At 28.5% G+C, this 144,179-nt stretch overlaps 5 protein-coding genes, 3 long non-coding RNA genes and 2 pseudogenes across 13 annotated transcripts; 4 read left to right on the top strand and 6 right to left on the bottom strand.

Moving 5' to 3' along the window:
• Window positions 1-8,170: 8,170 nt before the first annotated feature.
• Window positions 8,171-22,230, bottom strand: LOC114126482 (neuromodulin). Its single transcript, XM_027990436.2, has 4 exons — window positions 21,704-22,230; window positions 11,290-11,403; window positions 10,845-11,008; window positions 8,171-8,999 (listed from the first exon to the last, which is right to left on the bottom strand). Exons 1-4 carry the CDS (start codon window positions 21,858-21,860, stop codon window positions 8,865-8,867), a joined length of 570 nt encoding a protein of 189 aa, XP_027846237.2. The 5' UTR covers window positions 21,861-22,230; the 3' UTR covers window positions 8,171-8,864.
• A 40,874-nt stretch (window positions 22,231-63,104) lies between these two features.
• On the top strand, window positions 63,105-65,318 carry LOC126553318 (uncharacterized). The gene is made up of 3 exons (XR_007606478.1): window positions 63,105-63,728; window positions 64,757-64,905; window positions 65,203-65,318. It is a non-coding gene; the product is annotated as an uncharacterized LOC126553318 (long non-coding RNA).
• Window positions 65,319-69,777: 4,459 nt separating this feature from the next.
• Window positions 69,778-73,676, bottom strand: LOC114126485 (frizzled-2-like). Its single transcript, XM_027990439.2, has 2 exons — window positions 71,934-73,676; window positions 69,778-71,137 (listed from the first exon to the last, which is right to left on the bottom strand). The coding sequence occupies exons 1-2, from the start codon at window positions 73,156-73,158 to the stop codon at window positions 70,605-70,607; spliced, it is 1,758 nt and encodes a 585-aa protein (XP_027846240.2). The 5' UTR covers window positions 73,159-73,676; the 3' UTR covers window positions 69,778-70,604.
• Window positions 73,677-78,516: 4,840 nt separating this feature from the next.
• LOC114126486 (uncharacterized) lies at window positions 78,517-80,797 on the bottom strand. Of its 5 annotated transcripts, XM_050208502.1 has the most exons (5): window positions 80,472-80,795; window positions 80,332-80,385; window positions 80,118-80,228; window positions 78,885-78,940; window positions 78,517-78,812 (listed from the first exon to the last, which is right to left on the bottom strand). In XM_050208502.1, exons 1-5 carry the CDS (start codon window positions 80,522-80,524, stop codon window positions 78,769-78,771), a joined length of 318 nt encoding a protein of 105 aa, XP_050064459.1. In that variant the 5' UTR covers window positions 80,525-80,795; the 3' UTR covers window positions 78,517-78,768. The 5 variants fall into 5 exon arrangements, 1 of the variants encoding a protein (XP_050064459.1); XR_007606482.1 differs by lacking the exon at window positions 80,118-80,228 and having other exon boundaries at window positions 80,470-80,797; XR_003592598.2 differs by having other exon boundaries at window positions 78,517-78,940; window positions 80,319-80,385; window positions 80,470-80,786.
• A 15,663-nt stretch (window positions 80,798-96,460) lies between these two features.
• On the bottom strand, window positions 96,461-99,576 carry LOC126553313 (uncharacterized). 2 transcript variants are annotated; one of them, XR_007606471.1, is made up of 4 exons: window positions 99,359-99,576; window positions 99,210-99,288; window positions 98,223-98,406; window positions 96,461-96,490 (listed from the first exon to the last, which is right to left on the bottom strand). It is a non-coding gene; the product is annotated as an uncharacterized LOC126553313 (long non-coding RNA). The 2 variants fall into 2 exon arrangements; XR_007606470.1 differs by lacking the exon at window positions 96,461-96,490 and having other exon boundaries at window positions 97,772-98,406; window positions 99,359-99,569.
• Window positions 99,577-99,905: 329 nt separating this feature from the next.
• Window positions 99,906-103,180, top strand: LOC126553317 (uncharacterized). The gene is made up of 5 exons (XR_007606477.1): window positions 99,906-100,046; window positions 100,880-101,042; window positions 101,112-101,288; window positions 101,341-101,426; window positions 103,148-103,180. It is a non-coding gene; the product is annotated as an uncharacterized LOC126553317 (long non-coding RNA).
• A 642-nt stretch (window positions 103,181-103,822) lies between these two features.
• LOC126553311 (uncharacterized) lies at window positions 103,823-104,972 on the top strand (annotated as a pseudogene).
• A 3,437-nt stretch (window positions 104,973-108,409) lies between these two features.
• Window positions 108,410-109,540, bottom strand: LOC126553310 (uncharacterized; annotated as a pseudogene).
• A 457-nt stretch (window positions 109,541-109,997) lies between these two features.
• On the top strand, window positions 109,998-120,630 carry LOC126553309 (ADP-ribose glycohydrolase OARD1-like). The gene is made up of 7 exons (XM_050208457.1): window positions 109,998-110,076; window positions 110,622-110,690; window positions 111,459-111,498; window positions 112,035-112,140; window positions 119,974-120,008; window positions 120,084-120,399; window positions 120,475-120,630. The coding sequence occupies exons 1-7, from the start codon at window positions 109,998-110,000 to the stop codon at window positions 120,628-120,630; spliced, it is 801 nt and encodes a 266-aa protein (XP_050064414.1).
• Window positions 120,631-121,235: 605 nt separating this feature from the next.
• LOC126553308 (zinc finger MYM-type protein 1-like) lies at window positions 121,236-122,564 on the bottom strand. The gene has a single exon (XM_050208456.1). It carries the CDS (start codon window positions 122,562-122,564, stop codon window positions 121,236-121,238), a length of 1,329 nt encoding a protein of 442 aa, XP_050064413.1.
• Between the last annotated feature and the right edge of the window lie 21,615 nt (window positions 122,565-144,179).

Here is a 144,179-nt window from a genome sequence, read left to right as displayed (position 1 = left end):
TGATACTATTATATTTTACTATATCAATTAACTATGGAATATTATTTTTTTTTTCAATATTAAAATACAATTAATAATAATAATAATATAATAATTAATATTTTATAAATTAAATTATTGACTATTAGGTATTTATGCTACGAACCTATTCACACCGTTTCATAGTAAGTCAATATTGATTAAAAAGTTAAATAGATTAAAAATAATCTATATGATATGAATATTATATATTTATATACCTACAATTAAAATAATTAATAATTGATTAAATACGAAGTTTTTGATAAACAATATATCAATTTATTGTATAACAACTAGAGTGCGGATTTATATGCATTAAAAACCAACCAAATATGCGCTAAAAAATTTTAAAATATGCATAAAAAAATTATTTTTTGAATAATAGTGAAATAATGTTAATGTCCAACCAGGGTCGTAACCAATATATTCTTATCTTAGTTCACGTACTTTATTTACCAGATTATTGATCTAAGCCTCAAGCCTCCAAGGCAATATTTGGAAAAACCGTTTATTCTTACAACCATATAAGTTTATTTTGGTATTAATCGAAACTATAAAAATATAATAATATTTTTTTTCTTATATTATAATAGACAATAGTATATATTAAAAAATGTCTAAAAAAACAAAAGAAACATTGAAATATGCAATTAAATTTTTAAAATAAGCCCTTAAAATAGAAAAATGTCTAAATCAGTGGTTCTCAATCTTTTTGGTTGTGCGGATCACTAATTTTGTAAAAAATCTTTGAGGTATACGTATTATATAATTATAAAATATATATTATATGAAATAAAACTACATTCAAACGTTCGATACCGTTAAGTGTACACTTAAAGTACACTGTAGTTAATATTGGTTAAATATTATTATAACCAGAAATATTATTAAGTACGTAACAAAAATATATAATAATATTATTTTAAATATATATAATATTTAAATATTTAATATTATATTGTTCATGGTCCAGTACCGTGCTGCTCACGGTCCATGAGTTGGGAACCACTGGTCGTTTAAATATGCACTAAACAAGTTTCATTTTTATAAAACATTATGTCATGAAACAAATTTTGTGCTCACTTAGCATATCATACGATCAACCAGAATAATATGCAAATGCATACAAATCCGCGCTTTAAATTAATAACTATAATAATTACTATAATAATTAATAGCAATATATATATTTGTTATTTATATACAATTTGCTGATAGACCATCTCTGCTAAGAATCGCTTTTTGATAATTTATCATTGAATTCAAATTTAACACATCCGCTATAGCAACTAACTCATTGGCAACATAATATACTCGATATCTATTGTGTATATTTGCTCGCTTTATTTTACATGAATTAAAAAAAAGGTTTAGCGTAAAGCCGCAAATATTTTTTTCTAGCCGTTAAGTAAGTTAAGTTCAAATGTTGATGACATTGAATATTTAATCGTATAATAATAATTTATCTTTAAGCGAATTATGTAATTTTATTATCTTATAATATGAAATGGAAAAATAGTAGTTATTCATAAAATATTAACCCAAGAAACTTGAAACGTTCCACTATTAATATTATGGATATTATAAGAAGTAAATAGTTTTGCTAATTTTAAGCTACTTAAAATTTAACATGTTCATTTTAGATGTTTGCATTCTTTTAGTTGATTAATGTTTTATGTCAAAATGTTTGAGAATGTAACATAAAGTATTCATAAGTAGGTAATAATAATCTTATAAGTTGTTCTTATAACAATTTAAGTATATCGAAATTATTGTAAAGACATAATTCTTTTTATAACAATCTGAAGTTTAAAATGTAATAAAATAGATATAAATTACAAAAATTTGATTTACTATTGCATTCAAATTTAAGACATCTATTACTATAGGAACCTACTTTGACGAGGTTCACTTGAAACCTGCTATACAGCAGAGTTTGACTTCCCCTGTTTTATTGATAACATTACTGTAATTTTTAATTGAGTAATACTGGTCAACCACCATTTAATTAACTGTGTACTTGGCACTAATTTGAAATTACCCTATGTCGCTAAAACATTAGTCGACGTGAGATGATAACTGCCAACCAGTAACCACAACCAATAACTTGTGGTAAACTGTAATTGAATTAGACGATAAACGAGAGTGGGTCATAACTCATTATTTTATACATCCACTATGTTATAATATAATTACTATATAACTACCTACCTTTATAACATCTTAAGGTGCGACATTTCATACTTATACGACCCTTAAAAAGCTATTCATCTTACGTAAATAAATCATTATTTCACTATTATGAATAAAACCATTAGTAAGCATGCCAATTTATTAAAACATTTCTTGGATACTATTTTTTTTCTTAGTATTATACTATATTACATCATTATACATAATATTTTAGAAAATGTATTAAACTTACCCAAATATGTACCTACTATATATTGTAATTATCCGTCAAGCTGTCGGTGAGATATAGGTCAGAGTGGCGTGTAACAAATGTCTTATGCGAGAAAATCGTTTTATTATAACCGTAAATTATAAAGCGCACCTAATTAACTTGTACATTCTTTTCTGCTTTCAGAAAGCTTTCAAAATTTGGTTGTTAATGGTTTTGATAGATGTATATAGATTTTATTAAATCTGAAGAATATTAAAGTTTTCACTTTTTCAGTAAATTTTATCAACGCATAACATGAATTAGTAACATCGTTTAAATATACCTAAATAATAAAATATTATATAAAAATTAATAAAGTTAATTTTACATTTTTAATAATTTAGTAGTAGAACCCAACACACATTTTTTTTAATACATCTTAAATGATTCTTTTTTTAAAGTGAAATACATTAATTATTAAATAATAATTATAAATTCACTATAAATATACTTTTAAATTTTAATTAAATTAACTTGTCCAATCCCGATTTTAGAAAGAATGCTAGTGTATTGATAATTGAAAGTTCGTTCCAAAGGTTTTAATATTCAATATTCACGTATGTAGTTGGGTATTTTATTTTTGTTCCTATAGCTTCATGGTAGATGTTAGCATGTGACATTTTGTGATTACATTTACCTACTGTTTAAAACAGAGAAGTTACATAGGGTTCTATATTTCTACATACATTTTTTTCATTATATTTTTGAAAGTACTATTTTGTTGACTTGGTTCAATTTTATATCTAAATGTTCTTCTTTAGAAATTTTAAAATCTGAGTAAATGGCGGGTCTAAATGTGTTTGATAATTTTTTAATAATATGTGTTTGAAGCACAGATGTATAAAAAATCTAGATAGCTAATTGTGATTATTAATGAAGCTGGTCGCCATTTACTTAACCCAATTCTTTTTTTATATAATAAGTTATTTAAAATAGATGTGGTAACTTCCACCTGGCGTATCTTTAAAATCACTTAACTTAAAATGATCACCACGTATACGACTTGTTTTTGATGGTGTAAACGTAAAGCTTTTACGATTATTTGTGAATGCAATGTGTGGGTGAATACCCACAACGCAATTACATCATTTTTCAAAGGAAATTTATACACAATGTATACAATATAAACATTTAAGTATAAATTCGAGTACATTTTATTATAAATTATAATTTATCATAATTGTATAAACTGACGAAAAAAATTAAATTGTGCTCCCATAGTCTCCCTTTAGTTAAAACACCCGTTCACACAGCAATCCATCATCGTATATTATAGTATAGCATTTAGACTAAAATCGATTTAGAAAAAACTTAAATTTGATTTCAGATTTTTTTTAAATTTCTGTTATTAATAACTAAAGAATTCAATTATCAATTTACCATATTCTCATCACATCATTAATTGGCTTTCTTGGAATAATATGGTAGTCAACTTCATATTTTATTCATTACAATATACGAAAGTCGGCTATCTAGTTTGTTTATGTATTTGTGGTTTGAGGGTATGAAACTGATTTTGACATCTTTTTCATCATTACATTTGCATTGTTATTATTAATTATATTTATGTTTTCAAAATATTTATTCAACGATATTTATCTAATTTTCAGTATTATTTTTATTCAATGTTTATTGTTTATAGTTGATTATTCAGCAGTGTACCTACTATTTAAATTGAGATTCCTAAAATTAATTAATAACCTAAATGTGCGTTACTTCTGTTTGGGTATTGAGAGGCAATGACATAACTTTGATGTTTACATAAAAACATGTAAGTAATTGAATCATTGGATAAAAATTCCTTAAAGGTTAGTGTTAGGAACAAAGAAAATATTGTAACCAAATCACTCTGCAAGATAAATAATTTATTATTAAGAGTTAGGGCGTATATTAAGATAGACGAGAAAAATTAATCGACCAAAATATGGTTAAATAGTAAATAATATGTTGTACAAAAGTATAATACATTGAAAACTGAATTGTTCAGAGTTTAAATTATTAATAGAAACATATTATATTAAATATACCCAAAATATAAATCTATAGAATTATTATTTTTCTAATTGACATTTATTTTTTTTTAATCTCCTACACTCAAAAATATAACGTGTTTTATTTTAAATTTGCTTATCAAAAATATTTTCAATACTTGGAAAAAATTCAAACGAAAATGTGTAACATGTGCTGTAAACAAAGTAACATCGTTACAGTAATATGTTACATTTGTAACGTTACTTTCAATACTGAAAATACGTACCTGGTACGAGCGGTACCTATTGTTTAAAATATTATATTTAAGAACTGTTATAACAATCTAATAGATTTATTTTAGTGTTTTTATTTTTTAAAAAATTTCGAAATATAAGCTGCTTATTATTAACACTTTTGGACCAAGATGAAATATGTCGATTAATCGATTTCTTCTGATAAGCAATTGATTATATATATTATGAAAAAAATGTGTAATAAAAAAAAAAACCATTATGAAAACAAAAAAAAAATTGTATACGTTATATAAAATATGTTTATATTGATGTCTGTTTTTTTTTTACGTAGAGTATAACATGATGAGTAATGAACATGCTTTCATAATAATAATGTTCCTAAATAAAGCCGAAACACTATCTGCCTTACTTACGCACTCTGAAGCAGAACTAAAACGATAACAGTAAAGAGCAGGGTAAGTAGTACTATACTATTATAGAGAACAGTAAAAATAAACGAAGTTAATTGGACAAGTGAAATTCAGTAAAGCTGTCTAATGACAGTAAAGATAAAATTATGTAGTCCCGTAGTGGTGCAGTAGTACCTTGGCTCTAATTATTGTTTCAAATAACCGATGTGTTGTTTTAATAATTCAATGTTTTTTAATATTCCGCTGGTCCGTCCCTAAACATTTTGTTTTAATAACACGATTGTATCAACTATCCATGTTCCTAATACGCGGCTTTAACTGAAGGTACCTTTATTGAATTTTATATGTTTCTCAAAGATTTAACCACTCGTAAAATATACATTGGCATAAATTTACATTTTTTTTTCGTACAAATTAATTAATTAATTAATTCTCGATGGAATTTTCAACAAATGTCTAGCATATTTTTTAATAAGAAATTTAAGCCATTTTGAACATTTAAATTTATGTTTTAGCTACTGTGTGTACTTAGCTATTTTGGTTTCACGGTTATATCGGTGACTCGATATCGGAAGTTCGTTAAAGATGACACTCGCGATAAGGTACCGGTGTAACACGGTGTGTTGAACTAGAAAGTTTAATTTATTTTTAGGTATATATATAATATATTATACCAACAAAACATTTTCGTAACATTTGCAATAGCGATAAAATATACTTGTATTAAACAGCTACAGTAAAATAATGTTATCATTAAAAAAATTATAAGTTCTGAACTAAGTAGTTATTACTTACCTATTTGAAGTTAAAATTCAATGGTAATTCTTTTATTGATTTCCCTCTATCCATCTACTAGAAAATTTGAACCATTTTGTTTTAAATTATTTCACCATTATTTAAACTTAGTACCTACACGTCAGTCGTCATAACTTCGTAGTTATTTTGAATTTTTTCTTAATTTTTTTTTAAAAATAAGTGAAATTTTAAAAGTTAGAAGTACCATCTGTATTCAATTTCCAACTTGTAGAGACCTAGAGTTATTGTATGAAAATGCTTTATGCGATTTTTGACAACTAAAAATTGTTCTTAAAAAACGTAATACAAATAATTAATAGGTACCTATGTTGTAAATTTAATACCACAAAACTTAAAATGTGATTCCAGAGTTTGGAATCATTTGTGCTTATTTTGAAAATAATTATGGCATTCTATTATTATCAACAGATTTTTCGATATATTAATAAATCATAAAATTTAAATAATGATTCAAATCAAAAAATTATTGTTGAATTCGATGCTAAAAATAAAAATAATTTGTTGTTTATAAAAATAAAATTAACAATAATTCATCGACACTTATTAAAATATATTATAATACTATTGTGGAGTAATACTATAATTACAACATTGTGTTGAATTTTAAAGTATTGTTTTGAAGTGTAGATGTGTATAAAAAAAGTGAACTTTCAGTTTTAATATAGTAAGTACCATACGATGACACTAAGTCCAATTTCCAATCAATATATAGTAAGGTGGTGGACCTACAAACTTTCTTTCAACTCCAAAATATGTTTACACACACATAAAAAAACAAGTCGTTATAAACCATTAACAACGATGCAATGTTCCAAATCTATAAGTTGACATTTCTTATTACATGTGGAAATTGCTGTTTTTAGAACACTCAAGGCAACAGTGATGACTGATGAGTGACGCTGAGCGCGATACAAATTGTAATAAATAAACAAAATTATATTTCTAAAATACGTATATTTGAAAATGACGACTGTAAAATACTAAAATAGATAGATATGCAATAAAATCGACAATACAACTAATAAAATACAATTAATAATTTAAGGATTCTGTAAGTAATAATATAAGAAAAAATCAGAATTATAATATAAACAACAACATTAACAACAACAACAACAACTATTTAGTTCAATTATTATTTAAGTATAATATACCTATAGTTGGTGTATATTATATTGTGTACGTGTGTATAAGTGTGAATGTTTTGTTGTTGAAAAATAAAAATTCTACAATAAACAACTACTTGTTTACATATTTAATAAATAGATTGATTGATTAAAATATATAATGATAATAATAATAATTCTATATGTTGAAATTAAATTAAATATCAAATTATTAAATGGTTAATGAAATAGAATTGTAATAATAAGGAATTTATCATTTGAAATAAAAAGAAAAATAGTAGGTAACTATTTTTATTCAAAGAATATTTTACGAAAAAATTAGTTTTCAATCATTTATTATGTATAATTATGTAATATATTTTTCAAGTGAGCAGCGACAATGAGTTTAAAATACAAATTTTAATTTTAAATGACCCAACAGGCAATATTTTATTTGCCGGTGTACGAGTGCTTAAAGTGATGTTTTATAATAATGAATGTTTATAAATTTATATGTAAAATTATCAAACATTTTTCCTACTTCCTACTCGATTAATAATAATTAATAAATAGTAGAAACAGATATTTCAAGCAAATATAATTGGTTCGTTTTCGTGGATATTTACGTTGATTACCTACGTAGGTATTATATAAATGCGAGTTCCGTCTAAATAAAATGTATACGATTTTTTTTATATACGAGTATATATTATATTATAATTTATAACTACAATAGTCAATAATAATAATAATATTAATAATAAATTGAATATTATCTCGTAAATGTTAAAAATGTTAAGACGGCTGGTGGAAAAAAGTATAGTTATGAAACGATTATGACAATAATTTAATGCTGCAGCGTTAGAATAAACACCGTACAATATAGAAGAAAATAATTTTATATTACTATTCTTTGAAACAACGCATTTTAAGCTCTCCTCCTAAGCTCAATGTAATAGTAACCCTCGTCATTTTCGGGATTTTTAATTTTATAATTAATTATTATTATTTTGATTACAATTACGTTTGATTATTACGTTCAGATGGGACACAACAACGGTATTCATAATAATTATTATAGTATTATAGTACCCTGCGCAGCTACCAAATTTTAGTTACAATACTTAAAGTAGGTAATGTAATACGATATACAATATTGACCGTAGTTTATTATTTTGGTAGAAACTCCAGAAAAGTATTTAAATTGATGTGCGTGTTTTAAAATATACATATAGGTATTAATAATATTAATAATAGTAATAATAATAATAATAATTACACATTGATACGAATTTCGCGTTGGTCACAATCGACATAGTGAAAATGAATACAATATTATGACTGTATTATAAAATACGACGAGGATGGCGGAAAAGGAATGTTATTATAGCTTAAGAGAGAAAAAAAATTGAACGATACTTTATTTAATTAGTTATATAATATAGGTATCTAATGCTGTGGTTTACGAACCGATTGACGTATTATTATTATTTTTTTTTTTTTGCTGAATCTAATAAGAAACTTGTCACGACAGCGTCGGAAAACCTATATATTATATTAAATGTAGTAAATGTAATTTTAATAAAACGTTTCCTCTCCTACATCCGCAGTGAAATAAAATAATATTATCGAAAATGACTATGATGATGATGATGATAATAATAATAATAACCAATGTGGTATAGTACAACAGTTGCAGCTGTCGTATTATGCTGATTAACTCGTCCGTCCTTGATAGATATTATTATTATTATTATTATTATTACCATATAGCATTGTTGAATGTAAGAAAAAAAATAATGTTAATAATAATAATGGAAATTTTATACAGTAGCGGGTGGTCCTATTGCTTGGTATCGATTGCGTCGTCAGCCTTCCGAGCTTTGTGCCCGCGGAACGATGCCTGAATCTTCGTGGCGGCTTTGTGCAGCTCCGGATCTGCCAAGTCCACGTCCAACAGCTGGTCTAGGTCCGCGTCCTGTACACGACAATTTAACGGACGTGTAGTACATTTTTATCAAAATAAATAGGTTATATACGGTCAACGGTGATGAACGGAGTACGATCATAAAATATAAATTATTACAGCGCGCGTAGGAATTTGTTATTTAAACATTTTCTGAATTAGGTAATCAAATTTTTTTTTTTTTAATTTACAATTTTTTTGAATTAATCAATGACACGGCGAATCAATGATTTTATTTCAACCTAGCGAGTTTTCATTCTGCAGTCTAGCGTAATAAACTTTTCCTGGAAACTTATTTTCACGTTGGAAAATAACCTTCAATGTTGCGTTACATACACTCTGATCGTGTGTAATGCAATTATTAAATTGTAGAAAAAAATATTTATAGCTCGACTTTTAATGCTTTTGAATTCTACAGTATTCAGTTCTAGAAATTTAAGTGGACGAGTGACGCGTTAACCATAAAACTATATGCATATTAGTTCAGAGTAGACATTTTGTTTTTGAATACGTATTTTATTACATAAGTGGCGAATGGTGTTCCACTATTCAACTATTATATTTTAGATTCCCAGAGTACACATTTTATGAATAATGGAATAATGATAGATATATGTATTTCATCCGAGAATATTTGTTTCGAGAAACACTTTTGGATCACTAGAAAAAGTTCAAAGGTAAATGTGTATAAACAAGTAATTAAATCTATATTTTTTATTTTGAGATGTATTTATTTTAATTTTTTAGCAATTTTAAAAACTTTAAAAATCTAAAGATTTTTAGATAGGAGCGGCTCCTCTCAAAATTAATTTTTTCTTATTATTATTTTCAGATGACAATGGTGTGACATTAGAATTATTTAATTTCTGCATTGTCATAATATGTTGTTCAAAAGTTTACTGAAAAATATTAAAACCGTAGTCAAGTAAATTAATATTAATGAATTTGATGTATTATTAATGTGCAGCAAATATCGCTGCTATTCAGTTTTATTATTCTTTTATTCTCATCGTGTACATTTCCCATGTCACCAACATATCAACCAATTATTTTTTATCTTTACATAACAATAAAAACCTCTAAATGAAAAAGAAAATCAATATTACTTCTCGATATTAGATTTTAATAAAGTTATGGAAATGTGTTTGAATATTAAATACTTCTTGATTGGGTTTTATAGAAAATAGTTTTGCTAGGTATTTAAAATTATATATTCTTAAAATAAATAATAATAAAAAAATATCTTAATTAAAAGAGCTATTGTGGTTAAATATAAAAATGTATTTCCTACAAAACTTTTAAAAAAAATTATTAATCAATTTTTATAATTATCGGACCACAGTAAGTAAGGGTAATTTATTTATGCTTATTGGTCTAGAATATAGATGTATCAAAAATATTAACTGCTTTAACCATAGTCAAGTTCTTTGTCTCACTGTAACCACACAATTTTTTATTTGTATAGGGTATATATATATATATATACATATATATTTTGTTAACTTATCTAAATATTATTTTCATTTTTACGATAATATTGTCATCGTAAATTATTATTATCTTAAGTTTATTTAGTTATAATATGATGATTCGGTATAATTCTAGAATTCATGCAAATAAACATATTTTTATTTTTTGTGCTTATTTAATATTATATCCATACAATTATTGTAAATATTGTTGCATGTATCTTATTGAAATCGTCCTCTTATATAGTTCTATATTATAACATTGTACTGACAAAATTTTAAATGAACTTTCCCGTGCCGACTAATGTTAGTTTTGTATGATTAAAAAAATTATACCACTATAATATCTTACTCTTACATATAAATAAACAACATAATGTATTTATACCTTGTTTATGTCGACGTTTTTCAACTGTGATTCGAGAGTCTCTTCTTTAGAAGTCAAAGCAGAAGCGGTAGCGCCACCAGGCTCATCTTTTCCACCAGCTTGCTGTTTCCGAGTCATATGACCTCGGAACGAAGCTTGGATTTTGGTCGCGGCGTGACACAATTCTATTTAAAAATACATGCAATACAAATAAAAAAATAAAGAGTTTTTCTGAACATATTGTTTGTGTGTGTGTATGCGTGTGTGAATTGTATTTCAACAGATTCAAAAAAAAAAATATATATAAAAAATCACTAAACAAAAGAAAGAATTTCCATTTATCTTGTAATAAATGCATACACTATTCACATAGTATGTCACTCGCACACACACACACAACACGAAAACTGTGTGCGTGGAACACAATTTCATTTATGTGTCCTCGGGGGCTTGATTTTTTCCTTACCAACGTCATCCGGTCGGAATTCCTTTTCGAAATCTACTTCCTCGGATGTTTTCATCGTGTCGGAGTTTTCTTCTTCGCTAACCGAACTGGTCAAACTGTCGCGTTCTCCCAAATCTATGTACACACAATAATAGAATACGATGTAAATTCGATTAAGGTACTCTCTCTTTCATTTCCATGATATATACGCCTAGGTGCTTATAGAGTAAGGGTTGCGAAAGGCATTCAAGTAGAAATCGCGTCCCCATCAATCAATAACTATTGCAAAATATATTTTTTTTTTTTTTATGTCTTATGGCTGTGCAGAAATTATTAAAAAGAAAATTTAATAAAAACATAATCGAATTCTAATGCAATGACCTATTAAATAATGTAGGTAGGTACTAATAATTAATTAATTATGTTAACGATCATTTCCTGGGACCCTCATGCGAAGATTGGAAATGTTTATGGATTAGCGCCGATTAGATGAACAACGGTGATGCGAAATTCAATTAGATAATTTTTCGTAAACAATTAAAAAGCTCAGGCTTTCGTCGATATTAATTAATTCCCCTTTCGAGCCCCTATGATTCAACAATAATATTATAGTGATATATTATATTATATATTTATATGCTCTGTGAGTATTACATATCATATATATTACTATATATTATACTACTATATACTCTATATACTATATTACTATATATATTATACATATACTGTCTACAAACGCGGACAGCTATACTACATAAAGCATATTATTACTATTATTATTATTATTATTTATTTATAATATCTACGTGCTTTTTAGATATATTATTTCTGTGTACACGGTATACGTGGTTGTACATTTACGGTGTATACTGTAGTATTTGTATTGTTGCGCACAGCTAAATTTAAAATATCGTACAAAGCTGGTAACCCAATCGTCATTAAACATTTAAAACGTGTATAATTTGTTTTAAATGTAATCCATTTTCGCCGTCCTTCGTTTCGCAACTCCTCCTCATATTCTCTATCGTCAGTCGGTGGTATTAAACAGAAGGCATTAACTCAAAGTGGCGTGTAACGTGAGCAGACATTTTTGGCAGACCCCGATGTCCTACACACATATATATATATATTTCCGAAATGACAGTCGTATACAAATCGCTAATATAGATCGAAAGAGAAATTGCGCAATGCATTTTTAACGAACTTTTAAATCCTCATCACGCCATGGAAAATTATACATGTCATTAAAAGTTTTGAAACGTAAGTACGTGGTTATATACATATTGCACATACAAACCTACAAATATGGGTGTATATATATATATATATATACATTTAAACATTTTTAATTTCAAAACATGATTTATGGGATTCGCATATTATATTATTCTACAATATTGTTATTTGTTTTGTATCGATTATTTGTTTAATTTGACATCGTTCACATTTTTATTTCGGTCATTAAAACATGTTTGGGAAAAAAAAAATTGGAATGACTTTCCGCATACGACCTAAATACAATAGGTTATGAATACAATACAACACACGTTGATACACTACTATATTTTATTATAGTGTTTTAGTAAATATTGAATACGCAACGCATTAAAAATCAAAAAGCATAATAATAATTAAAATACTGGAGTAAAACCATTTCAAAAATTATTATATAGGTTAAAAGTTGCACACAAAACAAAAAATATTGTAATACAAAAATGTATAGTGTATAAATAATAAATGATATAGTACATAGACTAAATACATATAATACTAGCTATTAGGTACGTATTGTACGTGTATTTATGAATAAAGTTTCAGGATTAAATGTACTTCCAAAGTATAGGTACATAATAATAATAATATAGGATAATATAATGAGAACAAAAAACACATATTTAATACCAAAAAGTATTTGAATACCTTTACTCAAATACTTTTACTCAAATACTTTACAAGGGTGTATATATAAATATATATAACAAATTTACACACCCTATATGTGTGTTTTATATTTTTATACCATAGCCCATAGCTGTTTTGTAGTTTTTGTGGGATTTTATTTATCCCAGATGCCACATAATAAATATTACCTATAGTTTAAATTTTTGTTTTGGTTTTTGGCACTCAAACTGTATATTTGAAAAATGCGAACAATGAAAAAGAATACTCGAGGAAAAAATACTCGACAAAATAAAATACTCAACTTCTTTTTTGTTAGTAGATAAAATGATAATAAAATGAACATAAATAGATGAACAATAAAAACAAGGGTATATAATAATAATAATAGTAAAAAAATGTCTACTACACTATACGTATAATATATATATACATATATATATATGTATATATGACTTTTGGAAAGGGTGGTGTTGAGAAGGAAACACTGCCACACTGGTATATACTGTGCCCTACATTTTTTTTTTAACTCCGCATACAGTAGTGCAAATCAATGCTCCATTTCTCGTACCCTTAACTGTTTTATCATATTCTTGTGTCTTTTATTCTCTTCGGCTTGTATGCCATTTTTTAATCATCAGTACTACTCCTTACAAGAGAATATTTTTTTATCGGTAACGTCCATCTCATTTAGGTTATTCTAACGAACATCAAATAGAAATACGCGAAATTTTCCGTTATAATTCTCCAAGCCCATTTTATCAAGTATATACCTAATCAATAATAATAATAACTACCTACCATCATATAAAGTCTTGTTAAACTGCAATATTTATATTATAATATTCTACCTACGATTATTCGTATACAGAGTACAAGACGAGTAAACATATACTCAGCAATATTGTAATAAATATATTAGGTATGTATTACTATATAATATTATTGTTGATTGTTTGTATAGTATTAAAACGATTTTTGTGATTGTTTGTTTTTATGCCTTTTTAATCTATGTTAAATTTCGAGTAAATCTAAAGTTGTTTGAAATTATTCAAGGAACAAACTGGAATATCGAAAAATTCATAAAAAAAAATCACGAAAATCGATGCAAGTGGATGATAAATTGAAGTATTGTATAATTAAATTATGTTAATGTTTATAAAATTTTTATCAGTATAAAATAAAACTATGTTAAAGATTTTAGTAAAAATCATAATAAATAATTATACTCGGGGGAAAAATCTCGATTATAAAGTTTTCAAAACAAACTTATTTTTAATCCATCAATAAAATAATTTTCGCCTGTTTGAAAATACGTCACGATGTAAATCGTTCTCACAAGTTGTGCCAATCTATACATATATATACATAGGTGTATTGTGAACCAATCAATCAAACAACCTTTCATGCTCAAAAAAAAAAAAAAAAACAAAACAATTTCCACTACTTGTGCAATAAGGTTTTAGGTTTCAGAAAATAATACAATATTGTCTTTACAAGTTTGTATTTTTTTTAAATTTGAAATTCACCCCAAATGTTATTTGTCATGAAATATATTTTATTTAATGTTTTTCGTTAACTTAATGAACTTGAAATTATAAAAACTCAAAAATATATTGGTCAAAGTACCATAAAATAAATAATAATTTATACGATTCTATACGTATTTATCGTATACGATTTATACGATGTTCATTCTCGATGAGTAAATGAGAGTCAACTGTATATATTATGTAATTAATTTGTGAAAACCATGCCATCTTTATCATAATATACAAACAAAAGCTCCGTAGAACAACTTTGCAAGTTGCCGAATTCTTAAGAATCTTTTATATTGTATAATTACAACGTTATTAAAAAGACATAAAATAGACATCAATAACACTAAATGCTAGTTGACATAGTATAGTAATTAATCTTGCGTTTTTATGGGATTAGACGTACAATTCGGTAACTCAAACTGCTTAACTTCGAAAAACCACATTAAACCTTAAATGTAATATATTATACCGAACAAGTCTGGACAATGGACATAAACAAGTTAAGTTGATATTAACTTTTAACTCAATTTTTTTAAATTTAATTTTGGTTAACTTAGCTTTTAACTTAATTAATTATTATTGATAATAAGTATAAACTATAAAGTAACGAATTAGTTTCTGTAAAATTCAAATTATGTTTATTGATAATCGTAAATAATCAAATTATAAGGTATTGGCTACCTAATAATATAATGCATATTGCATAATATAATTATTTATTAAATTATAATGATAATGGGAAATCAAATTAAATTTCTTCTCCTTTTTTATCGTTATCCAGAAATATTCTATACAATATTAATATATTTATTGGTATGCGTTATGGAGAGTATTTTAAGAAAAATAATAATTAATAATACATGTTTATAAAAATAATTTTAATACGTTAAATGAACATTTTTTTGGAAGAACAATCATAATATAAAACAATTTTTCTTATGAACTTATATGAAATCAGTTAAAAAGTATACCATTAACGTTATCGGGCTCGAATTACCCATACTATGATTCAATAATATAAAGTGTTATTTGTTAAATTAAAATTTACGACGGTTGGAATTTATTGTTCACACGAGCCCATCGAATGCATATAGGTAGGTAATATTATTGTATATTAATGAACCGAAGAAAATGGAAAATGTGCCGTATTCAAAACACATGTGCATAATAGGATATTTTATGACAATCTAAGAGTGTAAACCAACTATAGAACCGTTTTCACCGAATACGGTACGAAAAAAAAAAGAAAAAATAATAATGATAAGCTCTTTGCCCGTCTACGAATTATTATAATCATCATTATATACTGCAGCAGTCAGCCAGCCAGCCAGCTATTGTACTTAGCGTTTCCGCAATTCGCGTTGTTCGCGCGGGCAATTTATTTCGCGACGGGCGTAATGTATTTAATATTTATACAATTGTGGAACTACGTCGGGGGTTATATAATAATATATACATATATTTGTATAGGATAGGTGTGTACCAGCTATTATACGCGCACATACGGCGCCATTAATATTATATTATTAACGATTTATCATCGCGATTCGCGACGTGTATATATAATATGTATACAACGCAATGCTTAGGTGTAATTTGCAGGGTACCTCTGCATACGTATGTACGAAATATTACATCATATTTATCATGAAAATGTATGTGTGATTTGGTGTGCGGCGTAGGGGATGGGGGATATACGTCAACGCGCGCCGCTGTCGGGCCTTTTTGTCTTTCCGAACCGGGGACACCCCTTAATAAATATATAGTTCTAGAGTATATGTATATATGTGTATTATTAATAATATACGAATTAATACAATCCCATTTGGATTGGTGTAAAATATTTAATATATCTTACGTCCTGCAGTGACGTGGTAAATGATATTTGTACAACGGACGAGGGACAACTAATACGCAATGTATAATATAGGTATAGTATTCGAAAAATTAAATCGACGATCTAGTGCGATTTACACTGGGCAATTGGAATAATGAAAAAAAAAAAGTCTAATCATTGATAATTTACAACGAGAATCGTAACAATAATAATTACGAGGTAACTACACATGGTTAACGGTGATGACGATTTGCCGTCCGTACCCGTGTACGCGGTTGCACGTAGAAAAAATTTTCACCTTCGACGCGACCAAGAAAAAAATCGACAACAAGCTAATTAAACTTTTTTTTACAACCTAACCCCTCGTTGCAGAGAATAAGTCCATCTGTTGTTGGGGGGGTGGTAGGCGGTGACCCGAGTTTTAAACTGCAGACGTCTGCGTGCTGCAGATAAAATATGCTGATAATATGTTCGAATATATATTATGTACAGGAATAAATAAGACAAACGCACCGCGGTTCGTCGCGCAAGACCATTTGAAAATAAAAGAAACAATATAAAGTATTATCATCGATTCGCATATTATACTATACAGAGTAAAACCGTCAACTATATATATATATATATTATGTATACATGTATAAGCCGCCGTTCGAGAAACGTTTGTTTATTTCTTTTTTAACTCGTGCCTTTTTTTTTACACATTATGCAAAAACGAAAAAGATGTCCCCGATCGATGAAATCCGCTGCCGGTTTTTCGAAGGATAAAGGAGGTCAGCGCTGTGCGCCGTCAGGTATACACAATATTATGTATATACGTATAATATATTATAAATATTATAATAAAACAGACGGATACGCGGATACGCAAAAGACGCTCGCATCGCAGTGATTTCCGGCTCAACGCGATTAATATAACGGGCAATGCGCAGCAGATCGTTTTCATTGCGATTAAGACCGGCTGTACATTCGAACGGAAAACGATTTTTATATTCACAATCCGTTCCGGGTTTTCGTCGACGATAAACACTGCTGCGGAAGACTTAGTCGCAGACGATGTTTACATCATCACGATACATAATATAGCGTACAACGATATTATATAATACGTCTGTTGTGTGCGATATTACGCTCCTGTTGAGGGGCCAATAACGCGTCTTGCCGAAGCGAACGGCGGCGTTTTCGGGGTGTATATTTTTTTTTTTTTACACACACATCCGATTCGCGCACCACGCGGCCCCCCGCAGTTACCAGCTATATCTAATATAATATAGCATTACGAAAATAGTGTTGTACCTATACTTTTGAAATATATATTATATTATTATTACGTTCGATGTACATATAGTAATAATAACGATAATACGTAATACGTCTGCGTTGGGAAATCGACGTGATTACTGTTGTGGATGTATATCGTAAAGCCACCCTCGCCCGTGACCAAGTGCGTATATAGATACGGACAAGACAGAACGTCGAGTCGCCGCGAAGGGGGGGGAGGGGGTGGCCATATAGACGGGATGTACGCGTGTGTGTGTGTCTTTGTGTGTGTGTGTGTGTGTGTGTGGCGGTTTTCGGCGGCGAACTGCATCGATCGCGGCGCGCGGTATATAGTTAGGTCGTTCGAGGGGGGTGTGAGCGTACGCGCGAGGGCGGCCCGTGTCGGTCATAGGAGGTCATCAGGTCGCGCGTTCGACCAAGGCCGCGCGTCACCTTCTCGGCAATTATATCGCGCGGTACACTGCCACTGCCATCGCGTTTACAGTACGTACTGTACATCACACGATACGTCGTGTGTACATCATCACTGTATACATATATGTATATCATTATACGTAAAGTCGTGTTATTTTACGCGTATAATAGGTACTTAAACTGTATATAATACCGCATATATGTGTAAGTACGACACTACGTTATATATATATATATGTACCCCACCACCCACACGACAACTCGTAACGGTAGACTCCACGCCCGCGTCGGTACACACACAATATATATTATGAATAATATATGCGATCTCGTTATTATATATATATATATATATATCGTAACGTGCAATAATTACGTCTGTATACGCTTTGCGTGCGTTAAAATTTTATATCATAATGGATATGACGATCGCAGTAAACGCGGATGTTGCAGTCGCGGAAGTACCCCCACGCACCGTAGTTACGTGCACCGTACACTGCTACAAACGATATTAGCTCGCGGAAATATCTTACGACCCGCGGGTCTCGGCAGCGGCATTGAACGTATTCGTTTTTGCCGGCTACGAACGGGGCGGGTAGCAGCGTACTTCAAAGTATTAAATAATTATAATAATAATAATAATAATAATAATAATAGTTAGTTAGTTACGTTCTGCCTCGCGACCTCCGCGATGGTGTATATATATACATATAGTGCAGTATTTTCCTTGTATACAACATTATCAAGTTACACCTCGGGACTAAAATACGTACACCTATATTATATAAATTACTACGCTACGGTCGAAATTACATTTTAATACCACCTAGCCACCCCATCCGACCGTCAAGATGATAAAACACTCTGACCTTTTCGATACATTATACGAGCGCCTTTCACGTTCGACAAGTTTCCTGCAATCCCAGAGTCGTATATTTTTATATACTGCACTTATATATATATATATATACACACGCGTTATATATCGAGTTGGCAGTTGAGAAAGGGGTTTTATTATATCGCAGTGGCTATATGGATGGTCCTTTCTGCCACCGACCGTTCGTTTAAAATGCGCCCTTATTTATCGCGGTATATCGCAACACGCGATTCGTGCGAGATCTGAGATGGAAAAAAAGTTATATCTGAACCTCCCCGCATTGGAAATCGCGAAATCTCGACAATACGCCTCGGTCGGCGAGGCGGGACGTGTGGAATCTGGTACCACTTCGACCCGTTGCCGCCGCTAAATAATAAATTAACGTACACTCGGATACAGAGTTTGCGGGCGCCACTGCGGCACTACTACAATAAATTCGTGGCGTACGCATCGCTGCATCAGCGCTAAATGGCACTACCGTACATAATATATATAGCGACTACATATACGAGTATTATATACGTGTATAGACATCCCATAATGACGTCACGATCGTACGTAATTATTATAATATATAATATAATGATGAAATGCTTATAACGAGATGACAACAATTAGTAATAATAATAATAATATAATAATAATAATGATATGCGGACGAGACTAGACCGCACGGATCCGTCGTAAAGTCGTTATTGTAGTATTAAAATTTAAAATATAATATACTTACGTGCGTGGGCGTGTGAAGCGGAGAGACGGTGTCTCGTGCTACTGCTGCAGGTGTGATTACGTGTATAGGTACTTTATTGCGCGCGTGTGCCGTTATATTATGTATATTGAAAAGTCGGAGGACGACTGGTGGTATATTGTAAAATATAATAAATGATCGAACAAATAAAAATAATATTTTTATTACAATAATAATATATTAGAGACTATCTGCACGCAGGTGGTGTGGCACAGGTGTAACAGGCGCGCTCGCGTGGTCGCGCGTGTGTGTACGCAACGGTAATTTTTCTAATTTTTTTTTTTTTTTTTAAACAATTTTTAACGCAGTAATCTAGTATTATTATTGCGATATATTAACGGGGGGGAAAAGACTTAAAAATTATTACACGAAATACGACGAAATGGAGTGTTGTCGTATTAGGACAGGTAATATATAATATATGTTATATTGGTCGTTTAACGGACAATAATAATAATAATACGACGTACAGGCCGCGGAAAGAGACGTATTATATTATTATTATTATTATTGTTGTACGGAGGAGACGGACGCGGCGCGCTGTCTGGTCCGGTCTGGCGGCGGCGTCGGCGGTGGTCGCTTTTCTCGGTTCAGCAGCAGAGGAGACGAGACAGTGCCGTCGGTGACGGTGGCCGGCGAGCGTATGACGGCGCGGCGGCGGGTTCGTGCGACTATATACCGCGGCGCGACGTGCCCCGCACGTTGTAAAACGTACGGCGCGGCGGCGGCGGCGTTTGCGCTCTGTGCCGCCGCCGCCGCCGCCGCCGGTCGAGCGCGTATACATTATTATTAGGAGGTGTACACAAGCACTTGTTCTGCGTGTGTGTGTCGGAATTGAAAAAAGCTGTGGCGCGGCGGGGTGGAATATGTATATATGTATATAATACCGTATACGCGATATATACGCCACTCGTCGTGTACACGGCGGATATGCGGCAGCGCCGGCGCCCCTGACACGCTACCCGGGCCGAGCGGTGCGCGCCGGCCGCCCTCGTCGAGCGCATAATCGCTATGATACGCACCGCGCCGCCACGTCCGCCCGCGCGCGCACCTCCCCCCCGGAAATAATGCGATATCGCGCGCGTACGCGTGCCCGCCGCATAGGTATGCGGAGGACGCGTGATGGTACGTATGGGCCCCCCGCCGCCGCCGCCACTCCTCACGACGCGATATGCAGAGACGCGTACATAGAGAGGATCTCGACTCTGCCGCTGCTAATTAAGCGACGCAGACCCGACGTAAAACCGGCCAAATCCTGCACTGCGGCGGCGGCGACGTTTGAAAATTCGGTCCGTTTTTTGTGTAATCCGCTTATAATCTCATCGTCGTCGACGACAAACGTCGTCTTGTGTGCACGGCGTATACAAATACAATACGTGCGCCCCCCCCCAAGTCGCCGTATTACGCTGTGTTTACGGGGCGGGGGGGGTTTGTACAACGTCATAATCATATTATTATACGTGCGGGGCGGGCGGCGCACGATTTATAATATTTTAATAATTATATCGCGAAAAAAAAAAATACCTACACGAGTGATGATGTCGCGCTCGGGACGGTCGTTAAAAACAGATTAGTATCAAAAAAAAAAAAAAAAAACGTACAAACATGACGACGATGACGACGACGACGTCACGCGACATAATCATATATTATACGCTCTACTAAATCATATTCACTTATGGTACGCGTAACGTCTTGACGATATCGTCCGCGGTGGTGGGGGGGTGGTAGGTCCTACGATCGTACTATACGACATATTATTACGTATTATCGGTACGCGGGGCAGGGCATTTGTGATTTTTGTCGTTTTCAACAGACGTCTCGTGTCCACTTACCGTCACTCAACGGTATCAAGAGCGTTTCGGCCGCACCGGATTCGGCGGCCGACGACGATTTGTCGGCGACCCCTCCGCCGCCGTCTCCACCGCCTTCGCCCGCGACTCCTCTGCCGCCGCCGACGGCGCTTCCGTCTTTGCTAGGGTTACAGCCCATGATGACGATTACGGTGACCGCGGTCGGCCGCGCAGCGCATCACCCGCGGTGGCTCTTCCGGCTCCTCCGCCGCTGCCGTCGCGCCGCCGTCGTCGTGCCGGACCGCATTCGAATAACAGCGGTGTGTGTGTGCCCCGTCGGCCACGGGTCGTGTGCGGTCGTCACGGTCCCGGAAATAACTGTGTGCAGAGAACGCGGTGCAGAGAGACGACTTTTCAGTCCGTGCCGACTATACGACCGCCGCCGGTAGCTTGCAGGGGTCGTAACGTCGACGTACGTCAACCGCCGAGTCGTAAGTACGGTTTGCGTGGGTTTATTGCGGTGCAAACGACTACGGAGCGCATAGGTATTTTTCGGTTAACGGACGTAAACGACGCGGGGCGAGGGCGAGTGGCAGCGGAGAGACAGATATAGAGAGAGTGAGCCGTACACTGCACAGTGCGAGGGAAACGGTGGCAAGGAACGAGAAAAATATAGCGACTCTGCCGCGGCCGTATTACTATACACACGCGTATAAACTGTGGAATATATTATAGCGTAATACGTATATAATAATATATATAAGAACGGTAGCGGAGCAGGCGTACCTATTTTTTAGGGTCGCCCAACCCTCTTCGTCTGTGCAAGTGTTTAAAACGCGTGTACATATATATGTATGTATAGAGCTAGGTATATACATTATGACGGTGGTATACCTATACGGTATAGTCGTTATGCTTCGCCCCCGTCTTATATTTTATTTATTTTTTCTAAAAAAAAAAAGACGAAAAACGCACATCGTCTACGACGGCCGTCCGCGCGGTTTATTACACGAGCAGGTTATAATATATATATACGTGTACGTGTGTATACATATAGGCAGTCTAGAATGTAAGCGTATATTGAGAGGTCGGTTGCCTACGGTAACAGCAACAACAATATAATAATAATAATAATAATAATAATAATAATACTAACAATAATAATAATAATACTGTGTATAAACGAAATTAAACGGGGGCTGGATGTATATGGACATTTACTAGAACAGCCGACTGGTGTGTGTCGGAATGGACTGAGCGGAGAGAGTCCCTTCCCGCCATCGCCGCCGCCGCCGCCGCCGCCGTCGTCCGCGGAGTATTTTAATGCGCACAATACACATATACCTATATAGCTACTGGACGCCGTCGGTCTTTTATTCGCGTTGATCACGCATTCGTATTATATAATATATAAATATATGTATAAATACATCAACCCTGAACCCTCTCAGCTATCGACGCGTAGGTGTATAATATGTAGTGATTACGGCCTTTAAAGCGGAGACTGGAGAGGTACCGCCGAGTTCAAAGATTTTTAATCAGCCCGCGGTAAACCGTTAATCAATACATTATTTTGACCAGTAATGTAAACCGAATTATTAAAAATTATCAAATGCCATTTTACATTATAATCGTTTACCTGTTTTTGTTTTTTCCCCCTTTTATTTACAGTAACGAACCGCATGGAAAAAATATTCTAAGAATATTTAGGTCCTACAGGATAATAATAGGTGAACACGAAAAATTACGCATTTAAATTAAGCCTATAGTTGTAAATGCCTATGTACAATACATAGGTATGTTGGGTGGTCAGCACTACATAAATATAAATTATAAATGTAATCCCGTGTGAAATAAATTAAAATATTCAACAAAGATACTTTTGATGTGTCCTAAGCCAATATTGAATTCTGAAATAAAATGGAATGGCAAATAATATAAGCAAGTATTTACACAACTTATCCCAAAACTATCGTTATTCGTATTCTATGGCAAACACCGTTTTTCTAAATCGTATGTGTCCTCAGCCCTTGTCGGCTCGTCACCATATAAAGTGCTATTATGTAAAGTTTCAAACTTTTTCCACACAATTATTTAGTAGGTATGTAATCACAATAAGCGTATTTACATGACCGTTCTGCACGTCATTTCCCTACCCACAAAAATCAATCTTATGCAATGGACATGCGCGAAATCAAAAATTGATTTTCGTGGTTAGGGAATGACATGCGAATTTCGAGAATAATCTTGCAAATACATTATTCTAATTACGTACTAAATATTGATACAAGAAAAAACGTAGAAATTAGGGTTTTTGTAATTATGTTAAGTTGAAAATACATGTCTAAAAAGTTCTCGCCCACATTTAATTTTTGTTGTCGCACTTAAATCAAAACTATGGATAGGTACTAATTACTTGCTAAATATTAGGCATTTTTTTTTTACGAATTGAGAACACGTAATTTCTAATTAAATTAAACTATATCTATAGGATTCAACAAGGAAATTAGTATATCATTATTGATACAAATTATTTATTTAGCAAAATATCTCATAGGCGCCGAAAGGTGTAGGCAAGATAAGTCTGTTTTTTTTCAATCGTTGTAGATATAAAGAAGTTTCTATCTACTATGCTTGCAAAATTAATTAAAAAATGTAGAATAATATAGGTACAGAATCTGAAATTAAAAAAATTAATAAACTAAAACGCAGTTGATTCCGTGTACTGAAAACATAATCGCATTTCCTGAGAAAAAAATATCCTTCGTGAGGCTGTTGGCTACATGCAATTTATTTCGACACATTTGTTACTACAAAAAGGGTACAAATATAATCGGTGTGCTTTTAAAATAAATGATGTATTATGTAGATTTATTATGTAATTCGAAGTATCTAACATATGCAGATATACAGTGGTAATTTAATAAAATTAATCTATGAAAAAGTACCTTAATATTATTTAAACCATATTGCTACTAAAAACTTTGATAAATATTATCTAAATTAATAATAATAATAGTAAAAATGGTTATATGATAGGTATTTTATTAAACAAAATTACGGATAGCTTTTTTTTAAAAGTTTAGTAATTATAATGGACTGTTTTGTATTTGTATAACATAAAGCTTAATAGTTAAGGTCAATAATCATTTGAAATCATAATAAGTACATCGATACATATAATTTTTTAAATATTATCTATTTTTCCTATTAAAAAGGGTGGACAAAATACTTAATACTAAGTATAAAATAAGCGTACACATTTATTTCGAATAAATATAGGATATAAAATACATTTATAGTTTCATTGAGTAAATACAAAATAAAAATAACTAAATAAGTACATTAAAAAAAATGTATGAGTAATATTAATTATATAATTTACAATTAATATTATTTATTTGACTAATTATTTAATTAAAATAACTATACAATTACAATTTAAAATCAATTGAATAAATGTAAAGTTGATTTTAAATAGAATAATTATTTTAAATTTTAAATTATGCTGTTAACGTTATTAAATTGGCAAAAAATGAATGAAGTCGACTGTCGAACACGATCAATCAAGGCCGAAGAACATATTATACTTGTAATGAATTAATAAAAAATATCTATACTAATAGTGATGGGTTGGGTTGAAAATGAAAAAAAAAAACTAAAAAGTATTTAGGTTCTTGTAGACTATTGTATTATTATTAAATATACAAAACATTAAACACAGCAAGTAGGAATAGTATTTAAAATGTAAGTACAAGATGAAAAATACTCAAGAAAAACAATCAATACTTATTAAACACTAAACGTACGAAACACTAATATTGTCAAACAGTTAACGTTCGACGTTTCAAGTGTATAGCCTATATCCCTGTACGGTTGTATGTGTAATACATAACCATACTGACAATATTGTCTATTCGTGTGTTATTGACCCACAGTCCACAGTATAGTCAATAACATTAATAGTCACTTAGGTTATTAGTTATTACACGAATCGTGTGTAGTATTCGCAGTACCAATTACATCACGGTACCTACATATTTTATTACGTATTCGTATGTTAATATATTATGTAATAACGATATTCGTCACAACTACAGTTCTAATGAGGTACCTATATATTAAGAGCAAACTACCTCTCATTTTTCATCCACCATATATCTTATTATTACAGCGTAGAGTAAAATATAAATAATATACGTATATTATTATGCATAACAGCACGTGTACAAAAATGTGTACAAGTACCCACCTCGGTTTCTGCTGCTGTGCAACATGACAGTTAAGAGCGTTCTCTACGCGTACTATAATAATAATAATATTGTTACGATCCAAACACGCGTACAGTAATCATCGTACTTATTATTGACACATATACATATACCTGTATGTACATCATGTATACGGATGCTGCAGAGATACGTCATAATCTAGTCGGCGGTACCTATATCATGCACAATAAATAACAATAACAATGATGTACACGGGAATATGTTAATATACTAATTATTAAAACGTATACCTAGCTACAGAGTATAAAGCGACTTCTCGAAAAACGCATTGTTGCGTACGCCGCGGCATTATATAAACTATAAATTATAATAATATAACAATATCGTGTGCGGCACGTCGCGTATATAACGACTGTATTGGAGGTATATATATAACATACAAAATATCACTACCGTTTTATGCCTATATATAATATATTTATATCGTTAATATCGTTATCATGCGGCGCCAGCCCGTGCGCAGACTGCTGCAGGTCGCTCGGAACGGTTATAGGTACAATGGTAGTATAATATGCGGCAGGTCAAGTCGTATCGCGGACACGGTAAATGCTAAATACGCTCGCGACGTCATTGTAGAATTTGTACGAAGCACTTAACAAACGTGTCAAAATAAGCCGCACAGGCTTTGTATAATAATAAGTACACGTTGTATAGAATTTGTTTATAACGTCGGGTAGATTTTTTTTCTTCATATTTATATAGGTAGGTACGTAGTAAATGCTATATACGAGTATTATAATACGATGATTATTGATGTCTGTTAAAATCGCAGTTATTCGTTGGAACACGGTATTGGTCATTGGAAACACGGTTCTAATGACACGACGTGTATATATATTTGTCTTCAAATCGATTAATCGTCATTTATATTAGGTATAATATTGTTTTGTCAATTTTTGTTTGATTTTAAGTTGTTTTTGTGCCCATACATACATCTTATAAACCTAACACAATATAACTAAAACTGAACACAAAACCGTACGTAAAAAAATCTCACCGTCGTTATAAACAATGTCAACGCGTTTTCGTTTGCACGAGCTGCAATATTGTGCGGAATTTTCGTAATTAAAGACATTTTAATGTTGTACGATACAAAAATTAATAAAATATAATAACTATACTATAAATAATTCAGTACGCACGTCGTTAAAAAAGTTCTTCTACGCGTGTTTAGAACAAAGTATAAAGCGGCATAGCATAAAAAATTAATGATATATCTACCGTATTCTCTGTAGCGTATTATAATCATAACCAAATGATGACGATCGGCGAGTGTCCGATTTCCAAGCACCGATATAGAATCGGCTTCTCGCGTTTACGGTCGTATATTAAATATATTATTAAATTATTATTGTCGTTGTAATATACCGTGGGGATGCAGTCGGAATCACTAGCTATATATTATTATAATATCATATATCGAGGTTGTTGGCTCCTCGTGAATCGTGTGGCAGAACCGTTCTCGAGTATCATATACATTATTTCGAGTGTGTATAATGTGTGCCGTGTACATCAATATAATACGCACATATGTAGGATGGGATTTGTTGAGCCGCGTAGTTATATTATTTTAATCATACGTTTATTTAAATCTTTATTTTTGGATTTTTTAGCCAAACTTGCAGCAAACTGATTAAGTCGATTATTTCAAATACTTGCAGGTTTTTTATAGTATTTTTAAAGGGTTTGCCGTGGCGATACGATATGTATTTGTTTTAATGAGAAACTCTTCTCATTCTTTATTGCTAAACCAATAATTATTTTTTCCGATAGTTCCGATACGAACAAAATTTAAATAACGAATGCACTATATGTATAAATTATAATATAATAACATGAAAATATGAGTGTTTTTGTTGTAATTTAAAAATGAATAACTGTAGACTTGAAGGTTTTACCAAATATTCATATTGGTATATATAATATAATATACCTAACAGTAAACATCACATAATTTTTAAAATATTTTACTTCTTTTGTGCTATTTATAGATACTTGATTGATTGATTTTTTTTTTTTTTTGATTTATGAAAGATAATTAAAAGAAAATCATTTTCTAGTTAAAAATTAATATAATTTTAAATTTTAATATCTTAGGATTAAAAGTTAAAAATTTAATACCAGATTTTTTATTATAGTCGTATAGTTGTGGTATATGTTTATGAATCCACCGAGCGTATATTGCGTGTGAGTGTATGACGAAGAGAGAGAGAGAGAGAGAGAGAGAAAAGAATCAAGACGAATATCAGGCTGTATTTTTTATCTACCTATACGATATTATTATACATTTATACCTACGACAGAAGGGCGTGTGTTATAGCGTGTCAAAACTCTGGGTTTCGCACGCTATCCGGGAACGTACCAGGCCCGGGATTAACGCGTGGGCGTATGTTTGTAAAGACGTCATCGCGGCGTCGGGTATTGGTATAACGACGGCAAAGCCAATATATTATTATAAATGAATACAATTTTGGGGGCCACACGGTTTTTTTAAGTGTTTTTTCTTAGCACATCTGCATGCCAAACGCCAGTTATTTACAGCTATTCAGCCTAACAACAATGCGATATCGCAGGTACCAATGGACGATTTTATCTGCATATTATGTATAGTATAAAATATATAAACGGTGATCCATTGTATGCATAAATTTATTATTTTAAAAAATGTTAACACTTTAGAAAATATTTTTTTTACATTTCTATCATCTAAAAAGTTTTTTGAATCACAGCATATATATTTTAAATTTCACACAACGAATACTTTGCTCATCTAAACTTGAACGACTTATAACTAATTAGTGATTCTCATTTATAAACATTTATATGTTAACCCAAAGAAAAAAAAACTTAAAAATGATAATGATAAAATTTTGAAAATAATGTTTTTATACCCTGTATAAATCGCAATTGAAAAAATATTGGTAAATAAATACGGAAAAGATTATCTGTATTTTTTTTTCATTTTTTTTATCGTTAGGTACAATGCATATTGTTACGATAATATTCATCTGATCCGTGAATACGTGAGTGTGTTTTAAAAGTTTTGATGTTTTGACAATTTAGTCAAAACAAATAGTCCCACGAATTGTATTTGTTTATTGTGTTATAATTTTATTTTTATACTAACTGTCGTTTTTAATTATGAATGCAACAATGATTGGGTTAAAACTAAAATTGGCGAACGTACAATATCGCTACGTAATAAACAAACTGCCTAAAAAATAAGTTTAAATTATATTGTATTATTAATATTATTTTAGATTAAATAAATACATAAGCGCCTTTTTTATAAACGTTTGAAGTTCAAATTTTGACAGCAATTAAAACATTGTTGTAGTTAAAAACTGCATGATTATAATTGCTTTTTTTTTATTATTTCTGAAATTTAAATAGATTACAAGTAAAACTAAAGTTTTTGTTATTTATGAGTTCATATTGACGAACGAATATATTGTTGGCAAAATAATTGAGTTATTTTGAATTTATAAAAAACTTGGAAAAAGTTAGATTGCTTTATCATATTTTTTAATCCGAGATGCACTTTAATTAATATTGTAATATTAATGAAAATATTTTAAAACGGTATTTTTAAAAAAAAAATATTAACACAATTATTATGAATTGATAATATTAAGAGTTGTCTTATGTAAAAATGACAAAAGCTAGTACAACTGATTTAAAAAATTAAATTGGTCGTAATGACCTAAATATTTTAATGTATACCTATTTTTGATTAATCAAAAACATAAAGTATCTACATATCTTGTATTATAAAAACCAAAAATGTATAAATCTAATAATGTTTTGTAAAATTAAATTTTGTATACTTTGTAAATCATCAAGAAGATCAACTTTACCTTGGTGGAAAGTTAACGTGGAATATTTTTGATAACGTGTAATAAAATTAAAGAATCAAAATTACATTTTAAAAAGGTTAGCAAGTGGAAACCACTATGCTGAATATTTAGATTATGACTGGGTTACTGTAGTGGACGTATTAAATTTTAATTAAATGATACATCATTGGATTCGAAAACGATTCTGAGAGAAGACTTATATTGTCATCCTATATTACTAAGTATATAATATAGTATATTTCATGATACATATTTCCTGATGTTATACCTATGATAATTTGAATCAATTAAATCCATTTATTTTACTATTGTATTACAGTAGGCTAATTTAGAGACTTATGAGAAACATTTTATTAAATTTTAAAGTATTTTTACCGGGTGATCAATTTTTTATTGACATTATTAGAAAAGAACTAAAATAATAGACAGTTTAAAATGCTTATTATGTATAAAATATTTTGAAAATTTTATCATGTTTATAAAATTATAATATAAACATTTGGTAATAAATTCAAGTATTTAGGTACTGTAGTTATTTGTTTTTGAAGTAAAACAAAATAAATCGATTTTTTGAATACTGATTTTGTAAAAAATTACCGTGTTTTTTATTATTTATTTATTTATTTTTTTTTTTGTAATGCTTTTTCCTGTTATTTTTTGCTTTTGCCCACTTAAGTACCAATTAGATCTAATTTATAAGCAAAAATCATCTCTAAAGTTGAAAATTTGAGCATTTTAAGCATTTTTACTAAACCGATGGTTGACTATAAAGATTAATAGCTTCAAATCTTCGAATCTAAATATAGTATATTTATATTATTATATAATCAAACATAATATTGTGCATTTATTACATTTGGATCCTAAGGATTTAATTTATAAGACATTTTTTAAGTGAAACTGTTATTTATTAATTTATTATTATTATATAATTATAACACGTATATATATTACACCAACTCTAGATGATATTTAGTATATTATTAAGGCCATCCTTATGACAAATAACAATTTTTAATTCTTAAAATTTACACTGTAATTTGCACATTTTGGTTTTTGTTTTAGAAAAAATAACTCAATGTATATAACAAAGACTTTGGTAATTATTTACATAATAGGTATATAATAACAAAATAAAGGTTATTTCACCCTTTATAGGGCATAATATTATATTATCTTTTGTATTTTCACTCCACTGATTGAATTGACCTTTTCTTAACTTTAAAGGAAAATATAATATTATTAGGCCCTCAAAAGGTTTCATGGAGGTCTTATTTTGAAACAAATTTGAGGATTTTCAAATCCTAAAATCATTGTAGATTTTTAAATACTCATAACATACTTCAAAATTAAAATATAAAAAAAGATAGGTATACGTTTTATAAGGTAAATAGGCATAAAGATTTTTTAGAGTGGTTACTTTCTCCCCTTTATTTATAATAAGGGATATGCCGATTTTACGTAATCGATAGTATTTGCCCTTCAAAATGCCGATTCATGTTTTTTTGGCAACGACGTTGCTGATTTTGGCAGTTTTCTTACCGATTTCAATATTAATTCACAAGTCAGTGATTTTATAAATTTAGCTAATATTATAACATGTTAAAATTAGGATTTATAGAACTTATAGTTCAAACATTTAATTAAGTAAAGAACTAAGTTGTTTTTAGGGTAGAAAGAGGCTCTAAGCCTAATAAGTTATCTAAATTAAATATATTATGTAACATGAAAATCGTAATTATACGATTCGACTTCTTGAATTGCAATTATTTACTAGATATTATTATTGTACAATAAACAATGTTAGTTCTTAAAAACTGTAGACTACATAATTATTATACGAGTACCTTACATTTTAAGTCAGCACTTCTAACAAACAAAATTTTAAATTCAATTTGAATATACTTTTGTTAAAACCCAATTATATTAATGCACATTAAGGTAACCATTTTTGCCTACACATTACTTGTATGTTGTTTTTAATAAAACATATAACATCAAAATTATCTATATTCTACAGTTTAGTAAACCAGTGAAGTACAATAAAAAAGGCGGATCGGGAAGTGTGTACTCAATGTGTTGTCACGTCGTTATTATTATTACTGTTTCGTTATTATTATTAGTATATTTATACTGTAAACGACTTGAATTGGTTAAACCCTTGCAAAGTTTTCCAAGAAAATCGTCGCAAACAACGAGGACAAAGCAGACCGCTAGTTGAGGAGTGCCTGTTAGTGTCATTTGCGATTGATTGGTTTTACATGGAACTTTTGAAAAGTTCAACGATGGCCATACAATAGAATATATTTTTGATTGATTGTATTTTAATAAAGCATACACTTCTAATAACAACTATGGTCACGTAATTCACTTTTATTGAAAAATATATAATGATAATGGGACAAAAGGATTTGTACTAGAAAAAAAAACGAACGGGCTATCATGATAAGTGATTATATTTACACATTTACGCTGTTGACCTATCGAACTGCCATTGATTTAAACTGGCTGCGAGCCAACTATTATACAGCTCATTCTAAAGCGGGTTAACGTTCACGTTTAAAACGCCAAAATAAGTTTTGTGAAGTTTTGAAAAAAAGTCATCATCATATATTATAGAAATGGTTTTTTTTTTTAAATTTTGAATAATAATTTAATGTCCACTAAATTGCTCCTCCTATTTCATAACTTATACGATGGATTAAAAATATGTAAATTTGATGCAATGTAGTTATAAATTAAAATTTGAAACTAAAAAATATTTCAAGAGACAAAAGATTTTGTACAACGGGATGACTTTATCCGATGGATTAATAATAGTCTAATATTTTGCTTATCAATTACAAATGATTCCAAGTTGGTTTTTAGAAGTTCAAATAAATAGTTTGTTTTTGTTGGATTTTAGGTATACATTTTTTTTACTAGCCTCTGGATTTGTACGACTTGAAAATGGGCTGATATTTTTTAAATCTGTTTTAAAATTTAAAATTTGTAAAGTTAGTCCTCGAAATAGTTTTAGCTTTTATTTATTATTAATTCAACATAGTTGAATAATTGACAAATTCTAAAAACTAATTTGCAATTATTTTATTTAAATTTCAAAATATTAATATTTTTTTGAATTTATCGGATAATATTGAGAGGCCAATTATATAGTCGTATAAATTATACCAATTAAATAAATGGCGTAACTCAAAATTCTAAGGTTTATTGTAATTTATAAATAAATAAGTACATTTTAGATATTTATAGAAATGTTCATGTTTCTTTTGAGATATTTTTTTTTGAAAACTAACAAAAAAAGAGAACTATATAGTTTAAAAGATACTGTGCGTATTTGACATGATGTGTGAAATCGTCTCGCTTCAATGTTGGGTAGTGTTGTTATGTTGTATTATATTAGATTGATTTTGAAAGCAATGATAAATCATCGCAATTTTAAAGACGAATTAGAGCTTGGGTTACTAAGGTGTTTGTCATTTTAGACTGTTAGCGAAGATGTATGGTTTGGAAACGTTATCTAAAGGATAGAGGGTATTTCAGAAGACTCATTTTTTATTACCATGATTATTATTTTCTATTGTTCTAAGCGTAAAGGAAAAAACTATCAACATACTTTGTAAAAAATAAACAGAATATTTTTACCAATAGCATATAAAAAATTTATATTCATTTTTTTCTTTTTTTTATCTCTATTTTTTTAATGTAGTTTTTGAAAAAAAAAATTTATATCCTTATATTAACACAAATTACTGTAAAAAGGATATTGAAATTTATAGATAATTAAATAATTTAGTATTTAAATTTAAAATTACAATAAGAAATTTAATAAAAAATAAAATTAATACCTACGTTTAACAAACTAGTTTTTTGTCAATTTCACAAAATAAAAATTCGTTTTTGTAGTTAATTTTAGTAAATTCTTAAAGAAATTCAGATTAATTTTTATGCCATTCAAAAATGTTTGACAGTTAAAATACTATAAAAAGTATTTTTTAAATTTAAATACCAAATTTTACATCGTGCTTACAAAAAAATATACAGTTATTTTTAGAGAACATTTTGGATTTAAAGGTATTAAAATATTAAATTTATTTACTCTTGATTTATTTTATACTATAATTGTAGAGTATTTAGAAAAATGTAAGAACACAACAATTCAGAGCAACATTGTATAATATTATGATGTGTGTGATATAACTATTTTCAAATAGTATGTTATCATTAACGTTTAAAAATATAGTGAGATTTAGTCACATTATTTTAGGATATAACTACACACATAAATTATACATAATATTGTTTAAAATTTAGACTATTATCGATAATTCTAAATTATACGAATATTATTTGGCTATACAAAAATTAAACAGTATAATAACTACCTAATGACATAACTAATTATGTATATTGCATAATATGTTGTATAAATATAAATCAAATAACTGACCAAATTACCTTAATTTTTATTCACCAGACATAATTTAATATTTGTGTTATAGCCACTAAATGTATTGATTTCCTCAATCGTTCAAACACTCTTGAAGTTTGCAGATCAATAGCCTCTTGCTGAATTTGACCCTAAAGTTAATTGACTATATATATACACTTCATTAGCATACACTAAGGGTATTTTAATTTCACCCTATAAATAAAAATCCAATTATGAACAATAATGATTTGTGGTGTAATGTTAAGTGATTGAGGTAGTCATGCAACTATATAAAGTTTCAAATTTCCTACACTCAATAATGGTCTTGACCCATGTCCAATGTATTAGAACGTTTGATTAAATGTTCACTAGTTCACTTATTAGATTTCTCACGTACCATCATGATTTAATACTATAAATTGTCAACAATTACTTATAGTATGTTTAAAATGTTTCGATTATCAAGTAATTTAATCTTTCTAAACACTTTTAAGAAGATGACTCTATTGTACAGATTTATACTACTAAGTTCTTAACATTCTAGTATACATGCCAAATATATTTTTCTTTGTTTTAAATTATTGAATTTTCTTACATGGTCTTATTTTCAAATAAATAATATTTTATCAGAAAAAAAAAACTACATAATAATCTCCGATTTATTGATTAGTTATACATGAATTGGCACAATACGTAACTACTTACATAAAATATTGATGGCAAAATTATTTGTATTGATTAAATGCTATGGTGAAAATATAGCCTCATAAGGTTATAAGTATTAATAAATAAATTATAAGCTCAAAAAAAGTATAGGTATAAAGGTACCTCTATCTATTTTGACAAAATTGGTAGCTAATTTTGTACCCAAAATAATTTAATATTTTTGAAAAAAAAAATAAAAAACATACAACATATAATATTAGTTTATATTATACAGTGTAAATGTAAAATGCTGACATAGTATGGAATTAATAACGAGTTAAATTTAGGATTTCTGGCTAATAGAAATAAAAAGCTGCTCAAATATTCACATTAATCACACAAAAATCTATTTGTTTTGATTGCATTATTTGTCTACATAGTTATGTATTTTAGAAAATCGACTATGATTCAGTTAAAAATAAAATTACATGTGTTTTGCGTGATGCTCAAAGTACGATATCTTATACTTTTACTCCCTGTGTACATTTCCAATTCAAAATCGAACAATATATAATATATAGGTATAATATGTTATATGAATGGCTTGAACTATTTTATTGAGTGTACGATTCTACAGATGTAAAATAAATTAAACAGGACATTTTATATTTTATTTCTAAGTTTATTTTATGAAGTGAGTTTTTATACCTAAAGCGCATAGCTTAATGCAAGGACACATCTCGCACCCCTATCGCAATGACATCAGTTTAAATCGTTGTATTTGCAATTTTTATTGAGCTGCTATAATTTATTGCTAAATAAGCTATAAGCTTAAAAATACGTTACACTTTAAGACAAGTTAATAATTTATGTTTCTATAAATTGTATTTGTTTAGCATATTATTTTTCATATTATCAAAACATTTATAATTATTTATTTTATTAATTAATTATAGAACTAGGAATGATAAATTGAATTTAAATTTGGTTTTTATTTATTTTGCTTAGTATGATTAGTGATCAAAAAAATAAAATAAAATAAAATAAATAAATAACATAATATTAATAGATATTATTAATTATTATTAATAATTAATAATTATTTATTATTATTTAAATATTATTTATTCTATCAAATTTTAAATTCCTGCACATCTTTATACCTGTTTTCAGAATTAGGTATAATAATACACAATGCTTCAAAATAATGAATGGTTTAAAATTAAATCTAAACAACGTAAAAGTAAAGTAATATTAATCGACTTATTTCAAAGCCTATTTTAAAACAAAATAAAAATATGATCTATCTGTAATAAATTATATTATTTTGAGAAAATTTAAATTTAAACTTTAAAGCGAAATATCGCAATTAATCATAAACGCAAGATAATTAGATATGTTTTTACTATAAGTGTAATAACTTAGTAACTTTGTGATTTAAAATAAAGTAACAAGTTAATAACATTTTATGAAAACTGCAAGTTATAAATTAGTAGACTTATAGATGGAGTAACTTAAGAATTTTAAATCCTGAGCAGAGCGATACAAATTTATTAATTTTACAATGATTTGTGTTTTTTTTTTTTATTGTAATTTAAGACACTTTTTAAAAAAACTGAGTTTATTTTTTTTTCAAGGGTGGTTAATGGTCTCGAGTAACCAGATTTAATCGGTACTTTTGGGAGTTAAAAGTAAAAAAAAATATATTATAAGAACTATATTTAGGTATTTACTTTTTAAAATAATCTGAAAACCCAAAATAAATTATGGAATAGTTTTTTTCAAAGGAAATTGTTTTTTTGTTGTAATTTAAAAATGAATAACTATTAATAGACTAAGATTGTTCACCAAATATTAATATTAGTATTTTCTAAACAAAAAATAGTTAGAAGAATAAATAATTTTTTTGAAATTTTTTATGCTCTTTAAAAATTGAAATTTTTTGCGTTTTTCAGTCTTTATTTATGAATGGGAACTTATCATTCATGATTATATATTTATATAATTGAAATCTAATTTATTTTAAGCTCTTATTATGTTGGTTTATCAATCGTTAATGTAATCTATAATTATGTATTATATAATAAATTACATCAAATAATAGTATTAGATACTAGATATTTACTACTTTGATATAATATTAGGTACCTATATTTGCACAAGATATTTACAGTTTTTTTATTATATTATATGTATATTCCTATGTATACATTAAAAGTCGTACTCTAAGATTTTCAAAAGTAATGTAAAATAAGTGAACGAACAAAGTATACCTACGTGCACCATCATTTTCATGTTGTTAATAAAAATCCGTATTCTTGAATTATTGATATCTATTCGCCAGAATATGAAAAGGGTTTATGAACGTTAAATAATTAATTTAAGATAATATCAATAAGTATTAACCGATAAACTTTAAATTGGAAAAATTATCATACTCCTTAAAGTTTAATCGCTTTTTTTCTTACCATTTGATTGTTGGTTACAACTTACAATTCACAGAGTTCATAAGACTTCTAAATACGCCCCTGTATACAATATACATATTATGTCCATCTATTATCAAATTTTCTAAATTGTTAGATATAATTTTAGGTGATAAAGTCTAGCTACAGTTACGTACCTATTATAAAAACCGAAATATTAAATAACCAAACTTAACAATGATAATAAAAATAATTTACTATCCAATCTTACTATCCATGCCTATTACCGGAGTATTACGAACGAGATTTATTTATAATGCTACATAAATTGAGTTTGAATCAGTTTACTTTAATATATTGTATTTACAAAAATTAATTTTGAAACTGTAATTATTGTCTTACACAACAAAATATCGCTATTTGAATCTCCATGTTTAACGTATACCAGGTTTTACTTAAATAATTAAATTGAATTTAATGAATATTTTAATTAAAAAAAAAAATAACACACAACTCTACACTTCTACTATTATTTGCACAGGTCTGTATTAAACGTAAAATAAAAAAAAAAACAGAATATTTATCCGTTGGTGAAAATTTGACTGAATTTTATGGGAGACTAAGATCTTACTAGGTACTCAAAATGAGCCAATTAATAACGTTAATAAATATTAAATAGATAATTTTAATTTTGGGTGACTAAACACTCAATCTTTGCCTGTGCATTTATATACTTAGTAACTATAGTAAAAGTAGGTACATTAGTACATATTATATACTTGAAACATTTTAACCTTTATTAATATATATGAAAATTAAAGTAATTAAGTACTTATATGGTTATGAACCATAGCTCACAAGCCTCAGGGGACACGACGTGTGTATAATTCAGTAAAATTATGTTAGTTTGTTAACAGATTAGTTAACCTGGATTACCTATAATAATTAGTCTATTACCTGCAAACATAAAAGTTTAAATATTAACACGATTTAATAAAAAAAAGCACTCGTTTACGTGATTAGGTACGTAAAGTTTTTTCAATATTTTTTTTTTTTTGTTAATCAATATCTATCTATAATGTAATAAATCATGAACACGGGTGGTCCATGGAGGTATTATGAGAAACAAAAATTAGATTTCGCCGTGCAGAAAATATACAGGTTTAGTTATAAACTTATAACTTTATAAGTTATAGCTAATAACTAATACGCCGTATAATGCGTATTAGACTGAAATAACTAAATCCACTGTATATGTACTGCCGACTGGACTTCCCTTACTTAAATGGATTTCAAGTTATCGAAAATAGTTTTTGTAAACATACAGATTTTTTGCTGCGAACAATATCTAATATAATTTGAACACGGTAAAATGCAGCTAGAAATAAAAAATAAAAACAAGCAAACCATTATCGTAGTTTTATACCTAGTATACCTTCCTACCTGCGTTTTATACATGTATGTAATATATACGGATATGTTATCCATTCACCACCGACCCCTGTACTGTATATATATGTGTGTATTGCAAACACGAGTCGTATTGACGTATCATATCTTTTAGACGTTCCACGTCATTAGTTTTATAAAAAAAAAAAAAGAAAGAAAAACTGACTTACGTGGTATACGAATTTTTTTTTACGTGCAGTCTCAGTATAAACTCCTCTCGTATGCCGTTTACCCGATAACGGATTAGATTTTATTGAATTCTCCGATGCAGCACAATAGCAAGTTATGTGTATATGTCGCGATGAAAGCAACTGATATTCCAGTATCCCATCGTAGACTGACTTAGCGGTGAATACCGCTTAATACGTCAGTGTAATTGGTATTGATCTACACGTCGTCTGCAGCATCGGGGCCTGACTATAATTGAATGCAAAAAGCGTATAAAAATAGCCCACTCGGAAAATCGCTGTCACAATAATCGAGATCAAATAATTCGTACATGTGACTATTTGATAAACATATAATAACTATGCATAATTTTCAATTAGCAATTGACGATTTTAGGTAGGTGTGTAATATATTTTATCCAGACGGTATAAATAGGTATATAGAGTACCTATTTAAATATGTATACCTAAAATTATTAAGGCCTTTTATATATTTCTTGGTGAAAACTTCACAGTGTAATATATCATTTTTAATTATTATATTAGACTACAACGATCCACAGACAGCATAAATATAAATGTATAGTATTTTTTAAGATTTAATACATTGTCAATGGTCATTACTGTTTTTTCTACACGTTGTTATACATTTTTATGAATCTTGAAAAATACCCATTAGACTCTAAAATTGTTAATTTTTTTAATTTTTTGCAATGATTTATATTTTAATGGGATAACTTTTTATTTTCTTAGAATATAAATTAGAATATATGATCTTCAATGATCTTAAAACTTTAAATTACACACTTTATATATAAAAGCGAAAAGTAAATTAGATATTTATTTAAGTTAATTTAGGTATATCGTTTTAACAGTATTAATGAAAATGTAAACGAACATTGGAATGTTGAATCGAGTATTCAAATAATACATATTTCCTAGTTATTTTATTAGATTCTTATTATAATGTTTATAAATAGTTTGACTTGAAACTAAACGTATAATAATTATTCAAGTCAACTTTTACTTACAACAACAAATGTGAATTTAGCAACAATGGATTTTCTAAATTTAATAGGTAGTAATATAATTAAATAGTCACATATATTCTTTGACAAACACATACCTATTACGTTCTTCCATTTGGAAACTAAATTAAACTCAAAGTGGGTGCAAATAGTGCAAAATAAATGGCGAGTTAAATGATGTAGATATACCTCCAACCATCAATTATACGTATATAAGCTATTAAAATAAATACAAGACATACTTAAAATAGTACGAGTCAGGTTATTTTGGAATTATCCAAAGCCCGAAAGTGTTTAATAACATTTTTTTTGACAAATATTAGATAGGTATATAAATACTTAGATGTATACAGTATACACATTATACATATATTTATATTTCAATCGTATAATTGCATTAGTAGTTAACAGTAATGAATGTGTTAAATTTGAATTCAATGAAAAATATTGTATACAACGAAAAACAATTCTAAAGGATATCAGGTCTAACTTTTAGGTCTCAAAGTTCACCGTCATACAGTTATTTTAATAATATAAAAGTTTTAACAAATGTTCATATTTTTCCTCAATTATCGTTGTAAAATTAATGCTAACATTTTTTTCACTCCGCTCAGAATCTAAAACTCAACAACCTTTGTTCATAATAATTCATATACAATAATTAATAAAAAAGTAGCTATAGCATCATATAAACGTATTAAAATGATCTTATAAACTGATTGATTAGCCTTGAAAAATTGATCATTTTTAAATTTTTATGTGATTATCACTTTTATATATTTTATAATATATGCAAATGAATGTAAATGGATATCAAATTGACCTATTTACTGAGTAAGTCGCTGTAATGTATGTGTTAAATTAGAATCTAATGATAAATCATTGCATACGAAAAATGGTTCCTATAGTGAAGACGGGTCATATGCAAGTCTATCAGGCTATACATTATTAAGTATATTAAATATTATAATAGTCAATTGATATACCTATCTATAATATTTATGTGTTATTGTTTATTCTTATTAAGTAATTCATTTTGCTATTGGTAAAATGGTACCTAGATTGAATTATATTTTCCTGTATTTGAAAATATACAAAACTATAAAATATAAAAGTACCTACCTATATTCTTTCGAAACGGTTTTTTTTCCGAAACAACCCTCAAAGTAGAAAATCGATGTATTTTTACTTCATTGTAAAATCAATATATTCATCGCTTCACTCGGAGTATAAAAGATTTAAACTTTTGTTCTGTTCATATCATGTCAAATTTGCAAATAATGTTTCGAATGAAACAAGATTTGAACAAAAGTCTTTTCAAATATTGCACTTTAAAATATTCTCTATTCTATAGCCATTGATCGTTTAAACTTTTGCTGGTCTCTCCCTTTAGTAAATTGAATTCAATGGTTGCCATTTGACGGCAATGGCCATAATCATTTAGCGTGAATTCGAGTGTAGTAAAATATGTAATTCATAATGGTTATGGTGTTTATCGAGTGCATACACCTTGAGTAAATACATACGTACTTAGGAATTAATTTCTGTTTGAGTCACATCATCAAAAATTCATGTATGCAATTAAAGCTCTAAAATATTTAGAAGGATTATCCCTTATACAGTTATACAATATTATATTACTTGTAAATTGAACTAAAGTGGTTATAAATTATACCCTTACTCACCTTCTATAAAATTAAACTCCATAATTATAATTTGGATAATGGTCAATAGCTGAAAGGTTCAAGCACAAAAAAATAATATTGCATTTCAGCATTTGTAATATTTGTGTGTAAGGGTAAACATATTAGTACGAGTACATTACTTAACACATTTTAAATATACACAAATATAAAATTAGTTAATTATCATTTTATTCATCAACATTATTATAATTTTATAGACGAATAATTATTTTTAATTAGATGTATTATAAATACAAATAAAAAAATTGTTTTTGTATTTTGTGTATCTCAACCTGCAGTAGGTAGTTCCCCCGGCCGAACAATCCACAAAATGTAATTAATACATATTATAATTTTTAATTCAAATATTACACCTGGTCAGATTAATCAGGTGAGCTAATTTCTACAAATTGAAATTGTCTATTATATATTTTATGCGACAGATACTCACCACAACCTCATTTATTATTTTAATGTTTTGCTCTTACGTCGTCTTTATATTATAATATAATACATCTTAAATGTTGTAAAGAATTATCGTTTTTGTTAAGTAAGTGTATACGTTGTTACTCTGCTAATCATTGGTGTAACCTAGTTGAAAATCGATATTGTCGTAACACCTGCAACTTTTTTAAAAATACTGCACGCTTATTCCGCACACGCATCACACTCCACGGTTTTATAGCTCGGAGAGAAGATCATAAATCTTGGCTGCTCGTGTGTCGTACAAGCCACAATGAAGATATGTATTACATTTCGTTTCCTTCTGTTATAATGAAAAATAATACTATCCGTTTTATTTGATTCGAAAAGCCAAATGTCTGTGGAAACGAATACGAAACAATATTTTGCGTATTATCGTGTATTACATTTACGTACGCATGTGATTACGAAACATTGTTTTGCACTTTATAACATCAAAAACATAATAATAATAATAATAATAATAATAATAATATATTATAATACATATTGGTAGTTGCAATACGACCGCAAAAATCGTATCACGTGTGCGCATATTTTTATTAAATTATATACGACCGCAACACCGCGCGGAGAGTCGGATATCAGGTTATAGTCGGTAATATTCCGACCGTCGCACGTTTGAGAATTATTATTATCGTGCTCCCCGGAATATAAACCAAACCGTAAAAATCACCTCTCGAAAGTCGAAACACGATTGCGGCGCGCGTCTATAGCTGCAGCTCGTATAATATATTATAAATAATAACCGCGGCCGTACGTCCGTCCGCTTATACATTATTATATACGACTGCAACGCGCGCGGGCAGTTTGAGCCGAGACCCGAAGACCAGCCAGCCGGCCGGCCGACCGACAGCAGCTGTCAATGGGTTTGACAACATAATAATATTACGTAGTTTTACTGTTTTTTTTTTTTTTTTTTTCTATTATTTTTCCGATATTATGCGATTTCCGATCGCGAACCCGCGGCGGCAACAAGCACCGGCGGCCAGCGCTCGGCGGTAGCTTGTTTAATAATAACGTGCCCCGCGATACGCACGTGTACGTAACAGCCGAGATCAAAGCGTTGTTTACACTGCAGCAGCAGTAAATTAAATAGGATGCCCGTGTACGAATGCGTCATGAAAATACGCTCAACCGATGCACAGGATTCTACCCGCGAGCGACTCTCGTCTAAATATAAATACCGAACCCGTATAAATACAACGTAATAATAATAATAATAATAAACACGTCTCTTTACACAATATCGTAATAATATGTATATATATATATTATACTATAATAGTGTGATAATATATGTACAACATATTATTATTATTATTATAAATCTACGTACGTCGTACACACAACACGCCGAGCACTTGTACGTTTTCGTATATATACATCACACACCACCTACTATATATATGTACGCGTATCGTATTATTATTATTATTATTATGTATAGCGTATACAATCGTGGCTGAAAATTCCGTTGAAATATATCTTTTCTCGTACACGAGACGAAATGTAATATTATGAGTATAACATTCTATTCGTATATGATATAATATTATAACATAATATAGACGTACATATATGTAGGTATACGGTACACGGCCGCGCGCGTGTATCGAGTACCTAATAATAATTTCGGATTCTGCAGTCGCGATATATATTGCTTTTCGTTATTATTGTATTGTATTGAATATTATTTGTTAATTTCTTATTGCTTTTTATCAATATCCACTGCGACTACAGCGAGGGTGAATTCTACACGAGGTACAATGCAAGGGCGTATTTGAAGGGGGGGGGCACAACATGATAATATTATATTATACGGGTGCCTGCGACGTCGTATCGTGGTATGGGATAATAGCACGTAATATTGTCAAACGTCTATGCAGGGCCAACGCGAAATATATATTATATAACGACGCCCTAGGCCAACCGTTATGACGTGTGGGTGGACATATTTATTATAATTAGTTCTTGTGAAATATATAACGCAGTGTGTATATTAATCATAAAAATGAAGAAAAAAAATGTCCAAAAGATATTATGTGGTAATTGATGAATTGTACGAAGCGAGTCAAGACGAAGATAACTACGTTTTAAAACGCGACGGTCTCTTCGCGATAACTGTTGAAAAACGTATTACAGTCGGAGCTATTTCGTTTTCTATACATGCGAGAAGGAAGAAGTGAAGCTTGCAAACGGTATACAATCGGTCATTGTAGAGCGCAACTATGTTTTAATCAGCTAAGTTTTGAGAAACTTTATTTACCGCATATACTAGCCACCGTTACTGGTGTTATTAATAATGTTTTCGACATAATAAATTCCATAAATATATTTCCCATTAATTTCGGGAGCATATCTTTCAATTACCATTATGGCACCATACCACGTACGACTGCCGTACCATAATAATATAACAGTTGTAGTTTCCAAGCTATTTTTCATTAAACACGACATTTCAATTTCGTCAGAAATAAAATTTTTAACAGACGTTTTGGCGCCCCTCGGCGATCGGCGCCTCGGGCGATCGTCTGCGCCGTGTGAGGCTTATTCTCACGTCGTCCCCGCGCGCATATATACTTCATACGAGTGTTATACGTGTAGGACGTAGGTAGGCTAACCGTTTGCATTATAAATCGTTATTATTCCTGAAAAAGCGATGGATATACGCATATATTAGTGTTCGAGTGTGCGCGTTTGGCCATAAGCCGATTGTTTTTCCGCCCGATCCCGAGGGACACGAATTTACGATTCGCGGAACACGCTCGCGTTTTAGCGTAATATCGTTTCGTGGCGGAACGATGTGTAATATTACACGCTCCACGTATACTGCATACGCCCATGACCCACCTACGCAATAGCCACCAAGCACCTAAATAATACAATATCAGCTATAGGTATATGTGTGAGTGTGTGTTTGTGTTTTTTTTTTCTCGCGGAAAAACCTTTTAAGCGTCGCCGTTTCTGCTAAATCCTTTCATCCTTCGCCGCGCACTAAACCTGAACCGCCCGAACGTGCGGAATTGCGCTTGCGTGGGTATATGTGTGTGTTCCTTATAACCATAAGATCGGACGTTTTATATACTTAGATTACGGTCGTGTGTGAACGCGCGTATATATATATATATATATATATATATATGTGTATACGATCACCGTCTCTAGCTAGATGCCGTGTATAGTGTATAGTGTATACGTATATAATATTGGATACGCGTTCGTTTATTGTGTAAGCCATCCCCTCGTACGTATATTGCGTACCCTTTCTCCGCCAACGGAGAAAATCGCTAACTCGTTTCCCCTGCTTCTGATGCGATGAATAACTACACATAACTACCTATATGTATATACCCATATAATATACATACGGTACGCGCCGTTACGACCTAACTATATATATATGCGAGAGTACGTCGAGTACGAGTTATAATATAATATTATGGAAAAAGAGAAATGTTCGCGTGGGTAGCACCAGATTTATAATAAAGCGCGCGTTTATGCTGTATCCACCATCGCCGCCGCTTCGCCGTGTTAATGTCGTTTTATCGATTATTTGGCTCTTTTTTTTCGACGTTTATTAAAGGGCACGGGAATGAGACGGAAACACTGCGCGAAACAAAAAGAGATACAAAATTGGGGCGGAAACTTTATCACGAAAAAAAATTAACGTCGTATCGTGTCAAAAACTTGGTGAACCAAGACGGAAACGTCGTCGCGAGGACGTGTGGTCATGATTTTTTACATTACACGCCGTGGTATTTAGTATAATAATATGTATATTGTATACTGTATACGGGTACCTACTGCGTGCTGTGCAACACCAGCTTTCCATCACGAAAAACTTTTCAAAAGTGGTTTTTCATTTTCACCGTCAAATAAACACGAAAATCAACAGGCAACAAAAATTATTATTGTTATATTTAATACAATATAGTATACAAAATAGTTACTAAAAGTTTTCGCGTAGAGGCCGATTTTCTCTCACCCGCTAGCATATACGAGTGTACGAAATATTTTTTATGAAATTTCTTGCAACACATTAATGTGTTTTTTATTTTTATTTACATGCAATTTTAGGTCTTATATATATTTATTGTATGCTTTACTAGCCTGCATGATCAGTGACGTAACTACCATCATAACAAGAGACCCCGGTGCAAGCAATTTTAGAAGCCCCTATTTACTATAATGCTCACCCAAAGTTTTGCAGGGGCTTCAATTACAAAACTATAGTTAAACCCTCTTTACCTAAAACTTATTGAATCTTAGTAAGGTAATAGAAGCCACTTATCCCATACAAAATGGGCTATTGGTCCCAACCAATAAATTATACCATGTTTGGGTATAGGTTTCCGTATTACGTCATTTATTGGCACATTTACTTTTAGTACTTCTTATTAATGAATAAATGATACATCTTATTATCTTATTTATATATATTATATTTTTCTTCATAACATTTATAATTTTGATTAGTGTGACTATCCTTTTGAAAAAAATCTTAGTTGTTCTGTTGACTGTTATATTAAAACTATAAATTAATAAATATATATATTATTAGTTATTAGTTATTACTGTTCTTCTTGAATATATGTAATACATTTCAATGTTTACTTGTAAATACCTAGTGGAGATATTGCCAAATCTTATTATTTCAGTGTTAAAGTATGACTTATAAAGCAAAAAATTACATGGATTGATAAGTATATAATATTATGTAACAACTTTGATATATTTCAGACAAGTTTTTGAATTTATCTAAGTGTACCTAATAACTAATTAGTAATTATGTAAATTACTTTTCTTGTAAATATATAATGACTCTCTGGTTACAGCTTTCAAGTTTAACATCACTAATCAACTTATAATATGAAATGATATGGTGTACCAATAATTTAGTTTGAAAAATTAATTATTAGCAATTTAATCTATTCATTTATAACATAGGAAATTCAATATTTCAATATTTAACATGTCATATATTTTCTGCATTACTTGCGAATGTTAAAATCATAATTTTTAATTAAGCCGCAATACTAACATTTTATTTTATATTTTACTACAATAATAAATACCTAAATAATCTAGAACAAAAATATCAATATTTACAAGTGTGTTAGTGTTATAATCTGAGTGCGCAATTATGGTAAACGTGTTCAAGAGAAAGCCTTTCTTATGTGCAGGACTTATTTTCCTGTGTTTCTACTACAGTGCTATAGTAATATTTTTAAGTATTACAATTACATTTATTTATTTTAATAAGTTAAAATATTACTTGTAATTAATTATAACACAGCAATTAACAAATAATTATTTAAATGTTGACACTTCTGGCAATTATGTTTAAAATCTTTAATCTGTCTTTATTGAAATAATTTAAGGACTGTTTACTAGAAAATTATTAATGAGCACAGACGTACCTACCCGTAATTATGAATTATGAAATTTTACCTCCCTCGGTAAATTCACTAGAGATTTACAGGGGAGTTAATTCCTACTCGTTATTTTTTATTTTACATATTTTACCAATTTCCAAATTACCAAAGTTAATATCATAATGACAAAAAATATAAATAGTAATAATTATATTATTTTAAGCAAATTATGTTTTTGAAATATATTTATATTAATAATTGATTAATATAAATTAACGTTTATTAATATAGATCTTCCTAGATTAAAATGTTACCAACAAAACCACTCGATATATTTCTATTTTATTATGCATAATTTTTTCACAATTACCTAGTAGATTATGTTGCAGCTAATAAGGTGGAGTCACAGACTACAGAGACAACACAATGCACTATATTATTATTCCGTTAAACCCACTTCACCTAATCCGCAGGCTATTTCTATAGCCTATTACTATAGTGTTACACTGTAAATCAATGATAACGTAATGTAATAACATAAGTATATATAGACCTAGTATAATATACCTAATGTCGTAAATCTGTGGGGGAAGATTAAGTTTCTTCAATTTCAAAAGTTAGTAACAATACTTAATAGTAAATAGATTTGTTTAATAATAACTTTTGATCGTTTTGTTAAAAATAAATATACAACACCAAAGTTTTATATAAATATATCTACTTACCTATATATAACATATATATTCTATTAATTAATTATTTAACTATTATTTTATATCTATAAATATATAATATATTGTATGCTTTTTATAATTATTATATTACTTATTATTTTTTCATTTTTGTACCATTAGATTTTTTTGATTTGAATAGAATACACTAATATAATATATGGTTTGTTGTCAACATTCAACAATTCGGGTTGAGTGGTTTCAGCGCTGTAATGAACTACGCACATTCAGTCTCACAGAAACATATTATTACACAGTATACCAGTTAAGTACTATAAATATTTACATCCAGACCCTCCAAGTTTCAAACACACATTATAGCACCATGTGTTTTTTTTTTGTGTAAAACAAATTACATAATAGGTTTGTTAAATACACCATGCAAGTATGCAACTGTGTAAGGGATCCGTCCAAAATTTCATTTCAGAGGCATGGCATAGAACAAAAAGGGTTAATTGGGTTTAGTCTGGATAAAAAAAAATGTTCAACAACTAATGTGACAAATGAATACAATTATAATACATTTATAATAATCAAGATTATAAGATAATAGGTTTAAAAATATTTTGTACGTGTGAATAATAACACCTGATTGCCGATATTCTATTCGTACATTTTTACTTGTGATTTTTTTCATCGTAATGATAACTATGAAATATTATTAAAAAATTTGAATTTTTTCTTCCCAGTTTAAGAAACATCAACTTAAAGTTTCCTAATCAATAAATTGTCTGGAGCAATAAGAAACTTTTATAGCATACCTGTATTGATCTACACTCTTTTTACCCATAAAAATGTTTACCTTTACACTTTTTAATTCTAAAAAATAATAAATAATAAAATAAAAACCATTGGAAATATCTATTTTTAGTCGCTTTGGCTATGAATTAGTAAAATGTATAAATAATTTATTCACATAAACCCGCACAAACTAAAAAGTCAAAAGCATATGTTTTTGTCAGGCGGGAATTCATGGAAAGAGAGGGGGAAAGGTTTAAGTTATTTTTCAAACAATTGTAATGAATGGAGTAGGGTATCTAAACGTTTTCTTATAGCCATCTATATTATAATGTCTATACGTTTTATAATATATTGAAACGTATCCGTTGTCATGGTGTTTTTTGCCAATTTTAGATACGTTGTATTGATGTATTATAGAATTATTTTTTTATGTTTTTTTTGTTTAAATAGAACTTTAGTCGACAATATATACATAAGTACACTTTGAATGTCGGTTGACAACGGTGTGTAATTATTTCGTATTTAATTGAACTGCAATTTTAAAATATTTAAAAGCATGTTATCTGATTATCAATAATCAAATTATTCACTATAAAAATGTTAAGACAGGATAGTACAGTAATTCGTAATGCTATACTTAATGTATAAAATTGTCTTTAAAAATAAAAAAAAATATGTCATTTGAGACTACGAATTATAGCTAAACAAATTATTGACAACCTATCTATTATGCCAAATCCACCAATTCAATATCAACAAATTAAGGTTTCATCAAAAAAAAAAAAAAAGATAAAAGTTTCTTAACATCAATAAAAATCACAAAAATTGTTACATTTTTTCTTATTTAAGTAATAAAAATTACGGATCTTTGAAAACAATAACATTTGAACAAATATTTCCCACTTGTTTAGTCACTTTCAGCAGGTGGAGTTTATTGTATTTATTGTTCTTTTTTTTTCATAATAAAATCGGTCAATTATTTAATACAAAATCTTACTTAAGTCACTAGTAATTGAACATTTAATGAAATTATTCAAGTTATTAAAAAATAATGGTTATCTTAAAATACATGATAAACAATTATACCAAATAATGCTTCATAAAAGAGAAAAAAACTTTAATTCGTTTAAAAATCCATACTTAGAAATAGGTAGTCTACCAATTCAAAGTTAACAGCACCTAAAACTAATTAAAGAAAATAGATTTAGTCAAAACCTATCATGCAACTTTAATTTTTCTTGGTTGTCAGAATATTACCTTATTACGTATTAATCGTGATAATGAAAATTTTTATGATTTTTTTTAACAACCCCTTAGAGTTAGAAGGACATTTTAAAAAGTTTCTAAAGTTCAAGATACTATCTAGTAATAAATAATTCGAAAAAATTGAAACTAAATATTTTAATGTTATTTTTATGAAACGACTGATTTATCTAATGCTTAAAGATAATAGTATATCCCCTTCTGGATCATCTACATCATCAAGGTTAAGTTGGGCAAAATATATTACATAAAATACCTCAATATAATGTCTTTTAATAATATGTTAATTATTAATTGTGATAAAATAAATAAAACAAATTAAATTAATAATTATAGATATTCTAGTAACTACAATGCAAACAAAATTGTCATGTCTTTCAGTCTTTGCCAATCCAAAACTTGGATGTGATCGAAAAAGAATATTAAATAGACTGGTAATTACTTCATTGTTATAGAAATAATATGTTAATAACAATTATGACTATTATTTCTATGAATGACATTACGACAATGATTTATGTCTTTTGCACAATATTTTCAATATTGTTCCTATTACAATTTAATATCATGTAAACCACCTACCGTTGATTATCAATTAACCTAATTGTATAGACTAATTTGAATTTTGAATAGGTACTATTATTTATCGATTAATATTAATGCTTCTAAGCATATTTTATAATAATTAATATTTATAGTATTTTATACATAAGTATGTTTATGATTATTTATTAATAATTACTTAGACTGAGATTTAAATGTCCTCAAAAAAAAAAATACGAAAATACCTTAAAAATCTTGTAATTTATTTCCTACAGTTTGAAGTATGACATAACAAAAAAGTCAAAAGTGTTGTACAATGGTGAATTTATTTACATAAGACACTTTAAAATATTAAAGGCTCTAAAAGAGAAGTATTGTTATTGCCTCTTTATTTAATTGTAGACATTATGAAAACGATGGTAAACAATTATTAAAGTAGGTACCTTTTTTAAAGTAGACCACTTATTGTAGACAACAATACGTTAGTCACTATCTGACCACTATATTATGTACCTCTAATAAGTTTGCTTTTATTACTATGATACATTTTATGATTATAATTTACGTTTGATGAATTAATACAATATTTTAAAAAAAATTGCAGTAGGTTGATTAATTTTTGTCCAAAAATATTACATATATTATAAGATTAGTATTTATTTATTATAATAATATATAATATTTGCATCATATTACATCATATTAGGACATTAGGTACAACTCAAAATGTAATAACATATTTCTGTAAATACCTCAAGACTTAAAATAAATTCGTGGTATAATTAGATGATAATATCTTTTATTATCAAAAATTTCATTATGTTAAGTTTATAAAAATATAATATATAATGTTAAAAATGTTAAGTTCATAAAAATAATGTTTTAAAATTAGAACATCGTTAACATCGTTAACATCGTTATTTATTGGTTAAATAAATAATTTCGTCCAAATTTGAACTTAAAATATCTTTAAAGAATAATTATCTTAATATATTTTTTTAAATTATATGAACCACTTTAAAGGAATATTGTATTGAACTTTGAAAACTTTGTATAAAAATAAATTTTTTTATGAATTTTTAACTACAAAATAATTTGGTAATTTTTATGAGTCTTATGAATTTTTTCAAAATTTTAACAAACTATTATAAAAAATTACTGTGACAATTAGTGTGACTATAGATTTTTGATATTTTTTAATTGAAAAATAAACAACTTACGAGGAGCTTTTCTAGATAATAAACCAAAAAATATGAAATCTCTTATACCTTTAAATAGCTCAAAAATAGTCGATACAAAAATTATATCGTAAAAAAAAATAATTAAAAAAACTTTGTTGAAAATTTTAAGTTTATATGGTTATTCGTTTTTGAGTTACACTAATAAAACAAAATCGACAGTTAAATTTGCTTAAAAATGCTCAGTTTTCTTTAATTTTTTTTTTTGTTTTTCTCAACTATAAAAAAGTACCGGGAATTTATTTTGACATCTTAAAGTACCTTTTAAACAATAATTGTTTAATTAGGCTTAGAATGGAATTTTAACCAATTAGTAAAGTTCTGAAGTAGGTACTCAATTTTGTATGAAAAAAATGATAATAATTCGTTTGCTGCCCTAAATTCACGCTTCATTTGTGAGTAGGTATACCTATAAGTATAGGTTATGAACACATGCTTTATAAAAGGAATTATTTTTGAATAGTTGTTCTTAATGATAAATATATTCAATTATTAATACTTTTAAAATAAATATCATAAACTACAAAAAACTGAAAATAGCTTATAAACATCGTGGGTCCCACTAAATCAAGGACTTGATGGGAGGGAGGAATAGTTTCCACTCTTCTCTCAATATGAACACTCATACACTATTATATTTACTTACTTAGTCACAAAGAAAATTTTTTGCATACGCATCATTGTTTAACAAAAAAACTGCATTTAAATTTTATAGTAATATTAACCATACATAATATATTATTATCAATAATTTTAATTTTAAGCATACTGGTATCATAAAAAAAAAAAAATCGTCATTACAATTTTAACAAATTGAACATGAGCCACTAATATATTGTTTTCGCTGTATTCTAAAAAAATGTCTCGTATCTAATAGTGTTTATGTTCTGATAAAGCCATAAAGGTAGTAAGTATACATAATATGTAGCTACCCGAAAATAATTGGTTCTAATATAATTTATTTTTATTTTTAGATGCAGGTAATATATAATCAATATTTTTTTTCGTTCAATAAACTTAATTTAATTTCTTGATAATTGGAAATTTTGACATGTAGTTTTATGAAATGTGGTTCTAATATATTATGGTGATAAAAACGAAAACGTGCATCCAATATTAGATGAAAATATAACGTTTGAAAATGGAAATAATTATATTATGAACATATTTTAAAACAGCTGTCATACGACCGTGATTATTACTGAGTGAAATTCACTTGATAAAATGCTTTATAAAATAAAATTTACTAAGGTACTTTTATTGCTCATATACTATATGTAAAGTATAGACCGTTCTGTCATATTGTCAAACACTTATACTGATTTTAATAAATTCCGTAAGTATACCGTTTTGAAGAGTAAAACTACAGTGTGGAGGTCACGATGGGATGCTGGAATGTCATCTCTTCATTTTTTGTCATTGACATATTTTATCCTCTACTAAATTTTATTTAAGAATGCCATTCCTTTACAATGCATATTACATGATTATATATATAATAATATATTATCTTAAAGTAGGTATATATAAGTTCTAAATTTTTTTAATATATATGTCATTGCATAGCATTTGTTTTAATACTACAAAACCGCGCAACTTGAGGTTTTTCATATTATGAGTTGAGTGACACTTTTGATATTAAAATAAAATATTATTTTTATTCTCGGTTATTTTAAAACACTTCACTACCAGGCATATACTAATATACCTAGCGTTAAAAAAAAATAACGTATTTAATGAATAGAATACTACTTGACATTTTGAATATCATTTTTAATGAGTATCCAATGCCGCTACAATAATTGTTAAGTCTTTTTTTAATTTACCTAATTTTCGTTATTTGTTGAACTAAACATTTGTAAAAATGAAAATATGAATTTTTTGTAAAATTTTAAATCCCAAAACAATAAAAAAAACTGAAGTGGTTTCTTGGTAAATTATTTTTTTTCATGTTATTTCCTTTTATCATTATAATATACCCATTATTGTTTGTATTTCCAGATTACAGAACATACGAGTAGAACGATTACACAGTTACATTTATATTACTCGGTATAAATTATTAATTTTAATACCTAGACTTAATAATTTGAAAAAAAATTTCTCATAAATTGTAGATATTGTAACGTCATTTAGTATTTGAAATACATATATGTATATTGTATATGCATCTTTTTTTTTTTTTTTTTACTTGAAGTTTAACATGTCGACGAACTTAGTTAAAATTGTGATTCATAAACTATTTTGTAGTTTATTTTAATAACTTAGGCATACATATGTAATACAAAATGAATGGTACGTAAGTTATTTTCTCTGAAACATGCAAATCTAAAAATGAACACATTTATTTAGTAGAAATTGCTAGCTCAAATTGAACATTTAAATGAAAACAACAATTTTAGATATTTTATTGAGATTTAAAAAATATTATTCACAAAAACTTGAAACTTTTCGACCTTATGTGTATTAGTATTTACTATCCTACAAAATTCAATTATTTAAATATTTTTATTAAATTTAAACTATTTTATATTTATTCTATGGATTTATTCACACTATTGTATCATAAATCTGTATTGATATTTAAAATTTACAATTTATTTTGTAGTTAAAATTTTTAATTTTTATATGGAAGAACAAAAATATATTGTGAAGTCCCACTTAAGATCTTTTTATATAAATTAAAAAAATGTCAGAAATACGCAACCAAGATTATTTACATACATCTGATGAAAATTACGTACTTTATACTACTACTATACTAATTATACGTATTGGCGTTTTGGCTATATTTAAACTAAAAATAACGATTTTATTTGAATATTTACATGATTATTACACAAATAAAATGTTTAAATACTTAACTAAATTTAAACAAATTAGGTGTACCGTTCTACAGTAATTTGGTAGGTTATGGTTTATAAAAATTAATAATAATAATACGTAGGTATAATATAATATGTGTGGTGATTTGACAAAAAATAATTCCACTTTATCTTAACATATTGTTATTTTGTAGAAGAAAAATTAAAATAATTTAATTGTATTATAAAATATCATTAGAAATAATAGAGTAACGCATCATCTCTGCTCAGAATCGTTTTTACATACTAATAATGTAATGATTTATTACTTAAATATTTCGTATCCATTAATTGACCTAATCAGTGACGAGGTTCTTCTCCGATTTCAAAAAATTTAATTGGAATTTCGTCAAAAATAATTAAATGATAAAAAATATGAAAGTTTAAAATTTAAAAATAGAAAATTAAAACAAAAATAAGAAATTTATATAAAATTCATATTATTTTAGTTGCTCTTAAGTTTCGATGTTTTTATATTCTAATATAAGATAGACATTTACTATTTTTCTTATTATTGAAATCATTATATTTTTTGCGACTACTTTTTCGAGTATAAGTGTTTAAAAAATGACATGTATAAGCACATTTTAAGATCGAAAAATATCGAGTCTGAATGGTGTTTTGAAGTGGTCATTATTTGGTATTCTCAATAGCTTTTCTTTACAACCGCTGGAAGTTGTTAATGTTAAAAAAATATCAGACAATAAGCGGAATTTAGAAGGAATGGCAACAATAATGGTTTAGCTTCACTCAAAATATTTTTTATAATTCAGTGATGGCTTATCATTAATTTCTTATTTAATATCTCAACGTACTTATCCTGATGGATTCTCATGTTCCGAAGTGAGTGTATCGTTTAGTGTAATCGAATTCAAATGTTAACGTATATACCGACCACAAAAAAGTGTACTTACATGTATTTTAAATGAACAAAATTAATAACATACAATATAGATAATACGAGCAGAAGGTATAGTAAATTAGTAGATTTTCATGATAGGTACTAAATCGTATACGCTGAAAACATGGCACTTTTATACTATTCTTATTAATATGAACGTGTTTTACACAATTTATAGACAATTTGTGTGTAACACGATTGTGCCTGCCCTACCTTTTAACACCCGAAAAACACAACACAATTGCGCTCTAGTAATTAGCATAATTGAGCCCGTTTTACCTTTTTACTTGCAAAAAATATACCACGATTACGCTCGAGCCTATAAATACTAATTTGTACAGGTATTATTGCCCTTCTAAAAATTTTCCAATACATTATTTAAAAATACAGTAAAAATATTTTTAACTTCGACTTTGAGTTGACCAAATTCAAATGCATACTATATACTCGTATAATATTAATATACGCCATTATAAATATTTGACATGTTTTTTTTTTATCATAAACGTATTTTCCAGTGTTTATATTTTAAACATGTAATAAATACTTACACTATTTTCAAAATCGATATCCTATAAGGCAGCGGTTCTCAAACTGTGGTACGCGAAAAACTATATGGCGATACGCGTAAGGCCAAATAGTGGTAGAAAGGAAAATTAAAAATAAATATTCGATTCTGATCTCATTGAAAATTTGTTATTTAATTCATATTTTATTTTAAAAAACTAATGAATAAAAACAATTATATTGTACTATTTTACTGTCATATTATTTAAAATAAATGTATTTAACTAAAAAGTAAAGTATTTAATTGTACAACTTATATCGTTCTATTTTTAATCATTAATGGTACGTGACTGATTAATAATACACCTAAGTACGAGTAGTACGCAAAGAAAAAAAATGTTTGGGAACCGCCGCTATAAGGTATAAATTAAATTATAACTGGGTATTTTAGTGTTTATTATGGTGTACCTACTACCTATGCGTATACAAGTATTAAACACTCGAAAAATCGAGATGATATTTTATTTCTAATTTTTCTTATCTGATCTGTATAGATGTTAGTAGATATGCGTCAAGCGATACTACTGTGGCCGGATTTTAAATTTAAGCTATACCTATAGTAAACCGTTGATTGTTTTGACTTGTGTTGATATTTTTGTACAAAATATTAATTTAATACTCGCTGTGTTCCGTAAAGTGTACCATCGTGAGATTAACAGTGTTAAAAAAATAAATCCACTCAAAAAAAGTTTGAAACTGAAAAAGGTAAGCCATCTATATTAGTATAGGGTCATAAATATAGTGAATATAAAGTACTTAATAACTTAGACAGTATTTGATATCGTTGTACTAATAAAAATTGTAAATATGTTGACAATAATGTGACGAAAGTTCTTAGCGTGCTTAATGAACACTGCAATCATAATGTTATTCCGGAAAATATCGTTAGTAAACAAATAGTAAATTCACGAATTAAAAAGAAAATTAATGTGAAAACGACTTATTTACGGGACCGAATAAAATAATTCGACAAGGACTACGTAGCACTGAAATTAATTTTCGAACCGTTCATTCTGATATTAAATTATGGAAGAAAAATATGCACGTGTTCCGTAAAAATAAATTGCCAGCAATTCCAAAATCACTGGTAGAATCAAAACTTCAATTATTTAACTTGGGTTATATTCTTAAAATTAATACAGTAGAATATTTTTGCCACATGAAAGAAATTTCAAATATAGTTATATTCACTCGCCCAACTAATCTCGATATATTAAGTCATGCAACTCATATTTTTGCTGATGGCACATTTTTATATTCAACAAAATACTATGATCAACTTTATACCATACATACGTTACAAAAAGGTTTTTATATTACTTTAATATTTTGTTTTTGATGACAAACTCCATTAAAGTTTAAATATATGTGGGGCACACAGTTACAAAATTATGTTTAAAATTAATGGGCATAAATTTATTAATACTATTGGCTAATTTTAATTTCCATTTTGATTTTGAAAACAATGCTGTTAAAAAAGTTTTTTCAAATAGCAAAATTATGGCCTGTAGATTCCACTTAGGTCAAAGTTGATTTAGAAAGATTTAAAGCAATAACTACTTATTAAAAGGATACAATTCGAAGTCGAGAATCTTTGATTAAAATGCTTTTTTGTTCTTGGTTTTTATACAAAAATTTTATCGACGGCGCCTTTTCATGTTTAATTGGAAATTCTCCCACCAATAACTTTGATTTTACGGTTTATATATTTGACTATAATGTATGTCCTGATGTGGTTTTTCCATCAATTTTATGGTCCGGTAAACGTTCATAGGAATCTAGAACAATCAATGGACCTGAATCATTCCACCGACATAATAACTCACAGTTTTACATTCCACATTCTTCTATTCATGAAGTTATTAATATAATGAAGTTTATTCAAAAATTAAAAGTATTAAAAAAAATCGTATAAAATAAACAAACCTCAAAAAGAACGAGAAAATAAATTGAAATTTGAAACTTGAATAAAATATTACAAAAAAAAAAAAAATGTATTGTATAGTGTATCGAGTAAACTAATGTCAGAATAAGAAACGATTTTTAACCAAGCCAACAATTTAATTTTATTGTCAGTCCTAAAGCCTGTGGAATTAAGAAAGAAAATTATTAAAAGAATAAAAAAATATATGACAAATGTTAATAATTCAATATAGTCGAACTTGGTTAACTCGAACTTTTAACTTCGACTTCGAGTTAACCAAATCCAACTGTATTTTAAATTGTGTATTGGGAAATTGTTAGAAGGACAATACCTATAGGTATAATAATTATATAGGCTCTCTACCTATAGATATTATGGGCTCGAGCGTAATCGTGTTGTATTTTTCGGGTGTAAAAGAGCAAGGCAGGCGCAATCGTATTTCAGCGATTTATTTATAGGTACCTTATAAATAGAACATATTATTATATTATTTAAAACAAGTATTCTTATAATGAATAAAAAGTTTTAATTTTTCCTTTTACACGTATTATGTTTTTAAATAGTTCACAAATACGTTCACGCATCCTATATAACCAATTTATAAATGACATAAAATAATAAACATTATTTTTTTTCTGTTATTTGAGCGCACAATCCCCAAATTATATTATATACCTAACATGTATGATACAAATTACAAGACTCTTCTTGTGAATTTATTAGTGTGGCTAGAAAATGCTACGTTACGGGGGAACTGCGCCGACTTCAGTCGTCTACAGTAGACATTGATGAGTGACCAAACCGGATCAGTGGTTAAAACTTGTAACTTATAAGTCATAGTTGCATTCTAGTAAATATTTATGTAATACAGAAATTTCTGAACAAAACGATACATGTATTGGAATGTTTTATTTGGTATTTTAGTCTGAAAACAGGTCTTATTATAATGTATAGTAGGAACAAAGTTACTTTTCAAAATAGTCGGAAAAACTTAGAAAAAAAATAGGAAGTTATAAACAAACCCGTTTTCTAAATAAATGGTTTTATTTTTATATTTTAAATAAAAAATGAATGAATTTTGAACCTTAAATATTATTCATCAGCGTCCAGTATAATATATTATACATATAGGTACTGTAGTCTCGTAGGCCATATAAAATTTGTAATTAATATTATATTTATTTAGTGAAGTTGTATACTAAAGTATACAGGTTTTTACATTATTTTATTATTATTTTCATTTATTAGAAATGTTTTTACAAAACAAATAAATGAAGTCAAAATACGTCGAATTGTTAACATGTAACAATATTATGTAAATATAAATGTATTTATACATTTTATTTTTTATATACGAACTATGTAATATTATATGCTTTAAAAATAAATAAATAAAATTAGTAATATTATAATAGTCAAACACTGTAAAATAATATACTTATATACGTTCAACTTCACTAAATAAATATAATAGGTACTTATACAGTTGTAACTTTTACTATAATTATTTTTATTTGTATAAGTAATAAATAACAACAAAGTTAATAATAGTGCTATAGTGATAAAAAAAAAAACTAAAATCTAAAACCTCTTTGTAATAAGCCTGTAAAATTACGAAAACACTAATTTTTCAAATAGCTTACAAAAATATATATATTAGTCTCTTATAGACTTGATAAAATTTTCAAAATATTTTAGTCTATTTCGTGCTAAACAAGATTTTCTAGCAATTGTTTATTATAACTAAATAAAAAAAACTATTGAAAATACTGTCACGATTTTTTTTTTTTTTTGATAATTTTTAAACTGTTATACTATGAACTATAATAATAATAAGTTTTTACATTCATAGTATTTTTGAAAAAGCAGTTTTAACCGATTTCCAACAACTTGTTTACATGATTGAATAATTCAAAAATGTTTAGCTATACGTCCTCGTGTGTCGTGTGTTAAGAACAGGGCTGATTGAGTCTTCTAGGGCTATATAACGCCTTAATGGCACCATAATGGTGCCATCAAACAATTTAATTATCTTTTCGAATATGTACATAACTAAAAATGTCATGTTTTACACAAATTAGTTTACAAATACAATAAATACTTAGAACTTATAAATTAAAAGACAAATTAAATAAAAAATCAATATTTTTATAAAAACTTTTATTATCTATTAATAATATTATGTCTTCGTTTTATTACTGTACACGACGATGCGAGTGCTGCGTTTAGCGCGTGTTTCATTCAACATTTTGATTTGCACCTTAACGATTATTGCGATGATAATGGCCCATAACTAAAAGCACGATAAACATTTGATTAAGATTCCTGAAAAGACATGGCTTGCGAACTTAACAATCAATAAAATCTAATGCTCTGTAGTTTATCTTTAGTAAAAAACATTCAGTAGGCAATAATAAATAATTTATGCAATGAGATAATATGGACACAATATACGTTTTAAACGACAGATCGTCCAAAGGATTCGCTCATTAAAACAAAAAACATAAAAATACGAGTTACGAGTATATACCTATGTCCTATATATACCATAAATATGAGAATCTGTTGAACGGTTTTCCCGTTCATTCCCATCAAATCACCAGTATCGTTATTTTATATCAAATGTACCTACTCATTGTATGGATTATTTAAATTACAAAAAAAAAAAAAAGCTTTGTTCAAAGTCCCTACATATTTTTTTCTCAAACGTCGACATAATATGTTTAATTATGTTCGCACACAACCACTTCGAGAGCAGAGATGTAACATTGTAACATGCTGTTTGTCACGAATTTGACGACGATCGCATGTTTGTATCACAACAAACGCGTCTGCATAGGCGCAAATAGGAGGGGAGCTTAGAAAGTGTTAGTACCCTCAATTTTAAAATTAGCACCTACATATAATTTTTGTGTTTATGTATCAAAACCAAACCAAAAACAACTAATCATCAGACTATCAAAGTATAATGAATGAAACAATGTTATTCGTCGGTCATATTATTACCATGTTCAGCGGTGACTCAACGCCACGATTATAGTACCTATCGTACTATCGCGGAGTATTTACTAATATAAACAGTCCCGTTTCCGATTGTCGAGGTTCAATGGGGCAGGATAAACCAACGGATTTGTCAATACCTATTATATATAGAAAAACATATTGTAACAAAATTAATTTTTGTTAATAAAGTTACATACTCATGCAAGATAGGCGTATAACTCTTGTATAAACTTGTACATAACGCATATGTACCAGAAAATTTTAATACCTATCTGTATTAACTATTAGTTATTATAAATGTAATTAACTTAAGTATTCAATGTTGAATTGTATTAAAACTTATTTTTGCTCAAAAAATACATTAATACCTTAGAGTTATAATTTAATTTAAATGCACACAAAATTCAAGACTTAAGCATTAATAGTTTTAAATTCTGAACGAAGTGATGAATGTATTGATTTTACAATGATGTGTGTTTTGTGTGTCTGTGTGTGCCTGTGTACAGCGTAACTTGTAGAAATAATGCTTCAATTTCAAACTTCGGGTGTGGTTTCCGATGGCAAAGTGAATATTCTTGGTTTGTTGTAGAGGTCAAAAGTAAGGATTTTCCAATAGTTTTCAAAAAAATCGAGAAAACTATTTGTTTGAAATGTTTGAATTCACATCTGTGCCCATATTTTAACAATTTTTTTTACTCAAATATTGCTACGAATAAATTTTTCCCAAAATGTTTAAGGTTATTTATACCATTTTCACGATAAATTTAACAAGAATCATCAAATTGGTAGTACGACCAGACTCAACTATATAATATTTCATCAAATTATTATTTGTGCCTAAAAATATTCAATAAAACTAATCGATTTCTTTAAAAACATTTAACACAATTATTACTTGTATAATATACCATATACGTCATGAACGGCACACTTTTAAGTTCCAAATTATTATTGGTCGTTAGTTGTTATAAGTATATAAACAAATTTACCAGACAACCGATTTTTTTTTCCGAATACTAGAAATCTTTATTTATTTTTAAAAAGTTTAATATTTAAGACAACTTATCTACTAGGTTTGAAAAATGTTAAGTTATTAGAGTTGTAAGCTTATGTAGTTATGCTGACCTACAGATACTATTTAAAATGTTTTTGAGTCACCTGCAGATAAAAATAAATTATGGTAAAATTTTGTGATCACGATTTTTTATATTTCTCGGTTAAACTTATATTGGCATATTGCATTAATATTGTATAACAGTTATCTTTACACATCTAATTTATTTCCATTATAATACATTTCGATGCAGATAAACCTATTTTAATATTTATATAATACCTATTATTAGTTTAGATAATAATAATATAATCTATAATTGTAGTTAAAAATAAGTAATTAGTTTATTTCGTTTAACAGTGATTCTAACTTCTAAGTACAAATAAATTAAACATAGATTATACATTTCTTTTATTTAATAGAAATAATGGTATAAAATGTAATTAAAACAACGTTTTATTAGTAGTGATATATTTATTGTATACATATTTGAAGTATCATAATTATTAAATGTACCTTAAGTGTTAATTAAAAATAATTAAATTACTTTCAATAGGTATATTATTTATGAACTATTAACAAACTAATTTCTAATAGTGTTATCTACATTTAAATTTTCAAAATATTTTGACTTTTTTAAGCTTTTTATAGACAACTAAAATTTTCGATTTTTTAGATAGGATAAGCGTGTATAGTTCAAACTTATACGAAATATGTCAAAATCACGAAAATTTGAAAGTAATTTTGTAGTTGAAAATTCGTAATATTTTTTTATTTATATTTAAGGTTAAAAAGTTTAACACTAAGTTTTCCATAAGTTTTCCTTCATATAGCTATAGAGAAAACTCGAAACGTCATTATACTATATGGCTCATAACATTATGAAACGATTGTTTACATTATAAATTTATTAAACAAAAATAATGCCGTTAATATTAAAATAGCAAAATGATGTATATCACAACCGAACTTACAAAGCAACTTGGCTTATATTAAATCCAATTTTGAAGTATTAACTTTTAACTGTAGCTATTAAACAACTACAAACACATCCATTAACAGATTCGCTAAAAGTTATAGAGGATATTTAATCGAAATTATGTAATTTACATGGACCATATGAAATTACCGTTCCGATAAAACTTTATAATGTATTAATTAAAAACCAGGGTTTAAATAGTTTAAAACAAATATCTAAAATTATCACCGGAGGGGAGTCCGTGGACCTTAATTCAATAGCAAAGGATCTAACACGTAATGATCTAGTATTTTTTAAGTAGCTTCCATTATTTCCGTCGACGTGGAACGTTCATTTTCGCCACATAAGTGTATTCTAGCCGACAATAGAAGAGCCTTCCAGTTCGAAAACACCTTATAATTGAATGCAATCACAAAGGTAAACACTTTATTAACAAAAACAAATGTTTAGTACATTTTTACCTATATTATAATAATTATGTTATATAAATGTGTATTCTTTTTTTCAGAACATTCAAAACCAAATTTTTAAAGATTTTATTTTTATTTTTTTAAATTACAATTTTTTTTATACTTATATGAAATAAATTCTTTTATATTTAAGTGCTTTTTTCATTTTTTAGTACATAAGTTTATTAACTGGGTCATATATAAGCGTATATTTTAGTGATTTTAGTGCTATAAGTCCCGAACCCTGGTTATGAGCGTTTGAATTTTAAAATTTTACGAAATTGCTTAACGATAACGATTTATCCTCAAACGATTTTAAGAATTTGTTATTATTCAAAACAAGTCGTATACTTGAAAATTTCACCAGTTATTTAGATTGGAATTTTCTTTACATGATTTAATTTTTAAAATATTTCACTTATTTTAATGCTATTTATAGACTTTTGAAATATTCTTTTTTGTTTAGTTTTTTTTTCATAAATATCGATAAATTTTTTTGGCTGAGTCAAAATACTTGAAAATTTAATACAAAATTCCTCATAAGTTAATCTTATAGTGATTTAAAAATTATAAAAATACACAGGCATAATTTTTTTTTATTAGCTTTTGAAGTTCAAATATTGACGAAAATTCGTTAAAATCATGAATACTTGCATATTATTTTGTAGTTAAAATGTATAAAATTTTTTGTTTAAGTAGCTAAGAGTCGAAAATGACAAAATATATTACAAGATTTTCCATAGGTAAGTTTAGCTTACCATAATTATAAAAGAACTTAAATTTTGCGGTATTCAGATTATAAAAACATAAACTACCTTTTTCACTGCTCACTGGAAAATATATCCTAGGCTGACAAATCATATTATCCGTTCAGAATCGTTTTTCCTACAGAATGATGCCTGTCATTGGATTTAAATTTAATACATCCATTATAGTGACCTACTATACAGCAGAGCAGTACCCACTTAACCACTTTTTTTTTTATTGAAATTACAGATGCTGTCGGCAAGCCGCGCGAGCTGGTTGACGTAAATGGTTAATTATAGTAACTACTATTCCTTGAGCAATACTAAACGGATGAAGAACTCGGCTGAGAAGAAAGTATCCTGTCGTCAGTTTAACAAAACATTATGTTTGTTGCAAGTGTATGCATATTGTATAATAATTATTAATTTATTATAATAGTTTGATGATTATATATATATATATATATATATTATATATAGGTTACAGTAATATGTATCATATAATATATTATTATATCGCGTTCTCTTGACGTTCTGTGAAATATTGCGTTCGGGAAAATAATAATAAATAATTATTATTATAACGCATGTGTTATCGTTGATGACATGAAAAAACACCACACCCACTAATTTACACATGTGCACGATAGGATTAGCAGACTCCAGGATTAAAAAAATTTTTTTATTATGTTATAGGTAGATAGGTACTAGTCAATATTCAAAAATCGCAAAAAATGAACAGGCTTTTTGAATTTAAAAGATTGTGAATAATTTTGAATAATTTAATAATCAAATAAATCAAGTATTTTGTTTTTCAGTACCTATATTTGTACAGTTTCGTTTTTTTTTAGTATAATATGCATACATAATAATTTATATTTTTCTTTATTACCTGTTTGATACTTATGTACGAAAACATGAAAAAAATTAATTATTTACAATTGTCGAAGAATTTCAAAAATTCTCAAAGCACTTAATGATATTTTGATATGTTTAAAAATTGACTTGTATAATATAGGTAATATTAAATTTGAATTAATTTCGACGAAGGACTTATTGGATCTGTAACATTATCGGTTACCCATTTTCACGTAATATCAACATGAAAATAAACATTCAAATTTTCAAATTTTCTATTTTGTTTCTAGGTGATTAGTAGGTAAGAGGTAACTGATCTAAGTATGAACTGGACTTTTTCACAACGGTGAATTTTTCACCACGCTGATCAACAATAGAAACAAATTTTATCTTAGAAAAAAATTAAAATTTTTGGTTATTAAAAATATTTAAAACAAATACATTTTTTTTTAATCTTAATAATTTCGTGGAGCTTTGATAAATTCAAAACACATATTGAATGCCGGTTATTCTATAAATCCATCTACCGTAATTTTCCAAGACTCGAAAAAGCGAAATAATGCGAATTATTTTCTGTGCCACTCTTTGGTAGATAATACGTGGTATATAATTAACATGAATTGGATTTACTAGTATTGTAATCGGCTTGGCAACCGATCATATTTAAAATTAATAATATCATGAGAATAGATGTAAAAACTTTTATATTATAATGTCTATCCATCTGCATATTAATTTGCACCACGATGTGTGAGAAAAAGTAAATCTAGTAAAAAAGTATGAATATCCTAGTAATATATAATAGTATAACATAATATAATATATATTATACCTAATTCAAGGCTTTTTTATCGTATCTATACCAAAATTATTGCATATTAGAAAATTACTGATGACTAAAAATGGTGTGTTTATTTAGGTTAGGTAAAATAATATTTTAATTTATTAAAAATCTTTACAATCGAAATTTTACGTAGGTACAATATTTATTAATTAAACAATAATCATAACGTTTCGCGGGACATCTATAATAGAGGCATCGAAGCACATCGGTTGGGAACACTGAATTAAATTTAGTTCAGTGGTTGGGAAACTCTGAATTGTAATCAATAATCATTTGCTAAATAAAACAAATAAATAAATAAATATTTGTTGCGTGTGTCATTATTGTTTCCATAATGTTATAACGATAAATATAATTTACTTGCATATAAAATTATAAACATTGATTTTCGTCATTTATAATTTGGGAGCCGTCAAAATTTTGTGTAGATACTAAGGAGCCGTGGGATGAAAAAGTTAAAATACCTCTGCTATAGCTGTTAAAACTTTCAATATGTCTCTTTCCCCACTTCATTAATTATTGTAAATTCAATAATAATTTATATACCTAACAGGTAGACGTCATATCTACGTCACTTAAAGACTAAATTCTGCTATTGTTAATATTAAGCAACTTGTCTTTTATAATGTACTTACATTACTTAATTATATTTTTACGTATAATATATTCAAAACCTTAAGATTAAAATCTATAGTTAAATACGAATCTAAAATTATAATTAATATAATTGTTTATTTACGTGTTGTTTACTTGCAGTTTTTTGTTAGATTTAATCTTGTAATGCATACATCTGTACATAATTTTTAAATATTTTAAATGTAAGTTTATGTAACATCGCAATATGAACTCTATGTGTTGACTCCTATAGTCCTGAACATAGCTTGGCTACAACTTAACTAGGTATACATATATATATACATAGGTATAATATATAATTTAAAAAAAAAAACCTAAAATCAATTATTTATTTTTAAGCCTATTATGCAATAAGCATAATTTTATAACATCCGATTATCAAATAGTGAAAATATTTTGTTATCATTTTTATCATACAAGTATAAGTGAAAAAAACCAAGTGGTGGGGACTAGAGAAAAGAACGTATTTTTTTATTTAGGGGAAAATTCGTGAAAAAATTTGTGCTAATAGCAGCGTAAAACTTGAGAAACTACCGGTGAAAATAAAGTTCAATAAAACGATCTCAACATTTTCCCCCACGGAACAAAGTTTTTAATATAAAGTTATGTTATCGAAGCAGCTCAGAATTTTTCGGACTTTATTTTAACTATTAGAACTTTTTAATTTTTGTGCAACCATTAGCATAACTTTTGTTTTGTGAATAATACGAAAGTTTCTCTAGCCCCTTTAACTTGGATTTGTTATAAGATAATAATTCGCCGCAAATTAATGTGAAGACTATAGAAATGTTTCTCCAGTTCTGCCTCTAAAAAATATTTCAAAATTGTTTGTATCTAAATTTTCAGTATACAATTCGGTACTTTCAACCGGAAGTTTTTTGTTACAACAATATAACTAGGTAAAAATTAAATATTTATATTTTTTTTTCATACGTTTATAGCATAAGAAACTATACAAATATAATAGAAGCTACCTATTTTTTTTACACATAAGTACACATAAATTACACATACATTTTGTGGACACTTAATCTTGAGCCTATTATCATTTTTTAATTTTCGGGTGCCAACCGAAATTAAAATTAAAATGGTTAAAATGGTTTTCAAGATTAAGTTTACATTTTGTATACTTAAATATTAATTTCTCAATGTAAAACAATAATTTTAAAAATTAGCTTTAGTACATAAGTTATAAACAATTTTACTATATTTTATCTTTGAAGATTTGTAAGTATGTTATCGTAAAAGCAATCATTTAGAAAATATATTGAAAATTTCGATTTTTTTCAGAAAAAGGCAATCATTTTTATTTTATTCTAATTTTCGCAGAAAATATTAGTTTTACCATAAATATGTAAGAACATTATTTATAGACAATATCTAAATCTATAATTTAGATTCTATATAATTTTATGCCAAATGCAATATATTATATTGAATTAAATCAGAAAAACCCTAAAACTTCCCTATTTATCAATATTCAATCCTTTTGCAGCACCTGAAGGGTTTTGTTGATTAATCATCAACAAATTTAACCCACATAAATTTCGTATGGTAATGAAAAAATTGGACGGGTGAGAAATCAAAAAAAAATATTTAACTTTCCTTACCTCCATTACTATATAAAGGCCACCCTAAAGTACACAGTAAGTATATACATAATTATACATTTCACATTTTATTTAATATAAAAATAACAAAAACCAGAGAAGTCGCTTTATTGTATAAAACGTGTTGAGTTAATTTCACTATTGATGAGATTACTGTAGTGGATGAGTTTAGTTTGAATTTAATGATAAATTAATGCATACATACCTGTACAAAAAAATGTTTTCTGCGGAGAAAGTTTATCAACCTATATCTTTAAAGATATGATATTATTTTTTTGGCATTATTTACGGTATAATAGATTAACTAAATAAATTGTGCTTTTAAGATTTTTAGGTTCCTGATAGAAAAATGTATAAAGAACCGTGAATTACATTTCTAAGTTTAACTATTAAAATTATAAATTATATTTATTTTCAAATAAAAAATAATTTACAAATTTTGGGGACGACTTAATCTCAAATTCTGGAAGTGGAGACGCAAATATTCTAGCGAAATATTGGTGAATATTTGGAGTTAATATACCAAAATTAGTGTACCAACTTCACATATGTACATAAGTAAATAAACATAGTACATAGTACTCGGTGTACTGCACCATTTGTAATATTTATTACTGAAATAATTATTTTTATAGCTCTATAAAGATAATAATAAAGAAAGTAGATAAATAAAAAAAATATAATTTTTCTTTGTACGAAAAAGTATTCAATGTATTTTTCGAAAATTGTAATTTCATACAAAATGTTTAAAATAATTCATTTTAACATAGTTTCGTAATATTGATATAAAATTTGCTTAGTCTTATCTATACATATAAATATAAGAGTTAAGTACCATCATATTAATTGCAGTCAATAGTAACTAATATATATAATTATAAATATAAAATAAAAATTATGTTAATAAATTGTATATTCTCGATAATTTGAAATTTGAAAAAATACTAAGTAAATTATATTTTAAAAATATTGCCATCTATGTCTTTTCTAATAATTAAAATTATTTAAAATGTATAAATTAACATTCAAGTTACCGAGAATCTACGAGAATTGTACATTTAACAAAATAATTAGTGTAAACAGTAAAACATATAAATGTAAAGATTATTTTGATTTAAGTTCATATAGTATTGCGAGAGTAATAGGTAATTATAACAACTATGTTTTATACTTAAAATGAATAAACACAATAAAAATTGCAACAAAACATAAATATGAAGATTCAAATGAAATTTTAGTTTAATTAATATTAAGAACATAAAAATTAAACTTTGGAATAATGTCTTATGAGTTTAATGTTAAAATTATGGCAGTTGTATAACAAAGAAATATTCATAATAGTCTTAACAGAAAAACAAATCGTCAGATGTTTTATTTTATTGGTTCTTGGTATTAACATTGAATAAATATTTATGTAAAAAATAAAAATTATTTAATAAGTTTGTTCAAAGGACAGAATTTGGTAACAATATAGTTTTATAGTTGTTTTAGATAATTAAAGTAGACTTGAAGAAAACAGTGTGGCTCCAGTTCTAGATCTTTATGCTAATTCTACTTAAACAATAAATTGTAATACCATAAATACGTGTAATAATTAATGTTAATGCCAATATAGCTAAGCCAACACTGATAGAATAAAAATACACACACACACACATATTTATATATATATATGTAACAAATTATTAAAGAAAACCATAAAATTACATAAATAATAGTAGTAGAAATTGTAGTGTATAAAATTAAAAAAAAATATAAAATTCTAGCGTATCATCAATGATTATTATATTTCTAAGAAATAAAGATAATTTTTACTATTTAATAATAGTAATGATATTGTTAAACAAGCCTAAAAAAGATTATTATTATTTTATATACACATACATTTAATTACCACTAAATGTATAATTATATACATGCCATTTAGTAATGTTAATTATTTATTTATTAAAGAGTGGTCAAACTAATATGTACATTAAATATCAGACTAAAACCAATACAATAGATAATTGCATAATCAAAAAATGGTATCAAATCATTCCTAATTAATAAATGTCTTATGAAGAGTGTAAAATATGTATTATTTTGTAAGAAATTTCAATTAAAAACAAATATTGATGATATGTTAATAAACCAAATTTCTAAGTTAATTAAACATATGCTTCAGATTTACCTGAATTAGGTCGAATTCGTGCCAAAAATTTTTGCCAACTATTTAGAGTTTTACCAGACCAAATCCAAACACTCGATGTAAGACCGACTAATAATGAAACAAAATATTTAGCTATAAACACCTCAAAACTAGGTTTTCTTCCTGGATCACTAGGTTGAGAAGGACATGGTAGAGCATACTTTGGATCTTGGCAAAGAGTAGAATGCCAACTAATAATCCATGAACTAAGATTGACATGTTCATAGACTAAGCATAAAATTTGAGCAACAGCAGGTACTGTGTATAGAACACTAAAGACACCAATTCTTATCATCAGTTTTTCCAATTTGTCTGTACCTCGGGTGCCATCATGTTTCATTACTTTTCGAATGCGACATAAAGAAACAAATCCAGCCATCCAAAATGCTGTACCCAAGATCAGGTATACTACTAAAGGAATCAGCACCATGTCTCTCACAGCAGTATCATCACTCCAAACAGCCATTGAACAGATTCCAGTTAACACATCACCTAAAAAATTTAAACAAAAAATAATATTTTTTATCACAAATTTCATAAATAATTAAATAAATATAACATTTAGAGGCAAGAAAATCTATATATTAATGTTAATTTAAAAAAAAATTGTTATGTTAGGTCAGTGGTTCTCAACCTTCTTTAATTTGAGTCACCTTTAGCCACTAGAATCAAAAATGCTGTTACCCTAACATCAAAATAATAAACAATCTTAGCTGTGTGTTTTAAAATTCTATTATTAAAAAAAAAATATACAGCACATGGAAAACGTTGATAATAGTATGAATATAACAATAATGTAAATAATAGGTAATATTATTTTTTCCTTTTCTATTTTGTGTCACCCCTAAGCTGAGTCCATGTCATCCCAGTTGAGAACCATTGTGATAGGTAATTAAAGTGCAATAGTGTAAATAATCAATATTTAAATATCTATGAAATTGTATTTATAATTATTATTAAAAATAAGAGACGCAACATGAGTAAAAATAGAGGTATAAATGTACTATATAGTTTATAAATATATAATACATTTAATGTAAAGGTTATTTATGATATTTTAATAATTTTAGTAGTTTTGGTCAAGTAAATACAAAACACTACAATGTAATGACTTTTTACCTATACAAAAATATTATTTCACATTTCATATCGATCAAGGACCTTAAAAAGTAACTAAGATATTGTTTTTCATGTTTTACATTACATTTATATCTACCAATTAGTCGGTAGGTACCTAGGTAAATATTTCATACTGAATATATTATGATATTATAATGTATTTTCTTACCCTCAATTTTTCCCATAGCCAGAACTGTAATTGTTTTAGCAGCGGGAACTGTCCATGCCGCTAAGTGGAAATAATGAGAATTTGCTTCAATAGCTTCATGTCCCCATTTAAGTCCCGCAGCCAGGAACCAAGTCAACGTCAACACAACCCACCATACAGAAGATGCGGTACTAAAGAAATACGACACCATAAATAGTACAGTACACCATTCATTATCATCTGTACCTTGAGTAATTAAATTTTGCTTGTTGCATGCAACATTGTTTCCCGATAAATATCCAATCAGATAAGATACGGAAACCATCAGATAACATAAAGACAAGAATATTATTGGTCGTTCTGGATATCGAAAACGGTGAGTATCGATGGCAAATGTTAAGGATGTAAATAAACAGGATATAGCACATAATACAGACCACGAAGCCACCCATATTCTGGCTTTGCGCATTTGATCTTCACTCCAGAATGCATCACACGGTACACCACAACCCTTTACTACCTTATTGCCAATTTTTAATGTATAAACTTGATTGCTCCTATCAGATCTTTTTTTGTTACTGGTAGACTCAATTCGAAATTGTTGTGGGCAAACAAATCCAATATCAAAGCTATTGGGATTGTTTGAATATCCTTGATCTCCTGAAAAGTGTCTAGTTCCGGGTGCTGATAAATCTTTTCCGTTTTGTTCTATTAAACCAGTCTGTGGTGTCGGAGTAGTGTTTGTTACATTATTCTCACCAACGCAGAGTTGTCCATTTTCAGGGAATTTTGAACATTCTAAATTATCGGGCCATTCGATTTGAAAACGATTCATGATCGATTCACACCCGTTACGCGCTGACACACACAGCGATCGACACGGCGGAATAGGTCTTTCAATTATAGTGCACACGGGAACGAAAACGCTGCACAGAAAAAATTGCAAATCGTGCGAACACTGGATTTTCACCAGCGGATAATACTGCTGCACTTCGAAGCCTGCTTCATCCTGACGCTGTTGACCCAGCAAGTTAGGCATGATTGTTTCGTTGTACGCTATGCCCATGCAAAACGGTATGGTGATCGGCTCACACCGACCGTGGTGACCGGTCGTGTCGTCGCCCATCGACCCGTCTTGGATCTGTTGTCTCGAAGAGTGAGCAAACGAAACCGTACAAAAACCTATCAACAACAACACCGTTGCTGCCGCGAACGGCGGCGCCACAAGACGCGGTCCGGACGACATCGTGCCGATGCGATGCGACGGGACGACTCGCTCCAGAATTCACAGAAAAACGCCGACGACGGCTGGTCGGAGGGCGCCGGTGAACGTGGACCGATTGACGGCGTCCATTTCGCCCATAAACACTTGGCGGCAGCGATTTATCGTCGGCGATGCGGCGATATTCGGTCGGAAAACAACAGCGGCGGCGGTGGCGGTGTCGTAGTCTGCGGGCGGCGCGACGGCGGAAAGAGACGCGCGGGCGACACGACGACGGCGACGAACGTATATTTTTTAATCGAAAAACTATTAAATCTAAGCAAATACACCGTGTCCGCTTTCCGTTGACGGGATCGGCGAGATTGACGAATAATAATATAACAACGAGAATACCGCTACGGACAAGTGCGACGCGGGGGTGTTGTGTTATTGTACTATTACCGTAATAGAATAGTATGTACACATTACACAACTGCTGCACACACAATCGAATGCATTCAATTCGGTTATCACTGACATTCGATGAGCTTGCTGCGCTATATAGAATGCCTGAGCAACAAGAGCCCGGAATTCGCGGGGAGCTTGTAGATGTCGGTAATATACACCGTCCGTGAGCGATATTATTCTACCTCCGTGCACTGATAGCACGACGTGAATGTGTGTGTGTGTGTGATAATATTACATTTTTTTTTCGTTTAATACACATTATTAATTATCTTTTATACCGTCGCGGTGAAAAAAAAATGTTAATGCAATCGACATAAAAAAAAAAGTTAACAATCAATTATGTTTCGAAAGTATCGAGTACTATAAACGAAAATATTATGATAGAGTGACGAACGAAAATATTGTGATTCCATCGCCCTCCACGATTGTTGCAATAGTTGCCTATTTTACTCCTTAGTCCAAATAAAAACTCTGTCTATTATTCTATCTTTCTAATTGTCCATCATGTTGTTTATTGTTTCCAAAAGTTCGTACTAATATTAGTAGTTGTTTCGTGATTTATATTTTTTTATATAGCTATTACAGTATGTAGGTTGATAAATTTTTTTCTGAAAATATTACATTTATAATACTTATTATTAGTATTTAATTATTTCAATAATACATATTTATACCATTATAAATCAATTATATATCATAATTTAATTCAAAATGTAATAATATTTTTTTATAAATATCGTTTAACAGTAAAAAGAAATTCATAGTATAGATAAATAATAATATTTTAAAATTAATCAAAAATGTCATTATGTATAGTAAAGTTCAAAATAATAAATGTACGTTAAAATGTTTTAAACTCAAACAAATAATGTTTTTTTTAATCAGAACAAAACAATTAACATCATATTTATGGGTTAAATAAGTAATTTCGTCCAAATTTGAGCTCAAAATTTCTATTAAAAATAATTGTCTGTATGTATATGTATATATTTTAGATTATATGGTTCCAGTATGAACTGCATATGATAAATCTTGTATTAAATTTTTTAAACTTAGATACAAAAAGAAAAAGTTTTTATGAAATTTCTAATATAGGTAATACATTTTTTTTTATAAATTTTTAAATGTCAGTATGACAGTATTAATATTATTTTATGAAAAAGTGAAATGTGTGCAAATGTAGTTGATAATTGAATATAGTTGTTCTTAAAATATATTATTATTATTTATTATTGTGAAAAATTAAAATACAATAATTATAATATGATTATTAAAATGATCTGGCAATAATAATTTTATGACAATAATAAGGAGTAAAATAGACAACTAATATAACATCTAGAGGGAAAAAATTAAAAAATATGATCTGACAATGTTTTTTATTCTAGTAGCAAGTATCCCATATTATCAATTATTATTTATAGCATTTTATGTTAATTATGTTTTAAAACTCTTTGCATGTGCAAAGCATGCTTTGAGTCATGTAGTGTGTACGTCACCTAGAGTAATATAATATTTTATATTATACATTATGCATATAACTTATATATGTATATATAAGTATAATATGTAATTTAAATACTTTTATAGTTTTGTGTACAGAGCTTGATGTTTTGGAGATAATTAATACCTATGATATAATTAAAGTTTTCTTTCCAAAAATCAAGAAAAAATTATTTACACAAATAACATTTTTACTTTTGTATTTAAAAAATAGTAAGAAATAAATTTATAAATATAATTTTTTTTTGTGGGTCACCAACATTTTGATTATGGTTATGGGGCCCTAGAATTGTTTGGCCTCAGGCCCAAATTTATCTTAATCTAGGCTTGACTTAAGTCTCATACTCTTATATAATATATAGTTGATGTTATATACTACTAGACTCATATACTAATTCAAATTGTTAGATTTTTTTGTAAAAAATTGAACACGAAATGTCTAAAAAAAAGTTGCCTACCTATATTTTCAATATTATTAAGCTACTGTGAGAACAACTCATGAAGAATCTTGTGTTATATTTAAAAGTTTTTGACAAAATATATAATCTTATAAACATTTAATAATTATAAATGATACTTATAACAGGTCTAGATTTATAATACATATTACAATTTAATATGTACATTATTTGTCATGCAACTTTTAAGTGATTGGTTTTTATCAGAGTGACTTTATTAACGAGGACATTTTTAAATAATTTAAAGTAATTAATTAATAAGATTTTAATGAGTTATGGGTAAATCTTAATAATAATAGTGAAATTTTAAATACTTGTCATGTTTATAACACTATAGATAAATAAAAAATTAATAAATTCAATTAAATATCATAGGTATACATTTCTTTAAAAATGGTCTAACAAATTATATTCTAAACAAAAGAATATTATTATTTCATAGCGATTAGGTAGGTAACAATTTCTTCATTCTATTTATTTAGGTATAAAGTATACACCCGTCTTGTTTTAAGATATGTATACATTGAATAATATATAATGATTATAAAAAACAAATTATCTTTTTGGTTAGTAGATTTTTAAGTCTTAGTTATAAAAAGAAAAACTATCATGAGTTTTTAATTATAAAATAATTTGAAAATTGTAGATATTTTACGAATTTTATACAACTTCTAAATTTAAATGTTTACAAATTCCAAGTATCTACTATCTATAGTTATTAGATTTTGCATTACATGAAAATATAAATAATTATTTGAGGAGAAATTATTATACCAGAGAATATCCAACTTCAAACAGTCATAAGAAATTAATATGATGACTTTTCGTTTATTTTTTTGTTATAAATAGAAAAATTAATGAAGAATTATATTCAAATTTATGATACAAAAATAACTGTTATTTTAAGTTTATTTAAATCTAATTTATTACATATATTTTTAATTATATGTATCATATAATGTAAATTAGAATACATTTATAGTAAAAATATCTATCACAACTTCACAAAGCTAGGTTAGGTAAAGCTTTTAGAAACAAACCATTACACTTATATTGTGAATTTAAATAATAATATTTTTGATATCTATTATAATAGGTATGTTAGAATTAAATCTAACTAAAGAAAATAGTATATTTATGCATACACAGAAACAATTAATCAAAATATACTATAAAATAATTGTTTACTTGTCAGACCTTGAAAATGTTTCGTTATGAAATATTATGATTCTTTAGAGTTTATTAATAATAATGTTATATTATAATATATATAAATACAAATTTTATTATTAAATTAATAATTATTTTGAATATTGAAAATCTTAAAGAAAAATGTACAAATACATTAAACAAAACAGAAGCATTTTTAAATGACAATCGATAAGAGCAATATCTTTGATTTTTTTTTATCTTAGTCACCTATTTCACAGACTGTAATTTAGTTAAATAAAATGATCACCTAAAGACAACAATTTAACCATATGATAATTGAAACATTCATCATATAATGTTGTCAAAGATAATATATCAAACACATTAAGAGTGTCTATCTTTTTTTTAACATACAGCATTAATGTATAATTTTATTTTATATTGGTACAATATAAATTCATAATATCCACTTATCCAGTAATAACTAATTGTATTTAAAAATTAACTGGCTTAATGTTAACTCTAAGCTGAACTAAGAAATGTTTATTTATAATATAAATACAGTATATATTAAGTATAATATATTCAATAGATATTTTGATAAACTAGCAAATAAATCTTATCTGCATTTAGTAATTTAACTGTCGACTTAATTATTGACAAACATTTTATATTTTTTATAGCAATAAAAATAATAATCTAAAGTATGTGTATATTATATACATTATATATATATTTACTTTTCCATTCAATAAAATTAGAAGCTTTTATAAAATAATATTAAATATAATAATAAAAAATATTATAAAATATCTTGAGGAGAGGATAATATATTTTTAAGTTTCTGATACTGAGAGAGACAATGGGAGAAAACTTTAAGAGAGCATTTTGGAAATAATAAAAATTATTTTCATAAAATATTATCTAAAAAAGAAGTAATAACTATTTGAAAATAAATAATACTCAAAACATAATTACTTAATTTGTATACAACATATTATAATAAAAGAAATATCATTATTTCTGAAATATTCCCCTTGTTATTTTTGGTTAAGTGTTTACATTTAAAATTTAACCTAAATATCACAATTTAAATGCTTAGTGATGTGATTTTGTTATACTAGTCAAATTGCAGCAACCCATCCAGGTAAACATCTCCTAATTAATTTAAATTTAATGGTAACAATATAAATATTACATATACACTACAAAAATTAAATTGGTTCTTGTGTATATGTTGTAAGATATATTGAAAATTAGTTTTTTTGTGAAAAGATTAGATTCTTCTTCACAATAGGGTAGCCCATTTGCAAATTACTTATTATTTTTCCAAACAGCTTGCTGTTTTTCAGGTTTATTGCCTACAGACTAACAGCAGTTAGGCGTTTTAAGAACTACAATAATTTTATCGTAATTATCATTATCATTATTTTATTTTAAGGGTTATCTATAATAACACAGTGCATTATAATATAATGTCACATATTATGTGACATGTAAACTGAATATTTTACATATTTTTATTTTTGTTAGTAATATAAAATAAAACTAGTAATACAATAATCAAAAACTGTACAATTAATAAATTAATAAGTTATAAATAATAAACTACTATAATATAATTATTCAGTTTACATATTACATATATTAATATACTGTGTTATTAACTTATTATAAATAAGCCTTAAAACAAAGCGATTAAAATGGTTATTACCATAAAATGATTGTAGTTCTTAAAAGGATTAACTGCTGTTAGTCTATATACAATGAGCCTGAAAATAGCAGGCTGTATGGTAAAATAATAAGTAGTTTGCAAACTAGCTACCCCATTATAAAGAGCCTAGTCTTTTCGCAAAAAAACTAATTTTCCGTATGGCCTACGATATATACATGTTAGCCGATCATTATTTCATAGAAATTGAGCCCCCTCCCCTGTAATTATTTATAGTGGAATTAAAGATTGTATAGTTTTATATAATCTAAACAAAAGAAAATAACTTAAAAATATTGAATGGAACAGTAAATATACCACCGGTGTTTATGGTATAAAACCTACCCATATTATTTTCTATGTTCACCACTTCCTGGAAATATTTGTATCTTCATCTGATATTTTTCCTGTAACATAAAATACAATTAAAATTTGATTGAAATAAAATAATACTCAATTTCTTTTTTTCTTTGCTCTACTCTTCTGATCCATATCACTGCCTGAAAGAATATGCATCTTCATCTTGATATTATTTCTGTAATATAATATATAATTGAAATTTTATTGAAACAAAATAATACTTTATCTATCATTTCTAACTACATGGGATTATCCACCATTGTTTTACGTCTTTATTATTCATATGAGCAATACCACCAAGATCACGGTAGCCATAAATTTAATCATTTTTATTAGGCCAAAATCTATCTCTAATAGATATAGCATTATAAATATTGTAGATTTACTATTAGTTTCAAGAATTAAAAATAACTCAACAATATAATTAGATATTAATCAGACAAGATTTATAGTTGAAATCGGGGGAATATGAAGATTATATAAAAGTACATTGAGTCTTGAGCAATTTTCTTTTTAAAGTTTTAATTTAATATATTTTAAAATATTGAAATTATTAAATCAAATAAGTGTGAAGACAAGATTTGTTACAAAGGTCATTTATTTTATACTTAAAAATATACTCGAAAACCTATTCCTAGAAATTTTCCATGTTTATATTATATTGATTATAAATTATAATATTATTATTTTGGTTTTTTTTGGGGGGGGGGGGATTTGGAGATTTCTATAATATCAATGTATTTTGTTTTAAATTATTTATAATATTTACTAATTACTATTAATTACAAATTGTTTTTATTATATTTTAATAACATAGGCGTGCGCAGACATTTTTCACTGGGTGTGCAGAATTGTTTTAGAAGGGTTATTTGAACCACTACAATTTAGTTGGATAAATAATGTCTCTATTATAATAACTAGTCTGTAATAAATTCAATTTTTTTAGATACTGTTTTATTAATAATGAAAATAAAGAATATTAGATTTAAATTTAATATTATTATTGGCTAATGTATAAAATAAAAACAGTTATTAATTTACATATTATATTACTTACTAATCTACTCTCAATAATCAGTTTTAAATAATTAAACAATTTTTCATTGAATATTAAAAGTGGATACAAATTTTTACAAGGTGTGCAGCTACACACTCCATGCGCACTCCTATGAACAATAAAATATTTGTTATGGAATAAAATATTGAAAAATTAAGTAGATTAAAAACAATTTTTTCTTGAACTTCAACAATTTGTTACAGAATTTATATTTCATCTATATTTGACATTAAATGATCTCAGAATTCAAAGATAGTTGGCACAATATATTTTTTTAAGATTAATTCCCACTTACAGCTGTTTTATTGTAGTCATTATTAGTAAAATATAATATGTATAAAAATGAACTACAATTAGGTTTGAAATTTGTCCCCTGATAGCATATATCCACGTTTTGAGCGGCAACCTTGGACAATAAAAATAAAAAGTAGAATGTTTATGTAAATTTTACTTAAATTAACAGAATAGCAAATGAAATTCCAAAATAATTACTCACTATTAATACTAACTTGTAAAATATTAATTCATTTTGTACATCATTTGTACTGGAGCAATTATAATCACTGCAAAAATTAACCATTGTTTATTTTCCGTAAAAATATAGTTACCTAAAAAATACTTAAAGAAGTTGCTAATATAACTATTACACATTTTTAGAAGAGTAGAGGACCGACAGTCATAGACCGCAATAACTATCCACATCCCATTATTCGCATTGTGCTGGTGATCGTTGAAATGAGTGAATACGAATAATACGATACGGCGACACGGCGTATTATCTATAAAGACCGAGATAGGAATACATAAAATATTCACTATCTCTTTCTAACACACTCGTTCGATTCTGTTTACATTAATCATACGGACGGCGAGCGTTTCAGTTATCATGGTGTTAAACGGAGACATCACACTATCAAGTATGGGCAAATACAACTATAGAGTAAGTGCACGAGTGTGAAGTTAGGGGACCATAGCTAGAGGACTATCTTTCCGGACGCCTAGTGATAAGAAACCTTGTACGCCTGGTTGCAGTTTATTATTTTTATGGCACCATACACTTAAATTACATTATAGCACAAGATAGCGCCATGTAATTCACCCAGTGAATACTGATTTTAGTATTATAATATAATGTACTGTGTATAATATTATAAGTACCTAGATGCATACGATCTTTCAGTACTGGCGGGCGCGCGGTTATTAATTTGACAATGTTCCGGAAGGTGGCGACGCATCAAACCAATATATTCGGAAAGCCAGGAAAATTTTCTATCGAACGTTTATAATTACATTTTGTACAAAGCTTTCGGGGACATAGTAATGTGCGACCGACCAGCCCAGGGGACCATGTTTTTGTACTGCCGCGTGCAGGTACCCATGCGCCGTTTTTAATTTTTTTGACAATGTTCCGGAAGGTGGCGACTCATCAAACAAATATATTCGGAAAGCCAGGAAAATTTCCTATCGAACGTTTATAATTTCATTTTGTACAAAGCTTTCGGAGACATAGTAATATGCGACCGACCAGCCCAGGGGACCAAGAGTGTACGGCCGCGGTACGACGATCTATTCGCCGTTTTTGATTTTTCCGACCGTTTTCCGGTCGGTGGCGCACTCTTAAACCTACATATTACGAAAGCCCGGAAAATTTTGAATACGATGAAAATTAATCTAGAGTGCACAGCTCTTTTGGGGACATAGTAATAACCGGCATTAGGTGAAAAAGTACCAAATAAGACATTTTATGAGGGCTTATTACCTGCAGAAGTAATTCATACACAGTCACCTATATCTCACGACATTCATCAAGATCCAAATAAAAAAAGTTCAACAGAAAGTATGCAGATTGAAAAAGAACACAATCCCAATTTAGAAAAACACGATTGTTTATCCATATTAGATGATGTTACTCAGAAATTGTCTAATAATATAATAAAGTATGGTGAATCAACTTATGAGAATTTGTTAAATTTTTGTAAATTTACTGCATAACATTAAAAATTGTGTAACTAATGCAAAATCACATTAATAAAAGTATATTATGTATAAATATTTTTATATTATTATGAACATATTATTATTATTATTAACTTATAACTAATTCCACAAACCTATACTAAAGTATTACTACCATAGGTGTTTAGTTTCCTTTTGAGTTGGTTCTCATATTTAATTTTTATATTAGGTACCTATATAAATTAACAAATATAAGTAAAAATATTAAATATATTTATTATTATTAATCATTATATTTCCAACTAACTTTGTTTATCATTATGTTAATAAAATTAATTAATGTAATACTACACTAGTAAAAGTATATTGAACTTATAAGTTAATTTACTTTAATTAAACTATAATACATCAATACAATATATCATAATTTGAATTTGAAATGTATACAATCATTACATCATTAATGTACATCATTCAAAATAATATAAAGTTAATATACATAAAAAAAAAAAAAAAAATTATTATTACATTTATGTACTGTTTTCCTAGTTCAATATATATTCAATATATTTTATATTTTTTAAATAAATAATCAAACATAATATATCAAGTATAATTTATTAAATAGTAAATAATATATAGTAGTATAAACTATATATAGTAATAAATCATTATTTAAATTTGAATTCGGCGCTAAATATTTCAGACTAATGAGAATGCCGTATTTCCCTATGGGTTTTATTTGATGTGCGGAATGTTAATATGCGTCCCGGGGGAGAGGGGACCGTCTATCTAAAACTGTGGTACTACGATACTTTATTTTACTGATCTTTTATTTTATGAGCCACCATAATTTGGTGGCTTCCAAAAATTGTCCAATGGCGAATTGGAAAGAGAGTAAGATTGATTGTAATATACTTACTCTCATATAATGACCACTTACTAAATCGTGGTTTGTTATATTGTCATGTGTTCTATTCTCTATGTAGACTAGTCTTATTTTTACTTTTATTTTCGTGAGTTTGGATTGTAAATATTATTGTTTTATGATGTCAAAATGTTTTATACATGTCTTGCTATTATATTCTAAAATTTATCACTCCGATTTGAAAAAGTATGCCATAGTAGAATAACTCAGAACCTTCATCTTATATTAGGTTACCCATCTGAGCCATCTCGTGTATTTATTTATCATTATATGGTTAGTCAAAGATAATCGGTAGATAGCGTCTAGTTGTTCAAAAATAAATTATCTGATATTAATTTAATACGGATTAAACACAGATGGGTGTGACCATCATAATATCGCTGTTCGTCAAAAACGTATACTTATGTTTTTACCAGGGTGTATCAACACACCATGGTTTTACCCGTCCTTCGTAAATAGATAGGTACCTACTTATAGTATGGTCAGTGTGGCTTGACTCATTTATTCGTACTCGTGAATACGACACGTACGACATAGACTAAATGCAGTCTGAGTAGAACTCATTGGCAATATTTCTGAGGGTAGACGGTACGTTTTTCTATTATTCCCAATATAACGGTTATAATATCGTTTTAAAATAGCGAAGATCTAAATACGACACGGTGTAGTGTGAACCTGGCTTTACTTTATATGTACTACATAATATAATCATAATGAGGGAAATAAGTGGGCTGCTTATTGTTCTGTAGGGCTGGTGAAAAATGTATGCGGCACCCGATTCAAAATCCTGTGCACGCCTATGACGGTCCGCGATAGATTGATAATAATTTATAATTTATAAATATCTTGCGTATATTGTTAATATATGACTACACTACGTTGGTATATTATGCTTTTGTAATTATTATAATTAATAAAATATATAAGTAATAAGCAGTGGCGTCATTTCAGTTTTCGGTAGAAGGGGCAAATTAAAAGTTAAAAAATTACTGACTCTATGGTGATGGGTGGATAGAGGTGAGGGAGTGGTTAATTGATAAACATTAAATGTATGCCATTTGTGCTAAAATTTGTGTCAAAAATCTAAAAAAAAAACATTAAAATAGATTATATTTTAAGAGTCAACCAAATATTACAAACTTGAGATATAATTAGATAACAATGATAACAATTATATAATATACTCTAATTGACTGTTTCATCTAAGCAATTTTTCTTTATAAATTGTAATTTATACGTTTACTGATATACTGATGTCTGATATATAGACTGATGTCTGATATTGCAGATTAATTATTAGCCCTGGGCCAAAAAAACTTGAAATACATCTCTGGATTAGCAAGGCTGGGCAAGTTAACTATTTTTTTTAACTCGTTAAGTTAATATAGAAAAAAGTAAGTTAAGTTTAAAGTTAAAAGTTACTAGTTAGTTAGATATTTGTATATTATTATATTATACTTTAATCAATGATAAAATCCAATAAAATAATAAAATAATTGTTATGTATTTGGTGACGTAAATGATCCACAACTATACTAAATATTATTTATTAGAATATAATTACTTAAAATAATAAAATAATCAATTAATAGTAAGAATACAATATTTAATCAAACCATTATTGTATTTTACCATTTTAGTAGACAGTAGTTACCTCATACCTAGTCCTAGTAACTAGTGAGGTGTATTTGCCATTTGGTATATCATATGAATAGTTTTGAAATTTTGCAGAAAGGTTGGTTGTGGGTTCCTTATTAACCATTTTATCACAAAAATACCTCTACATAAAAATGTTGCTGACAAAATTTACAATAAATATGTATATTGTATATTTATATATCTTTGTAGCTTAAATAGGTAAACGGTGAAATCCACCCGCGCGTTGTAATATTTGATGTGGATTATATATCCAACGCAACCCCATGTAAGATATCCTATGTAATTCCTATCCCAACGATAAATTATATAATAATACAGTAAAACTTCCGTTAACGGTCACCTCTGTAGGACGGTCACCTCTATGTAACGGTCAATTTATTTGGTCCCATCGTGTGTTATAGGAAAAATACATTAATACTTCTAAATAGCGAGCACTCTAATTAACGGTCAACATTTAAAAGTACATATATCAAATGGAAAATTATTATTTCGAAGTTATTTTTGACAGTTTATCTTAACGAGCTTAATTTATGATGTCGATAAGGCGATAACACTTGTCCGTGACTGTGTATTTTGTCATTTGTGTTCAGTGTATGTTTAAAACGTTTCGAAGTACGTACCTATAATTTCAATGGCGTCCAAACGAAAACATCTAACTTTAACAGAAAAAATCAAATTATTAGATTTTTAACAAAAAGAAAATGTGAGTGCACGTATTCTTGCAGATAAATTTGGAATAGGAAGAACTCAAGCCACCGACTTAATAAAAAACAGAGAAACGATTTTAAAATTATGGAAATTCCACGGTAATGATCAAATGAAAACTACAAAACGTCGTAAAACGGAATCAGGCAATATCAACGAAGTTGTATACGAATGGTTTTGTGCAGCTCGTGCTAAAAATATTCCAATTAGTGGACCAATACTTAAAGAAAAGGCTTTACAAGTAAGTAAAGAATTTGAATGTGAAAATTTTAAAGCGTCAAATGGTTGGCTTGATAAATTTAAATCACGCTACAATATTTCTTTTAAAGTGGTTTGCGGTGAGAGTAAATCGGTTGATACGGAAACAGTGGACGAATGGCGTATAAAAGTCAAACAATTAATTTCTTCTTATGAGCCACGAAATATTTACAATGCAGATGAAACAGGTTTATTTTATAAAATTCTTCCTAATAAAACATTAAGTTTTAAAAATGAAATTTGTACTTCTGGGAAAAAGTCTAAAGAGAGATTGACGGTCATGTTATGCGTTAATTTAATAGGTGAATTTGAAAAGCCACTAATCATAGGTAAATCTAAGAAACCTCGTTGCTTTAAGAATGTGGACATAAAACGCTTAGACCTACACTGGGAGGCAAATAAAAAAGCATGGATGACACGATGTATAATGACTGAGTGGTTAATGTGGTTTGATGAAAAAATGAAAAAACAAAAGCGTAAAATTATTTTGTTTTTAGATAATGCAACATCACATCCTGATTTAAAACTACAAAACATAAACTTAGTATTTTTACCACCAAATACGACGTCACACTGTCAGCCTCTAGATCAAGGTATAATCCAAAATTTTAAAGTTATTTACCGACAAATGATACTTAGGCGAATATTATCACAGATAGACGTAGTAAAAGATGCTGATGACCTTGCAAAAAGCATTACTGTATTAGACGCTTTGATGTGGATTAAACAGTCTGTAAAGCAAATAACTGGTAGTTGTGTTACTAAATGTTTTAAAAAATCAGGTTTTATTTTGGAAAATTTGCCTGTAGATTTAGATAACACAGATCTTGAAAAAGAAATAATTGTTGGTGAACAATTAGTTAATATGCTGCCAACTCATATGCAAGGTAAAGAGTTTTTTTTGGTCGACAAAAATCTAAGAACTGAAGAAGATAGTACTGATATCAAGTCATTCATAATAACAGATAATGACGAAGAGGAAACACATGAAGAAACTGAAGAAACTGAAAAAACTGAAGAACCCGAGTACACTGTATCAAACTATTCTGAGGTTTTAACTCAAATAAAACAATTATCAGCTTTCACTCTTCAAAAAGGTGACGTAGATGGTTATGACATGTTAAAAACCACAGAAATTTATTTTGAAAAAAAGTGTATAAATAATCAAATGAATCTAAAACAAACTAATATAACTCAATTTTTTTAATTTTAATATGTATGTACCTATTTATAAAAGCTTATGAGATTTTTTTTTAAATTTTAAACTGTACCTACCTACCTACATTATTTCGTAAATCATAAATACAATTTTTAATACCCATATTCATATGCGTTATTTTAATATTGGTGTTTTATTTTTAAAATTTGTATAACCTCTATATAGCGGTCACCTGGAAGGTCTTGAACTTCTGTTAACGGTCACCTCTGTAGGACGGGCACCTCTAAATAGCGGTCATTATTTTCAATCGATTTATTCTATTTACTAGACATCTATATGAATACCAATTTTTATTAAGTATCCGATTACCGACCAATTTAATAAAGTTGTTATATTTTCCGTTATTACTAATGACAATTACATTACTGCCATGTTTGTTTGTTTATAAATTTCATTTGTATTGGCGTTGTTACGTTTTTTAGTTTACAATTTAGTCAGACACGTAGCTATACTAGCTACGCCGCACAGTGCAGTACCTATAATTTAAACTATTAACGCGCGCAACTTCAAATATCACAACGCGTGGATGGATTTAACATTTCACCTATTTAAGCTACAAAAATATATAAATATACATATTTGTTGTAAATTATGTCAGCAATATTTTTATGTAGAGGTATTTTTGTGATAAAATTAATATTTTTAAAAATAATTTAAAATACTGAAAAATTGCACATAAAATCCAAGATGGCGGACACTTCCGGACTTCGGAGCGATTGCGACTTTTTTTTGGTTAATCAGGAACCCACAACCAAATTTTCTGCAAAGTTTCAAAACTTTCCGATTTAATTCCTAAAACACCCTTTTGAAGCTTAAACGTTAAACGACTGGACTACTAAATGGCTAAATAATTGTTATATTTTTCTTTTATTAATTACAAGGTTACCCCTATAACATTTCCGTTTATAATATAGTATATAGTTATATAATATTTTCTGTGAATACGCAATATTTTGTCATGATAATTATTAATTAATATATTTAAAATTTCAGATTTTTTTTTTATAAAATTATTTGTACAAAAAATTGAATTGAATTTAAATCTGTGGTTTAAGAAAAAATTAACTTACCGTGCCAATAAAATTAATTAACTCGTTAGTTACTGAATAACTTGGGAAAAAATGTAACTCGTTAAGTTAGAAGTTACTTCTAAAAAAAAAGTAACTCGTTAATTAACTTAGTTAAAAGTAACTTAACTTTTTAACTTAAATTAACTTATTAACTCGTTAATGCCCAGCCTTGTGGATTAGGTGCCTATAGTTTTACAATTTGATTACATATTGAATATTAGTTTGGGACGTTTGGGTACATACTTAATATTATAATGATTAAAGAACATTTATTGAAGAAACAATCTGAAACTGGTCAACTTGACTATGAATTATTTATTATTTCAAAATTACCGATATTTCTTTAAGAAAGACCGAACTGAATTAAACTATAATACTATATCAATGGCATTAATTCAATGCATTTATTAGAAACTCTTTTTATTCATTATTATAATTTTCCAAGTCAATCCCTGTACGGCAGTACACAATAATATTATTTATGAGTTTATGACTATGGCCTGTGCCGCTGGTGTTTGGAAGAACTATTCAATGTGGTTAATGATAAACGCAAGACAATAATAGATATTCATTATTTTTTTGATGTTTTCTATTTATAATACGATCACTACGATCATAAACCAAACATAGCATAATAATACAAGTATAGACAACCAATAAATACTAAATGTATAAATAAATAAACCAAATTAAATGTACAACCATATTTTTTTTTTAATCTATATATTATTAGGTGTATAATTTTATTTCATTGCAAGTGCAATTTGAGTTGAAATGGCCCTCATGTTGTCGGTTTTAAATTTCCGATTTATTATTTAGTTCCGTTGACGTTTGGGTAGATATCTTAAAAAAATGTTGTGTACGCAATCGTAATTAAAATATTTCCAACACTATATGTCGTGTGTATGTTATAACTATCTTTAATTATTTATTAAATTAGTTAAAATTGAACATGTATGTAAATTGAATTACATATGCACGTAAAATTAATTATGTTAAGCCCCCCCAAAAAAATGATAACATGATACCACGCGTGTTATAATACTAGCAAAACTCTTCGATATTAATAAAAAAAAAATACCTAATAATAATATAGTAGTAATAATATTAATATCATTAATTATTAATAATAATAATAATTTATTCTAAGCAATTATGAGATCATATCGCACGTAAAAAGTCTTACTAGAAAGAATAATTATATAATAGTATAATATAACCAGTGTTCAGACTTATCTAGATATTTATCCAGATAGTTTTTTGCTCATATTTTATCTTATCTAGATAAAAAGTTATAAGGTATCTAAACGTTTATCTTAGATAAATAGTTTACTAATCTAAATAAATTCATCTAGATACTTTTAGATTCTGAACGGAGTGATGATGAATTATTGTTTTTACAATGATGTGTACTAATCGAAATAAATACTTGAAATTTTCACCAAATGTTTATATTAGCGTTCTCCATACACAGATAAATTTTCAAAGAATTTTGACTTTTTTTGAACTTTATAGCAGTGGCGTAGCTAGACAATTTTTCATGGGTAGGCCCGATATTTTGATGGAATAAGGATTATCAATGAGTATTTTTATTACCTAAATAAAAAACATGAAATAAAACATTCATTTTTGAAGAAAAGTGGGTAGCCCGGGCCTACCTGCTGGCTACGCCACTGTATAGACAACAGAAATTTTCAATTTTTCTGAAAAATTTTTTTGAAGTGTCGATAAAATTTTTTTTGTCATAATAATAATATTAAAATATAATATATTCTAGACTGACAAATCATCTCCCTTCAGAATCGTTTTTCGTATACAATGATTTTACCTATCATTGCATTCAAATTTAACCTACCCTAGTCCAAAGTCCACCCCGCCCCCTAATGTACAGCAGAGCGGTATCCACTAACCGACTTTTTTTTATTGATGAAAATCGTAAAAATTGGCAAAAACGATTTTTAAAATTTTTTTTTAATGTATTATTTATAAATAATCTTATTTATAATAATATGTACAACTAACGTAAAATAACGACCGTGTTTACTCATTTCCCATTGTCGCATGTCGTAGCCTGTAGAAATTAAAATGTACAATTCGTCTATTTTAGGAATAGATGCTTGCCGTTGTCTGATTATTATCGACGGTTGTCTATTATGGACTATTTATATTTTATACAATTAAAATATGAAGTATATAGTTACAACTTAAATAAAAAAATCGGTCGCCGAAGCCCACAAAACACACTGACAATGTTACAGCCTATGACTTATCAGCGACGACAAACACAATATACACAATATACCAATATAAGTAGTCAATACGCATTCGAATTATTTTAGATTTTATTTATAGTTTGGTTTGTTGAGTGTGTTGTCTGTGTGTGAGAGTAATCTGTTTCCGATAATCAATAGTCATTTATTCATTTTTCTGTCTTCACTATCTTCAGTCATCAGTGTATCACGTTATCGATTTCGGCATTTGTTAATAAGTCAGAAAAATAAAAATTTCAAAACGCTACCATTAAAACATATATTATGTATTATTATTAGATTATACAATATATACTTTTCAAAATTTTTAATTTTATAATCTGTTGGCTATGTCAATTATAAAAAAATGTTGTTATTATTATTTTTATTTATTAATTATTATATAAGTACCTATTGCCCAATTAAAATATACTTAAATCTAAAAAAAAAGTCGGCAAATGGGTACCGCTCTGCTGTACATTAGGGGGTGGGGTGGACCTCGGACTAGGTTAAGTTGAATTTGAATGCAATGATTGGTAAAATCAGGGCCTGATTAAGGAGTTGGTCACCAGTAGTATAGGGTTAGCAAAAATTCTACATTCGTAAAAAAAAAAAATGTTGTGACGCCCCCAATTTAACGTTGACCAATTGGCGCCCTAGGCTGTAGCCTACGAAGCCTATTGGTTAATCAGGCCCTGGGTAAAATCATTGTATACGAAAAACGATTCTGGACGGAGATGATTTGTCAGTCTAGGATAGGTAAATTATATTTAAATATTGCCATACATTCTAATTTGAAACAAATATTTTATTTTTCAATTAGGACGCATTTGCAAAAGGCATGGTTAATCAATTTTGACTTTAACTTTAGATATAAATACAAACAATTTTATGAATTTTGAACTACAAAATAATTTGCAAATATTCATGATTTTGACGAATTTTTGTCAAAATTTGAACTTCAAATGCTAATAAAAAAAATTGTGCCTATGTATTCTTATAATTTTTTAATAACTATAAGAATAACATATGAGGAACTTTGTATACAATTTTCAAGTATTTTGATTGGGTCAAAAATGTGATTTACTTGTTCTGTATAATATGTTGATCCATTAACATATAATAATATTTTTTACACACTAAAAAATAACAAAAAAAAACTATATTGTTAAGTCAGATTATGGTACACCTATTTTAAAATTATTAAAAAAAATTATCTTTTTTTTATCTCTTTATCTAGAATCTAGATGAATATGAGTTTAGTCATCTTTCATCTCTATTTAAATACTTTTGAGTTGCATCATCTTTATCTTTATCTAGATAAAAAAATACTTATTTAATCCGAACACTGTATATAACCTATTATAAGGCCATGATATAATTATTAATTTACAAGTAATAAGCGACGGCCGGAAATCGGTAAAATAATTTAAAAACAGCTAGCAAATTAAATTAAACCACGTTTATACGGGTCATGAACGCGGGAATTTGTCAAAATTGAGTGCGAATGTTCGCCGCTAGGATACGTCATACTCGTCTGAGGCAAAGCGCTAAAAATGTATTTTGCCGCGTAGCCGTTGAAAATGTTGAAATAGAGCCGATAGCCGCCACCCGGTGATGACAGCAGGGTTCGTAACTTTAGGGAAATTTCCCTAGGTTTAGGGAATTCAGATCTTGTTAGGGAAATGGGGAATATTTGTATATAAACTCTAAATTCTGGGGACTTTTTGAGATTTGTTATTTTGTTAGTAAAATTATGGAAAAAAAAATCGTTATTCTAAGATATGACATATTATGTATCAGACGTATGATATCACAAAATATTATCATTAAATCGCCACAATCTTGTTGATTGATATGAATCTAAATATAACCTACCTAATCATAGGTAATATAATGTATATAATGCTTTATTAGTTTTTGTATGATCTATAGTTGTCTTTTGTCTAGTCTCTACAGTCATTATAATACATCGTGATTTTAAGTTTTTTGTTTAGTTGGTTTAGTTGACAGTAAGTTGTTGATAGTTAATTCTTGTTAGTTAATTTTAAATTTTGTACTTGAAATCTTTATAATGTCGGACTCAGAGGTCGGTTATCCTCATACGCCACCTAAAAAGTTAAGTTATCTTACAAACAAAAATATTCCGTTGCATGGGAATCAGTTGATGCATTTAAAGGATGGCTCTCATCAAGTAAAAAAGGTAATATTTAAATAAAATATTTTAGTTATTAATATAATGTATATATTGATATTAATATTATAATTTTTAATTTATTTTTAGGGAATATGTTTTTCTATTGCAAAGCATGCCTAGTAGATGGAGTAGCTGGGAAATCTGAAATCGAAAAGCATGCTAATGGTATAAAGCATAAGAAAAATGTGGGAAACTCTAAAAACCAAAATATTTGCCAAATGTTCACAGAGAACAACAAATTGGACAATGAAGTATGTTTGAAAATGTATTTTATAGTTCATATAGGTACTCTTTTCAAAATAAGAATACATTATTTTTATTTTATTTTTATTTTATTCTTCAAGAAGATAATGTACCCCACTGAACATGTTTGTGTGTGGGCCCATGAGTTCACAATTTGAAATATAAATACATTAATTAGTTCTTATAAATTAAATACTTACAATTATTACTTTGAATAATCTTATTCTGAATAGAGTATAGTTTTTAATAAATGTTAGGTACTGATAATTAAAATATTAAATTGAATACATTTATTATTTTGAGTATTTGGAATAATATGAGTTTTATAACCTGTATGGGTGGTACCTACCTATTTTATTATTATTTATATTTTATTATTATAGGTAAAGTATGCTGAACTGCACTTGGCATTGTTTATAGCTGAACACAATTTACCCTACTCAATTATGAATCACCTACCTAAGCTGATCAAAAAAATTTGTCCTGATTCAAAAATTGCACAACAGTTAAAATGCGGGGACAATAAATGCAAATCCATCATCTCAAACGTATTAGCATCCGTAAGTCACAATAACCTTATGAATGATCTCAAAACCCATAAATTTTCAATCATTTTGGATGAATGAAAGCACCGATAGATCGGCAATTAAACACTTGGCTCTTGTAATCCGTATAGTCAAAGAACCATTTAACATAATGGATAGATTTGTAACTTTGATTGAAGTGAATAGTGCAACATCACAAGCTTTATACGATCATGTAATACAGTTTTTTAATTCCAATAATATACCATACCAAAATAATATGATAGGATATGCAAGTGACGGGGCGAACAATATGATGGGATCACACAATTCATTGGCAACAAAATTGCGCAATGACATACCAAACCTTTTTATATTTAAGTGTATCTGCCATTCATTTCATTTATGTGCCTCATATGCCTGTATGAAATTACCTAGATATGTAGAGGATGTTGCACGTGATGTATATAATTACATAAGTAACAATCCAAAACGCCTATGCGAGTATAAAGAATTTCAGCAATTTTTACATTTAAAACCACATAAACTTTTACATCCAGCCCAGACGAGATGGCTATCTCTGCATTCAGTTGTAAAAAGAATACTTTCACAATATCCATCTTTAAAACTGTACTTCACATCTGCAGCATTAAATGATGGATTGGAGAATGCAAAAATTATTTTGGATAGATTAACAAATCCGTTAACATTACTTTATTTTGAATTCCTTGATTTTGTTTTGCCATTCTTCATAGACCTTAACATTGAAATGCAATCTACAACAGTCAAAATACATGTAGTCTATGATAGAATTGGATCTTTGTATAAAGAAATACTGAATTGTTATATGAAACAGAATTATATTTCTAACAAAGATGTTATTGAAATTCAGTACAGAAATCCTGAATTCTATTTAGATTTGAAAGATTTATATTTAGGTGGTAAAGTTACGGCTTCAATAAGCCACATGTTGGCTGAAAAGAAAATAACTAGTACCATGATACAAGACTTCAAATTAAGATGTCAATCTTTTTACGTAGAAGCAGCTAAACAAGTGTATCAAAGATTTCCGTTTAAGCTATTACAACCACTGAAGCATTTGAAAATTATTTGTCCAGATACTATATTTGATAATGAAATAAGTTCATTAGGATCAATGTTTGCTGATCTACCAATTTTATTTGGGGATATGGACATTAATGAAGTTGATAGGGAATGGAGAAAACTACCATTCACAGATTTTAAATCTGCAAAGCTTGATAAAAATAGTAATATTTTAGATTTTTGGTCCCATATTTCTAAACTAAAAAAGGGGGATGATGCTCCTATGTTCCCATTAATGGTTACATTAGTTAAAAATGTTATGACATTGCCACATTCCAGTGCGTGTGTCGAAAGAATTTTTTCAATGGTTAACGCAATTAAGACTAAGGAACGAAATAGATTGCAAACGGATAATTTGTGTGGTCTATTACAATCTAAAAGCATGCTTAAAGCGTCAAGCTCTGAATGTTATAGCTACCCCTTAGATAATGGATTTTTAAAAAACTTCAACCAAAATATGTACAAGTTTAAAAATTTATAATTTTATTTTTTATATGATATTTTTTATTAATTGTTATAAAAAGTGATAATGTTTAATATATAGTTCCTTAACAATTTTATCAAGATTGAAATGTTTTATATTGTTTAATAAGTTTATTCTGTTTTATAATGTATTATTAATTGTTATAAAAAGTGATAATGTTTAATATATAGTTCCTTAACAATTTTATCAAGATTGAAATGTTTATATTGTTTAATAAGTTTATTCTGTTTTATAATGTATTATTAATTGTTATAAAAAGTGATAATGTTTAATATATAGTTCCTTAACAATTTTATCAAGATTGAAATGTTTTATATTGTTTAATAAGTTTATTCTGTTTTATAATGTATTATTAATTGTTATAAAAAGTGATAATGTTTAATATGTAGTTCCTTAACATTTTTGTCAAGATTGATATTGATATTTTTAACAACTCTAATAAAATTTGACGGTATAATGTTATGTAGTTCTTTAAATAACTTGTTTAATAGTTAAATGTTATATTGTTTAATACATTTAATACATTTGTTTATCTATAATATATTAATGACTGAAAAGCACCCAAAATAGTACTTACTTAATTCTTAATTGGTGGTTTAAACATGGACCATAATATTGTGGTCAACATATTATTTTATAAAAATTAATTGTTATCATTGAATATTGATGACAATGAAATAGATAGTAAATATTATCAGTGATTGTAATAATTATTGTACACAATGTTATCATCTAGACTGTGCCACATTAACTAACAGTAGTACCAACGTCGTTAGTAACTTTTGTTTAATTTAGTCTGAATCAATATTTCTGATTTTTTTTTTCAGGGAAAAAATGGGGAAATTTTTAACCTGGGTTTGGGGAATATATGAGAATTGAGTTACGAACCCTGCCGTGTCATTCTGTATTTTGCGATCACGCGGAACGGTCGTCAATATTAAAAGTTTTAATTTTAAAATTTTAAAATCTTAAAATTTAAAAATTTAATTTAAAACACAATATAAATGTAAGTACAATATTGATGACTACCTCTAATATTTTATATATTTTATATTTTACTTATCTTTATTCCCAAGTTCAATTTTAAATACATTTAATGATTGTATTACATAATAATCAATTATTATTTTTGAATAATATGCAGGACCACATTTAGGCTCACGTTCACATTCTTCTTGTTAAAAGAAACTAAATACTTAACCGTAAAAACTAATCAATGTAAATACTTGAAATTTTTACCAAATATTTATGTTAGTGTTATCTATATACAGTTAAATTTTCAAAAATGTTTGACTTTTTTTGAGTTATTTATAGACCACTGAAATTTTCGGTTTTTATGCGAATTTTTTTTTAAAGTGTCGGTAAAAAAATCCAACACTAAGTTTTCCATAAGTTTTGCTTCAAAAAGCTATAGAGAAAATTTGAAGCGTCATTATAGGAAAAATGTTTTGAACGTTTGAGTTTTAAATTTTTATGAAATCGCGTAACGATAACGATTTATCCTCAAACATATCTATGATTATATAAGGTATTATGTATTATGAAAGTGCATACCATAGCGTCCTCATAATTCTGTACAATTTAAAAGTAACAGTTAATTTTCCTTGGTTATTATAAATTCAAATTTATTACATTAATTGGTAAATAGGATAACTAAGTATTTAACTTTCAGCGTACCTATTGTGGTTGAATATACAACTAATATTGATCGTGTTGTAAATATTGTTAAATTTATTATTTTTATTTTTGAAATTGAAATTATTCATTGTAATATTTATATTCCAAAATAACAACATTCATTTGATATAAATAACTTAGTTATTGTAGTATAGTGCATAAATATTGAAATATTTTGTCTCATTTATTTTATAAACTTTATGCCTATAATTTAATTTATGTTTAGATGCCAACATACATTTACGATTATGGTGGTGGAGGCGGCGGCAGTCGTGGTGGCGGAGGCGGCGGTCGTGGTGGCGGAGGCGGCGGTCGTGGTGGCGGAGGCGGCGGTCGTGGTGGTGGCGGCGGTGGTCGTGGTGGTGGCGGCGGTGGTCGTGGTGGCGGTAAAGCCCCTAACAGAAATAGTAAGTATATATTATCATATGATACCAACTTATTGGTTTTCTATAGTCTAGTTCTATCTACGGACAATTTATATTCATGTGCATTCAGTGGATATTTCAACTAATATACTGGGCGATAAAAATCTCTCAAAGAGAAAACTTTTTGTTGCCCAACAGATTTTTGTAATTTAATTACTGGGCGACGACGATTTTTGTAAAAATGTCTATGTTTTAAATTATTATATAATTTTAGTTATAGATTATTTATTGTTTAATTTTATTATTTATTCAAGACGTATATCGTCAATGGGCGACTAATAGGTCGTATCTCAAAAAAGTAAAATTTAATAGCCATTATATTAGTAACAGTAGGATCTCCAGGCTTTTTACCAGGTCTAATAGTATCAAACCTGTATGATTCAAGTTCATATTTTTTGAAAAATGTTACATCACAGTATTTTACATTGTATGGATATGGGTTTAATCCTGGCACTTTTAGTTATTTTCATATAATCTGAAGGTAAATAAATGTCAGTATTTTTTAATTTATTTTCTATTGTTGAATGGACAGAGTCACATCCCATCTGTGTATGGCCTTTGGTTAAGTATTTTTGTTCAATTATAATTTTATTATTAATAGCAAACTCCAATAATGCATTAGATAAGACACAATTTCTGTTTTGATAACAGCAACCATCACTCCAAAGTATAATATTTTTAAATGGATTTTTTAAATTAAATTCAGTTATTTGATCAATTACACAACAACAAAAGATGATGCTGAGAGGTCTGACTGTGTTTCATCCCACCAATAGCATGTGCAGTCTCGAGAGGATAAATTATACATTGTAAAATTATGTACACATAATTTACTCTTATAATATAAAGCACTTGCTTTTAAATATGGACAAATTTTTACTGCCTGGAGGTCCATAGTGAATACAATAATATCATTAAGCATAGCTTTTTCTTTGTCTCTAGTTTTTTTTCTTCCCTACTTCGATCTTTATCCTTCATATGTTTACTCCAATCATTCTCTTCAATATTTTTGTTTGATAAGAACAACAAATGTCACATTGATCCTTTTTTGGGTGGTACACAGAAAAATTGGTTTTTTCATAAATATCAGTAAATATTTTTCTAGACACTGGTTGTTTATTTTCTTCATCACACTTTATTTTGTACATACTGTATAATTGAGACTTAGATTTGACATATGGCTCAAAATATAATCTAGAGGTAGATTTCCTACAATAATGTGAGGGTAGTTTTGGTAATTGTTAAGAAATTCAGTTACAAATATCCTTTTTCTTTTTTCTGGAGTAATTCTTAAAGTAGAGCTTTTGTTATTTTCTTTATTTTTCTCATAATTCATCTCATTATCTTTTTCAGTTAGGCACCAAGTTAGAACTTGTTTTTCACCTAACCCAAGTGTATTTAAAAACATTGTTTTACATACACACTAATATGCATCATGAATTTTTAAATTATAAGACATAGTGCTGTTCCTTCGTGATGATTCTACAGTTCTTTGTTTCACAGAAGTGGTTATTATTAAAGAAGTTACATAAGTTTTTTTTTCATCCCAGTTCAAGTTTTTCCAAAAACGATTAAATATTTTTAATCTATATACTTCAGCTACTTCATTGCATTTCCTTTTTGTGATTTTTCACTTGCACAAGCTGGTCTAATATTTTTACCTACTCAGTCAACATTATGTAAAACTTGATTTATTCTTGACCTGCTATATCCTAAATATGGGTCTCCTTTCATTCTTAATTTCTGATTGACATTTCTTTTCCAGCTACCTGGCATACTTTCTCTACTTTTTGGTACTTCATATTCCATATCCAAATCATTACTATCATCAGCACTTAACACCTCCATACCATCAAATACTAGCTCATCTTCAACTATATTGAAATCTGTATAAAATTGATTATTTTAATATATTTTATTAATGATCTATTTATTTATTATTAAATATACCTATATACTTGCATAATGTGATACGTATAACGTATTACCATTGGTTATAAATAATTGTTTAAATTAAAAACGAATTAACATTTTATCATGGATATGTTTTAATTTTGATTCATTTGATTTTCTAGAATGCATAGTTTGTTTCAAGCGGGGGCATACCGCCACACAGTGCCATTACGCCAAGCGCGCCGCCGCAGCGGCCACGGATGCTGCCGCTGAGGCTGCAAGTAGAGCAGCCAGGGCAGAGAAGGCCGCAGAAGCGGCCATTGCTCTTGCAAAAAAGTTGAGGGAGGAGGCCGCCCTGGCTGCTCAGCAGCAGCAGCAGCCGGAGCTGCAGCAGCAGCAACCGCCGCAGCAACTGCCGCAGCAACCGCCGCAGCCTTAATAACATGCCTATATAACATAATAACATAGCCTTATAACAAAATAATATAAAATACAAAAAAAAAAAATTTATTCAGTGTGTTTTCATTTCCTGACCATCATTATAGTTTAATAATTGGAGTTATTAATTTGTAGGTGTCTTGTAATTTAAAGATATGCGTACATATAATGATTACGATGTTCAAAATTTAAAATAGTAAATAATTACATCGATATTATATGGTACCTTTAATGCTTTTAATCTAATATTTGACATTATTAGATAAATAATATAAATAAAATAAATAATAATATAATAAATATTATGGTAGTAAGATAAAATAAATAAAATAAAAAATGAAAAAAGTCAATACTTCACCCTGTATATTATTTTTATTTAGCTCCAAATCTTCAGAAAATGTTTATTCTGCACCTGGAATCTTCCAAGATTTCAATATCTACAATACAGCAAATAATTAAAAATCATAACAAGAAATAATATAAGCAATTATTTAATAATGCACATACTTGGTTATAGAGTTTTCCATTGGTATATGCAATTCTATCAGGGAAGACAGAAGAAATATATATTGAGTTGCTGTCATCTTTTTGTTTTATAATAAAGTTTTATAATAAAATTTTTTGAAATTGTATGTTGGCAATAACTTTAGTGGTGCCGTCATTCGGCCCGAGTTCTTATCATTTTTCAGACAACTGCCTACGACTCCCTAATCCATATATATATATATATCAGATTTTCAATAAGTGATAACCAAAAGTTGAGATAACAGGCACCTTTGTGAGACACTAGAAGATATCTGCTCTTTAGGAACGAGGCACCTATACATGTTATAACTTTATAAGCATAGGCGTGGCCTATCCATTCTTTATTATCTATGCTACGACCCGGTTTTGGGTTTATATTTAAGACCGTGATAAAATCTATAAACATAACCTCAATTGTATGTCCAATATTTATATTGGTAACCGTCCCTGACCCTAACCGTAATTATATTTAATAATTTTTTATCAAAGTTTAACAAATCACGATTATTGATAAAGTAAATTTCTCTATGTTATTTTCTCAAATTTGTATCATTTTTTGAAAATACTTGAATATTTATTAAACTGACCATTTTATTATTTTAATGAAATCTACGTACAATTCCCAATAATACTGTATACATTTCAGCCCTTCCATTAACTTGTTCACCTGGTAAGTTCACATGATTATTAATATTTTTTATATAGAGATCCATTTATAATAATTATTTAATATAATATTTTTAAATTTTATCTAGATTTACATGATAGTATTGACTACACTTTTTCTCCTGGAACATCATCATAATTTCCTAGTGATATATCTAAATATTCAGATTCTTAAGTCCTTGTAAGATTTAAAAACAATTTTTTTAAATATTTTTATCCTTATATTTTTCATATTCCAAAGCAGAATATTTCCCAAGTATTTTGAAACATATAAATCGAATTTAGGATGAGTAGTTTATGAGTTATAAGTATTTGAAGTTTAGACAAGCGTAGTAGTGGATAAATATTTTCGGGGTACCCCGTACACTCCTCACCGACTATCTAAACTTTAAAATTTAAATACTTATAACTCATAAACTACTCGTCCCAAATTCGATTTGTATGTATCAAAATACTTAGAAAAAAAATCTGCTTTGGAATATGAAATTAAAATTCTATGTTATCATTCAAAAAAGTAAAAAACTTAAAAAAATATTTTTTCAAGACAAAATGTCTAACTTTGAAACTTAGGCTCTTGAGATGTTATTATAAAATTTTTTAAACATTTCTGTAAATTTTAAAGCATTTGTCAATGACCAACACTCTAATTTTTTGTTAGTTTTAGTAAAAATGTTTAGGACATAATATGTCTATGATACTTACAACTTTTGAAAAAAATAAAAGTTATTTCTTAGGTATTAGTTGGTTCCGATGTGACTATCAGGATGAATTTCATAAACCTTCATTATCCACCTGCTATGTAGATTTTATTTTACATTACTGTTTAAATATTTCTAGGTGCAATATTGACAATAATGAATCAAGGGAGACGAAAAACATTGAAAAAACAAAGTGTTACTGAACCTCAAGTTATTACTACCTACAACAATCACTCTTAAAGACTTACAATTTAAAATACGGAAGTTGTGTAGTGTTGCAATATTACAATAACGTATTATTGGTAGGTTATGATAAACAACAGTATCTAAACTTTCTACTATATTTTTATAAAAGTCATTTTATATTTTAGTCTACATCCTGGGCCTGAACAACACATGAATAAATATACAAAGTAAATATACATAACAACTGCTATTTGTTACCAACAACTTGAGGTCATTCTTATCAAACTTCTGATTGGTATTCATCAACACGAATCAGGCATTAAATAAACCTATTGTGTCTGAATCATATACAGTTTAAATTAGTAAGTATAGATATTATAATAGTTAATGTGTATTAATTTTATTTCATTTCAGTTATAAGCATTTATATTATTGTTTCCACACATCATAATGGCCTTCTGAAAATGTATATCAGCTAACAGTACATCATTGATTTAGCAGTAGGTATCCTCTACAGAAAAAGCATGACTGGTGTGGTAAAAAAAAATTAAAGGGTCCAGTGCAACAACTTGGTATATCCACTTTTGGAAATTTTTCAGGAGAAGAAATAAACGTTTAAATTCTTTAATATTTATCATATACTTTATGTTTATATAGAAAACATGTAACAGTCTATATTTTTTATTGATATTATGTATTCAAATTACAATTACAATAACACAAACTATGTTAGGATCTATAAATACGATAAATGTATGGACTTACCAGGTTTCTTGCTCATAAATTTGATTTTTATAATTTTTAGTCAAATTAGTTTCGGTGCTAAAACCTTGTATGTCCGGATAATAGGGACATACCAGGTTCTTGCACTGAATATAATAACCTGGTAAGTTCATTTTTGCTTATATATCTGTATCTAATAATCGGACATACCAGTTTGTTACACCGAAATGTGTAGCTTTATATCCTCATTAGAAAACCGCAATAAAAATTTTTTTTGAGAAAGTGGACATACCAGGTTGTTGCACTGAACCCTTCATTATACTATGTGTTTTAAAATTATGTCTAGTGATTTGCCTACCTATGTAAATGAGTGGTTGGGTTTAACTTATTTTACAAGTTACTGTAACAAGACTAGTTTGAAAAAGCTAATAAAATTAATTAAATCTGGTACCTTTTTGTGGTTATTTCTTAATTTACTCTGTATATATATTTTTTTCATAATTCCTAGAAACAATCTTAATAGCATTTTGAAAAAAACCGTGTAATTTTCTTTTTACATATTATAATACTACACTTGGTACCTATGTGTTGTGCAGAACATTTTCTTAGGTTGCAAGCATTATCTTATAAAGTTATCTAAAATCTGTGATAATAATCTTATTAGATAGGTGCGTTACCTATTGTTTTAAATACATTATTACATACAGATAACTTCTTTTTATATATATTGTTTGAATATTTCATAATTTTTTAAGTGTTTTTATTTTACACCCACACACATCAGACATTTTTTATAATCGATTACTCATTAAGTAAAACACAAAATGCCGTCCCACTTTAAATCAGACTGCGGACTGTCAGTTATGCATGAATTAAAGTAAAAGCATAACTGGTGTGGTTACAAGTTGTGTTTTTGTATAATGTCTGGTATTTTACATACCTATATGAAAAAATGTTTGGATTAACTTACTGTAACAAGACTAGCTTGATTAAGCTAATGAATTAATTCAATTCTGTACCTTTTAATGAAAAGTATTTTAAACATTGTTTAAGTTATTTTTTTGTGGTTGTTTTTTAACTTACTATGTATGTTTTTTTTTTTTTTTTTACTAACTTAGAAATAATCAACTATCATTAATTATAGCATTTTGATAAGATTGCTATTTTTGTTGTACAGGTACCTACTGTTGTGTAGAATATTTTCTTAGCATCCGAGAGATATCTCATAAAGTAGTCTAAAACCTGTGATATTATTATTATTAGATAGGTAGATTATTGTTTCAAATAACATCTTCTATAGTTACTGTTTAAATATTTCATAATTTCTTAAGTGTTCTTATTCCACACATAGGTACCAGACATTTGTTAACAATAAAACTTGTTCACCTACCTAAACTCTATATTTAGTATTTCTGTATATTGTTTTAATTTCATCATTTTTGACAAAATAAACAGAAGAAATCAATATTATTATAATTAATAAGTCTGTATTCTTTAGGGATGCAATTGATGGCTATCCAGCGACAACACCAAGAACACGACACCCATTCTACATATTCATCATCCAGTGGACAACGGTGCCTATCTGAGTGCCAGTTACAGTATAAGCATATGTTTGTCATGTCTTCAGAATTCTCTAATAGATATTTCTTTAAATATTCTCTATAAGTGTTAGGATCGAACTCTAAACTGAACTTGGAATTGTCCATAAATTTAAATGCGTAATATATAATATAAACTCCACAATTAAATGCATCATTTTGTTTTGGAACATTTTCAAACGGGCATGGAATCTGTGTTAACGATGGACATTCATGTGTGCCGTCACCGTAGATGACATCTGATTTCAAAATTTTAAATACTTTATTGAAACGATCTTTTGATGCTCGACTCTCTGTATCATATGGACTAATCGGGTCCATGATATAACACTCTTTGGTGTTGAAATTTATAAAGACTATAATCCAATGTCTACCAATTAACCATGGCAGGATAACCATACTGTTCTGATTGAAAGTAATTTTGTTATGCACTTCCCCAACTACTCTTTTTCCCAATAGCCATGCAACATCATTGCATGATAAAATGTGTGTGTTTTCTAAGCGCAGATTAAAAGCGTATGACAACAAACAAATATCTATAACAAAGTTACACAACCAATTTTCTTCAGACAATGTATCAAAATCTGGGAAATACAGGTCGTCCAAGATGTTACAATTTTTATTAATAGATAATAAGTAACTATATTTTACAACTAGATAATGTTTATTTTTTGGCAACTTAATTGGTTTATAGTACGTCAAATCTTTAGGGAGCATATTGTCGTATAAATCTATAGATTTCACTGGTAGTCGAAACGGAGATTTATGACTGCCAGGTGTCGAAACGGATTTCATTAAACAATCATCCGACAATGGCTTACTTAAATCACAGACAACTACGTCATTAATAGGCTCATCAACAGTGAACCTAGTCTCATTGTCACATTCTATGACCACAATGTTATTTTTATCTGCTGTAATGGTCGAAGACTTTGGGATTTTTAACGACAGTGCTTTGAAAGGACGGTACTTGATGGGTTGGAGGTGTTTATGTTGTTTTTCTTTTTTTCCCCAACTCTCTGTTTCATCTAAATGATTAAGGCTAGACAATTCTGAAATTTTTCTTTTTCCATTTTCTTTAGTAGTACTCTGTTTAGACTTAGTGTCAAAATCAAGCGCACGAGTGCACTTCCCTTTTCTAATATTGTACTTCATTTGTTTGTGTACATTCGTCACACGCTGTCTCATAAGTTTTAAAAACCGGCCGCACTTAAACCTGCGGTCGCCTTCTAGTATGTCTTGTTTGACTGTTTTAAACCAAGATTCAACGGTAGCATTACTCTGGCGGATTTCAATGCCATTGCTGAGTTTATTATTCATAATAGGTGTCCACAGTGCTAAGAAAGGTACACACTTAACTATAAACTGGTGTAAATATGATTCATCATAATATTCATTAATGCTTAAATTTTCAAAATTTTCAGCACAATTTGAGACTTCAGATTTAACTTGTTCTTTGATTGACTGAAATCTACACAACATCATGGAATCACTCGTGTTGGATTCGCATAGAAATTTATTTATTTCCTTCGAGTGATCCTCACCTTCGTTGTTCGATTCAGTTGGCAATTGGTATATTTTATCATAACACTTGGCTCTCATTGTACTAATGGCATTTTTCGTGTGTCCTGTACCATAAGGTGACAACAGTATTACTGAAAATATTTTGAACCATTGTTCGACATCTGTCAAACTGGTTGTGTTAAAAAGTATGCATATCCAATCAATGACATCATTTCTTTTAGTTTTTTCTACAGTCATACGATGGTTTTTCTCAGATTGAAAATATGTGTAGACATGGTTTACTATAATTTTTGTGTAATGATTTGCACATATATTTATGATGGTGACATTAGATTCGTCGTGGTTTTCAACCAATACTCTGTAACACCAGTCAAGGTAGTCGAATATGGAAGTAAAACCATTCCATCCTATACACAAGGCATTCATTTGGGCATAACTGAATTCTGTCACGATATTTGTGAATACTGGCCAAGTCAGTTTGTGTTTCAAAACGAATGCTTTAAAAGCGTTCAGCCATTGTGAAATCGCAACAATGTCGTGGGCTGAACTAATCATTTCAACAACAGGGCACGTGACACTTGAGTCTCTAGGTAATGGGACATTAACAACTAGAACATAGTACAGAACTCTTTTGCTGTTCTTGTCAATTTTCCTGACCACTGTACCAGTTGCATCCAAATACCCAGTTACTGGTTTTTGTTTTTTAATCAGATTTTTTAGTATGTCCAACTGCTCGTTACTATAACAGTGAACGGACGGTATGCCGACATGCTTTACAAAGTTGTTTTCTTTGTCATTACACATCAATACTAGGTCATGAAAATCATCTTTATCATAATCATCGGCACTTAAGGCCTCTGATCTGATTTTTCTGACGACGTCATCCGATTTAATGCCTTGCAAATTACCACAATTCAACTGAGTGGGTGATGCCATGTCAACAGCGTCCGACCTGAAGGAAAACGCTTTTGTCTTTTTTAGCGCTTCTTTGTGTAAGTCTCGCTGAATCCCTTTTACGTGGTTCTTGAGACCATTGTCTTCTGGATTGTGATGGTAATTTAAACCAGAACTATATACTTCCGCCAGAAACACTTGGTTTTGAAGCTGGACTTTAATTCTAAAAAGTTTGCACCCCTCGTGGCTACAATACATGTACATATTGGAATGGTTTTCAAAATATCTAACCCTTTTTGAATTAACAACGCATGTATTGTTCACAGTTCTAATGAGCTTTCTGAATATAATAGGATATTTATTCTTATCCAAACGTTTTTCACCGCTAATATGTGTATATAACATATGAGACCACTCTACACGTGAAAATGGGAAAATTCCTTCAAAAAACTCACATTCACTGCTATTGTATTCTTTTGGAAAACAGTTTATTGTTTTCAAAGGCAGCACAACACCAGACTTGAACGGGGTTTTCTTAAAATAGGCATTTTTAAGGGGACTTGGCACAAGTCCAGCATTTTTTCTGCATTCCAATTTATTCGGTGTAACAAAATCAGATTCAACCCTTATGCTTTCTGATAGAATTGGAGTACTACAAGGTATGAGTGGATTTCCTATCATCCAACTGCAATTACTTTGGGACGATACAATTGTGTATTCAAGTGAAACGTGGTCTTTATGCACTAGTTCAGGCTCTGTGTGATCAGAATATGAAGTGCAATTTTCAATACTAGAATTTTCATTAAAATAAACACTATTTGAATTCATAATGTCTGTGTCATCTGATGGATTACACAAAGACATGTCAAAGTGTTTTTTACATTTCCTATACAATTTAATACGGTTAACATGATTTGCAGCTACTTTAATGTGTTTACATACGGCATTTAGAATCGCGACATTGTAATTTAAGAAATCACTAGACGTATAGTTACAACTTTCAATACATTTTATTATTGTATTATTCATTTCTGACACATTACATAAATCAGTATTGTTCATACTTGTAATACGTTTACGAAAAGATGAAGTGTTTCTATTGATAGCATTTGTAATTGATTTTTTTAAACCATTATCATTTTCTTTATTAAAGATGATATTGCAAATATTAGTTACACAACTGTCAGAAACTGAGACATTTCCAAAATTTAAATTTGGATATTGATTCTTAATATAGTGAGCTACCTCATCCAATTTTTTGTTTAAACTCATTTTAAACCTTATAAATAATTTTTTTCTGTGTCTGAATTACAAATTCGTTCACACTTTTATCTGCCTGAGTAAGACATCTTCGACTTTTTGCTGTCTGAGTTTACCCTCTTAGACTATTTCGTGTCTGAATTAACAACAATTCGTAGTATTATATACATTATTGTCATTATTCATCACAAAATCGTGTTTATCAACATTAATTAGTAAAAAGTATCAGAAGCGGTCACGTACTATCAAATACGTAATATACCGTAAACTTTGTTTAACAATATCTACCATATTTCTTATATTTACAACTTGAAAAAAATTATTATCTATTTGGCTACACTGTGTAGATGATGTCTTATCGATAATTGGTACAATATTGATAACTGAAATCGTTTAATTTCGATGTTTTAGTTTGTTGCCCATAAGCAACACTATGCATTATAGGTTGTTGAGTTTAGTGATAACTGATAACCTACAAATCCTCTATTTATTTGATTTGAAAATAATATTACTTGTGAGTTGTAACTTGAATCTTAATATTTTATTCAATAATACAATTGTATGTATAATTATTAAGTTCTTAGGTTTTAAATAAACGTATTTTAATTAATACCTAGTTAGTTGTTTTGTTTTCGATAATATTCATAATGAATAAACTTTCGGATAAGGAAATAACACATTTGATAAATCAAGATATACCAACTGACTCTGAAGACGGCCTGGATTCTGATGGTGATAGTTTTAGTAACGATTTGGACTATGATTTGGACTGGGATAATACTTGTAAGAATGTGTTAGATGAAAATGATTCTGATGAACTAACTAAATTATTGCAACAATTTGATACACCAATTGACTCTTCATTGATTTTTGATGACCCTTAAGATTATGACAGCAATGTAACTATAGATACTGAACCTTCTATTCCTACTACTATTGACCCTTCAAATATATGTGTTCAATCCCCTAGCTCTTCAGTAACAGATAATATTTTTAATTCAAATTTCCTAACTAGAAGTAGTAGAAATCAAAATCAACCTCAACCTCCACAATCTCCAATAAATACAGGTAAGAAATTAAATAAAAAACCTATAGTTGTCAAAAACGTTAAATGGTCATCAGGAAATTTGACCAACATTTCATGTAATTTTCAAGGAAACACAAATTTACCTGCAGAAATTCTTGAAATAGAAACACCTCTACAAATATTTAAATATTTTTTTACAAATGATTTGATAGATCACATTTTTTCAAATCTCTCAAATACAGTGTTCTAAATGATATATCTAATCCAACCCAAATAACTCCAGAGGACTTACAAAAATTTATTGGTATACTTACATTGATGAGTCTGGTTAATATTAAAAATGTTAGGCATTACTGGTGTCCTACTTTAGGTAATAATTTAGTACAAGAAACTATGACTGTCAATAAATTTGAAAAAATTAGGTAAACAATACATTTTGAGAGTTACTATACTTTTAGTATTTACTACTTTCTATTTCAAGAATTACACATGGAGTGAAGTCTAAAAGTGTTGAACGAATTAAAGATACAATTTTTTGATTAACGAGACTTTCAAATGAAAGAATACGCAGTGTGTGTATTATGAATGTTAGGTGGTACTGATCATCCCCAATCATTTTTTTCATTTTTACAAGTCCTTTTGCCAAGTTTTGATATGAAAAATGATCTGTTATATTTTTGTTTGTGATGATAACAAATATGTAATCTTCTTTTGTGTTGTATTTCAAACACTGACCAACTTCAAGATCTGACTGACAGTATTCATAATATTGTGACTTAAATCAGTGTTTTTCATTGACAGACTGAAAATTTTGATCCCAATAAACTGGTAAAGTTGTATTCCGAAAATATAATATTATACAGAATTTTTCGTGTTCTCGCTTTTCTATATTTTTTATATTTTTATCAATTTTTATTGTTGTTGGATGTTCGACTCGAATTACATCAGATTCTTTTGACAAATGCTGTAAAAAATAAAAACATAAGTAAACTTTTTTCATAGAATTGCTTGTTATTAAGGCTGAATTAAGTAAAATTACCTTGGTAAAATGACAAATGGTTATTGTACATTCCCCATTTTGAAATTCATTTTCAATAATTTCTATAACTCTTGTCCAATTCAAATTATCTAAGCCACAACCAATGCGCGGAAGAGCAAGTTTCTTAATACCATGCTCTACAACCAGAGCATGTAAGGTTTTAATGGTAGCAGTTATGTTGTCATACGTTATCTTATGGTTGCTTAGTTCTTTGGTTATGAGGTAAAAAATAAACCTTTGGTTTTCTTCCAAAACCACAACGCAGCCAACATCTTTTCTTTGATCCATGAGTTCGCCCACTCTCTTATAAGTGTTCCTAAATGATATTTTAAAATACATGAATTAAAAACATTAACAATATTTTATCAATTAAACTATGTTATTGACTAACTTGAAATATATAGCGATTCCAGCACTCATACGCATATCTTTGGCTACACAATGTCCAATTGAAAATTCTCTTGGCATATCCAAAATACAACTATTTATTTCAACCAGTCTAGTACCTTGATTATGCGACCTGTAAAAAAAACCAAAACAATTCATTTACAAAAAATAGCTTTTAGCCTGTTAATAAAAGTATTTACAAATTCCCTTTAAGAAATCTATCCAGACTTGGGTAAAATACTTTTTAAAAGTATTTTAAATATATATTCCAAATACTTTAAAAAAAAAGTATTCAGAATACATGTTTGAATACTTTATAATAATAATATTTCCAAATATTTTTTTTTAGTAGATTTAGATTTCAATGACAAAAATATATTGTTTTTTTAATTTATTGTTTAGAAATGAATATTATAATAATATCGTTTTATTTATAGTTTATAGTTATATACAATTGCAAAAGCTTCAATGAAAAAAAAGATAACAAAATTATTAAATCATTTACTTTTCACATCAAAGTTAATAATGAGCTGCTGCTGGTACGGCAACTACTGGTACGGTTGCTGCTGCTTGTACGGCTTTTAAAGCTTTTTTAATTTTTATGTAATTATTTTAGATGTTTCCCGCTAATTATATACCGTACCAGCAGCAGCAACCGTACCAGCAGCTGCAGCAGCAGCATATGTTTAACGGCAGTACGTTTGATAATTAATTTCATTTCAGTTAACATAATATACCTACTTTGATTAAAACATTTAAATTTTAATTAATTACAGAATGCCACACCTGTCACAAAAAAGGCCACAAAGCTGCAAAATGCTATTGGCGCCTTAAAAAAGGTATTGATGATATTTACGATAATTATGTTTTTATCACAAATAATTAATATTTTTAATAAATAAAATTTTTATTCTTAATCGTATAAAATTTCTATATCAAAAATTCAAAGTTAATATAACATAACATTAATAAACAACTACATATACCTAATAGGTAAATATATTTACCTATAAGTAATTAAAATATTACCATTTATCCTAATCGTTATTCAATGTTTATTGTTTTATTTATTGAAATCAACATATTTATAAACATTAGTAGGTATATATTGCAATGTATGTATTTTAATGATTTTTAGGAGTGTATAAATCTAAACAAAAATTGAATATAATTTGATTAGATTTATTATGTTAAAATACTAGTTAGATATTTTTAATTTATTGATAAATCTATTTTTCAGATAACCGGAAAATCAAAATTAGGCCACCCCGCAAGCTGCAGCAGCGGAACAGGTTTATGACGCCCACTTGTAGGTTGCAAAAACATTTTAGTACAGAAATATTTCTTTTAAAAAATTACCTATATTGGCCTCTTATCAATTAACAATTATATTTTACTATTTATAATTATCTGTTATAGTAGTATATATGCTTATATAATGTACATAGGCGTGCGCACGGGTAGGGCTGATTGTTAACATTTTCCAGTCACCAACAAAAAGGTTACTTCGTAATTTGTATTGGAAATTTCTACAATTTTTTTCTTGGGTCGCCATGACAGAGGGGGGGGGGTCAGATTAAATTTAGCCACACCTGACTCAGAAGTCTGAGCACACCTATGTGTATATACCTAAGACTTCTGTTTTTTACTTATAACTTATAACACAATATATCATAATACCTATTGTGTTTATAATTATATTTTTGTTAGATTTAAAATCTATATTTTATACAATTAATTATTATTTTCATTATAATATATAATATTTTATTATATTTTGTTATAGCCTATAGGTACATGGTAATTACTAATTACCAATTAGGTGTTCACATTTATATTTATATTTCTGGGCTTTTTTCATCGGTGTATTTATTTTTTGGGGCTTCTTTCCGCCTACCCTGTAGAACACATATAATTATTAAATATTTATCTAAATAAAATAATATATATTTTTTAAATACAATCTTTTACATGATGAGCTAACAGATAAATTTAAATTTAATTATTTAGACAGTAAATAGATCATCTGAGGATTTTCAATTTGTAAACAGATATTAATTGTACTTTATTTTTGTAGATGAACCAGAAGCTGAAAAACAAGAAAACATTACAAAAAAGTAATTAATTTAATTTAATTTATTTTATGATAAAAAAATGTTTTCTTGATTTTTTATTTATATGAAACCTAGTTTCAAAGAAAACAGGAAAAACATTTTAGTTTGGTATCTTACTTGCAAGTGTATCTACACTTATACATTCATTATTAACTTTGATGTGAAAAGTAAATGATTTAATAATTTTGTTATCTTTTTTTTCATTGAAGCTTTTGCAATTGTATATAACTATAAACTATAAATAAAACGAAATTATTATAATATTCATTTCTAAACAATAAATTAAAAAAACAATATATTTTTGTCATTGAAATCTAAATCTACTAAAAAAAAATATTTGGAAATATTATTATTATAAAGTATTCAAACATGTATTCTGAATACTTTTTTTTTAAAGTATTTGGAATATATATTTAAAATACTTTTAAAAAGTATTTTACCCAAGTCTGGATAGATTTCTTAAAGGGAATTTGTAAATACTTTTATTAACAGGCTAAAAGCTATTTTTTGTAAATGAATTGTTTTGGTTTTTTTTATAGGTCGCATAATCAAGGTACTAGACTGGTTGAAATAAATAGTTGTATTTTGGATATGCCAAGAGAATTTTCAATTGGACATTGTGTAGCCAAAGATATGCGTATGAAAGCTCCATGAAGTTGGCCACCCAATGTGAAAATTTTTAATCCAAATTTTGTCAACAATTTGTAAGTCATTTGTAAGTTTTTGTAAGCACAAATTGGAATTTTGTAAGTTCAGCCGTTTTCAATTATCCACAAAAGTTTAAATCACGGCCAAATTCCGCGAAAATTAGCCGTTTCATCACTTCAACGTTTTTGACCCTGTCAAATTGTGCTGCGCGATTTGTAAGTATTTGTAAGCAAGAATTCAAAATTTGTAAGTCGTCCCCTCCCCTATTTATCCCCAGTAAGAAGTTTTCTATACCTACAATTGTATCTTAAATGTTAAAATTAAAACATACAAACAGTTGGTAAATTTGAATTAAATTATATATTTATATAATATCACTGTTTTACAAATTAAAGTTTACATGGAATTTTTAAAAATTTATTTTTCAGACATTATACATGTACATGTACCTATCATCTTAAAATCTAAATTGTATAAATTAGTGCACTAAAATAACGTGACACGCAGGTTCTTGCTACCGTCACTTTATTTTGCATGTCATTGTATGTCTCCCATGCTCCATCATTTCTTCGACAAACCGTGTAGTAGTGGCCAATAGTGTTTGGTGTTCCACTATAAGTGATGGCAGATCTTAATATTAATTTTGTTTTTAAATTCATGACGATAGGTAAATCCATAATTGATGCTTTCATTAAATCGCAATCTATAAATATTTGTTTTCCAATGTCCACAGATAATTCGTTCTGATGAAAACAATTTCTGCATTTAATATTATCATGAAAATATTCTTTTAATTTTTCTTCCATCTCATTGAAGTTTTGTAAAACTAAATAGATTACTTTTTTTTTATTGTTCCATTCAAAGCTACATTCACTGCATTTATAATTTTCCGTTACACTTTCAAGTCCTTCACATATTTTTTCATATGCTGTTGATATATTCCCTGCGCAGTTAATTGAAATCATATTGTTGACCAAAGTTTCAGACGGGCATATATTCTTGAGTAAATCAACACGTTCTAGTTTAAAACTCCTTGAGTATCCCTCGGTAACTAAGTATTTTACAATACGGTAAATAACCACGGAATTATGTACACTATCCAAGTGGTGACTGTAATCTTGGCTATCACAATATGCACATGAAATAGCTTGAATAATAGAGTCATATGGACAAGTATTTGTTAAAATTATGGACTCACCATTTAATTTTGTTCCTTTGGTTTTGTTTTCAAAATTTCCATTTTTTATTAATGCTATTTCAATTTTTTTCTTGTGTTCAATATGCATAATTTCGGGATTTGGTGCAGCATAATACGATGTTCTCTTCTTTTTTTTATCAGCCAATCCCTTCCAGTTTTCCTTAACTTTTGAAGGTGCAATGTACTCCAAGTCAAGATAGTCATCATTGTTGTCACCAGTATCTTTTGAAATTTGTTCCGATAATAGTACTGGTTTTTTTAATATTTCATCTTCATCAATATTTGCTTCAGCCATTTTTATTTCAGTCTCATCCGGATTTTCTATTTTTTTTTGTAAATATTTCATCATATTTTGCTATTTTTAACATTTGATCTATTTCATTGATGTGCTTACAGACAAATTTGTCAACACGTAAAGGAAGATTGTCATTATGAAAAATTCTGTTTTTTAAATCATTGAAGTAGCTTTCTACAGAAGATGATGATGCTGTTAATTCACTTATATTAAAATGTTTAATCATTATTGCTGACCATAAAGGGTAGGTCCTCAATAATTTGATCAACGAGATAGAAAAGTCAGGTAAATAATGGAAATTATCTTTTTCATATATAGAATTAGTTGACGAAATAACGTATTTTAAAGTAGATTTTTCCTTTATACTGTCAATCCATGTTTTTAAACACCCATCTTCATTTCCATCATTAGAAATGTCTTGTGTTAATAGCAGGTCGTTATCTTCATCATCACATACATAAATTTCATCCATTCCAGCTATTGATTGTTTTAAACACAATTTTGCGGTTTCACTTGCAAGTTCATTATTTTTTTCGTCATGGCCTTCAAATATACTATTTGACGTAATTAAAATATTTTCAATTAGGCTTTCAGCGGATTTCAAAGAAGTGCACATGATTAGTCTGGACATGAGCTTAAGATAGAATTTTTTCACAGTTGTTTCCTTTCCAATAAAACATTTCCAATTACTCAAAAATTTCATTACGTGTGCATAATCGATCCGAATGAATGTTTTTAGATTCAAGTTTGATTGAAACATTACTACTAAAAATAACTTATCCATGTAAGTTTTTAAGTTTATTTCTCCTGCTAATGATCTAGCTATAGCTCCCAACAATGCCATTGAATGGTCACATACTATGATTTTTGGAATTTTGATATTAGCCGACCATTCTGATAACCAATACGTTATTTGACTAATATTGTGACATTCCGATAGCATTTGTGTTACAGGCAATTGGCCACTGAGTGTTCCAGAATGTATAACACCTTGGTATAAAAATATATGAGAAGATTTATTGTTATTGGGTCGTTCTATTCTTTGACATATTGACCCCGTAGCATCAATGAATAACTTACTCATATTTTCATTTTTTACGTATTCATTAAATATTATAGTTTGAGCAGGAGTCCAATAAAATACATAAAATGGATCCAATCCAATTTTATGAATTATCGTGTATAAATGTTCTTTGTACTTCATGTAAAGTAAGGAATCTACACCTGACATTTTTGGGGAAATATCTTTAAATTCAGTTTTTTCTTTAAAATCTTGTCTAGCCCTCCTTAAGACATCTAAAGAATAAAGGCAACGATTACTTGAATTCCCCGAAATATTCGAAATGTTTTCTCTCCTCCAATTAACTGCCATTTTGCCATCACAAAGTCGTTTTGAAATCTCTCCTCTCTTTGCTCCTGATAATGGTCTTTTCTTTAAATAGGAATGTTTTTTTTCATTTACATTATCTAGTTTTAAATTTAATGTCACGTTTTCAAAATGTTGAGGTATTTTTGGGCACCAAATATTTATAGACGCTTTACATTCTGCACAATAACCTTGACAGTTGAAATAACAGCCAAGATCAGTTGCATTTAATACATGCCTTTTGAACATCCAAACACAAGATGTTTTAAGTTGTGAAGTGATATGATCAAAAAAAACATGAGTCCAACCACTTTTCAAAGATGATTTATCAGGAGATAGCAAAGACGACCAAGTATTAAAATCAAGTACCAAAGTTTTGTCTTTTTCTAAATCACACTTGTTGGACTGATGTATAGTCTGTTCTGTAGACTCATCACTATCATCACATCCAGAAAGTTCCTCTTTTTCAATAAGATCTAAAATTCCATGACAATTATAGCGGTTATTTTGTATAATCAAATATAATCCGGATGATGAAATTTTGTTATCTAATCTACTACATAGCGATTTCCATAGTGGATCAGTACTTTTCCCCAAAGCGTTGACAATTTCGGTCTTAAAAGTTTTCAAAAGTTCAAATAAATCATTTTTGTCAATTTTAGACTTTCTACCAACCATCTAAAACACACGAGAAAAAATTAAGTAGGTGTTTCCTGGTATTTACAGGTTTAATTAGTTTGGAAATAACGAAAATAGTTTGTTCGAATATGAAAGTCGAAATTGTAATAATTTTCTTTGAGCGTATTCTATGATACTTTTGATTATCATAAACAAAATTAAAAATAACTTAAAAATGCACATACTATTTTAAACAGTATATTAATAATATTTTAAACCAAACATCATGAAGGAGTGCATAGTTCATGTGAAAAAGGGGATAACAAAAAAAGAACATACGAGTATCTAATATATTTATTTCCTACATAATCTAATTATTAAATTTCGTTTTTAATCATTTGTGTATAATTATATTATTATTAAGACTTGTGATAATTTATAATTTTACATGATACAAGTTATAACAATAGACCAGATTGATATGCATCTAAAATCTTAAAAATAAGATGTTCTTATGCTTTATATTTTCATCAAAACAATATTTTTTATCCATAAATTATCTTTTTGGAAAAATATAATTAATCATCAAAATGTTTTAAATAATAAAAACAAAACAAAAAAGTCGGTCAAGTGAGTCCTCTCTACTGCACAGTAGGTATCGAGAGAACCTCGGATATCAATTAGGTCACTATAAAGGTGTGTTAAATTTGAATGCAATGACAAGTATCACTGTATACGAAAAACGATTCTGAACGGAGATGATTATAATCAGCCTAGGATATATTTTTCACTGGGTGGTGAAAAAGCCAAAATGTCGTTTAATTTTTAATGACCTTAATACGCCAAAACTAAATCATATAAAGAAAATGCCAATCTAAATAACTGTTGAAATGTTAAATTGTCTACGAACTATACTTTATGAATAATAACAAAATCAATTTATTCTTCACTCCATTCAGAATCTAAAACAATTATAGAATCACCTACTTAATTACAAGAAAATAGGTTAGGTAATGATGTTATCATCAAAAAAAGATATTTTTGAATCTATTGACTTTGATGAGATTATATCAAAAAATAAGCTTCGCTAAAAGCGAAAACAATATTTTTAAATAAATCAATTATGTAGGTATCTCAATGTAATATAAAATATAATATAGATGTAAACTAATAAATTTTAATACTTTAAAAATGTTGATGTAAGAAAAAACAACTTATCTAAGGGTGCTTTAAAAATTTTTACCATAGGCACAAAAAGGTATAATCCTGACCTGCGCCTCACCAAAATTTTTTTGGTAAATAATGCTTAAAAAGTATACTTCTTGGCTCACCAATAGTATATATTTTGCTGATAATTTTGTAACGTATTATTGATTTTATTTAAAAAACAAAATTCTTTCATACAAAGTTTTATAACATGATTTAAGAATCATTATATTTTATATTGTGATTCCGTATTTATAACCAATAATAGTAATAAACCAAAAAAATTTACGAAATAATTATTACGTAAACAAACACTAACGCTAGTATTTTTAATCATTATAATTTATAAAGCATATGTATAATATTATAGCATACATTTAAGATATTGTATTTGCATAATATTAATTCACTTGATACAAACTTTTTTTATATTTTATTTAATACTTTACTTTATTTATGAATGAATAATTTTTATTTTGATCTAATATAATAACTGTGTATTATAATATTTTTTAAAACTGGAGATAAAAAATTATAAGGAAAATAATTGATAACAATTTAAAACAAATGTATCTAGATAAATTTGTCCAAATATGTCATATAAATAACCAATAGATAAATAGTCATAAATGTTATATAGGTAAAATAATAAATCAGTATTTTATTTATCTAGAAAAGGCTTAAAACAACTAACTATTAAATAAACAAAAACATAAATATAATTTGATTATTTTGTTGGATTTCATCATTAATTAAGATAGATTAAGGTATAAAAGTACAAATAAACATAATAAAACATAACAATTTATTAAAAACTAGATATATGTTGTAATCAATAACACTTACCTTTAAATATTTTAAAATGCTTGATAAAAAAACTGTTAACTTGTTAAATGTGGAAAAAATATAATTGAAAAATTTGTAATGCGAGTACCACCACAAGTGATGTCCACTTCTCAAATGAAAGAATGAATAATACAATCTTGTAAGGGACCCAATAATAATACCACAATGTTGAAATAAAAATAAAACAATAACAAATAAAATAACTAAATATAAAAATAGAACGTAATGTACAGAATATTTAAGATAACGAACACGTAAAATAAATGATTCTAATTTTAATACTGTACATATTATTATTATTATAGTCTATTGATTCGAATTTACTGTTCGACCTTTTTGCACATACAAATTGTCCCCGGGGTTTGGACATTTGTTCGGTGACCACGCTAGGTCACTCGCAATGGTGGCGACACTGACTCGCCTGCCGCCCTGCTCCGGGCAACAACGAATACAACGCCGTTAACGTGTTGTTCGGACGTTCGTCATTCTATTTTGTACGTTTGTCACGCTCGACTTGTACATTTTTCTGTGTAACGGCTGCTCCGTCTTGTGGTGATCGCCATTTTGTTGTATGCGTTTTACACTTATTGCCATCAATCAGGCTATTTTGCTGCTCTTCGCTCATCTTGTTATTATTTTCGGGCTCCTTCATCGCCGAGTCGTGGTACATATTGTCCGATACGGTGCTCCCCGGATTATTCACACGGCAGTACGTGCGTTCCACGTGGTTCCGGTCTGAAGCAGTTCAGCGAAGCAGATCAACCTCCGTCAGTATCCAGGAGGTCCAGAGCGGTGATCCCCGTCTCCCCTTTTTATTATATATATACTATATGCATATCATATAATATTGCATATAATATTTGTTTTTATTGTATTGTTAAGTACAGGTCACTTAATATATTATTCACGTTATTTATATTTATCTAGTATATGTTATTCATTTAAATTATTCCCCTCACTACGGTCCGGAGGACTAAGCGAACGGCGTACGCCTTAGTAAGGCTCGTCGGCGCAAACATTTACACTTACAATTTATTTTAATTTTAACTTCACGTTACATTTATATTTTTGTTTTTATTCATAATAAAACAAAAAGAACAAAATTAAATGGTTAGTCCATAATTTTAACAAATACTTGTCCATATGACTCTATTATTCAAGCTATTTTATGTGCATATTGTGATAGCCAAGATTACAGTCACCACTTGGATAGTGTACATAATTACGTGGTTATTTACCGTATTGTAAAATACTTAGTTACCGAGGGATACTCAAGGAGTTTTAAACTAGAACGTGTTGATTTACTCAAGAATATATGCCCGTCTGAAACTTTGGTCAACAATATGATTTCAATTAACTGCGCAGGGAATATATCAACAGCATATGAAAAAATATGTGAAGGACTTGAAAGTGTAACGGAAAATTATAAATGCAGTGAATGTAGCTTTGAATGGAACAATAAAAAAAAAAGTAATCTATTTAGTTTTACAAAACTTCAATGAGATGGAAGAAAAATTAAAAGAATATTTTCATGATAATATTAAATGCAGAAATTGTTTTCATCAGAACGAATTATCTGTGGACATTGGAAAACAAATATTTATAGATTGCGATTTAATGAAAGCATCAATTATGGATTTACCTATCGTCATGAATTTAAAAAACAAAATTAATATTAAGATCTGCCATCACTTATAGTGGAACACCAAACACTATTGGCCACTACTACACGGTTTGTCGAAGAAATGATGGAGCATGGGAGACATACAATGACATGCAAAATAAAGTGACGGTAGCAAGAACCTGCGTGTCACGTTATTTTAGTGCACTAATTTATACAATTTAGATTTTAAGATGATAGGTACATGTACATGTATAATGTCTGAAAAATAAATTTTTAAAAATTCCATGTAAACTTTAATTTGTAAAACAGTGATATTATATAAATATATAATTTAATTCAAATTTACCAACTGTTTGTATGTTTTAATTTTAACATTTAAGATACAATTGTAGGTATAGAAAACTTCTTACTGGGGATAAATAGGGGAGGGGACGACTTACAAATTTTGAATTCTTACTTACAAATACTTACAAATCGCGCAGAACAATTTGACAGGGTCAAAAACGTTGAAGTGATCAAACGGCTAATTTTCGAGGAATTTGGCCGTGATTTAAACTTTTGTGGATAATTGAAAACGGCTGAACTTACAAAATTCCAATTTGTGCTTACAAAAACTAACAAATTGTTGACAATGCTTGGATTAAAAATTTTCACATTGGGTGGCTAACTTCATGGAGCTGCGTATGAGTGCTGGAATCGCTATATATTTCAAGTTAGTCAATAACATAGTTTAATTGATAAAATATTGTTAATGTTTTTAATTCATGTATTTTAAAATATCATTTAGGAACACTTATAAGAGAGTGGGCGAACTCATGGATCAAAGAAAAGATGTTGGCTGCGTTGTGGTTTTGGAAGAAAACCAAAGGTTTATTTTTTACCTCATAACCAAAGAACTAAGCAACCATAAGCCAACGTATGACAACATAACTGCTACCATTAAAACCTTACATGCTCTGGTTGTAGAGCATGGTATTAAGAAACTTGCTCTTCCGCGCATTGGTTGTGGCTTAGATAATTTGAATTGGACAAGAGTTATAGAAATTATTGAAAATGAATTTCAAAATGGGGAATGTACAATAACCATTTGTCATTTTACCAAGGTAATTTTACTTAATTCAGCCTTAATAACAAGCAATTCTATGAAAAAAGTTTACTTATGTTTTTATTTTTTACAGCATTTGTCAAAAGAATCTGATGTAATTCGAGTCGAACATCCAACAACAATAAAAATTGATAAAAATATAAAAAATATAGAAAAGCGAGAACACGAAAAATTCTGTATAATATTATATTTTCGGAATACAACTTTACCAGTTTATTGGGATCAATAAAACATTATTAAAAAACAAACCTTTTTAAAAGGTTAAAACTCAATTTATTTTTATTAATTATTTAATTTTAATTTATTTTGAATCTAGTTGTATTGTGCTTACGATATAAATACGCTTAGCAGAAAAAAAGACTGAAATATAATAAAAAACAATAAATCGGTAGTACCTATGTAAACACTTAATGTGCGCTTCTATTTTTAATATCGGGGTTAGTGGCAACGGCTTGCGTAGTGTATGGACGGGAGGAGGGTCACCCACGGTGTAAAAAATTATAAGTACATCATGGGCGTAACTTGGAATTTTATAAGGGGGGGGGGCAAATATATTATTTCATCTATTCTGTGGTTACATAATATGATCAATATATTATTGTTATTGTTATATTACTTACCTTTAATTACTTATATGTTAACATTATCTTTTATTGTATATTAGTAGAAGATCGCTATTAGCTAGTAACGAATTAAATCAATAATAAATAAATAGACTTAAATTCATTAAAAATATTGAAAACTTTAATATTATATAACTTCTTAACAAAAAACTGACTATATAAAAGCAAATAGGTGTATACAGTTAACTTTATACTTAACAAAATGACAAATTTATATTAATTGTAGTCTTCTGCCTCTTTGGGTTGATTCTGCACTAAACTGATCAATAATTTTGTCAAAATTTATTGGATACATCTTTTCTATATTTAAAATAGCTATGTTACATAGTCTTTCTTGACCTATAGTATTTCTAGTAAATGTCTTGAGACGACGTAAAGATGAAAAAGAACGCTCACTAGAAGCAGAACTCATGGGAATCGATAAATATATTTTAAAAATCTTATACATATTTTCAAACGAGCCCATTAAGTCCTTGGACAAGAAAAAATTCAGACGATTTTCAAAATTTTCAGAAATGTCACTTGATAAACACATTTTACTAAATAACTTTAACTCTGCCTTAAAATCATCTATTATGATATCATATGTGTTACAAACTTCAAAGATATTTTCATTAGAGCAGTTTTTGTTGCTCAAACAACATTGAAGTGCATTAAGTATTGTGATATTGTTTTCCTCAAATTTGGTTTTTATGTCATTGATTATAATATCTAAAACGGGAAAATAAATACTGACTTTGAAATAAGATGATATATTGTTTATTGTTGTAGCTTCACCACCTCCAAATCTAGAGGGAATTTTTCTCTTTCTAGGAATATCTGGCAATCTGATATCCTCTTTAGTAGCAAACTGTTCAGTTTTAGTCCAAAAAAGTTTATAACTATCATCATTTCGAAGTGATTCTAGTTCCAATAAAGTAGCATTTGTTAAAATTCCAACACTTGAGTAATTAGCATTTTTTTTTTGAAAATGTATTGACAAACTATTAGTTAGTTGAAGAACTTGTTTCATTAATTTCAAACAGAAAATAAATTCAAAATCTTGAATATTTTTTAGTAATGAACTTGCATCAGATCCATGAATGGAGTCTGTTTCATTTATATGTTCTAAGGTAGAAATAATGGAATTAAAATTTGTTAAAACAGAACGAATAGATTCAATTCGACAACTCCATCTCGTATCACTGAGTGATTTAAGAGTACTATTTGACACATTTAACTCTTTTTGAACTTTCTCAAATACCGAGTTTCTTTTTGAAGAGGCGCCTATAAATGTATATATTTTATTTAATGTACCAAACATGTTTCGAATTGGAGCTACTTTTCCACAAACATCAACTACGCACAAGTTAAGTATATGTGCATAACAATGGACATGCAAAGCTAATTTATTTTCATCTTGTATTCGTTTAGCTACTCCAGAATAAGAACCACGCATTGAGGCAGCTCCATCATAGCATTGTCCTCTCATGTTTTCGATTTTTAAGCCCAAACCTTGCAAAGTATTTTTTAATAAATATGAAAGGGTTTCACCATCCATTTTATTTGTTTTGTAAAAACCAATAAAATTTTCCAACACATTTAATTGTTTGTCACAATACCTTAAAACGATAGATACTTGCTCGTGTTTTTTTAAATCTTGAGTTTCGTCCATTATAACACTGTATACTCCTGCACTTTTAACATTATCAATAATCTGAGATAAAACATTTATACCCATCAAATTTATAAAGTTGTTTTGATACTCGGGGCTAACATAACGAAATGTTTTTTCTTTTTGTTCATAATATCGATTGATAATACAGTTATCACCAGCTCGAATTTTCATAAGTTCAAGGAAGTTTCCTTGATTATCACTTTCATTGTGTTCATTATGCCCACGTATCGCAATACCCTGTCTGGCGCAGTAAAGAATAGTTTGTAAGACAGTTGTTAAATATTGTCGATTTTCTGCTATAACCTTGTTATACTGAGAATCTAATTTATCTACAATTGTACCACTATTTTTACGCAAACTTTTTGTAAATTCATCAACTTTTACCGAAGATTCTAAATGAATACTACTTTTTTGGTGATTATTAAATTTTTCAATTGCTTTTTTCCAATTACTAAAACCTCTGCATGTAAATGCATCGTCCATTTTATTAGAATTATAAAACGCTCTACAAAAGAAGCAAAAGCAGAATCTAGAACTATACTATATTCAATCCATTTGTATTGTGTAAACCATATTTACCGAAATTTTCTTCCATTATGTAATGGATACAATACATTTTTTGGTTGAAATGGACCTTCATTAAGTGTGAGAAACATCTTAGCATTTTCATAACCTTTTGCAGGGTCTCTATTATCTCCATCTATTAAATAATTAAAATTTAAAACCACAATATAAATAAGTAATAATTACTATATTATTATTTGTATAAAACATAAATATAAATTATGTATATTAAACATTCATATTTACAAAACAATTAAGCGAAAGCAAACTATTTTTAATTACTGTATTTATGAACATAACAAATACATACACATAATTATGAATAAAGACTGAATACTTACTTTTAAAGCTTAAAGTGTAGAACATTAAAATATAATATAAGGTAAATACTTATTACCTTAAAATAATAACACAAATAATGGCACAAATAAATCACTTATTTCTATACATAATATACATAATTTAAAATATTTAAAAGACTATGAATTACATGATCCCATAATGAACATTGAACACAAACAGCTAACACAAAACACAAAAAGAACAAATAATTTTTATTCACATAAAAACATACTTAATAGCTTATCAGTATTTAAAACAGTAGTTTCTATTAATTCTTGTTTTTGATTTGAAGAAGTATTTTCTATATAACATTATAAAAAATATTAAAAAATAATTGATTAATTGTTCTAAGCTATTAATAACTCATACCAGTAATTTCTGTGATTTGGTGATTTGGAGGATCATCTGGTGGACTGTCTAAGTCAATTTTATCTAAATGAAAAAGTACAATTATTTCATATGTTGTGAGTATAAGAATAAATATAAATACATTGTTACAAAATCTTTAAAACCTATAGAATCAATAATTCATTCAACTATTAAAATTGTTGAAAGTATATTTAACTTTTCATCATTTTTGAAAAATGAATTTACCTGAATTAGAATTTGGTTTTGACGGTAATACTGAGAAGAAATGATCCAAAGTTTTCTCCTTATTCTTAATATTTTTGTTCATCTTCACTGTTTTCAATTGTAAATTTATATTAAATGACGATTAATTATTGGCTCTTAAACGATTTCTTTTCTTACTAATATTTAACGATTTAACTCATCATACGTAGTATTAATTAGTATTTTATAACAGACAAGTGATAACAATTCAAACTATATTGATAAAACACACTATCTCATAAAGACGTTGTTTGATAACACTGCTCAACAACATATAGTCGACCTCCACCACATAATTCCCTTTGGAGGTAACACTGCTTGTGTTGTTTAATCTTTTTTTTGTGAGCTATACTCACCGAACCACTACATGTTATAATATATTATATACCTATATAATCTGTGGAACAATTACTGACCGAGTGTCTACGGCTATGAGCCGCAACGCATTACTATGTAAAATTATTCAATAACATACCTAATGTAGATAAACTAAAATTGAAAATTGAGATTTAAAAAAATACTGTATAGTAATAGTTATAAACAGTTGTTTTTGTATTTATGAATGAAGAAGGTATGTAAAATATTAAAGGGGGCATTGCCTCTCCTAATTTTTTCTAGGGGGGGCAGTGGCCCCCCTTGGCCCCCCCCCCAGTTTACGCCTATGAATTTCCAATCAAATTGTTGTATTTATTATGTTATTCTAAAATATTTAAAAATTTATATTTATGATATCTTATTTTCACTTAATTAACAATGATGAACTTATAATGTGTTAATTTAATTATTTAGTAAATGTACGAGATATTTTTAAGAACCTTGTCTCCACAACAAGACTAGCTTACAGAGACAATCATTTATATATAATGCCAAATTATAATAAGTATATATATTTGTAATAATTTACATGTATGTATACATTTCTACTTTAAATGAAAACAAATAAATAATAATAATAATAATATTATTGTACCTATTTATTATCATATTTTAATTTAATCTTATGGGTATTATATACTTTTTACCTCGACACGTTGAATACTGGACTTCGACACGAGGTTGTCTTTTAAATAGGTACGAACTCTTGCACGACGCAAGACTTGCACACTTAAAGCAGCTGGAACAGAAATGAGCAATGACAAATTCGCATTCGGTGACTATCCCCCAAACGGCATAACCACAAAATAATATCCCTACTAACCACGATTTAAGATAATATGGTTACCCGAGGAACTATGCGTTTGTCCCTATCACATGGCCATCGAAAGTGCTTGGCAGAACAGCTGTTTAACTAACTGCCAAAGCGCTCTATCGAGATTCTTATGAAAATATGTTCCTAGCGTTCCCGCTTTTTTCAATTCATTATGAATTATTATCTATAAATTATATAAAGATAATACATTAATGATAAATGTTTATATTGTCCACGATTTAAAATAAAACATAGTATTATGATTTATATGTAATATTTTAAAATTGTATTTTTTGTTGTTCTTTTTTGTCCTAACGAGTTACACGGTCTTCTTCACCAGAGGCTATGAAATTTGATCCTAAATTTACTGCTTTATTGTCGTACCATTTTACAATGCCAATACTACAACCAGGTATATCAGTTGTTACCTCGAATGTGGTTCCTCTGCCCAGTTTACGCATTTCTTTGTCACTCAACAATGGTGGGTTAGCAAACCAATTTATTCGAATTGTCCCAGCAGCATAAATTTGAAGTTGTTGTAATCTTTCAAATAAGCCAAACGAAGAAAAAAAATTATCAAAAAATAAAAAATGTCGATTTGGCTTTACGTTTTGCGTAAGATATGTTGCGTCCCGACTAGGTCGATTCATGCATCAACGTACAAAATGAATACGTCGTGTTGTTCAAGTATAAGTTAATTGTTTATTAAAATAATTCTTGCACGAATACAAATAATATAAGCTTAATGTAGAATATATAAAATAAGATGGTGAGTGGTGTTACGACCTGCCTCAGAAACTGATATCAAAATGACTTGAGTGGTGTTACGACCGACCTCTGAGTGTCATAGATATCCCTATTCGTTGGTTATACAGTAACCGTCTGTCGAGCTCTTGTCTCGATCCCTCTTATATATGATTTCTTACAAGAGTGGGCGGTGACTACGTCATACGAGGGGTCCCGGAACGACTGCTTGTGTATTCTTACCCATGATTCTTATCGAATCGTTAAGACACCGAGTTTCGACTTTTGCAAAGAGACGTGTGAATTTACTTTAATTGTCAAATTATTATATTAATATAATATTCTACTCTCTCGTGTCCTGTACTCCTGTGCCTGTGGTATTAATTTTACAAGTTAGGAAATTTGACATTGTATGATCTTATGCATATAAAATAATCGATACGGACAGTATAGGTCCGTAACAGATACAACACAACACTAGCTCCAGAACCAACTGTTTTTATTAGGTCTTGGTCCAATTTATAATACCCTTGAAACCGCAAAATATTATAAATCGTTCCACTTTCGCCACATAATAGAAAAACTTTTACTCCCCATTTAATAGGTTTCCCCTTCATATATTGTTTTATAGATAGTTGCCCTTTGAAGGGAACCATCTGCTCGTCGACACACAAGTTTCTCTCCATTGGTAGACTATTACATTTTTTTTGGAGAGCAGTATACAACGGCCTGACTTTTATAAATTTATCTTTGTTGCCATTAGGAACTTCATTGTTGTCGACGATATGTAAATTATTATGCAAAGAAAAAAACCTATCTCGGGTCATATTTTGAGCAACTAAATTTACTTCGAAATGTTTTTGCCAATACAAACGTACACGTGGATATTTTAAATTACCCATTATAATATGTACACCGATTAAACGTTTCATTTCGTACATATCAGTAGGTTTAAATCTAGTAACACCTTTTTGAATCGCATACTAATATTAGTATGATATGCCATGTTTTCGAAAACATCGTCATCAAAATACTCAGAAAAATACATCAACCTATAGGAATTTTTGCTTCCAAGGAATTAGTAAAAGGTAAATTTAGAACTAAATAAAATAAAAAATATTTCATGTAATTTAGGTAGTGCATATTTGCATAAATATGAATATATGAATTGTAATTTAAATAGGAGTTGATCTTGCAAAAATTATAATTAAAGCTATACTTCTACTTGAAAAAAATCAGTGATGAAGTTCTTGGTATAACTAGTGATTTGGAATCTACAAACCGGACAATGTAGAATATATTAGGTATTAGCGCAAGTATAGATAAAGTTCAAAATTCGTTTGAAAATTCTTTGGATGCTAATAGACAACCGTACCTCCACTTCCGTATCAACAAGCATGACCAACACCACACCCATACACACTGCACAACATACCACGGATTTAATACTATCGGCCCGTGGCATACTAAAAGGGGTACGAGAAGCGGCGCAAAACGCGCCGCACACGGCCGGGTTGGACGCACGGCTAACCATGCTCGAGGACTACATGTCCCGCTTTGCCGAAGACCAACGTCGCTTAGCGGAGACAATGCGTCGCCTCGAGATGGGTATGTCACGTCTGACACCGGAAACACAACCGGACGCACCCGCACCGACTCGTCCCCAGCGCGCAACGTTATCTGGGAAACATCGGAGCACGCCGGAGGACCCGCTCACAGATAACGCACACCACTACATACACACCGACACACCGAACATCACAGACTGCGGAGCGAGAGGACCCGCGTCACGCGAATCACCGTCCGCGGGCAACCACCACGCATACCACAACGTCCACTTCGATAATACGTCGTCCACTCCACACACAGCCGCCACCCCACACAGCTGCGTATTACAACAGTCATTTATACCGTATGACGAAATACGCACATTGAGATACTCATTGCCGGAGTTCCACGGAACGACACCCGAGGACCCGGTACGGTTTATACATAAGCCCGAAGCCACACTGCATAATGCGCAGATTGAACGGACGGGCTGGACGAGCATTATCGAACCGTAGTTAAAGGGTGCAGCCGGTTAGGTTAAAAGTGAACACCGTCAGGCTACTGGACTACACCTGGGACGAATTTCGTGCGAATTTTCTAAAAAAAATTCAACAGCATGACAATTCAATCCCGGCTGCAGGAGGAGGTAATGACCGTCCGGCAATCACCAACGCAGTCGCTAACGGACTTCATTTCGCGCAAACACCAATTAACGCGTCGTATCAATAACGGACATTACTTTACTATTATATAGGTACCTACCTATATAGTATGTTTAAATACATTTATAACATTAAATAATAAGTAAATAAAAAAAAAGTTAACACACTAGGTAAGGGCTATTCTTACAGTTACAATGTCGAAATTCTGACAGTTACACAAAGGAAACTTTTCCAATTAGCGTTATTAGAAACCGAATATTGTAAGAAATAAGAACAGTCCTAAAATAAACTTAGGTAGATAGGTACTGATTTTATTATTACAATTTATAAATTGAATTATCAATAATAATTAATAGATAGTTACGGAACATAATATATAAATTTCACTCTAAAACACCCGGTTAGGTTAGGTTAATTTTTAGAAATAGGTACTATCAGCAAGCCAATATGAAGTAATTAACTCAAAAGTTAACCATAATAGATTGATACTTAACAAATATTATATTGACAAGGATTTCACTAATTATAATAAATATTAAAATATAAGTAGCTACTAGCTACTTACAAACTTAACCTACTAATTACTATATAGCAAAGTATGTGGACACTGGACGTGATCATATATTATTATAATTTATGGATTTAAATAAACAATAATTAATAATTATTATAATGCTAATAATACTAATTATAATAATACTTACATGATTAAATTAGAATAACAAATAATAAATTTAATAAACCACGGACGGCATAAATTATTAATTGAACACGGTATTAAACAACACTAAAAAGCAATGACCAATGGCCAAACGAAAACAAAAGAATGTTTCGTAAATGACGTAAATTAATCACCGACCGATCGTAAACACGTGACATTATAATATAATTATTATCTAATCTGAGAGAAAATGGTAAGATTTCTAAATAAAAGTTTTACGCTTAAATATTTAAAATGTTGTCTTTTTTAGGTAACGTAAGACTTGTAAATATTAATCGTGGATGCCCGAGACTTGTACGTAATGTGGTGAACGAAGAATTGGTACTTGATTTAATACGTGAAGAACCAGAACTTAGTGTCCGACGCATAGCTTCAAGAACTAGAATTTCTTCATCAGTAGTATGGAGAATATTACACCAAAATAATATGAATCCTTATCATCGGCAACGAGTTCAAGAACTATTACCACGAGACTATCCTGCAAGGTTAATTTTTTCGCAAACAATTATTGATAAGATCGTAATAAATCCAAATTTTTTAAAAAATAATTGTATCAAGGTCAATAAAAAGTCAATAAAAAAAGATGCAATGAACTACATATTGAAAAAAACCTATGCATTGACGAACAAGTGGTACCATTCAAATTTCAAAGGACGCCTTGGTCTCAAACAATATATGCGTGGTAAGCCCAGTCCGTGGGGTATAAAATTATATTTATTATGTGGGGCTGGAGGCATGGTTTATGACCTACTATTATATCAAGGCTCAAACACCGAATTAGATCAAGAAACTAAGGCACACTTTGGATTAGGTGGATCAGTTGTTCTGAAATTGTGTGAACAGCTAAAGAAAAATAGGCACATATTATATTTTGACAACTTCTTTACATCGTATAACTTATTAAATGCTCTTCAAGATCAAAAAATATATGCAGCAGGTACAGCTAGAGTCAATAGATTTGCAAATCCACCTCTTATACCAGATAAACATTTACGAAAAATGGGTAGAGGAGGGTCTTTTGAAGTAACTGGATCTACTGTATATGAAGGAAGAACAAATCAAATAGGAATAATAAAGTGGTTTGATAATAAAGGTGTTGTACTAGTTTCTAACTTTTTGACATCAGGTAATACTGATGAAGTTAACAGATGGGACAAAAAAGAAAAAAAATATATTACATTAGAAAGACCAGAAATAGTAAAGTTGTACAACAAAAGTATGGGTGGAGTTGATTTACATGATCAATTGATCAGTTATTTTCGAATATTTATTAGATCACGTAAATGGACTCTTCGTATGGTAACACATTCTTTTGACATGGCTTTGACAAATAGTTGGATGGAGTACAGAAATGATGCATCACATTGTAATATTCCAAAAAAAATGAACTTGCTTCTTTTCAAGCAACGTGTAGCAAAAACCCTTATTTCTCTTGGTAGAAGTCAAATGTATACTCCTGAGCGCAAAAAAAAAGTAGGAAGGCCTAGTTCTTCACCTTCACCACCATTAATTCCAATAAAATCAAGAAAACCAAGAAATATTGATGATCCAAATCCATATAATGAAATTCGCTATGATTGCAATAACCATTTTGCTATATTCGATGGCAGACAACATTCTACTAGATGTAAGTATGAAAAGTGTACTCTAAAAACATCAATAAAATGTACAAAATGTAATGTACATTTATGTATGACTAAACAGAATAATTGTTTTCATAAATTTCATCATAATGAGTAAATTGCCTTTATAAATGTGATAGGTACATTGTTATGTTTATAACTATTATAACTACAAAAAGTATGGTTTCATAAATAAATAACTGATAAGTTAGGTACTAAGTTGCAATCTAAGTCTGACATTTATATTGTTTTTATTATTATTTATACATATTTTATTATTTTTTGTTTTAATTTTTTATATTGTTAGTATAAGTCTACTGATGTTATATAACATTCAAACTGTGAAAATTATAAAAATAAATGAAAGTAACATTTAAAATTCAAACTGTGTTCAATTATTTGTTGTATAACATTACTAATAGTATACCTATATTATAAATTGTTGGTATGATAATATAAATATTTATATAAAATAACATGTTACTTTTTTAAAAAAGTAATTTTTTAATTACTATAAAATATAAATTAAAAGCAATAATAAAATGGCAAATTATTTAATAATGAAAAAGAAGTAATTTAAATGTTGACTTTGTTTACTCCTGATGTACTAGTGGAAGGACATATTCAAATTCTAGGTAAAAAATAATAATAACATTTTTAAATTAAATTGTAGGTATTACTTAGACACTTCTAAATAATATACAAAAAAAAAAATTTATTCTGGGAGTGAAAGGGTTAACATCATCGGCAGTGATTATGTGTTTTTGTTTTGCTGGTTTGGCATTTTGCAACATTATTAAAATGCAACTAAATGCTACTACATTTAGTAATATATCAGTGATTTGCATTATGTTTTTCATTTTGGCTTATTCTTTAGAATTTGGACCTGTGTCTTGGGTTACAGTGGAAGACATATTTTCGATGAAAGTATGTATACATTTAATACAATATATGCGGTTTATATAATAAAACTCTATAAAACATCCTTACTTGTAATAATATCTCATAACAGTCATAACATAATACATATTATCTTTTTAAAATGAATGAATTAATATAACGTTCTGAAAAGAACTTATATACTAATTAATTATAATTTATAGTAAATGTATGGATATTATAATTATTTTTTAGGTGAAGCCGTACGGAGCAAGCTTTGCCACAGCTATAGCTGATAGCACAAGCAAATAGTAACTGCAGGAACGGTGAAGCAAACATCGATTTCTACTTTAAAGTTTAGGAAATTAAAAATCAAATTCAAAGAGCTGAAGTCAAAATTGTCGCTTTTATATCAGAGCACAATGTTGCAATCTTAGCAGACCTACCTGGTTTATTTATAGGTAAGTCCATGTTTCCTGAAGAATCAGTGAAACTGATAAAAACTCATATGAGTGATTGGTTAAAGCAGACGCCTAAGAGGAAATCTCCATAAGATTATTGAGATTATTATTATTTTTATTAATCAATATTGATTAATGATTACAAAATATAAAAAATTTAAAATATTATTTTTGTGATTATATAAAATATAAATACACTTAAAATAAATTACTACAATACTCATATTATATTAAAACATTGCATATATATAACTATATAAAGGTAGATATTACCAATTAATTATATTATAAACATAATTTTTACATGTCAATCCACGAAGTTTATACTTAAAATACACGTATATGATACGTGTTATATCCCAAATTTATACTTCCAATACATACGTAATTTATACGCTGAATAAACGTTAGAATTTACGTATATTACACACATAATGTACGTTGAATATCTATCTGTTGACTCATAAATATCTATGATTTCTACTTATTATCAACTAAATATATTCGTTTATTATACGTAACTTATTCATATCCGTATATTATACGTTTAATATATGTATATTTGTTTATATTAATTAATCATGGCATGGAGGTTTGAAGACACCCACAGATGAATTTGTAAAAATTTGCAATACTCGTACATGTCTAAAATTCTTTGAAAAAAATTGGGAGTCTATAAAAAGTAAAAAAGAAATCATAAAAATTATTGCCATGTACAAGAAATATGAGAAATTATTTATCTATCATAAAATCGTCATGTAGATTTGACAAGAAATTTTTCGATCTTTTTGCAAAACACTCAGAATAAAAAAAAAAGATTTTCAAAAGCATAATTTATTGGTTTTCGATGAAATTTCTTTTCATGAAAATATTTTAGTAAATACTACAACATAAACCGGCGATTATTATTCATATACTTAGAAGGTATTAATATATTTACTACCAATATTAAGTATTTTTAATTATTTTTGCTCTCTTCATAAACATTTAATGTTAAGTCATAAGTAATGAACAGTTACCAGTTGACAATATTAAACCAGATTTAGATACTGAGTAGTGACTTATATAAATAGTACAAACTGACAATATTGTAATATATTCATACTAAATTTCAATGTCTATGTAAATATCCCCAGTATTTCAAAAATAAAAATAATCCATTGCCTCAACATTTTGCCAAACACACATATAACCTCCAAAAAAATCTCCAGAATTTTTGAACTTGAAATGGAAAGAAGGTAGTTTTATATCTCCTGATAAAAATTTAGTATTCAAAGAAATGCCTTTATCTGACAAAATATTAGAATCAGATACACCTTTACAATTTTTCACTAATTTTTTCAATGAAGAACTTTTGCAAAATATTGTAAACGAAACTGAGCTTAAAAATTGATTGATTCCCGATAAAAATGACATCTTCAAAGCTAAATATAGTCTGTAAATCGTTAAGTATCGCAGAACTGTCAAATATATACAATCACGGAATAGGCAATACACACAAGCAAATAGTAACTACAGGAACGGTGAAGCAAATATCGATTTCTACTTCTAAGGTTAGGAAATTAAAAAGTCAAATTCAAAGAGCTGAAGTCAAAATTGCCGCTTTTATGTCAAAGCACAATGTTGCATTCTTAGCAGACCTACCTGTTTTATTGCAAGAATGCTTTGCTGATCCAGTAATAGCAAAAGTTAATGCTTGCTAAATTAATACATAGTTGCCAGATTATTTTATCATGTATATTATTTTTTAATTTAAATATTTACGTTTTAGATCATCAGAGTAGAATTATAATGTACTTCACTACGATTTATATTGTTGCCAATAAAAGTATACAAAACACGCTTTTATGTTATTATTCATATTAACAATACATAACAGAGTGTGTTAGTGTTATGAATAATGATCAAATATTAATTAGCAATAATAATTACTAATCAACAATAATTAATAATTTGCCATAATAAGTGCATATTATATTATTATCGGTTTGTTATTATAATCTTATATTTTCCATGGTCCTTAGTCATTACCATAAAATATGGATACACGCCATCTATAATATTGCTGTCTGTAATGTATGGCATTTGAAAATGCAATGATTATTGGTAAATGATAGACATCATTTTTACTTTTTACGGTGATGCCTAACATAACCGTTTAATTCATTAAATAATAAACTTGATTATATGTGTAATACACGTAATTAAAATGATGTAGAATTTTTTTTCTTTTATTACGACAAGCAAAATAATTTGTATTTTGATTGACTGCCTACAGAAAGTACGTACAGTACTGCAAAATATAACATTTGTATATAACAGGGATGGCAAATTATTTAAGCGCTACCTACGTACCAAAAATTGCCTTTTTTTCGAGCGCGTCACGAAAAATGTAACATCCAGCGCGAGTGGCGCGCGAAGCGAAGTAAAAAAAATCGAAGCGGTCACGACCGTAGTGCATAACACGAGCCAAAGCTGAATGTGTGTAGTAAATTTGTCCATTTTCTTTAGCCAGTCCTACAGAGTTAACGAACGGACAGATTAGTCCGTTTGTGGTATCAATAGATCGGGCACGATATGCAGATTATACTTTGGTCGATTTCGAAAAAAACGGTTGAATAACTCCGATTATATTAGCAAAAAAGTTTGATAATTTTGAGTCAAAAAGATCTTATGCACGATCATTTTAGTAGCCCGTAACGTTTCGACGCACACTGGGCAGCGGTTCCAGCCGTTGCCTGCGATTTCGCTTATCGTATTCGTTCTGTCGTTCGTTATCTACGTGTTGTATCACTGAGAAAAAAAACACCGTTAACGCACCACACACGCATTATCGGTTGTCTGCAAATCGTTGGAATAATGTGCGATAATATTGTGCACATAGATTATTTTTCGCCGCCTCGCCGTAATATTTAATAACCACGTGTTATGTTTTGCTATAATAATCTTGTTAACACTATTCATCCGTTGTTGTAGTGCGCGAGCCGCGGGCCGTGTGGTTCACCATGGTCCTCGAGTGTTCAGAATGTTAATATTTAATATTGTTCTGTAATAACTACAAATATCAAATAGATATTTTATGGTTTGTTTCCATTGTTCCAAAGTGTATGAACAGAAATCACGTAAAAAGAGAAACTATTTGGAAAAAATCACAAATACGACGTGTATGGTTAAAAGTTCAAAAAATTATTCTATCACCATTAACTACTACAAAAAAAATAAAAATTGTAAAAGATCAAAATAAATATTTCCATTTTATGGAATTATAGAAAAATGGTCTTATAAAACTTTTGTGATATTCATCATGGTCCATCTATGAATGAAGTATATTTATCATTATATTCATGAATTATTTTACATAAAAATGAATGGGCCTAGTGGTCGCTTAAACTATTTTAGTCTTTGAAGCAAATTGTATGTTTTTAATATTTTTACCATCAACCATTTTCTTTATTACACCAAAATGATAATATAATAATATTATAGATTAGATTATATTGATTATAATACTTGTCAAGACAGTTAAACTGTTGAGGTGTTACAATTATACCACCCACCTATATTAGACATGAAGCAATTGCTTCAAATTGTCCTATACACCATCGCTACTATGAATGGCTACGATATAATGACACTTCAATACATTTTGAACGATGGCTTGAGAGAGCAAAGATGTGTGTATTATAATAATACATAAAAAAATAAAATCTAATAGGTAGGCATATTAAATATAAAAACATTAAAAACTTGCAAATCAATACTTCATGCCGGTACATAAAAATGTTTTTAAAACCTACTAATATCCCAACAAAATCGTTTTGTAGAACTCTGTGTATAAATTTGCTAAGAAACAAATGTAATTTATAAGACAAGCATTATAAAGATGTGATATAAATTAAATTTAAAATACATTTCTATCTCCATAATTTATTTACTATACAAGAATTTATTTCAGCAAATAAACATGTTCATTCTTAATTGGATAAAACAACAAATTATTGGGTATACATATTATTTTTAATTAATTGGCATGACAGTAATTCTTATTAATTCTATCATAAATGACAGTCACGGTATTATATTTAGATATTATTTGTTTTATAAGCATTATTGTTGATTGTTAATCGTCAACAATTCGATCCACTTGTACACATACCAGGTAATTTTCATACTAAAAAATATTTGTTTTAAAGGCAATTTAAAATGTAATTCTCGTTGCCATAATTTACAAGCTTGTTTAAATAAACAAAAATTTGTATTAAAGTACATTAAAGTACCTATTTGTAAAACATTTTCTTAAAAATGATAATTAAATTAAATTTGTAAAATTAATTATACTTAAATGAGTTTTTAAGAATAATTCATAAAAATTATTATTTTTTTTTTTTATTTTTTTAATTTTTGCTAGGTATATAATGGAACAAGTTCTGTTATGACGGTTTAACCTTGTGTAAGTATCAATATCGCTTGTCTATCAAAACAAAATTTTGCTGTGTTGAAAGCAACCAGCACAATAGCTTTAGTTAATACCTACTAATGATACAAACATAATTCAAAATACTCATCAATAGGGCCCGGATTTTTATGCATTTGCATGTTTTTTTTTAATAGTCCAAAATATTGCTAGATAAGCTACAAGTTTGAATTAAAGTCAGTAGATCTGAAATATAAAATTTTATTTTGCATATTTATGCATATTTTGACATGTACTGCATATTTCTGTATTTTACCATTTTTTATTGTATTTATACGAGTTTAAATGCATATATACGTTTTTTAATTCACAATATGTAATATTTTGCTAATTTTAGTTAAAATAACATAGGATTTACAGTTATATTTTTAGTCTGTGTAATTTGATTAAGTTGTTTTCTTTTTCATTCCAAAATCTGAAAAAAACTTTCATACCTAGTATAAATGTACAATTTAATGCGAATGCTTTTGGTATGTTTAGTCACATAATTTATTTAATACAAATATTTTTTATATTAATTTTTCAGATTGAAATTAAAATATGTTCGAATAACTTCAAAAAATATAATATAAATAAAATACTCTTTTAATCGATTTATTTCCGTCAACATGGGTGAAATGAACACGATTTTGAACTTTCCCAGGCTTCTACACCTTCAATATTAGTTTTTTAAATCTGAAAAAAATCTAGTATAGGCGCGCAGTATAAATGACTAAATTTGCATAAAAAAAAAATGAAATTTATCCATAACTTGGTTAAAAAATAAATAAAAAGTGAGTGTTCCAAGTCACCTTGAGTTTTGGGTGACATGAAACAGTAAGGTGTTTTTAATGTTTTTGAGCATTTAACCTACTATACGTTTGACTTGGAACACAAATAAAGCTTTTAAAAACATCTTTGTAGTTTGTACATATTATTATAACCTAAAGAAGTCAATAGGTAACCTAAATATTATTTAAAAAATAAATTAAACACATTCTCTTTACCGAAACATTATGATTTTACTTTCTTTAATTTAGTTAGGTAGTTTAACATAAAATAAAAACTGTGTAATATTTGCTTAAACAACATATAAACATAAAAAAAAAATTATACAGCATCTGTTTTAACAATATACAAACATTAAAAAAATTATACAGCATCTGCTTTAACAACTTATAAGTATAAAAAAAAATTATACAAAATTTGCTTTAACAGATCATGTACATATTTATTTAGAAACATATTTTGAACATTTTATAGTATTGGTACTTACAATTAAATAATACTTAATTAATAATAACACATGATAGTTAACTTTGAATTATTACCTAGGTAGGTACTATCTATTCAAACTGGTAATTTCCTCTTTTTTCTGAGATCAATTTTAGTCTTCTTATAATTTGGTTTCTGGTAACAGTTGCCTCATCAATAATGAATGGAAATACATAGTATCCACTCATACTTTTACTTTTCCTAAGAAACTTGCAAGTTGTTTCTTCTCCATCAATTTCACTTATCTGTCCAACATATTCTTCAAAGTTGCCTTTAAGCGTTTCAAATTTTACCAAAACAAAATCATTTATTTCAAAATTAATTGCATATTGATTTTGTTGTGCTAATTCTACTACTCTTAGTACAGTTTCATTTTCACTATTATATTCTGTTTCAAATACTATATCATCAGTCTCAAAATTGTTTTCTATATCATTTAATTGATTTAATAAATAGTCTACATCTTCATCAGTCTTATTTAATGTATTAAATTTATTATCTACATTTTCTTCAGTCTTTTTTATGGTATTTAATTGATTATCTTCAGTCTCATCATTTTGGTCAGTTTCCATTATTTGTTCATTGTATCCATCTCTTTTCATATTTGCCGCTGTAACACTTCTGCCTGGTTCTACATTATATTTCTTACGCCTTCTTTTTTTAGTCACACCATCGTTAGATCCAAATCTTGATTCTTTTAAAATATCACGCATTGCTTGAGGTACTGTAATAGAAGCTGGACTTTTATCATCTGGAAGTTTGTTTAATACTTTTTGACGGTCTAATGGGTAAATACCTGTGGCTTCAAATCCAGATTTTATGTTGTCTTTTTGTAAAATATTGAGTCTTTCAATAGTACTTTTTAGTATTTTAGGAAAAATATCTTTCGTAAGCGGGCCTCTTTTTTTAATTTATGTTCTTTTAGCACCTTCCTCCAAGCTATTTTCATAGGACGAAAACAAGAAACATCAAGTGGTTGGGTTAAATGTGTACTGTTGGCTGGCAGAAATACAAATTTAATGTTTTGTTGTTTACATAACTTGACTATATTCACAGAAATGTGACTTGCTAGATTATCACCTATAACGACCTTTGTACCCTCTAATCGACGAAAGTGAGGAATGATGATAGTTTGGAACCAATCTTCAAAAATCGATTGGTCAAACCAGCCGGAAGGTGATCTATTGTAACGGCATCCATCTGGTCCACCTAGTGTCCATGGCTCCCACATCTGTAGGGACTTATAAACTACATATGGCGGTAACACGCCTCCAGATGCATCAACACAAAACATGACAGATGTTGCAGATTTTGACGAATCCATTATTGAATCAGCATGTTTTGCATTTTTACGAATCAGAACTTTTGTTCTACCAGGGTCATTAATAAAATTTTATATAAAATATATTTTTCTGATCGCAGAAAACGTTTGCGTAACGAGGACCATAAGTTATACCATTGATTATACATAGTACTATGTATAATCAATGGTTATACTAATATCTAGAAATTCATAAGACATGTGAATGTCATTTTTGTGTAAAATTTGGTCCATCGACTGCCATTGGTCATTAATTGATTTATCAGAAACTATTGCTTAGACATTTTGAGTGTCTTGCTTTTCTTTTATATTTTGAACCACAGATTTTAACTAAAGAACAAAAAAAAAAAAAAAAACAAATATTATATTATTAAACCAACTATCAAAGTTATACTTATACCTACTTATTTTACCAACCAATTATAAAATATATCTGAATTATGTAGGATCTATTAAAACGTATATTTTGAGTTTTAAATTGGTCAATAATTTAAAATTGTGTATACATTTTAGTGTACCTATCAGATGTGTCAATTCACTCGTCCCATCTGGTAACGTCAACAGTGTATGCTTCGAAAAATCTATTTTGCATTCATCGAACACCTGGATTAAAACATCTGTTGTATTATATGTATGAATATTTTATAAGAGATGTTAGTACGTAAGAAATAAGTTAAGAAAAACTATAGATAATAAGTAAAACAGCAAAATTCAATAAGTTAAGCAATACTTAATTATTCACACAAATAGGTTAAAATAACAATTGTGCAATTCAGTGTCAGTAAACTTTATATTACAGTTAGCATAGTAAGCAAGATATAATAGTAAGAAATGTAAATAAATTTGTTTAATAATTTATTAATCGGGTTAAAATAACAATTACATAATAATCATAGTGTCATAGTGTCTATAAACTGTAAATTTAACGTAGTAATAGAAAAATGTAAAACAATCAATAGTAATTCGATTGTAAGTGTAATATATAATAGAGATGGCTAAGACAGCAAAGGGAGTCAGTGGTGGTGATCGTGTGACTCAATCACCACCGGACAAGACGTCCAAACTTCAAATAAAGTACTTTGCGTTATTTTGTGTTTAACTTTATTTTGGTATACGTCCGAGTAATCGGCGTATACGACACATCTAAAACCAATCTTAATTATTTTAAACGTTCGTTTTATGGAAGTAGACGAGACGAGTATGTCATTGCTATAAGCTATACAATCATCTAATCCTTTTACTTTGTTAATGAATTTGTTATTGTCATATAAAGTATTAAATATTTTTGAAATTTAATTGTGAAACTAATTGTGATAGTTTCAAATGTGTGGTGTAAAAATTCAATGATTTATTAACAATTAAAAATTGTAATTGTGTACAAAAGCACATGTCTGGTTTTAACAAAGAACCACATGTAAATCTACTCGAATGTCTCGAACTGATAATGAGACTCTATCGACATGTTGGCAAGGTGATTGAAAAATGTTTATTAAGAAATAATTAATTATAATTAATTTGTATAATTTGTCCGATTTTTCAATCTAAACCGATCCTCATAGTATATATTATATCATTTGAATATACAAATTCATCGGCAGAAATTGATTTCATTCAAACTAAGAGAGATCCATTAATACCTAGTAGTACTCCAATTCTACCAGAAAACATGAATGATGAATCTGTGTTTGTTACCCCAAGTAAAATAACAAACGGAAAACATGTACCAAGCCCCCTCAGGAATGCTTATTATAAGAAAACACCTGTAAAGTCTGACATTGTTCTACCTCTAAAAACAAAAAATCAATTTCCTAAACAGTATGAAAACCATGATTTTGTGTTTTTTGAAGGATCTTTCAAATTTTCATTTGAAGAATGGTCCCTTATGAACTATACAAACTTCAAAAGTCAAACCCGTTTGGACAAAACAAAATATCCTATTATGTTCAGAAAGCGCATTAGAACTGTGAACAATACATGTGTTATTAATGCGAAAATGGTCAGATATTTTAAAAGTCATTGAAATGTGTACATGTATTGTAGCCATGAGGGGTGTAAGACTTTTAGGATTAAAGTCCAGCTTGCAAATGGAACGTTCGTAGCAAATGTCTATAGTTCTGGTTTGAATTATCATCACAATCCAGATGATGATGGTCTCACAAATCACGTAAAAGGGTTTCAGCGAGATTTGAACAAAGAAGTGCTAAAAAAGACTAAAGCGTTTTCCTTCAGGCCAGACACTGTTGACTTGTCATCACCCACTCAATTGAGTTGTAGCAATTTGCAAGGTATTAAATCAGATGATGTCATTAGAAAAATCAGATCAGAGGCCTTGACTGCTGATGATTATGATAAAGATGATTTTCATGATATTCTATTGATGTGTAACGATAAAGAAAGCAACTTTGTACAGCATGTAGGTATACCGTCTGTACACTGTTATAGTAAAGAACAGTTAGACTCACTAAAAAAACTAATTAAAAATCAAAAATCAGTAACTGGTTATTTGGATGCAACTGGTACATTGGTCAGGAAAATTGACAAGAACACCAAAAGAGTACTTTACTATGTTCTAGTGGTAAATGTACCTTTACCTAGGAATTCGAGTGTAACGTCTCCCGTTGTAGAGATGATTAGTTCAGCACACGATATAGTTGCAATTTCACAATGGTTGAACGCTTTCAAAGCATTTGTTTTGAAACACAAACTGCCTTGGCCTGTATTCACAAACATAGTGACAGATTTCAGTTATGCACAAATGAATGCATTGTGTATAGGATGGAATGGTTTTAATTCCATATTTGATTATCTTAACTGGTGTTACAGAGTATTGGTTGAAAATTTTGATGGGTCTAATGTCACTATCATTAACATCTGTGTAAATCATTACACAAAAATCATAGTAAACCATGTATATACATACTTTCAATCTGAGACAAATCACAATAAGACTGAAGAAAAGATGAAAAGAAATAATGTTATCGATTGGATATGTTTACTGTTTAATGCAAAGAGTTTGGAGGATATTGAAAATTGGTTTAAAATATTTTCATTAATATTGTTGTCTCCATGTAGTACAGGAGAAACTAAAAATTCTATTAATACAATGAGAGACAAGTGTAATGTTAACCACCAACTGTTGAATGAATCAAACAACGAAGGCAAAGATTATTCAGATGAAATAAATAAATTTCTATGCGAATCCGACACAAATAAGTCTATGATGTATTGTAGATTTCAGTCTATCAAAGAACATGTAAAATCTAGCGTCTTGCCCCATTGTTCTGTGAATAATGAAAATATAAGCAATGAACATTACGATGAATTATATTTACACGAGTTTATAGTCAAGTGTGTACCTTTCTTAGCACTGTGGACACCTATTATGAATAATAAACTCAACAATGGCATTGAAATCCGCCAGAGTAATGCTACCGTTGAATCTTGGTTTAAAACTGTAAAAGTTGACATACTTGATGGTGACCGAAGGTGGAAGTGCGGTCGGTTTTTAAGACTTATGAGAGAGCGTGTGATGAATGCACACAAACAAATAAAGTATAACATTAGAAAAAAAAACTTGTACGCATGCATTAGATTTTGACAATGAATCTAGGCAGATAAATACCAAAGTGAATAGGAAAAGAAAAATCTCAGAAATTTCTAGCCATAACCATTTGGACGCAATAGAAAGTTGGGGAAAAAAAGAGAAACAATACAAACATCTCCAACCCACTAAGTACCGTCCTTTCACAGCCTTGTCGTTAAAAATCCCAAGGTCTTCGATCTCTGTAGCTGATGAAAATAACCTTTCATCCAAAGTGGTCGATGGTATTGAAAGCATTGTGGTCATCAAATGTGACAATGAGACTAGGTTCACTGTTGATGAGCCTTTTAACAACGACGTGGTTGTACATGATTTAATTAAGCCATTCGACGATAATTGTTTAATGAAATCGATTTCGACACCTGGCAGTTATAAAACTCCGTTTCAACTACCAGTGCAATCTAAAGATTTTCACCAAAATATGCTCCCTAAAGATTCGACATACTATAAACGAATAAAGATGCCAAAAAATAAAGACTATCTAGTTGGAAAATATAGTTATTTATTATCTAGTGATAAAAATTGTAACATCATGACCGATCGGCACATCTCAGATTTTGATTCATTATCTGGAAAAAATTGGTTGTGTAACTTTGTTATAGATATTTGTTTGTTGTCGTATGCTTTTAAGCTGGATTTAAAAAACACTCATATGTTATCATGCAATGATGTGACACTGCTGATGGAAAAAAAAGAAATTGAAGAAGAGTATAACAAAATTACTTTCACTAAGGATAGTATGGTTATTCTGCCATGGTTAGTTAAAAATTCTCACTGGATTATAGTCTTTATAAATTTTAAAGTCAGACAGTGTTATATCATGGACCCGATTAACCCATATGACACAGATGGTCGAATATCTAAAGGTCGTTTCAATAGGGTATTTGAAATATTGAAATCAGATGTTATCTACGGTGATGATACACAACAATGTCCTTTATTAACACCTATTCCATGCCCTGTTGAAAACGTTCCAAAACAAGAAGATGCATTTAATTTGCGGAGTTAATATTATATATTATGCATTTAAAATGATGGACAGTTCTAAGTTCAGTTTAGAGTTTGATCCTAACCTTCACAGAGAATATTTAAAAACTTATCTCTTAGAGAATTCTGAAGATATGACAAATATATGTTTATACTGTAACTGGCACTCAGATAAGCATCGTTGTCAACCGGATGATGAATATGTAGAATGGGTATCATGTTCTCTGTGTTGTCGCTGGATAGCCATTAATTGCATTCCTAAAGAAAACAGAATTGTTGATTATTCAATTAATGATTTCTTTTGTTTATTGTGTCAAAAATGATGTAACATAAAACAAAAAATAGATAAAATGGATTGAAAAATTATATACAACATATAGACTATAGAGTAATAGCACGTTACAAATTGCATATGAATATTATAACTAAATTACTAATTTTGATTAGCTTGACTATTAAGAAAAATTACCTTGTTAAGAACATTAGCTAAATCATAATATGATAAATAATGATAATG

This window comes from Aphis gossypii, unplaced genomic scaffold (assembly GCF_020184175.1).
Source record: "Aphis gossypii isolate Hap1 unplaced genomic scaffold, ASM2018417v2 Contig00201, whole genome shotgun sequence".
NCBI lineage: Eukaryota > Metazoa > Arthropoda > Insecta > Hemiptera > Aphididae > Aphis > Aphis gossypii.
Note: the sequence above shows the minus strand (reverse complement) of the source record. Positions and strands in the feature narration are given on the sequence as shown.

Coding starts and splice junctions, on each gene's coding strand:
- LOC114126482 (XM_027990436.2), bottom strand. CDS start 21,860: ATGGGCTGTAACCCTAGCAAAGACGGAAGCGCCGTCGGCGGCGGCAGA. Junction 11,404..21,703: donor CTTGATACCGTTGAGTGACG/GTAAGTGGACAC, acceptor GTGTGTACATAG/ATTTGGGAGAACGCGACAGT. Junction 9,000..10,844: donor AAAACGTCGACATAAACAAG/GTATAAATACAT, acceptor TGTCGTGTACAG/GACGCGGACCTAGACCAGCT.
- LOC114126485 (XM_027990439.2), bottom strand. CDS start 73,158: ATGTCGTCCGGACCGCGTCTTGTGGCGCCGCCGTTCGCGGCAGCAACG. Junction 71,138..71,933: donor GGCTATGGGAAAAATTGAGG/GTAAGAAAATAC, acceptor TAAATTTTTTAG/GTGATGTGTTAACTGGAATC.
- LOC114126486 (XM_050208502.1), bottom strand. CDS start 80,524: ATGTGGATAGTTATTGCGGTCTATGACTGTCGGTCCTCTACTCTTCTA. Junction 80,229..80,331: donor AATGAATTAATATTTTACAA/GTTAGTATTAAT, acceptor TTATTGTCCAAG/GTTGCCGCTCAAAACGTGGA. Junction 78,813..78,884: donor CAGTGATATGGATCAGAAGA/GTAGAGCAAAGA, acceptor TTTATGTTACAG/GAAAAATATCAGATGAAGAT.
- LOC126553309 (XM_050208457.1), top strand. CDS start 109,998: ATGTTTCCCGCTAATTATATACCGTACCAGCAGCAGCAACCGTACCAG. Junction 112,141..119,973: donor CCAAAGATATGCGTATGAAA/GCTCCATGAAGT, acceptor AACTTCATGGAG/CTGCGTATGAGTGCTGGAAT. Junction 120,400..120,474: donor CCATTTGTCATTTTACCAAG/GTAATTTTACTT, acceptor TATTTTTTACAG/CATTTGTCAAAAGAATCTGA.
- LOC126553308 (XM_050208456.1), bottom strand. CDS start 122,564: ATGGATGGTGAAACCCTTTCATATTTATTAAAAAATACTTTGCAAGGT.